Source organism: Panthera onca, chromosome A2 (assembly GCF_046562875.1).
Source record: "Panthera onca isolate mPanOnc1 chromosome A2, mPanOnc1 haplotype 2, whole genome shotgun sequence".
NCBI lineage: Eukaryota > Metazoa > Chordata > Mammalia > Carnivora > Felidae > Panthera > Panthera onca.
The window spans coordinates 161,910,959-162,015,030 of record NC_138340.1 but is presented as its reverse complement, the minus strand read 5'-3'; the positions used below and the strand labels follow the sequence as shown (position 1 = coordinate 162,015,030).

General features: G+C 51.6%; 2 protein-coding genes, 1 long non-coding RNA gene and 10 other non-coding genes across 25 annotated transcripts in view; 6 read left to right on the top strand and 7 right to left on the bottom strand.

The window, feature by feature from the left end:
* Positions 1-10,517: 10,517 nt before the first annotated feature.
* On the bottom strand, positions 10,518-35,304 carry KRABD3 (KRAB domain containing 3). 6 transcript variants are annotated; one of them, XM_060625562.3, is made up of 18 exons: positions 35,077-35,303; positions 28,443-28,569; positions 27,979-28,098; positions 27,143-27,283; positions 26,339-26,494; positions 25,345-25,476; positions 24,959-25,141; positions 23,941-24,081; positions 23,055-23,273; positions 22,379-22,552; positions 21,801-21,974; positions 19,489-19,641; positions 18,778-18,960; positions 17,781-17,987; positions 17,558-17,689; positions 16,409-16,516; positions 15,704-15,865; positions 10,518-13,733 (listed from the first exon to the last, which is right to left on the bottom strand). In XM_060625562.3, the coding sequence occupies exons 1-18, from the start codon at positions 35,086-35,088 to the stop codon at positions 12,811-12,813; spliced, it is 3,447 nt and encodes a 1,148-aa protein (XP_060481545.3). In that variant the 5' UTR covers positions 35,089-35,303; the 3' UTR covers positions 10,518-12,810. The 6 variants fall into 6 exon arrangements, with proteins under 6 accessions (XP_060481545.3, XP_078294147.2, XP_078294154.2 ...); XM_078438021.2 differs by having other exon boundaries at positions 16,409-16,513; XM_078438028.2 differs by having other exon boundaries at positions 23,055-23,231.
* On the top strand, positions 29,546-30,032 carry LOC132673478 (uncharacterized). The gene is made up of 2 exons (XR_009608072.2): positions 29,546-29,625; positions 29,918-30,032. It is a non-coding gene; the product is annotated as an uncharacterized LOC132673478 (long non-coding RNA).
* A 6,097-nt stretch (positions 35,305-41,401) lies between the features above and the next one.
* On the bottom strand, positions 41,402-41,473 carry TRNAC-GCA (transfer RNA cysteine (anticodon GCA)). Its single transcript has one exon. It is a non-coding gene; the product is annotated as a tRNA-Cys (tRNA).
* A 2,104-nt stretch (positions 41,474-43,577) lies between these two features.
* On the top strand, positions 43,578-43,649 carry TRNAC-GCA (transfer RNA cysteine (anticodon GCA)). The gene has a single exon. It is a non-coding gene; the product is annotated as a tRNA-Cys (tRNA).
* Positions 43,650-47,696: 4,047 nt separating this feature from the next.
* Positions 47,697-47,768, top strand: TRNAC-GCA (transfer RNA cysteine (anticodon GCA)). Its single transcript has one exon. It is a non-coding gene; the product is annotated as a tRNA-Cys (tRNA).
* Positions 47,769-51,207: 3,439 nt separating this feature from the next.
* Positions 51,208-51,279, top strand: TRNAC-GCA (transfer RNA cysteine (anticodon GCA)). The gene has a single exon. It is a non-coding gene; the product is annotated as a tRNA-Cys (tRNA).
* A 5,410-nt stretch (positions 51,280-56,689) lies between these two features.
* TRNAC-GCA (transfer RNA cysteine (anticodon GCA)) lies at positions 56,690-56,761 on the top strand. The gene has a single exon. It is a non-coding gene; the product is annotated as a tRNA-Cys (tRNA).
* A 3,083-nt stretch (positions 56,762-59,844) lies between these two features.
* TRNAC-GCA (transfer RNA cysteine (anticodon GCA)) lies at positions 59,845-59,916 on the bottom strand. Its single transcript has one exon. It is a non-coding gene; the product is annotated as a tRNA-Cys (tRNA).
* Positions 59,917-65,031: 5,115 nt separating this feature from the next.
* Positions 65,032-65,103, bottom strand: TRNAC-GCA (transfer RNA cysteine (anticodon GCA)). Its single transcript has one exon. It is a non-coding gene; the product is annotated as a tRNA-Cys (tRNA).
* Positions 65,104-71,320: 6,217 nt separating this feature from the next.
* TRNAC-GCA (transfer RNA cysteine (anticodon GCA)) lies at positions 71,321-71,392 on the bottom strand. The gene has a single exon. It is a non-coding gene; the product is annotated as a tRNA-Cys (tRNA).
* A 950-nt stretch (positions 71,393-72,342) lies between these two features.
* On the bottom strand, positions 72,343-72,414 carry TRNAC-GCA (transfer RNA cysteine (anticodon GCA)). Its single transcript has one exon. It is a non-coding gene; the product is annotated as a tRNA-Cys (tRNA).
* Positions 72,415-78,421: 6,007 nt separating this feature from the next.
* Positions 78,422-78,493, bottom strand: TRNAC-GCA (transfer RNA cysteine (anticodon GCA)). The gene has a single exon. It is a non-coding gene; the product is annotated as a tRNA-Cys (tRNA).
* A 16,649-nt stretch (positions 78,494-95,142) lies between these two features.
* ZNF746 (zinc finger protein 746) overlaps positions 95,143-104,072 on the top strand; it is a 24,165-nt gene continuing 15,235 nt past the window's right edge. Inside the window, exons 1-4 of one of the 8 annotated variants that reach the window (XM_078438067.2) lie at positions 95,143-95,474; positions 98,793-99,092; positions 99,180-99,306; positions 100,284-100,397. In XM_078438067.2, the coding sequence (XP_078294193.2) occupies positions 95,451-95,474; positions 98,793-99,092; positions 99,180-99,306; positions 100,284-100,397 (565 nt within the window). In that variant the 5' untranslated portion in view covers positions 95,143-95,450. Of the gene's footprint in view, positions 95,475-95,918; positions 96,011-98,211; positions 98,546-98,792; positions 99,093-99,179; positions 99,307-100,283; positions 100,398-104,072 lie in introns of those variants that run through there. The other 7 variants (XM_078438068.2, XM_078438083.2, XM_078438091.2 and 4 more) reach the window with 7 other exon arrangements.

The following is a 104,072-nucleotide window of genomic DNA, read 5'->3' as shown; positions in this document are numbered from 1 at the left end:
TGGGTTGGACCCAGGAAGCCTGGGGTGCCCGGCAGTCACACATTCATGAGGAGCACCCCCCCCCCGCCACCTCCTCCCTCCTCCCCACACCCCTCCCCCCGTCCGTGTGGAACAGTCTGATTAGGAGCTCTTCACTCCACAGCCGCCCTCCCCAAGGCCTCTTCCTGCTCTGCCTGCTTTGTTTCAGGAGGCAAACAAAGCGATGAGGGTGTATCCCACTTGTCTTTCCAGTCAGGACACAGGCCTCGCCTGTCCTCCTGGGGCCGGGGCTGGTCTTTTGAGCTTTCAAGAGCCCAGTGGGGAGATGCCTGGACAACCGTTGCTGAGCGGGACAAGGAAGCGGGCCAGAAACTCGAATGATCCATTTGCCGTCGAGTAGGTACTTAGGCACCTGAGAACACCTGGGGGAAAACATTGAGGCCCTGTCCGGTATCACCGTGAGAATCTGCCTTCTGCAAACGCAAGTGGCCAATGAAATGAGGTGAGCTGGGTAGGTGGTAAGCCAGAGGCAAGAAAGACATTCTTTTTTCCTCCATCATCACCTTCGAATGCATTCTGTCGGATCCGTCTTTTCGGCCGTGCCAGGTTTTACACTGTTGTGCAACAGATCACTCCAAAACGCACTGGCTGGAAGAACCAGCGCTGATTTGCTCACAGCTCTGTGGGTTGCTGCTCTGGATGGCTCTTCGGCTGGTCTCACCCAGGGTTCACGCCCTTGCAGTCACCCTGTGACTTTGGGGCCCGACGGGGCCCGAATGGTCCCCACTGGCCCCATTCACGTGTCTGGGGGTTGGGCCTGCTACCAGGTAGGTCTCTCCTGGTCCAGGAAGCTGCCCCGGGCTTCCTAACGTGGCAACTTTGTGTTTCGAGGGGTGGGGGCAGAACCTGTAAGGACTTGGCTCCAGAACATGTGCAGTGTTACTTCTGGCACGTTCTCTTGACCAAATCAAGTCACAAGCCCAGCCCCGGTTCAAGAGGCGGGAAGTCGCCCCAGAGGGGACAGCGGCAAAGTCACATGGCAGGGCAGGAAGGGCTGCGGCCATCCTTGTGGCCAGTCTAGCTCACCTCTCCTGGACCGTGTAGCAGGTGCGTCCCCCTATGTCTCCCGTGTTTGGATAGTCCCATTTTCAGTCATTAAACAGTCTGGCTTGATCTAACCCCTCCCAGTCAAGGCTGGCCGTGTCTCCGGTAGACTGACCAATGGCTGTCCACCTTGACCTTTCCTCCTCCTCAGTTGCTCCCCGCCAGAAGGTGGCAGTGGGGAAGGGGAGGGTGGAAAGGATGCTGTCATCTGGCACAGTGTCCTCTGAGGGGCAGGATGCTGCTGGAATGCTGACTTTTTCTCTCACGGGTGCTTGCCGAGCTCCTCCAAGTCACTCGCTCCCCGAGGGGACCATGACAGGCTGTGCTGTTGCCCCCCGAGGGCAATGCACTCTCTGAACCTCTGCATGGCCGCTTTCTGCCAGGTGACTCACCGGACAGGGGGTCTTCTCGCTCCTGCTTCTCAGTATCTGTCCCTTCCTTCTTCTCAACGGTCCGGCATTCCTGCCTCTTCATTCTCATGGCATGGTGAAAGTGGCCTGTCCACGGCTTCCACCTGGAAGTGTGGTTACCAGTGTGGTTAGACGCCCCACTGACCTTCTCACTCCCACATTCCTGGAAGAGAACATCAGCTAAGCGAAAGTCATGTTTATCCCAGTTTGATCAGCTATGACTAGGGGGGGACGGGATCACATGAATCTTAACGAATAATACTGAATGCTCAGTGGCTAGCACATAGTAAGCACTTAAGAAACATGAGATATTGGGGGGCCTGGGTGGCTCAGTCAGTTAAGCATCCGACTTCAGCTCAGGTCATGATCTCACGGTTTGTGGGTTCGAGACCCGCGTGGCGCTCTGTGCAGACGGCTCAGAGCCTGGAGCCTGCTTCGGATTCTGTGTCTCCTTCTTTCTCTCTGCCCCTCCCTCACTTGTGCTCTGGCTCTCAAAAATAAATAAAGGTAAGAAGACAGTTAAAAAAAAAAAAAAAAGAAGAAACGTGAGATACTGTGAGCTATTTTTATTTCTTCTTTATACTTTTGCCTTTTCCATATCTTCTATAAAGACATTTTTTAAATGATCAAAATGAAGATTCATACACGAAAAGAAGAGGAAGCTGGCATACGTAGGTGTATTTGTGATCTATCGCCGCATGACAGAGAACCATGCACACAGGGGCTTCGAACAACACACGTTATCTGACAGTGTCTATGGGTCGGAAGTCCAGGCACAGACAGCCCGGCTGGGCCATCTGCTCGGCGTCCCTAGGGTGCGGTGATCAGGGTATAAACCCAACTGCTTTCTCTTCTGAGGCTCAACTGGGAAGAGTCCGAACCGGATCACTCAGGCTGGCAGATACATTTCCTGTGGCTGCAAAACCAGGGGCTGCGGCTCCCTGCTGCGTGTTGTTTGGAGGTCACCCCAGACCCAAGGCCACCTGTAGTTCTTCCTCAGGTAGCTACGTCCACACGAGCTTCTCAACACGGTGCTTACTTCGGCGGGCCGGCCAAGGGAGTTTCTGCTGGTACGACAGACCATGCCAGTGACACCCATGACCTTTCCCATATTCCACTGGTCAGAAGCCAAGTTACAGGTCCTGCCCACACTCAGAGGAAGGGATCATGCCAAGGACTAAACACCAAGAGGTGGGATCATGGGGCACCTTGGAGTTTGTCCTCCGTGGTCAGTTTTGTGGTACTGAGATCAATGCCAGAGTTCTTTTTTTTTTTTTTTTTTTAATGTTTATTTTTGAGAGAGAGAGACAGAGTGTGAGCAGGGGATGGGCAGAGAGAGGGAGACACAGACTCCAAAGCAGGCTCCAGGCTCCGAGCTGTCGATACAGAGCCTGACGCGGGGCTCGAACTCACGAACCATGAGATCATGACCTGAGCTGAAGTCGGATGCTTAACCGACTGGGCCAAACTCATAATTTCTTAATCTAAAATAGAGATCCTCTGGGGCTAGGGGTCTGGGCTTTACAGGGGTCTCACTTAGGGTGCAGGAGCTGGCTGCGGTAGATGGAGCTTGGGCATGCTGGGAGCAGTGAGGGCCACTTGAGTAAACAAGGTGACAGTGCTCCCAGGGGGCAGCCTGGGGAGAAGACAGAATACGACCATAGCACCTGAGAGAGAAAGATAGTGTGTGAGTGTCAGTGCATGTTGGATTATGTGTGAGCGAGTGTGTGGGTGTGCCTGTGTTTCTGAGTGTGTGTGTGTGTGTGTGTGTGTGTGTGTGTGTGTGTGTGTCGGTAAGTCCGGAAGGATAGATCCACCAGCTAGTCTGAGACTGAGAAGGTGGACGGATCAGAAGTGGCCGCTTTGCTTGGTTTTTTCTTTAAAAAAAATTTTTTTTTAACGTTTATTTATTTTTGAGACAGAGAGAGACAAAGCATGAACGGGGGAGGGTCAGAGAGAGGGAGACACAGAATCCGAAACAGGCTCCAGGCTCTGAGCTGTCAGCACAGAGCCCAATGCGGGGCTCGAACCCACGGACCGCGAGATCATGACCCGAGCCGAAGTCGGCCGCTTAACCGACTGAGCCACCCAGGCGCCCCTTTGCTTGTTTTTTTAGACACAGACTTTTTGTTGTTTGCCTCAACCACTAACTCATAGATGCCACCTTTAGTGTTGCTGAGCAGAGGAAAAGCCTCCTTACATGAGTGTTCCAGAATATTCTCTTTCCCTTACTGGGACAGCTCTATAAACAGAGGTCACAGCCAAGGGGGAGAACCCCAAAGTGAAGAACCGTGGGAATGAGACAACGAGGAAGCAGGACTGAGAAGGAGTGGGTGGATTTTTGGAGAAAAGTTGTCCATGAGAAATATGTACCGGGGGTGGGGGGAGCGGGGTGCAAGGGGCACGCGAAGGCAGGTCACACAGTCCAAGGTTCAAGTTCACGTACCTTCTAAGCACTTTGACGCTATGGTTCCTTTCTGATTAGGCTGCATCTCTCTCTCTCAGGTGGTAGTGACAACATAAAGTCTAATCCCCATGGCAGACCTACTGTTCAATGTGTGTGTCAAATGAAGTAGCATTGGGAGAGCTTTGGTTCAGCGACCTCAGAGACGGGCGTCCCCTTCCCTCAGGCCCCAGAAAGGTGAGGACTTAGCTCCCTCTGAGAAGGCCGGGGGGTAGGCGCCGATTACCGGGGCCTGTCCAGGACCGCTGGCACACGTGGAGTGGGTGTGCAGGGTAACTGCCCTTTGCACGGGGCTGTCCCGTTATCCCGAGGTGCAGTCGGGTTTGAGAACCCTGGACGAGTGACCTCTGAGATGCTGTCGAACCCCGAGTCCCACCTTTCCCTGCTGAGAGATTCCTGTTAATTCGTCCAAAACGTCCCTTTTCCAGTTTCAAGGTGGGCGTGAAAGGGGGGGCCAGGGGCGGCCCCTTCCAAACCCTAACATGCACCGAGCACTCAGCCTGTGTTGGACACCGCGTGCGCGCCATGGGGTCCTCCTGTGACGCGCAGCAGAGTCTTGGGAGGGGGGACCTGCCGCTGCTCTGACAGAAGAGGAGACCCAGGGGCGCCGGGGCGGCTCCGTCGGTTAAGCCTCGGGCTTCGGCTCAGGTCATGATCTCGCGGTCTGTGAGTTCCAGCCCCGCATCGGGCTCTGTGCTGATGGCTCGGAGCCTGGAGCCCGCTTCGGATTCTGCGTCTCCCTCTCTCTCTCTGCCCCTCCCCGCTTGCACGCTCCCCTCTCTCTCAAAAATAAATAAACATTAAAAATTTAAAAAAAAAATAAAAAAAAAAGGAGACGAGGAAACCCGGACCCAGAGAGATTGAACAAGTCGCCCGAGTAAGCAGGGACTGACTGGGGGAGGTCGGCGGGTTGGGTCTCCCGGCTCCAAACCTGTCTACACCCTGTCTTCATCTGCAAGATGGGGAGACTGGCGATGCCAAAGCACCCAGCGCCTAGGCCGGTCGTGAGAGCTTTGAGGGGATCAACACACACAGAAGCCTCGCCGGGCACGTGGTCAGCCCTGTGTAACGTCAACTCTTATCGGGTTAGCGTGAGCGTCTCCTGTTTGGGGGAGTGGCACATGGGGCCCTGTTCGTGTTTTCTCTCCTCTCCAAAATTTAAATTCCACCCCCTCTGAGTCATCTTGGGCTGCCAAACAAAATACCGTGGACTGGGCGCTCAAACAGCGGACATGTATTTCTCAGAGTTTTGGACACTGGGAGTCCGAGGTCAAGGTGCCGGTGGCCTGGTTCCTGGGAGGCCTCTCTTCCTGGCAAGGGCCTTGCCGTGTTCTCACATGCGGAGAGAGCAAGCTTTCTGATGCCTTTGTTTTTGTTTTTGTTTTTTAAATGAGGGCACCCGACCCATTGGGCCACGGCCGCACCCCCATGACCTCCTGTGGCCTTGATTACTTATTCCAAATACAGTCACACGGGGGACTAGGGCTTCTTCAACATGTGAACTGGTGGGGGACACGGGTCAGTCCACAGCTGGCCCTTTTAGGCTTTCCTCTGTAGAATGGGAGCTGTCTCTCTTTACACCTTCCCAGAGCTGTCCTCCCTCGCGCACGACTCCCAGCCATGAATAAACATTAGATTACCTGCCTTGAGTAAAAAAGTGCTCAAAGGTGTTATTTGAGGCTCCCGTCCTGCCCTGAGGCTGGCTTTGGGCACAGAGGCTGCCACGTGCCCAACTCACCCCGCGTGACTGAGGAAGGCCGACTGAGGGCGTCAGGAGGGCTCAGGGAAGACAGTGCCCCTCTTAAGTGACATTGCACAGCACACGGCGTCAGTAACATGAGGGCCAGTAGCGAAGTCACCTCGATCTCCAACGGGGGTCCACGGCCACCTCCTTGTGGGGCCACCGCAGGGCCCCTCATGAGGGATGCACCTGTAGGGGAGCCCCTCCCCTGGGCTGCACGCGTCTCCCCCTTCCTGGGGGCCAGGCCTTGGATGAAGGCTCAGGACTCCTCACTGGCCCTTCTGCGGGGCTCTCTGTTCTCTTCCCCAGGGCCCGGGAGGAGACCCGATGTCCCATGTCGTGTCCGGCTCCTCTGCCACGTTCCCCCAGCCAGCAGGCCGAGGAGGCCTTTGCAAGCTGGAAACCATCATTCTTGGCAGATGCCTCGCCTTCCCTCATGGCTCCCCCACTCCTGGAGACCCCAGAGCACCGACGACGTTGCTGAGCCTTGTTTGCTCAGTAGAGGCGCCTCAAAGTACGAAATTGGGGCACACGGGAAGGGCGTGCTGCAGGGGGTGGCGCGGGCACGCCAGGGGGCTTCTTTGTCTCTCTCTCCAGATATTTACATATCTTAGTACAAAACTCCACCATTTTACACGGATCTTTGAGCCGCACGCTAATAGTAAGGTGTCCTGGGGTACAGATTCATCGCCCAGGTGACAAAGTCTCCAAGTCTCACCTCACAGACAGCTGACCCCTGAATAAGGTGGGGGTCGAGGCGCTGATATCCTGCACAGCCGAAAGTCCGCATGTAACGTGGCTCCCCCAAAACACAAGAATAGCCCACCGCTGACCAGAAGCCTTACTGACAACGTAGTCACATAACACATATTTTGAAGGTTATATGTATTATGTACTGTATTCTTACCATAAGTAAGTGAAAGAAAAGAAAATGTTATTAAGGAAACCATAAGAGAAAATACATTCAGAGTACTGTACTGCATTTATCGGAAAAAAAAAAAAAACCCACGTTGGGGCGCCTGGGTGGCTCAGTCGGTTAAGCGTCTGACTTGGGCTCAGGTCATGATCTCATGGCTTGTGGGTTTGAGCCCCGTGTCGGGCTCTGGGCCGACAGCTCAGAGCTTGGAGCCTGCTTCCCGTTCTGTGCCTCCCTCTCTCTCTCGGCCTCTTCCCGCTCACGCTCTGTCTCTCTGTCTCAAAAATAAACATTAAAAAAATTTTTTTAGGGGCGCCTGGGTGGCGCAGTCGGTTAAGCGTCCGACTTCAGCCAGGTCACGATCTCGCGGTCTGTGAGTTCGAGCCCCGCGTCAGGCTCTGGGCTGATGGCTCGGAGCCTGGAGCCTGTTTCCGATTCTGTGTCTCCCTCTCTCTCTGCCCCTCCCCCGTTCATGCTCTGTCTCTCTCTGTCCCAAAAATAAATAAAAAACGTTGAAAAAAAATTAAAAAAAAAAAAAATTTTTTTAAAACCCTCATGTAAGTGGGCCACACAGTTCAAACCTGTGTTGTTTGAGGGTCAACCAAAGAGAAGAGGCATCTTCACAGGGAAGAGATCTAGTGGGCTCGGCCATAACCAAGGGATCACATGTATCATCGTCACGGAACCGTCATCGTCACCGTCACGGAACAGGCTGACAATCTGTACTTCTTGACATGAAATAACGGGAAGCATCCAGCATCACCTATGTGTAGACTGGCTCAGAATGTTGAACCTGAACCCAGTCACGAAGAAACAATTAGGCAAACCCGGATACTGCGACGTTGTGCAAGGCAGACTCTCTGACCCATTCAGAAATGTCAATGTCACGGAAGAAAAGAGTAAGGGCAAAGTTCTTGATTAGAAGAGACAGACCAATTAAATGCATCGCATGATTCTCAGTTGATTCTTGGACAAAAAGAAATTGTAAAATCATTCTGGGGACAACTGGGGCAATGTGAATGTAGACTATGCATTGTATAATGATGTCAGTACATCGATGTTCAGTTTCTTGGCAGGGGGTGCTTAGTGGTAGTATGATTATTGCAGGAGATTGTTCCTCTTAGGATGTACATGATGGAATATTTTGGAGTGAAACACCATGACGTCTGAAATATTACCTACCAGTGGTTCGGCCAAAAAGAAAAAATACCTACATATCTATGGAGAGAGGAAGAGACGGACGGAGACACAGAGGGAGATAATGCGACTGTGGCTAAGTATCAACAACCGGTGAATTCTGGGTGAAGCGTATATGGATATTCATTGTACCCGTCTTTCGCATTTTCTGTACGGTTGAAATTAAAGGGGAAAATATCAGTTCCACTCCGTGATCTATATTTGTAAAGCCGATACAGCTATGTGCTGTTAATGTTAAAGAAAGTGTGCTTTTAGAAACAATCGGACTTTCCCTGCCCAGATCCCTAAGACGCACATATTCGGTGATCCTATTTCGAGAGATTTCAAAACAGGAAAAAAGCCAGGAGTGCAAAGATGTTCCCTGCAAGCCAACCATCAAGATGTCTAAATAAATGAAGGCGCCTCAATTGCCTGGAAGACTGTCCCCTGATAGAATTATAATGTGAACCGATAGGGTCACGTGGAAACGCTGAGGCGACACTAACGAAAGGGGGCAGCAGAGAGCAGCAGTCGCGGGCGGACCTGCATTGCCGGCGCTCCACTCCCTCCCTCCCAGGTTTGTGATTTAGGACAAGCTACCGAACCCGCTCTGAAGCTCGGAGCTTGAACCTATAAAATGGGGATAACAAACCTTACCTTTTAAGGATTAAACGCCTTGCAAGCCCTTAGCACCACCGTTCCTGGAGACGGGGAGCGCTTACTGTATGTGAGCCGTCACTATTCAGAAGGGACTTTTCTCACTTCTGACTGCAGGAATCTCCGTGCATGTCCCCAACTTTGACCTTTGCTGATAAAGTGGCCTTCGTCAAAACGTGAACATCGGGGACGGATACTTCTGCAGGGGAGCAGCAAGGCACTTGCGTGGGCCCAGGCTGCCCAGGGAGCAGCGGAAAAGTCCAGCCGGTCTGGAACAGAGGTCTGTGGGCAAGCGCAGTGCCCTGAGTGTCCAGCTGGCCGCGGCCGCTCACGGGAGGCTCTGGATGCCAGCTCACCGCCTAGCACCTGGTTCTGTGCTCTCTTGGGGAGTCTCTGAAGGAGCTGCCACCCCGCCTCCCCCCAGCAGGGTGGCAGCAGGAACCGGGAACACGCAGGATGGCCTCCTGGGTAGGACAGTGGACGCTCCAAAGAGGCCTTTAGAGTTGCTTTTAGGAGCCAAGGGGCCAATCTCCAGTGCTCACCTTTCCTTTCGGGGCCTGCTGTTGAGTGCTCGTCCAGCTGTGAGTGCTCGTCCTTCCCTGCAGGTGGCACTGAGGCCTGGAACCGAGGCCCCTTCGGTCGGTCGTCCAGATCCCAGCTGGACCCTAGGAGGCCCGAATTGCCGGGATGCCCCTTCCGGCCGCCCTGCCTGGGTCTGACTGAGCCAGCGGTCCCCTGTGGTTTGATCAACAGTGAAAGGCATCCCAGACTGGAAGAGCTTTCTTTTCTGCTCGCAACCGCCTGAAAGTCAATAGGTGATAGATTGATGATGACAGGTAGATAGGTGGACAGACAGATAGCAATGCTGGGCCCCACTTCAGACCAGTAGAACTAGAATGCGTGTAAGTGGGCTCCCACCAGATTGCTTTAAACCTTTCCCAAGTGACCCCAATGTTCACACAGGGATGAGGACAGCTGTTCTAGGGTCTTGCCCTCCATCACCTTAGAGGCCACGTCCAGATCACCACCATGCCGGAAACGTTTTACAGGCTGACAGTGGAGAGCTGGCATGTCTCAGTACCCGCTGGTGGCCGCAGAGTCTCTAGGACTAGGAAGGAATATCTCTAACTTCTTTCCCATATGGAGGCATGACCGTGATCTCGTGGTTCGTGGGTTCAAGCCCCGCGTCAGGCTCTGTGCTGACAGTTCGGAACCTGGAACCTGCCTCGGGTTCTGTGTCTCCCTCGCTCTCTGCCCCTCTCCCTCTCGCACTCTGTCTCTCTCTCAAAAATAAATAAATATAAACATTTTTAAAAAAGAAATTTCCTTTCTCATCCTAGTTTATTTATAGATGTTGGCTCTTATCACATGATCTTTCTGCCACTATAGAGGTGACCACATGATGTTTTCCTTTATTATTGTGAGTTACCACTAGCGATTTTCAAATGGTAAGACCATCTGTGAATCTCTGTGACAAACCCTACGGGTCATGATATTTTATTCTTTTTATAATTTGCTAGTTTGATAAACTTTTTTTTTTTTTTTTTAGAATTTTTGCTTCTATGTACACTTCTCTAGGTTAGCTTGTGATTTTCTCTCGTACTGTCCTCAAGTTTTGGTTTCAAGATTGTTAGTCTCATAAAAGGAGGCAAAAAGTGTGTTCTCTGGAATATTCTGTGTGGAATATTCTGTGTTTGCACTCAGGTCAGCCAGGAGCCATCCGCCGGCCTACTTCTCACGGTGGGGGGCAGGCAGAACTAGATTCTTCTCTGTCTCCCCCCGCCCCCCGCCCTCGCCAGGTCCCTGGAATCCCTGAGTTCAAAAAGTCCTCTCAGTTCCTTTTGCCAGAGACCACATTTCCCCGTGCAGTGGGCAAAGGAGACACACACGTGCTGAAGTGCACACAGATTTTTCACCAAAATCTGATCCTAGGTTTTTTGGGGAACAACTGCAGAAGGGTTTTGTGCTCGTGGGGCGGCGGACCTGTGGGATGAACACACAAATCAGGCAGTTTCTTATCATTCATTTTATTACTCATTTTCCACATTCTTAAAAAAAAAAAAAAAAAAAAAAAAAAAAAGCTTGGGGCGCCTGGGTGGCTCAGTCAGTTGGGCGTCCGACTTCACCTCAGGTCATGATCTCGAGGCTCGTGAGTTCAAGCCCCGCGTCGGGCTCTGGGATGACGGCTCAGAGCCTGGAGCCTGTTTTGGATTCTGTCTCTCTCTGCACCCTCTCCCACTCACACACTGTCTCTTTCTCTCAAATATAAATAAAAATTAAAAAAAAAAAATTAAAAAGCCTTGAACTTCTTGTATGGCTGGATTGGATCTGGACCGCGGAGACTGGGCTGGCCCTGAGCGTCCTTGTCTGCGGCGCAGGTGAAGGCTGGAACGTGTCCCCCTGCGGTGGAGGGTGCGGGCACCGCCAGGGTGCAGTGCTCTTGCAGGCTCCGCCAAGGACAGGCAGTGCAAAAGCAAGGTCATTCACGACCTCTGAGCTTGTCTGTTCCTTCGTGCCTGCTACGCAGGGTCTGTGTGACGGCTGACACTGGTAGAGTCCACAAAACAAAACCTTAAAATGCCGTACAGAGGTGGGTGCAGACCACCTCCACGGCCGCCGCCGAGAAGGGGGCCAGGGGACTGGAGGCCGGTGGGCAGGACAGAGGGAGGGCCGAGCAGGGGAGCACAGAACTCTCCTCCTCCTGACCGCACCCCCTGACCCTCTCCCCTCATCCCTGTCCTACTGTTTCCATTGGCTCTGAGCCGTGCCCCACATTGCCCACCGCAGCCCGAAAAAGACTCATCTTCCTGAGGTCTTTGAGTGGAAAGCCTAGAACTTTTCCGTTCCGTGTTCTCTTACCAAGTATGGCTACATGTGAAGAGACTGCCTACTCCAAACATCCTATTTACATGATCTGACAGACATTGGCTTCTGAGACGATCACCTTGGGACTCATTCCCGTCCTGAAAACATTTAACGCTTCCCTGCCTCCCTGCCCGACCCCACCCCACCCCACCAGGGTGTCTGTCAGCCCCAGGCCCTCCCCCTTCGGTCCCACATCAGCAGCCTGCTGCGTCTGTAGGGGCAGCCAAGGGAACAGGCCAGGCCCTGTGTGTGTCCCCAGCGTGCTGTGTCCCTGATCAGGCACGAGGCATTGCTTGTGCCACCATCGAGTGCCTTGGTCCTGGCAGCAGAGCGAACCATGCCAGGCCACGCTTGGCGACCCTTCCTGGGCATCAAGTATACACACATAGTTCCCGAAAATTATTCACATCTAGTAAGGACTAAAGTGGGAACATAAGGCTAGAGCAAAAGATCTGACCCTGGGGAAGGACAGGAGGCAGGTGACAGGCAAGCCTCCCAGTATATAACCGAGTGCCACCTGAGGAGGGGGGCCCAGAGCAGGAGCTCTCTTCTCCCAACACAAATTCGAGAAGACTAACTCAGTCCATCATACGTGTTATGGTTTGAACTGTGCCCCCCAAATTGGTGTTGATGTCTTAACTCCCAATACCTAAGAACGTGACCTTATTTGGAGACGGGGTTTTAAAGAGGTGATCAAGCCACAGTGAGGGCACTCGGGTGGCCTGGTCCTGCGCAGCTGCCCCCTCACACGAAGGGGAAATCTGGAGATCTGTGCCCAGGGAGAAAGCCACGTGAACATGAAGATGACCACGGACAGGCCAGGAGAGAGCCCCGAGGCCGACCCTCCTTGCTGCCTCGGGCCTCGGCCACACCCCGACCTTGGACTCTGGCCTCCACACTCTCAAGGGTAAACGTCTGTTGTTTGAGCTGCCTGGTGAACAGGAGCCACTCTTCAAAGGAGTCGTGTACGAATTCCATTCTGCAGCTGCCTTTCCCAGCCTTCTGGGAGATTGCCGACTTCTCTGGAAGCGTGGAGAGGCAGGAGCTGAGCCGACTGGGTACTCGTGCTGGTACCATAACCGATGGCAGGAGCCCAGGGCCTTTCCCTCAGCACCCCACTTCTCTAACGTCAGACTCCACACGGGCAAATCCAGCTGAAACAGTGGGGCTTCTCTCCAAAGGAAACCGATGCCCCTATTTACCAGGAAAGCAAGAGCCAAGCCCCGCTTTGTGCCGAGATCAGGAAGGGCAGGTGCCAGGAAGAGGGGCTCTCGTGGTCCCGCTGCAGCTGCTCAGCCGCCCCGGGCAGGCGCGCCTCCCAACTGCGTGCCACGACAGATCCAGCGGGAAGGACAAGACGGGGAAGCAACACCTGAATGAACCTGAGCCAAGGAGGCCAGGGGCGTGGCTGAGAAACGCACCCAACAGCGGCCTCCCTGAGCAAGCAGCGTCCCGGAGTCGGAGGGCGGTGGGGTCAAGGGCCGAGCTCCCAGCCCCTTCACGGTCCAGAGGCGGGGAAGGCTGGGCTGGAGCAGGATGAGGGGGCGGGACGGCACCTGGGGGAAGTGGCCAGGGTCGAGCTGCCTTCGGCAGGGCTGAGCTGATGAAGGTGGCTAGGGGCCCCCCACCTCAGGGCCCTACACCCCCCACCCCACAGTTCCTCCCCGAGGGCCCTCTGGACCCCCACCACCAGGCTGCTGGGGTCCTTGGGCCGGCCCCGGGTCCCAGGAGGCAGGGCTGCCACACACGGCGGCTCGGCGTCCACACTGGCGGTAGGACAAGCCACCTGCGGGGGTCCGGCGGTAGGCACTGAGGAGCTGGGGGCACTCTGCGGACCCCCGGCGTGTCCGAGGGGGGCATGCGCGGTCACCACAGTGTGGCAGCTGCATGCTGAGGACAGGGGCTGCTGGGAAGGGCTGCAGTCGGGGCCAGAAGGTTCTGCCGTGGGGGCGTCTGGAGGCAGCTGAGGAACCGGGCGGAATCTTCTGCAGGAGAGGCCTGAGGCGTCACCAGCCCTGCAGCCTTCCACCTGGCCACGCAGGATCTTTGGTTTCGGCCTGGCGGGGCCCTTCTGTCTCCCGTAGGGCAGGTGTCTGTGAGCAGGGCCACTGGCCCAGCGAGGTCCCCGGGAGAGGGCCCACGGCCAGGAAGCCTGGCACTTTGGCCCCGGGCCCCGAGGGCGCCTCCCCAGCCGATCCACCTGCGTCCTCATAGTGGCTACTTCCTGAGACAGGCCCGCCAGGGCGGCGGCGAGCCGATCCAGCTTCTCCGAGAGGGCGGCACCGAGGCCGCGGAGTTCCTGCTGCAGAGAACTTCCGCAGGGGCACGGCTGTGGGGGCGTCTGCGGCAAAGCCGGAGGGATGGCGGCCACAGGGGGTGGCTCAGGCAGGCCTCTGGGAAGTGGCTTGCCCTGGGTCCTGGCTAAAAGCAGAGCAGGGACAGAGAGTTCTCAGGCTGTCAGAACCTTTCTCTCCCCCCAGGGAGCCCCATCAGCTGCCCTATCTGGCATCCTCCCCATCCGCTAAGGCCTGGCTTTAGATGGGACAGAAGTGACTCAGGCTTGAGAATATCAATGCCAGTGCTCATGACATCAAAGGTAGCACATCTCCTGGCCGCTCCCCAAATTCACGTACCGGACAAACTACAGACTGGGTCTCCAGCTTTCTTAGGACAGCGGCCTTCCCACCTTCTAGGAAAAGGTTCTTTGTGCCCCATTTGAGAGCATGGCACCCCAGACCACCTAAACCTGCCCTAGCACATCAGTGGGCAGGGCCAAAAGAAACCTCAGCAGACAGCATGACGCCAAGGCCATGGACGGCAGCTGGGAGAGGGGCCCAGGAGGACCAGACCAGCCTGGGGCGTGGACGCCTCTAGGGGCGTGGCCAGGGGACCACGGCAGTACCCGGTGCCGTCGGTCTCAGCACATGCACCCTGGCCTTCACCATCCCCATTCAGAAGTCAGAGTCATAGGACTTGAGATCTCAAATTACTTAAAAAAAAAAAAAAAAATCAGCTAATCCTTCACCCGAAGGCCCCTTGGAACTGGTCTCCACCCCAGGCAAACCTACTAAGAAAACCCCGTTACCGCCCCAGACTGGTGGGGCAGACCTGCTTTCCTCCACTTATCTGCATCCCAGCCCAGCTCTGCCCCCTCGTTAGCAACTCCCGGCTCCAAACAGAGGCGGAAGTGACTTGTGGGCTGCCTGGTCAGGTTCTTCCGGAAGGATTTAAGCTGAGGGCTGCCAATGCACAGGCAGGCTTCTAACTTCTGTCCCAGAGAGAGGCCATGGGCCTGGCAACCTTAGGCCAGCTCGGTGCTCTTAAAACAGCTGCGCCTTGGGGCGCCTGGGTGGCTCAGTTGGTTAAGCGGCCGACTTCGGCTCAGGTCATGATCTCGCGGTCCGTGAGTTCGAGCCCTGCGTTGGGCTCTGTGCTGACAGCTCAGAGCCTGGAGCCTGTTTCAGATTCTGTGTCTCCCTCTCTCTCTGCCCCTCCCCTGTTCATGCTCTGTCTCTCTCTGTCTCAAAAATAAATAAATGTTAAAAAAAAAAAACAAGAAAAAAAACAGCTGCGCCTCCAGGGGCGCCTGGGTGGCTCAGTCGGTTAAGGTTAAGCGTCCGACTTTGGCTCAGGTCATGATCTCCCGGTTCGCGGGTTCAAGCCCCGCGTCGGGCTCTGGACTGACAGCTCAGAACCCGGAGCCTGCTTCAGATTCTGTGTCTCCCTCTCTCTCTGCTCCTCCCCTGCTCACACTCTGTCTCTCTCTCAAAAATAAATAAACATTTAAAAAACAAAACAAAACCGCTGTGCCTCCAGAGGGCCAGAGCCCACGAGCCAGCAATGGAGCCCCAATCGAGTTGCTGGTGTGAGAGTCTTGGCACATACCCTGCAGTGAGGACGCACTCCAGGGCCTCCCTCACGTGCCTCTAACACGTACAGGGAGGAGCTTCCCCAAGGTCAGGTGTGATGCAGAACCACATCTCTTGGGATGCCCTTGGCCAGATCACTCTGCATTACTGGGCCTCAGTTTCCACGTCTGTCTGTAAAGTCTCTTCGAACTCCAAGCTTTGACTCTCGGCATTATTTACTCTGGTCTCCTTGCCTCTAAAAAGTATCTGAGTGCTTTTATGAAAGAGCCAGCTATTTCTGTTAGAGAACACTGAAGTGAAATAAGCACCCTGGAGATCAAGGTGAGCCTCTTCCTACCTATGACCCAAAAAGCTTGGAAGGGCGCTGAGAGAGAGCGTTTCCCAAGCTCCTGGCCGGCCTGCCCCGCGGGAAGGAGCTGAGCGGCAGGGAAGGCGGGTGGCCACTGCAGATGCGGACCCCCTGCCCACCCCTGCCTGCAGGACTCCTGATGCCTTGAGGGGACAGGGAAGCCACCAGTTCACCTGCAACACTTGGTCTTCCATTTGCAGGCCCCAGGCCCCTGGATTCTTCACTGACCCTGGGCTTCCAAGACAGGGGCCCATGGGCCGATCCAAGGGGCTGGCAGGGCCCCGGCCCGGGCCTTTTCTCCAGCTGAGGGGCAGGGCAGGGGTTCACAGCGGCCCCTGTAGAGAGAGCACAGAGCACCTGGGGTGTGGACATGTATCATTTTGCAGGAGCCGTTCTGGCACGTGGATATTTGGCCCTGGCCTAAAAGCCTAAAAGCCACTGAGCTTGCAACTTTCAAACAATGTTAAATGAGATGCAAGATGGACACACAAGGCCTGTCAGGGAGTCCGGCTCTGCTGAATGGCCTGCTGGGGCACATGTGATGAGGGCAGACTGGATCAGTTCTGGAGTCTTCTGCAGCCAGGACCTGGCATCTCCAGCTCTACCATGAGGGGGAGGCCAGAGAGGGCAGATGGAGAGGGCGGTGACTGGCAAGCCCCCTTCCCCCTTCCCGCCCCCTCCAGGAACACGCTGGGGACGCCTTGTGGGCCACAGGAAGCCAGCCCGTGCCCAGGCCCACACTGCTGTTCCCCACTAGGCCCACTGAGCAGTGGGGAATGCGGTACAGCCTGGCTGGGAGCCAAGGACCGTGTAGAGCCTCTGGCCCGAGTTGGGGGGCGGGTAGAGCTCCCTTCCCCGACTGCCCACCCCACCCCTACCTCCTCCGCCACTGCTGCCCAGGGGGCCAGGCCGGCCCGGGATTTCCGAGTACACTTCTCTCCAGGGCAACTGGCACCTGCCTCCCGTCTTCTCTTCGGCTCTGCCTGCTGGGGGCAAACACCTGGTCGGGCTTGGACCGAGAGGCGAGGCCGCCCGCAATGGCACACAGCTTTTCCAGCCTTCTTGACGGCACAACCTCAAAGTCCTCCCAGGGGGGAAGAGTCTGACTGTTGACACTGTTTTTGTTTATTATCAAATTTCCCAGTGTACATGACGATCATCATCATATGCACACACACATATATGGACATGCAGCCCAAGTGCCTGACCCCTGACCTTAAGCGTCCAATCGCCGGGCCGTCCATTCAGAAAACATCCATCTCAGAGAAACACACTGCCCTCTGCACGACACGGCAACTGGCAATCCCACCCGACCCACGAATGCCCGTCTTTCAGAGGGCCCAGGGTGACTTAGGTTTAGGTAACTGGCCACTTGAGTGTCCCTGCTCCTCCCTTCCTGTGCCCTAATTCCCGCTCCGATGCTTTAAATTCCCCAGTGAAGAGTGAACCGGACAAAGCCCGACGCCCCGCCCTTGAGCCGAATAAAGGCAGAGCCCTAGGTTGGCACACTGTTCTCCTTTCCCTACCTGCGGCCACACTGTGCGCCCCTCAGGCCTACTGTGCACCCTGCAGGGCCTGTGAGTAATAGATCCCGTCCCTCCAAGTTCCCTGATGGTTTTTGCTGACATGCATCCTATGACAGAAGAACCACAGGGGACAGGCCCGTTAGGTAAACATCTGTGGGGCTGGCTGCCTATGAGTCGGGGCTGGGTGGGCGCCTCAGGCTTCCTTGTTGAGAGCGGCACCGCGGGTAGGCTGGGACCAACACAGCAGTGTGTGTACATAGAGACGTTATCAGTGCATATACTGTGTATGTATTACACGTATGGAATGTATACGGACTAAGTTCACTGCCAGGCTTCCTAATTAAACACACTCGTGTAACAATCCTGGGCCCTGGGCCCTCCCTCCTCTCTCAGACGCAGCTCAGCTGACAGGGAACTCAAGCATGACAAAAGTAGAGAACTTCCTGGTAAGAGTCAGGCAATATGGGGATCCAGGCCCCTCTCGGGAGACCCCAGGCTCACCTGCATGGAGGCCGTAGGGGGCCCCGGGCTCTGCTCTCCGTGGGCCTTCACCCAGGCTGCCGCCTGTAGGGGCGCCTCCGGGGCGTGGGGACAGGGGGCCAGGACCCCTGCAGCTCGGAAGGCGGTCCCTGTCTGGCAACACAACCAAAGCAGGGGTCAGGTCGGAGGCTGTGCCCGTGGGGCCTGGCTCCCTGGCCTCTCCTTGTCCCCCCCACAAGCTCACCCTGGGGAAGCAGCTGCCACAGCTCTTCTCCCTCCGAGCTGCTGAGGCTGGAGCTGGAGCCGGAGCCAGGGCTGGGGCTGAGGCCCGGGCTGGAGCCGGAGCCGGAGCCGGGGCCTGCCAAGCAGGCAAAGTGCAAGGGCCTCCCGGGCAAGATCCCCTTCAGGGAGTTCTCCAGGCAATGGAGTGGGGAGGGCTTCGTGGCTGCCCCTGGGCCATGACAACAAAAGAACACTCAGGAGGACCCTCTACCTTAGCGAACAGGCTAAGTCCCCCTCCAGCTCAGCTGACGGCCCCACATGAGCGCGGGTAGACGCTGAACAGCTCCCACTCCTGCTGGCAGGCGGACAGAAGCGAGGCTGAGCCTGGTCGGGCTGCTCCAGAAAGCCAGCGGGGCACCTTCCCGGAGTCTCACGTCCCTGGTTCCAGCCAGGCCTGCACCTACCTGCACCCCACTCAGGACCAGCGGTCCAGAGCAGAGACTCAGTTATGTCCCCAGGAACCTCACCCCCCACCCCAAGCCAGTTCTTTTCTGCTGGGAATATTTAGAAATACCACACTGAGCCAAACAAGTCAGACCCTGCCAGCCCACTCTGGCCGGGCTCGGAGGGAACACTGCTGTAAGTGCAAAGGAGCAGTGGCACCAGAGGAGGGAGACCCGCCCCCCTTGGCCCCAGGCAATCTCTGCAATAAAGGAAATGACCAGTCCTCTCCCAGAGAAACCCAACGGCTGCATAAAAACCATTCTCCTGCCTTCCTTTCAGCTACCCGGGTCACAGTCTTCTTTCAGCACACCTCGGATGCTCCAGCCAACAGCTGGAGGGAGGTGGGGGAAGGCCCACCTGCTCTAGCACGCAGCCTGTGGTGTGGAGCATGCGGCCGGGGCAATGGCGGGAGATGGAAGGAACAGAGGAGAGGGAAGGGGAAATCTAGTCCCTCATGGAGGATTTTATCTGGAGGGAAGGGCTGCCACTAAACACAGAGGGAGATGTCAGCTCACCATCTTGGAGCCACCGCCACGGTCCCGGCCTGGTGGCCCCGTGGTCTTTGAGTCCTCGCTGGTAACAGATGGGGACGCTGCTAGAGGTCAGCGCCTGTGGGCTGGCCAGCCGGAAGCTCCTGGTGGGTGTTTCCCCCTGGCTCTGTCCCAGGTGGACTGGCTCACAGGCCTCGCCCCTCAGTCCTGTTTCAATGAGAAGCCAAAGGGCCTGTCAGCCCCATGGGGCATTGAGACAAGGAAGTTACTGGACAGAGAATAGTTTCTGCCGCTGTGGGGCTTCTCGGGCACACGAGCTCCAGGTGTGGGACACACACCAGGCCTCCAGATGCTCCCGGAAGCCGCCCAAACCTTCGAGGACCTCTTCATTCCCCAGACCCAGCCACCTGCACTCCTGAGGGCCCCATAGCTCAGCGAGTGTTCTGGACAGCTGAAGGCGGGCAGGGCCGGCACAGACAGGATAGAAAGAGCAGGCCTGGACCCAGAGTAGTGCGTGGTGGGGCTGGGTATCCTGCCCTGACTCGCCCACACTCAGATCCTGGCAGCGCTATTTGGCTTTCCGGCCTCACAGAAGCCCCTGCCAAGGCCATCCCCAGAGCATCTTGTCTCGGGGCTGGAAGTGGGCCTGCTGGCCGCGCAGGGACGCAGGGCGGGGGTCGGCAGTGTGTGAGTCGCCTTGCCCTGCTCTCAGACACTGGGGTGGCCATGCTTTACCTTCCTTATCTGCCGTCCAGTTCTTGGGCTCCGCTCTCTGTGGCCCCCTGTCCCCTGCTGAGGACCAGGACGAGGCTGACTGTGGCCTGGGTACAGGTATCTCTCTGAGACAGTTCTCCAGGCCCTGGAGTGGGGAGCTTCCCACTGGGCTTCCTGCGAAAACCCAACATTTGCAATCCTGGATGGTCAGAGCTCAGTCTCTGTGAACCCCAGGAGCCTGGCTATGCCCTTGTGTGCGGGGCAGCTGGGGTCCCGGGGAGGCGGCATGGAGCGCTGGACCGGTCGCGCCAGGCACCCGGTCCCAAACACATGTCAGTCCCGGCTCTGGGCCGGCCTGCTTGGGCTGGCCCTGGAAGAGGCCAAGCTGTCTGAGCCGGAAGATGAGCCACAGACACAGGCCAGGCTGCCTCACAACACCCTGCTCCACCCTGGCAAGGGAGGCCACCACGCTGCTTCGCCCACAGACAGCCGTGAGGACCGAACGCCATGAGGCCCCCTCCACTACACGGAGGAAAACGCGTGCCCTCGCCTCTGGACATGACGCAGCAGGTTGAGAAGGCCAACACCAGTGCAGTCACAACTTGGGAAAAAACCCAAATACATCGCGAATAACGCATTTCAGGTGCCAGAGCTGTGCAAACAGCAGGAAGTGGATGGGCCAAAAGTCCAGAAAAGGAAAGGCCCTTATCTACGGGAGCTGCCGCCATGGCCACGCTCTTTCCTGAAGGCGTCTGCAGACACTGGGCCAGGCCAGGCACAAAGAAAGAGAGGGTACCAGAGCTCTGGGCCGCCGTGTGGTGCTAGAACAGCAAAGTTCAACAACAGCAGCCCCGAATGCGGTTCTCCTGAGTTCCAGAGCCACAGAGGGAGCTGCAGAGCTGGGCTGAGAGCTTCCAAAAGGCAGCACGGCCTCTCTTGCAGTTTGGGTTTCTTAGAAAACAAGGTGCCCCGAGAGAGGCTGCCCAAACAAGCAACGCGCCAAGCCCTGTGACCGACACTGTCCGGTGGTTCAGAGGAACGGGGTGTAGCTAGTGTCCAAGAAACATGCAGAGAAAGTTCAGGAAGGTGCCAAAGGCAAACAGTAAAACAAAAAATGAGGTGGGGGAGCTGTGTAGAGCGGGCAACCACCTGTGTGAGGGAACAAGCAGCTTGGCCACGCACGGGACGCCCCGGAAGGGGAGAACTCACAGCAGTGGTGACCCGGGAGGGTGGGGGGCGGGGAGGCATCATCTCTCCTACACAACCTGTTTTAGCTTTTGAACGAAAACCCTGTGATTACCTATTAAAAACTAAAAGTTGGGGCGCCTGGGTGGCTCAGTCGGTTAAGCGTCCGGCTTCGGCTCAGGTCATGATCTCACAGTTTGTGAGTTCGAGCCCCGCGTTGGGCTCTGTGCTGACAGCTCGGAGCCTGGAGCCTGCTTCGGATTCTGTGTCTCCCTCTCTCTCTCTGCCCCTCCTCTACTCACACTCTGTCTCTCTCTCTCAAAACTAAATAAACATTTAAAAAATAAAATAAATAAATAAATATAAAATAAAATCAATAAAAAATAAAAACTAAATGTTAAAAAGAGAAGTTGGCTGCATTTGGGGAGGAAAAAGCCCCCACACCAGCAGCTGACCGTGGCAGGATGCAGGAATCCGGGCTGCCGTGGACACTGGAGCCCCCAGTGGTGATCTGCGGGCCCCAGCTAGCCTGGCCCAGAGTCCTGGGGCAGCTCTAGGCTTTCCACAGATAACACATGAGGTGAGCAAAGGGGGACTGAGTGCAGACAGGGCAGTGCTTAGACTATTCAAGTGGGTAAAAAGGTCAAGAGGGGACCCCACAGAATCCTGCAAGGTTCCAAAGAGGTGTGACAGCTCACAGTGGATGCCTCCCTGTGGGGGCACCTAGGACAGACACGGGTCACCACAGACACTCCTTAAGGTGGTTTTACATGAACCTGAACCTCTGAACTTTTTTTCCTAAGTCAGAGGTCAGTTTGATATCATAGGCATTTCTTTATGGCTGGGACAAGGGAGAATTTGACACTAAAGGAGACCCTTTTCTATTTTTTAAGAGACCTTAGACATCGTCCTGCCCCTTCTGAGCCTAGTGGTTAAAATGGATACTCCCCTCCCCACCCCTCAACCCCCCCATCCCCCATTCTCCCCCTCCCACCCTGTAATAAGTCCTGGGTTTGCTCCTGCCTCAACATCCCCAGCTCTGCTCCAGACACTGGGTAGGGCGGCCAGACTTGGTCGGGTCAGACGATGTGGGCAGGGGAAGAGCCCACCCTTTCCCAGGACTGACGGCCGCAGGCCCGGCGGCTCACCTTTTCCAGGCTGACGCCCCTGGCTGCCCCCTGGGCTCTGGAAATCCAGGTCCCCATCGGTGCTGCTGGATGAGGAGAAGCTGGTAGGGGTGCTGTGGGGACCTGAGGGGAGGGCAGGGCTGCCTCTCACATAGCCCTGCAGACTCAGAGCCAGAAGAGGCCCCATAGCCACCTCTGCAGGAAACAGCACAGCTGACATCATGAGAAAGCCACTGGGCATGAGGTCCCTGGGGCCCTGGGTGGGCACCAGGAGACCTACCCCACAGGATCTCCCACAGGGGTTTCCCCGTAGGCTGGGGGCTCACGGCTCTGGTTAAAAAACCCATGGGAACCCAACTGTTGGTCTCCTGGGACTAGAAGGTAAGCCAGAGCTCTCAGAGGAGGCAGTGTGCAGGAAGAGTTGAACTGGTTTCCCCCACATTCAGGAAGTGCTTGGGGGCAGGCATCAGTAAGGGAGCTAGAGAAGGGCATGCACCTCATGGCCCAGGATGAGGAGTGGGGGACCTAACGACGTCCTCAGTGTCCCCCTATGCCATGCGCCGGGACAAATGCCACCCTGTGCCCAGGGCCCCGTCTACCTTCACTGTGTGATCTTCGGGGCTGCAGCTCGGGCCTCTGAGACCCGGGATCTCCCGGCTGAGGGCTCCGGAACCCAGAGGTGGCCGGCGGCTGGGGAGGTAACGACCCACTCAGGGGAATGCCCTTCAGACAGGCCTCCAGGGCTTCCAGGGGCGAGCTCGAGGCACTGCCGGCTGGGACAGGGGAGACGGCCCTATCACCATCTCGGGCACATTCCCCTGGCCCGGCCCCAGGCTGGCTGCCCCAACCTGCCTTCTGCAGGGGTGACAAGTCCTGCACCAGGCATGGGGGCCTGCCAGGCAGGACACCCTGCGGGGGACTTTGATTTGTTCTCTGTTCCTACACGGGAAAGACACAACTGTACCCCAGGCCCAGGGGTGGGGTGGAGAGACCCACTAGTACATAGGGGCCAGCTTCCTGGCAAGCAGGGAACCTCTGCAAGACGAAAGTCCTTACAACGGAAGGCTCCTTACAACGGAAGGCTCCGGGGCGGGCGCCCGGATTGAGAAGGATGTGGGTTAAGAGAGGGGAGTCACTGCCAGAGAAGCACGGCGTGGTCCCTCCCTCCTCCCCTGTGGCCTGGACCTGCTCCCTCTTCTGTGGGTGGGCAGAACCTTGTTGGTGGGGCTGAGAATCCCACTGGGGAGGACTCGAGCAGATGCCCCCAGGCCTCACCTTGAGCTACGGGGCCCCAGCTGGGCACCTGGACCGCTCTGGTGTCTCTACTGCTCCCCTGGCTGCTGGTGGCAGAGGGGCTGTGGGTCCATTTGCCGGGCTGACAGGACGCAGGCACTGGGGGGCTCTGGGCCCGGCTGTCCTCTGTCTTCACCACAGGGGGCACGCCGCCAACTCCTGGACCAGGGCCGGGAGGAGGGGTCTGGGGGGGCCTGGGCCCTGTGGGAAGCCCACACGAGGCCTCTGTAGGGTTGGGACGGGGCTCCCAAGGCCCCTGGCCTCTACAGCAGTCTCTGGCTCCAAAGCGGTCACTGTTCACAGACTGACATGCGCCGACTCGCACTCCCATCTTGCCCCTGGCCCCTCTGGGGCGCCGCCTCCATGGGGTTCTACTGAGGAAAGCCACATCAGCCTCCTCCGGTGGCACCGAATCAGGTCTTTACTCCAAGGCCAGCAAGCCCGTCTCAATTCGACTTTCCCAATAGTCTGAGAAGCTACTGAGTACCAGTGAGCTACAGTGAGTGGAAATGCTACCCCAGCCCATGCGAACACGAGGACAACGCCCAATTCGAAACTATGCCCCGAGTGTGTACGGGGAGCCAGAGCCGTGTCTTCTGTTCTCAGCCTCCTACCCCTCCCTATGCCCCCTTCCTCCCTTCTGGAACTTTCAGCCCTACTCTCACAGCCACGCTGGATGGTGATCACGGACCGATGAAGCGCCTCTGACATGCCGAGCCGACATGACAGGGATCGCCCCCAACATGCGTGACCCCCACCTACATGCAGAGGCCAGGGCCTGAGGGCCTGGGTGTGGAACCCTGCTCGGAGTGGGGAAAGGAAACGGACGGCGTCCTGGGGCCCTCCCTGCCTGGCCAGTGGCCTTTACCTCCAGAACTCCTCCTGTAGGCCCCTGGATCCTCCTGCACGCCCGAGGGGCTGGGACGCCCGTGCGGGGTCTCGGGGATCTCCTTCAGACAGTTCAGCAGACCCTGGAGGGGACAGTCCCCGGAAGCTGCCTCTGACTTCACTACAGGAAAAAGGAGCATACTTTCACCCTGGGCCCGGTCATGACGCGCAGCCAAAAGCAGCCGATCCAGGTAAGCAGTTAAAAGGGTTCGGGGCCAGGAATCTAGAGATGTGGGTGTTCTCGCAGCTCATTCAGATTTGCACAGGCCGCCGTCAGCTTGGTGCTCGGTGCTCGGTTTAAAAACGCCTGCCTTCACGCCTCCCTGAACCGGACGGCTGGAGGGAGGGAAGATGCACGGGCACGGCATGGAGGCAGGGCACGCGGCGTCACCGCAGGTAGCAGCGGCAGGAAGCGAGCTGACAGGCTGCGACCTGCACGTGGCTCCCTGGGCCCCGAGCCGAGCTGGCATCTCCGGACCGAGCTTCTCACAAGCAAACACCAGTCCGTCACCGTACCGGGGCCTCACAACAGCCCCCGAAGGGGGGACAGTTAACCCCTTTTACAGATGGGGAAGCCGAGGCTCAAGGGCTTCAGGGGCCGGGCACAGTCTTCACAGCCACCAGGCGTCAGACGCCGGGCCGGCGCTCCCGCCCTCACCATGCCGCCCGATCCCCCAAGCCCCTCCAAACACGCACTTAGTGCCAACGTGAAGTGACAGGCACGGCTCCTCCTCAGGGGTCCCGTATTAAGACGGGTGAAAAAACACACGAGGATCTAGGGCCAAGTCTGTTTTTGAGTTTCCGCCTACGAGCTGACCGAATGCCGTCCTCCCAAGAAAGCCGCCTGGCTCCAGAACGAAGACACTGAGGATACTGGAGCAGCCACGCTGGGAACGATCCTTTGGGAAGACATTGCTGTTCGGAGAAAGAGCTACCGAAAGGCAATCTGGGGGCTTCAGAAACCTTGACCTGAGGAGACAGGTCCCCGGGGGACTCACCTCCCCAGGGCGGGCTCCCAGGCCCCAGCTCTGCTCTGGTTAGCCGAGAGGCGTCCCGGCCGGGGACAGGAGGCAGTGAGCGTGGGGACACCTCAGGGCGCTGGGGCCCAGGCACAAGGATCTCCTTCAGGCAGTTGATAAGGCCTTGCAAGGGGCTGCTCCCAGGAGAGATTCCCACGGCACCTACAAGACCGGCCAAGGTCAGTGCAGCCTGACGGTGGCCTTCAGAAGGTCTGTGTGAGCAGGGACAACATCTGCTGTGTAGGGTGGTCAGGGGGCTGAGATGAGAAAGCCGCCTGACACGTGTGTGAGCCAAACGTGCCTCCGTTTCCCTTCCCCGCTCAGCTCCGGGGCAGACCCCACTCTCCGCAAAGCCAGCCTCTCACCTGTCCCCACGGGCCCTCTCTCCTGTTTCCGGTGACCCTTCTTCCTGCTGGGGCTACAGGTGGGAGGGCTGGGCTCCCCACCTGGGGCTTCGGGGCCTTCTTTCTCTGTAGATCTTGGTTTGTCAGCAGTGTCTGTAACAGGAGAGACAGAAAGGTCTTTCTAGCCCTGGCTCCTGGTCCTGAGGAACCGACCCAGATTGGTCCCCACAGAACAGACCTCTCAGCACCTCAAATCCCTGGGGGGGCAGCCAAGTACTAGAAACTTGGATTTGCGGCAGGGCCAGCTCCTGCGGGCTTGTCCTAGGAGTCTGTCTCTGTTTCCTTCTGGTGTCATTGTAAGCACCAACAGGCTTTCCCTGAATAACCTGGAACCCCCCCAATTCCAGCCTCTGACTTTGGCTCAGTAAGTCGCTCCAACAGCCTTAACACGCAGGACCCAATCTTGCCCTCCTGCTTCTCAAGTCAGAGCACATGGACCCCCAGAGCGAATCTGCCAGACGACACCTAAAGTCACAGGCTGAATGGGGTCTGTTTTTCAAGGGTGTCAATTTTAGTCCCTCTTCATTTAAAATACTTTAAAAACCAGCTATTCTGACAAATGCAAAATTGGCAAGAATTTCTGAAAATACAATGAGACTCCAGAGGAATTCTAGTGGCTACCCTCACCCTCCTCTGCTCTCAGCGGGGGGAAGGTCTGAGACTCCGATCAGGGGCGCACAGGTGTCCCCTTGCCGATGGGCCTGCATGTTAGACACTGCCCTCAGCTGACTGTGCATGAGCACACAGAGCACAAGCGGGGCTGGGACAGAGGCTGCTCAGGGACCGAGCATCACACCTGCTCTTTGGTCTACAGACAGGGAACCTTGTCCCGTTCTCTGGGGAGCCTGCCCCCTTTAACAACAAGGGAAATTGAGTCCTAGAGATAACAGAGGGCACAGAGTCCAGTCTCCCTGACTCCAGGGTCCGAGCCCTGCCCCTGCTGGGTCACACTCACTGATGGGGAGGGGACTGCCCTGTCCCCCGGCTCCAGGAAGGCCGCTGGACGATGAGCTGCTACTAGACGTGGTGGCCAGGCTGGGCCAGCCAGTAGACGCGTCTGGAAGGCAGCTGAGCAGGCCTCGGAGAGGGCATGTCTCCACGGTCACAGCTGCTATTGGGAGGAAGGACAGGACGCTGGAAGCCAGAATTTAAGCCCAGCAATGGGTAAAAAGCCCCTGACACTGTCCCACCCGGGCCCTTCCTTGCCATGTTCCAGTACCAAGGCAGTATCCTCTGCGTTGTCATTCCTGGGCTCTGAAATACAGATTCCCAGCGACGGTCTTGTTCCCATAAGATCCTCCCACCCCATTTTCCGTTTCATTTACCATCCACTGAGCAGGCTCAAAGGCCAGGACTGGTGGGGACAGACTTCGAGAGAAGGTGCAGTCTGAGCTGACAGCACCGGTGAGCAGGGGGAGGGAGCAAGAGTCTGGGGAGGTGGGAAGAGCACGGGCTGGGGGCACCGAGCCCAGTCTGCGTGGCTTCCTCTTCCTCATCTACAGAACAGGGACTGGCCTCAGCTGCCACACAGGGCACGACGCGACAGGGCCATGAGGTGTGGCTGAAGCCACGTAGAAACCACCATGAGAAGAGTCGGGAGCCACTGTCTCACCAACCACCCATGCCTTCCAGGGGGCGGACGTGCTCCCGGGGCTCGTGAGCCGGGGACTCCGCCTAGGGTCTGGCAGGAAGTGGGCAGGCACACAGCTTGCAGCCTGAACTTCATCTTGTGGAATGCAGCGGCCGCTGTCCGACTTACCCTCGGGGCTGGCCCGCTCCCCGTCCAGGCCGGCTCCCCCGCTCTCGCTCTCGGGGTTGACCTCCCCAAACAGGAACTCTGGAATCTCCTTCACCAGCTGCACCAGGGCCGTGAGGTGCAGGCTGTGCGGGGGCGCTCCTCCTGCCAGAAAGGCCGCAGTGAACCCCCACACCCTCTGTCAGCTCCGCACTCACGCTTCTGTGCACGACATCAAACCACGTCTCATGTCACTCTCCTACCACGTGAGTAGCACGTGGAGTGACTTCTGTCCCAGAAGTAAAAGGATCTGCCCGGGCACAGCCAGGACTCGGGGCTGGGGACTCGAGGTACCGTCGCTCAGCACCTGGTACTTCTCGGAGGGGAGCGCCAAGGAGGGCTGCCTCCCCCGCCCCTCCCGGCAGCCAGGCCCTCTGCCCTTCCTGGCACCTGTAACCTCCCAGACTCACCCAGGCTGGGCCCATGGGCCGTGTCAACCATGTGAGGTCTGCAGATGTCAGCCCTGTGGCAGCACCCTCGGGAGCTGCAGGCTGGCTCTGCGTGGTTGGTGGTGGGAAGGGGGCTTGAGTAGGTCTCCAAGGGTGACCCTAGGTTTCTTCCTAGCCCTGCGTACAATGGGCAACTGTGTGCCAGGTTCCCAGCCCAGGGGGGGCAAAAGGTAAAAAGTCGCAGAGGGCTTTGGGCGTAGAGTATGGCAAGGGCTGAGGTCACAGTGGTCCCTGAGGAGTAGAGCCAGGGGCTGAGGACCACCCAGGGAAAGCGACAAGAGTGAGTCCCCCTGGGCCCAGGGGGCCAGAACACCCGACAAGGCCTGACCCTCATCTGCCAGGATTACTCACCCAGGGGGCCTCCTCCCTGGGGAGGCTCCTGCCCTTCACCAGCGTAGCTCCTGCCTTCCATGGTTCCAGCAGGCTCCGTAGGAGACAGGAAGGCAGAGAGGGGGAGCAGCTCAGCTGTCCCTGGGAAAGAAAAGAGGGAGGGACAGCCCCCTGGGAATGGAAGCTGGCCTCCACCCAACTACACACAATCACACAGCTGCTTACGTGAGTGTTCGGTGTGACCACCCAACCCCAAGAACCACAGGGCCGTCGGGTGCTCAGAGACCAGCCTGCTCCGCTCCGGAGCACCCACCAGATCTCACCCAGAAACAATGGCAAAGAAGATCAGCGAGGCCCCCAGCGAGGCCCGAGGCTCCCGGAACACCACTTCCAACTGTGTCCATTTAGTAGGTAAGACTAAGGCCCGCCGGGCCCAGGGCGACTCAGGACGTGGTGCTGGCCCGCTGGGCGAGCGGGCTCCTTACCCAGGGACAGCAGCGTCTCGTAGTTCTCCCGCATCACGTCCTGGTACAGCGCCCTCTGCCCCTCCCCCAGCAGCTGCCACTCGTCCTCTGAGAAGCGCACCGCCAGGTCCTGGAAGGCCACGGACACCTGTGGGCACAACCTCAGGGGAGCTGGTGGTTCCCGCCTGGCGACACCAGGGGTACACCAGGAAGTGGGGAGCAAGGAGGGTTGGCGGGGGGCTGGCACGTGGGGGCAGGTGAAGGGGTGACGGGAATCTGCTCAAGAGACAGTGATGGGGTTTGGACTGTGTGCACAAAGAGGGGGGCTGCAGCCCTGACCCCGGGCCCCTGTGAATGCGGCCCTATTTGGAAACAGGGTCCCTGGCGATGTGGCTAAGGTGAGGTCATACTAAGGTAGGGTGGGCCCTTAACCCAGGATGACCGACGTCCTCATAAAAAGGAGACACGGTCACACAGGGAGAAGGCCAGGTGACAACGGAGGCAGAGACTGAAGTGACACAGCCCCAAGCCAAGGAAGGCCTGGAACCACCGGAAGCCAGGAGAGAGGAGGAGGATCCTCCCCTAGAGCCTTCAGAGGGGGGCATGGCCTTGCCCACACCCTGGTTTGAGTCCTGTCGCCTCCAGCACAGTGAGAGAATTCACTTGCTGGGTAAGCTGGTTTGTAATCCTTTGTTACAGGTTCCCAGAGGAGCTGGTACAATCCGTGGCCCTCAGCCTGGGCCTCAGAAAAGGTCAACTCCAGGCTGGGAAGTCCAGCCAGCCCTGAATTCACCATGTTAGAGAACCCCTGGAGGCAACAAGCAAGCTTCACCTTGGGTGTGCAAGGACCTGGGATCCTATCGCTACGGCATATAAAAAAGTTGACACATAAAACGGATAGTAAGGACGACAACGAACGAGACACTCCACGCTTTTTAGTGGGGAGGACCCAACAGTCAGGAATCAAGCAAGCAAAATGTTTACATTGCTCCTCCCTGTCCCACCCCAAGGAAGAGGGGGAAAGAGAAAACCTCAAACAGCTCACAAGTCTAGAGGAGGCAGACCCTCCCACAGACAGATGGCTGGGTGCCTGTGAATGAAGAAAACCAGTGGCCGACGCACCTGTGCTGTATTCGTAGCCCCTGAACTTCAGACCCCAAATCTTATGGCCACAGTTCTTCTGTAGACCCTCTGGCCCGGCCAGGTAGGACTCTGGTTTCCAGCTGTTTTGCCAGAATCGAGGCCTGTGCTGGGCTGAGCCTGCCCTCACTTTCCTGGTCTCACCTGACCTTCAGGGCCCCAGCCAGCCACGGTGATTGCCATGGCCATGACCCATAGCATTCACCACCAAGCCCATGCAGCTCGTGGGCACTACACTCTAGCAGGAGATGATGCCACCCAAGCCCTTCCCGGCCACCGTCCAGGGCTCCCTGCTCCCACCTCCACACTCCCCCACTCTGTCCCCCTCCCTGACCTTTCACTCTTTGGCCCTCTAGGCTTGGAGCCTGGTACACCATTATCCGTTGTGCAGAGAAGGGCTCTGAAGAAACCTGGGACCACCCTTGGAGAGCATCCCCTGCTTTGTAAGATAAAAGAAACATTTTGTCCTGACTTCTTTAGAAATAATCATTAAGTGGGCCTTAAGATGGCTGTGAGACCCCAGATGACCAGCATCTGATAGGTATGAATTTTAAATTACAGCAAAAATTCACTTTGTGCAAATTAAGCAAACAGAACGTAAATTGTGGGAAGGGTCCTTCTGGTGTAGAAATAGATGCTCAACTATTTGTAAGAAAAAAATTAGTGAATAAAATGAAAACACTTCCTAATCAAGCAAATAATCTACTGCCTTGTTTCATCATCTCAAGTCAGCGACTTTAAAACCATCACTGCTACCAACTCTCAGCATTGTCACCCATGGCATCTGTTTCCCACTCTACCCGTCACCCTTTGACAGTGGGCACCACATGGTCACAACCACTGCCCTCCACTCTTCTGCTGAAGTGGTCGGGACCCCATCCACACACACACGAGGCTTGAGGCAGCCTCCCCACTGACCACCTACCTGTCTTTGGTCCCAGAGGTTCCCATCCTCCCTCTACAGCCCACTAGGCCAGCCAGGAGTCTCTCTGGAATTAATCTCCACCTCTCTGGCCCACGTATGCTCACTCCCTTCCAGGAACACGCTCAGACATCCTCAAAAACATCTTTCAGAGAGCCACCCCCATTTCTTCCTGGCTTTTGGACATATACAATGTAGTCAATGGTAGGGTCTGTGCATAACAACTAGCAGAGCAGGCCTGAGGCCACCCTGCTTACAGGCTGGGCCTGGCCAGTGTTAGGGAACTTGGATTTCAGGAGGGTGGTTCACTGGGCCCAGACTGTTTGCACAGTGTGGTTCATGCTGATCATTTACTTTCATTCCGGAACTCTGGGATTTTGTTCCATGTCAGGTGGAAGTGACTATGTGACCAGCCCCCAGTGAAAACCCTGGGCACGGAGTCTCTAGTGCGCCTTCCTGGTAGACAATATTTCTTTTCTTTTCTTCTTTTTTTTTTTTTTAAAGTAGGCTCCATGCCCAACATGGGGCTTGAACTCACGGCTCTGAGATTAAAAGTTGCATGCTCTACCCACTGAGTCCCCAGCCAGGGAGCGCAGGACGCTCCCTTCCTTCCCAGAGCCCACAGCCCACTGCCTTGCTACACTCTCTCGTCCCTCTGCTCCTCCCGGCTACATCCTCTTCCTTCTCTCCCTCCTAGGCAAGGGGAACCCCAGGGCTGATGGCGCAGGGAGACACCTCGGTCAGAAAGTTCTCATCTGCACAGTAGACCCAGAGCCTCTGACTTGCCCTAACACACCTGGTGTCAGAATGGTCACAAACACGGTCTTACTGACTGAACACACGTTTTTGCTTACACACTTTGATGACTACGTTTAAACGTATACAGATTCTGTTGTGATTATGTGCGTGTCCTTTAAAAGTAACACTGAAAAGGGGACGTGTGTCCTTTAAAAGTAATACTGAAAAGGGGCACCTCGATGGCTCAGTTGGTTGCATGTCCGACTCCTGATTTTGGCTCAGGTCATGATCTTACGGTTCGTGAGATCAAGCCCCACATCAGGCTCTGCACTGACAGCGTGGAGCCTGCTTGGGATTCTCTCTCTCTGCCCCTCCCCTGTTCATGCTCTCTCTCTTTCTCTCTCAAAATAAATAAACAATAAAAACATTTTTAAAAATTTAAAAGTAACACTGAAAAAACTTCTTTTAAAATGCTTGCAAAGACTACCATCTAATATGCTAAGGATACAACTACATAGGGTTCAGGGGAGTTTCCAACATTGAAAAAGAGGATCCCAGACCCAACAAGGTCGGAACCCCCTGTTAATTGCCCCATTCGCTCACTGCTACAGCTGAGGAAAGATGGGGAGGGGGCAGGGAAGGGCCATCAGGTCACAGTTATTTTGCTTTTATGCTAGCCATACAAATTTTTATTAAACTCTCACTCTGGCCAATATACCAGAGCAAAATAAGACATCCCCAGAACTTGGAAGCTAGTCAAACCAAGCCCGATGGGAGAGATTAGCCACCTGGAGAAGGCAGCCGAGCCGCGGGGCAGATGTGAGTAGTTTGGGTGCGCTGAACACACCATCAGGCTTCACGCCCAACTGTAGGACTGGGACCTCTGAGCTGACACTCGGGTGCCCTTTCTGCTGGGCTTAGTTGTCGCTATAACCAATAATATTAGTAAACCTTAAGAAAACAAGCATCAAATGGCTCTAATTTTTAAAAAATTATTATTACCCAATAAAGTTTGCTGTGACGGATCCTCAGTACAAATAAAGGCTCCTATGGCCACTGCTAAATGGCAGAAGAGTCCAAATGGCATTGCTCTGGCTGGAGCGGGGAATGTGGGAGTAAGGACTCAGGACAGCCGAAGGACAGTTCTCCTGGGGAGTTAGTTTATCCCAAGAGGTAGGCAGACAAGTTCTCTGTTTAACTAACTGAGTGAAAAATACTCTGTATCCTCAACTTCTCCCATCAGAAGCTTTTTATAACATGATGACTGAAAAAACAAAAGGGCTTTTGGGTTCAAATGATTTACTTCAGTTTGCTTATAATTAGGGCTGATTTCCCTGCCTCATTCTTGATTTACTGAATCAGGAGTCAGCCCAGAAATCTACATTTTCACACATTCCGTTATCCTGACACATTCTCAGCTTAGAATCAGCGGGCAGGGGAGCACTACAGTCCAGTCACAGGCTGGAGTCCTGCCCAGCCTTGCTGGAAATGAAAAGTACACGGGAGAACAGACCTCTGCAAACAGGCTCGGCCCCCCTTCTTCCTAGGAGCCAGCTCTCAAGTGGAGTGCATTTGTGAGCTAAAAATCACAGGTAACAGCTGTAGACCTTTTAGGAGCAGGGATCATGAAATGCCGATTTCCACCCCAAACAGGATGGCTCTTCAATTTCCACTTGAATGCCTTCAGTAATGGGTGGCTCACCACATTTCCAGCAGCTGGTCCTATCGCTGGCCCAATCTGGCAGTTTGGAAGTTCTGGACGCACAGACAAGGTACAGCACAGGAGTTGGGGCTGGACCCCAGGAGCCAGGCTGCCAGAATTCCACTCCCTGCTTTGCTTCATATTAGCTATGGCATCTTGCCAAGCTACTTAACCCACTTGGGCCTCGGTGAACTCATTTATAAAATCGGCCTACAGCCTAGGGATGTTGTGAAGACTAAATGAATTAACACAGGCAGTGCCTGGACCAAATGCTGGGACACAGTTAAGTGTTATGATTAGTATTGCAGCAGCCAAATCTGTCACCCTGACGTCCAATTACACAGAATGAACTCGTCCACACACACACTACTCCTGACCTCGAGTGCCTCTTTATCTCCTGGCTAAATACACCCAGCTCTTTTAGACATCTAGAAGGGATGGTTTCCAGGTCTTTCACCATCTCAGCCTCAAGACAAATTCTTCAGGACAAAGTTCTTATAAAATGGAAATGGGAACGGACTGTGGCCAGAGTAGGTGGTTCAATCAATGGCCTCCCTCTGCCCAGAAAAAGCGGAGGCACAGTGAGGAGCGTGTAAGGGATGCAAACACGTAAGGCACAAATGCTTGCCTCAGGAGACGGAAACACGCTGTTGGCTTGCAGTCTGGACCCACTGTCCCCTGCGAGCCCTACCTCACCTCCTCTGTGACGCTCAGGCCTCCCTCCCTCAGCCGACAGGAGAAGAGTTTTCTGGATTGACCCAGGATTGTTGTAACTGTGCAGTCTCCTGGCTCACTGCCACCATGCTGGTCCTCCTAAAACATTCCTTCTGCCCTGCCACTAGCCCAGCATGAAAACCACAGCTTCTGTGCCCATAGGGCCAGTCCATCTTTCCACAGTCCTTCCTGGCCTAGACCCCTTCTCCCAGAGTGCCTCAGGCTTGGGTTCCCAGATCAGACTCTGCACCCTGCTGCTCCCCACTTATGGGCTGTGCTCACATATCCCTAGGTATTTGGGAGACACACTGGACAGGAAGACAGGAGGTCTTTCCCATAACTATCCATCTGATGGTAATCTCCTGCTCCCCAAAGCCACTCTAGCCACCTCCTCTATGAAGCTACAGGGTGTGAGGACCCTGGAACTTCAGATCTGAAAAACTGGTGGTCTAAACCTCTCTAAAAACTGGTTCCAGATCTTCCTGGAACATCAGATCTGAAAAACTGGTGGTCTAAACCTCTCATTTTGTAGAAAAGGAAACTGCAGCATGAGGAGGGCCTAGCACAGGCCCAGGGGACATAATCTGAGCAAGGGTGCCCTTGGGCTGCTTAACTGCACAGCCAGAGCTTCAGGCAAGGCTGCCTCTGCTCCCGCAACTTCCACTTTTCCTGCCTTCTCCCAGGAGCTTGTGGGCCATTAATGACTGGAGGTTCTGGTACAGTGTGGGCTATGCCTGGCCACAGATGGCCCCAGCCACCATCTCAATCCCCGCCCACCTCCAAACCATGGAGTCTACATTTGGTTGACGCTGGCCCAACCTCACGGGCCACCAGAATTACAGAACTGGCTCCTGTCGCTCACCCAGGGGAACGTGCGACAATTCCCCATTAGGTATCATCCCGTATTCCCGGCACCTTCCCAGCCCCGCACGCAACTAGCCCCAACTGCCCAGGCTATGACAGATGGGGCTCTTCCTCCAGCTCTCGAATCTACACACCTTACCTGGTGGATAAAACCTGGGGCCTTGTTTCACGCCCCCTCCCCCAAGGGTCCAGGAGCCTACCAAATAAACGCATCAGATTTACTCATTCCCGAGGCCTTCGTGCCCACAGCTGCCAGGATAACTAGCAATTAAAAGAGGCCACGCCGAGGGAGGGCGATGCGTAACCCAAAGGAACGAGTTTCCAAAGGTGGAGACAGGCTCCACGTACAGGGTACTGGGGGCCGAGGACTGGGGAGGGGTTGGGGTCGTCCGAGGGCCTAGACTTCTCGCCAGGAAATCCTGCCCCGCAGGCCCGTCTGGCCGAACACAGCCAGACCCCAAAGTTGGCGGGTCCCGGGGTCTTCGCCCCGCCCTACCACCGGACCGCACCACGCCGCGCGGAGCTGACCGGCCGAGTTGTCCGTCGGTCCTTCCGTCCTCCTGGGTTCGCCTTACCTGGCGCGCCATTCCGGGACTCGACCTCCGCTCTCAGCTTCCGGCGCGGCCCGCGGCGCCCCCTCCCCGCCCGCAGACTGTGCCGCGACCCTCGGCGACAGCGGCGACCGAGGCCAACGCGGATGGAGGCGGGGCTGGTGGTCTCGGGCAGTGGGCGAGAGGCGACGCTGGGGACGCCCCGGCCGCCCGGCGCCCCCCACTCCCAGAGACGTGGCCCCACTTCCGCCCGGAGACCCCCGGCTTCGGCGGCCCGCTGGGCGCAGGCGCGAACTACCCTTCCCAGAGGGCGCCGCGGCACCCGCAGCGCGACAGAGTCGGGGGCGGCCTCCTTGAAGTCCCCTCCCCACCTGCTCGGCTCACTACCCCGGGAGGCTGCAGGGAGGGACTCCGCGCCGGGATCCGCCTGGTGGCCAGCCTCCGGGTGTGTCCGTACGCGGGAACGCATTCATCCATCATCCATCCGTCATCCACTCTTGCATCCAACATTTACTGAGCGCATCCTCCGTGCCAGGTGGGGATGCTCTGTTGAAAAGGGACCCGCCTCTCCCAGAGGTCACATCCCGTAAACCGACCGTTTCCGAGGCCACAGGGAGGTGGGGGGGGGGGGGGGCGGGAAGCGGACGCAGGGGTGAAGAGGAGTCTGCAGGCCGGACGGCGCGGGCCGCGCGGTCGGGGGTGAGTCGGAGTGGCAGCCGGACCCCCGCGCATCCTCAGATCTGCCACCCCGCTCCCTCGCTCGCGGTAGCATTGAGCCGGGCCAGTGTGACCAATTGCTGGCCTATTTGGTTGACTTAGGTGACCCCAGAAGTTTCTGGAACGTAGGCGGTCCTCAAATAAATGTGTGATGAGTGAATGAAGCATGGGCCCCACCATTCTGGTCAGGACGTGGTGGGCTGGGGGCAGGGGGAGGATCCCTGCTGAGCACAAGGAGCCTCATTCCGACCCTGGGGGACCACCCCCTGTTAAAACAGCTCAGAGAAGGTGGGCATGTGGAGCTAAACCGGCTCTGGGAGACAGAGGCACGGGTCCAGCCAAGCGGAGAGGCCCACAGCCCCGGGGAACCGGCTTCCCCCGCTCCCATCCCCCACAGGCTCTTCCTCTGGAATATCTGGGGAAAGAGAATTTCTGGCCCAGCAGTCCCAGTGCTGGTCCCTGAAGCAGCTCTGGCCTGCCATAGGTCTCCGCTGGCCTTGCTGCTGGTCACCTCCAGGAACTCTGGGGTACAGTGTTGACATCCTTGGCCTGGCCTCTCAAGGAAAGGCCTGGAGGGGAGACCACTCTCAGTCACTGCCCAGCTTCATACCCAGGGCCAAGCCCGGCCTTCGTGCCTAAAGAATTGGCAACCCCAATTCAGACCGGTGAGTGTGTGCGTGTGTAATCCGCTGTGGGAGTGTTTGAAGATATCACAACGGTTTCACCGCATGGAAAAGGAAAGCTTCAAGTTCAGCATCTGATCTCGGGATCCCTAAAGGTCGTAGCCCCTTGTGGTAAGCCCCTTGCCTGTGCTGTGTGCCCAGTATTCGTGCTGAGGTAGGTTTCCTCCCAGTAGCCAGGGTGTCCCTTCTCCCAGTGCCTCCCCTCGCCCCACCCTCAGTCTCTAAAATCCCTCAACTTAGAAAAAAGTAATTTCTCCACCCAAGACACACCTTTATTATAGGATGTACAGAGTCTTGGCATCTCTTTGACTCAACCACCCCCTACCCGACCAGGCTGAGACCCCCCTTTGTAGACTGGGTCAGCAGTCGCTAAGATTTGCCAGCTTCCAGTCTGCTCAATGACCAGTTTGCCGAAGCTCAATCTGCTGAGTGGCCAGCTCTCCCAGTGCTTGAGGAACCTCCTTCCTATCTCTTTTAGTTGTACCTCTGACCTTGTTCCTACATCCAGCCCTGCCTCTGTATCTGCATTGCAAAGTGGTTGTGGAGAACTCTCCTGAATTCCATTGGAAGTGTGTGTTTGGTGGCTCGGCACAGAGACAGAGGCAGGAGTGTAGCTGGAACACATTTTTTAAAGATTCTCAATCATTCAGTTTGGTTTTCAGCAAATTGATATTCAGTGGTCTAGTTTCATCATATTTGGCCTTTGGCTACCTGGCCATTGTGTGAATTGGCTTTTGGTGAATTAGCCAGCTGTAGTTCTCCCAAACAAATCGGCCAGCTTCCTCCTAAAGATAAATGGTACTGTCCACTCCTCCACGTGAAAATGGCTGCAATTTAAAAATATTTTCTGGTTTTCATTATTTTCTTTTTCTATCCACGAGGTTATTGAATCGTACTTTTTAGTTTCCAAATGTATGGGTCCTTTTCAAAGTTTTCTTTTCCTTATTGAGTTTTACCTTGTACTAAGAGAATATAGTACGTGATGTTCTTTTTGTTTAGGATTTTCTGAGACTTGCTTTGTAGTCAGGGATGTAATAAATGTTTGAAACTGTTCTGTGTTTGCTTTGAAAGAGCGTGTATGTGCTAATGTTGGTTGTAGGATCTAGTTTGATCTGTTAAATCAAGCTTACTGATTGTGTTGTTTGTGTCCTCTCCTTCTTACCATTTTTTGCTTCTCGATGTATCAGTTACTAAGAATGATGTATTAAAATCTATTTATGTTGTGCATTTGTCAGTTTCTCCCTGTATTTCTGATACTTTTTGCTTTATATATTTTGATACTGTGTATACAGTATAGAATTGTGTTTTCCTGGGACAGTCCATTTTACTATTATGAGGTAATACTCTTTGCCGTAATAGTACTTTTAATCTATAATTCATTTCATTTGATAATGATATAGCAACACTAACTTTATTCTGGATAGTATTTGTTTGATATATATTTTCCCATCCTTTTACTTTCAAACTTTCTGTATATTTATGTTTCAGGTGGTGTCTTATAAGAGCATGTAGCTAGAGTTTGTTGTTGAATCCATAATGACAACCTCTATCTTAACTGGCAAGTAGTCCATTTGCATTTATTGTGATTAGTAATATATTTTGATTCATTTCTACCATCTTATTTTGTGCTTTCTATTTATTCTGATTTTTTCTATGCCTTTCTTTCCATTCTTGTATTGGATTGATCACTTTTTCTTTATTCACCTTTGACGAATTCACCTTGATTCACCTCTTTCTATTAATTTGAAATTTATCTAATTTAGTCTTCTTTTTCTATACTTTTAGGGGTTACTCTAAATTTTTGCACACACACCACCTGATCTGATACAGTCTCACATTAATTAGCATTTCCACCCTCCTTTCACACAATGGAAGGACCTTAATATATTAATTCAATCACATCATTGCCCTTGTCTTCTGTGTAATTGTTCTCTTTAGTTCAGTCTTATTTTTAAGCACCCCCCAATTCATTTATCGTCTTGTTTAATCTGTGCTATTTAGATTTACCAGTGTGCTCACTGGTATCTTTGTTCACTATTTTTTCTTTTGCCTCTTTTTCCTTCCTTCTGGGTTCAGTGTTCTTCTTTCTGAATTACAAGTTTTAAAGTTCTTTCAGCAAGGAAATCTTAGAACTAAAAGCCTTCAGTTATATTTCTTCCACACCTGAATGATAGTTGAGCTGAGTAGAGAATTATAACTTATAGTCTTTGACGTGTAAGATTTCATTCCATTGTTTTCAACCATCATTGTTTCCGTTGAAAAGTCTGCTGTCATTCTAATTATTATTCCTTTGTACATGATTTGTCTTTTCTCTTTGGCCACTTTTAAGATCATCCCTTTGTCTATGGTATTATGAAGTTTCACTGCAATGTGCCTGGGTGGGAATTTATCTTTTTCAGAACTTATTCCTAAATCTGAGGTCTTTGTACAAGTCTGGAAATTTCTCAGCTATCGTATTATTTAATATTCCTCCTTATAATTATAAGGATACTTATAATTATATAACTATATAATTATATATATATATAATTATATATATATAATTATATATTATATATATAATTATATATTATTATATATAATAATATAATATTAATATTATATATTAAATAATATATTATATAATTATATATTATATAATATATATTTATATATATTAAATAATATATTATATAATTATATAATTATATATATAATTATAATTATATATAATTTCCTCTTCCTCCTTATAATTTATACTTGCAGAATTCATATTTGACATTTGTCTTTATTCTGCACCTCTCTTAACCACTCTTTTTTGTTTTGCATTTTTTTAGACCTTTGTGCTTCACTCTTGGTAGTTTTTTAAGATTTATATTCTATTTCACTCACAAATCTCTCTTCTGTCTAACCCACTATTATACTATTAATTTCAGTTATTGTATTTTTCATTGTATTTATTTATTTTAATTTTTTTTAATGTTTATTTATTTTTGAGAGAGAACACAAGCAGGGGAGGGGCAGAGAGAGAGAGAGGAGACATAGAATCTGAAGCAGGCTCTGGGCTTTGAGCTGTCAGCACAGAGCTCGATGTGGAGCTTGAACCCACAAACCGTGAGATCATGACCTGAGCTGAAGTCAGATGCTTAACAAACTGAGCCACCCAGGCACCCCTGTATTTTTCATTTTATATGAGTCTGCTTCATCTTTTTAAAAGTCACATATTCCTATATATTCAATTTCCTGTGTCTTTAATAATTTTAACCATACTGAGGCATCTGGGTGGCTCAGTGGGTTGGGTGTCCGACTTCGGCTCAGGTCATGATCTCACCGTTCGTGGGTTTGAGCCCTGTGTTGGGCTCTGGGCTGACAGCTCAGAGCCTGGAGCCTGCTTCAGATTCTGTGTCTCCGTCTCTCTCTGACTCTTCCCTGCTCGCTTGCTCTCTCTCAAAAATAAATAAACATTTAAAAAAAAAATAATAATTTTAACCATACTTCATAGTATCTATATGATAATTCTCTTATCTGACATCCTTTGTCTGATGGCTTTCACTCATGGTTGGCTGATCCTCATATGTTTTATTATTTTGAGTTGTGAACCCGTTTTAAGCCAGGTTTCATCCGTGGGAATTCTGTGGGGCCTGGTTTGCTGATGTGCCCTTCAGAGTTTGTGTTTGCTTCTTCTGGGTACCCCACAATCATTGTTAGCCTGGGCACATTTTTTCTGTTAACTTTTAGCTTGGGGAATTTCTCAACCCTGCAGGCAGTGTAAATTCAAAGTTCTAACAAGAATAGCTTTGTAGTTATAAATTTTCAGGGGAATTATCCCCTCCCCCCTGAAAAGACAAGGACCTCTTGTCTACTTGTGCTGGTGTTTTACTAGCCTGCCCTTTTACTAATGGTGCGACTCTGAGAGTCTGACTTTACATGGGGGAGGGGATTCCAAGTCTAGACCTAACCTTCTGGATCCACATGGCTGTTAAAACTCAACACCTAGGCCGTCTCACCACAGCCATGGGCATTCTTGGGGTCACAACTTTAGTTCATCCCCCCACCCACCCCCAAGACACCCTTTATTGTCATGACAGCTCAGTTATACTTACAAAAGGATATTTGCTATATTTTATCTTGCATTTCTGGGTGCTTTGAGGTAGGAGGAATTTTAGATGATCTAATCTAGCATATTTCTGGTATCAGAAATCCTTTTATGTTGAAACAGCACTCTCTTCCAAAACATACAAAATAAAATAACCCTCTCCTCTGTTTAGCTTATTCTTGTTATTCACTTGACCGTTTCTTCATGTGGCTGTTCTACTCACCACAGATGGTTCTTGCTCAGCTCTGTCTTCCCTGTGTCCGGCCTCGAGTAGGAATCAAATATGTCTTGAGCGAATGGATGATTCCATGGCCGATCAGATGGATATCAGCCACTGCTCTGATGTCGGTCAGCATCGTGAGGATAGAGTAGGGGTCAAAGAGTCCATTGCTGCCTCTTTGGGGAAGACAGATTAGGGACAGTGGTGTGCCAGAGCCGATCTTGCTCCAGAGAGTCACTTGTTAGCACACCTTCCCAATTCCATGTTCAGTGATCTTACGTTTGTAGCTTGAAATTGGCCACGGTGAGATTGTTTATACCGTGAAACTGGAAAACACTAAAAATCAGCCATGCTCTTCCCCCAAGAGCTGGTTGTTAAATATTTACCAGCATACCACAGACTGGAGCGATGAAAACATGTAGACCAAATAATCCTAAGCCTATACGGAAAAAGACCCATGGTAAGTGAAACATGAAGTCAGAGTTGGAGGAATCTATCACTCTGGGGCTGTGGTGCTTGGTGACAAAGCTTTAAGTTATCCCTGACTTTTTTTTTTCCTCCAGATTTGGAAAGTCTTAGTATCCTGAGGCTCCCTATTAGGGAAAGGAGCTGAATCTTTAATAGCAGCTTCAATGAACAAAAGTGGAGGCCGGCAGGGGGCACCTGGATTTGAACCAGGGACCTCTTGATCTGCAGTCAAATGCTCTACCCCTGAGCTATACCCCCTGATGTAGGTTGGGGCCTAAGTAATACCTTTTACCTGTGTAGCCACACCCAACATCCCTATAAATTTTCACTACAAACGTTCACTGGCTGGGCCTCCTGGAAGCTGCCAAGCCTTCCTCACTACAATTTTATCTCTCTGATGCAAAACAAGCAACAGTTTCCCCTCCCTATAGCTACCTCCCTGCTTTTTCTGGAAAAGCACAGAAACCGACATTTATAGCTGGAAGGGGCCCCAGAGTCGCTAGTCTCTATGCCATTCACGGTGGGCATCTGATTACAGAGATTCAAGATTACTAGTCTTCCTACGACAGAAAGCCCTTTATTAATAGGATCAGAACCTGGATCCACTCTTCCTGACTTTGGGTTTAGAACCCTGGGTTCCATAGGCTATAGCATGCCCTTGGATTTTGTTCTAAGGAGGGCGGTAAGCTACTGAGCAGAGCAGGAAATGTGGTCTCACTCATGTTTGAAACAATCATCTGGGTGGAAATAGGAGGAGGGGAAGAACAGAAGGGGGAGACCTGTGAGGAGAGTATCAGGACGGGCCAGGTGGGGGCCGGACCCTGGTCCTTGACCGCAGGTCCCAGTGGGGGGCCAAGAGAACCGCTCAGATGCAGACACATCTGACAGCGGAGCCCACAGGTCTCGCTGCCGGCTTTGGAGGCAAAAGAAAGAGGTGACCCAACAGTGGCTGGCAGGTGTTTGGCCCTGGTTGCTGGGGGAAATCCTTGCACTTAGGTGGGCACCACGGATGGAGCAGGGAGCTGGTTGGGAGTGAGAACTCATCATTCGCTTCCCTCTGTGTTTGGTGTGAGAAGCCTGTTCGTTCTCTGCATGAGGGTATCAGGTGTGAGATGCTGGCTCTGGGAGGAGGCTGCAGGTACCACTGGAGGGTCACCCACGGACTTTTCATGTCCCTGTTTCTCCCCAGGGCTCATCTCCTTTCTCTGTCCACTGTGGATGGTGGGGTTCTGCTCTAATACACGCGCTCAGGTCTTGCCCAACTGACAAGCCCTTCCTTTGCCCTCGTGCTTAAGTATTAGTTTACCTGGGTTCAGAATTCTAGGCTGGAGGTTGTTTTTCTTCATCTGTAAAAAATATTTATTGTATAATAGCATAAAATATCAATAAAGACAACTTTATTCAATTATTCATCTCACCAAAGAGAAAAGAAAGTTTTAATTTCAAAATGCCATGGTTCAAGTGTCTACACAGCTAAAAGGTTATGCATATCAGTGCTTACTACTTTGGATTATAATTCTCAACTACAACTTATTTTTTTTTTTTTTAATTTTTTTTTCAACGTTTTTTATTTATTTTTGGGACAGAGAGAGACAGAGCATGAACAGGGGAGGGGCAGAGAGAGAGGGAGACACAGAATCGGAAACAGGCTCCAGGCTCCGAGCCATCAGCCCAGAGCCTGACGCGGGGCTCGAACTCACGGACCGCGAGATCGTGACCTGGCTGAAGTCGGATGCTTAACCGACTGCGCCACCCAGGCGCCCCCTTATTTTTTTTTTTTAATAGCACACACAGTAAAGGAAGGAACTCCATGATTTAGAAAATATACATTTCAAACAATCCTTGATAATTATGACCATCCCGGGCTTAATCTGAAAATATTTATGTTTTTTAAATCCATAGACATTTAACAATGCAAGCAATACATTTGGGGCTGTGGTGATTTGAGATATAGTTTGAGTTTTTTACTTTGGGGAGAGATGGGGGGTGGGGGGAAGGTCTACTAAAATACAGATCTGCCCGTTAGATCTATTTAATTTTACTTTCTTTTACTTATGTATATATTTTCACTTGAATATACAGCTTTTTAAAAGAAGAATGTTTTCCTGATTATAATAAGGCAATAAAGGCGGTACTAGAACCAAGGGACAAGATGATTGAGTGATAACTGCTTTCGCACAGTAGAGGAAAATCAAACAAGAACCGAGCTCTGTGGGAAATGAAGGGGAAGCTTCATCACTCAGGGCATCACTCTGAACGATGAGGTTCTGCAGGCCCCCTGAGTGAAAGTCGCAGTGTCCTGGAAGGTACCTGGGTATTGCAACAGGTTAAAAGATGTCAGTTAGAAGTCAACATCGTGTGTGGGGGTATAGCTCAGGGGTAGAGCATTTGACTGCAGATCAAGAGGTCCCTGGTTCAAATCCAGGTGCCCCCTGGAGATTTTCTTTCCGCGTCATCCTGGGTCCCGGCAGTGGTTTCACCCTACCTATTAATTAGGCGGCTTTTTAATTGGGCTGATTTCCTGTGGACGGCTCAGCAGACCGGAAGTGGAAGCGGGAGGAAAGGCCGGAAAGGGCATCTCCTGCTTCGGGAAGTGGTTTGCTGCGGGAAAATCGCATTGCCCGCCCAGAAACAGACCTTTTTGCCACGACCCTCTGGCCCACGTGTACGTCTGGTGATCTCAGGCACTGTTTCTCCTTCCGAGTGAGTAAGCAGGCAGGAGGCCGGGGCGCACACAGAAGCCGCAGCCGCGAGACATCACAGGCCTCGGAGCCGGGACTCTGATGCGGGAGGCCTGGGCAGGGCCCATCGGGAAAACCTGGCACCCTTCTGCCCTTCCCCCTATCTCCTCCAACCCCTCCCGCTCTAGATGATCTGACGGACGCGTGTGGGGCAAGACTACGCTGGATGATTTTTAAAGGGCCTTTCGCCTAAATGTGTATGATTCTCAAAGCCGGTGCCCTGGGCAGGGGCCTGAGAAGCTGCCAGGTGCAAAGGGAGGCCTGGCAGGAAAGGGGCCCCTCCGCCATGCAGCAGACCGCCCCCCCCCCGGCTTGAGGCGAGCCCACGGAAGACGTGGGCGACTTGCTATGCTAAGAGCTCTGGATACCGATTGCGGGGCAGGGGCAAGGCGCCCTGGCTCCTCGGTGGGTCCTTGGAACACAGATCACGTGGTCTCTGATTCGCAATTCAGGGAGTCCCCACCTGCTGTCATTAAAAATATGTATGTTGCCGACCTTATTTCTTAGAGCAGTTTCCGGTTTACAGAAAAACTGGGCAGAAAGTACAGAGAGTTCTCCTATACCCCCTCACCTTACCCCCCCGCCCCAGTTTCCGCGTCATTCACACCTTGCACTAGTGTGGTATATTTGTTAAAATTGGTGAATGCATATTGATACGTTATTAATACCCTGTAATTTACAGTAAGACTCCTACAGTTTTATGGGTTTTGACCAACGCAGAATGCCATGTATCCACAATTACTAGCATCATGAAAGATAGTTCCACTGTTCTAAAAAATCCCCCCTGCTCTCCCTATTCATCCCTCCCCTCCCGGCAATCCCTGGCAACCACCTATGTTTTTACTGTCCATAGTTTTGCCTCTCCCAGAGTGTCATACAGTTGGAAGCATACTGTATATAGCCTTTTCAGGTCAGCGTCTTTCACTTAGCTATAGTCACTTAAGGTCCTTCCATGTCTTTTTGTGGCTTGACAGCTCATTTCTTTTTTAATCACTGAATAATATTCCATGGTATGGGCTTGCTGTCGTTTCTATTTAGACTTGGTGTTGGCATTCCCAATAACTGCATCTTCCAGCAAGAAGAGGAGAGAGAAATTAAGAGTACACATACCTTGATGAGCACCAAGTATTGTATAGAATTGTTGAATCACTACACAGGACACCCGAAACTAACATGACACTGTATGTTAACTACACTAGAATTTAAAAAAAAAAGGTGGGGGGGGGGAAGAGAGGAGCAGCAGGTCAGGCCTTTGCTAGAAAGCTTCCCCCAGTCTCTGGTAGCACTACACAATTTTCTCCATTCCTCATCCTGCCATTGATTCAGTCTCACTGATGACACTTGTGGTACGTATTTGTAACTATCTTACACCCTCAACGTTTGAAATTCCTTTCCATTTTGGGGGGATCCAGAGCTGTGCATGGCTGGTGGAAACCAGGATGTAACTATACTACAAAAGGCAAAAGTACCAGACTTTGCCCTCCCACAAACCCCAGCAGGGCTTAGCCGATCCCATGCACGTGATGGAGACTTGGAACATGGAATGAGGTACACACAAGCAGGAAGAGCCTGGAATTTACTCCAGGGGGGCCACTGCTCTGGCATTGGCAGCGGGGCTGATGGCTGCAGCCGGTGCACAGTGGGGGCATTATCAGCCCCCTAACCAGGATGCTGTTTGGAGGTAAATGATCCTGACCCCCCCCCCCCCCCCCCCCACCGGCTGTCCTTTAATTCTGCCCATTTTCTGAGCGTAGATTTCTAGGTTTCCTTTAGTGGTCTGAGATTTTTGTCATTGTGCCAGTAATTTCCTTGTTTGTTTCATTTAGCCATTATCAGTTTCTGTTTTTGAGACAGAATGCTGGCAGTGCGAAAATTGATACCAGAGTTCGGTGCAGGAGGTGAAGGGGACATGACATCGGTCATCTGGTCTTGTTGGGGCTAAAAGCAGTGAACATCTGGCTAGTTATTCACAAATTGGGACCTGGCAGTCATTGACACACACTGACAAAGCAGGCAAGTTGAATATTGCCAGTGTCTCGTGGAAGGAAGTGCATGATGAGAGCCAGGCCTTGATGTGCTAAGAACACCAGGGGACACCATACAGTAAAGTGGCTAATTCTAGGGGCACCTGGGGGGGCTCAGTCAGTTGAGCATCCGACTTCGGCTCAGGTCATGATCTCACGGTCAGTGAGTTCGAGCCCCGTGTGGGGCTCTGTGCTGACAGCTCGGAGCCTGGAGCCTGCTGCGGGTTCTGGGTCTCCCTCTCTCTCTGCCCCTCCCCCGCTCATGCTCTGTCTCACGCTCTCTCTCTCTGTCAAAAATAAATAAAACAGTAAGAAAATATATATTAAAGTGGCTAATTCTATTGGCATTGGGACTCAGAGAAATAAAACGCAGGTCAAATGTGTAAACCCTCTACCCAGCGCCAGGCACAGACAGTCTGATCTCTTACCCCTAAATAACTGAAAAAGCCTCCAGCCAAAAGTAGGGTTTGATCCTGTGGGTTACTGACTTATAATGTCAGTTAAATTAACAGTATCTTTGTCACATGCATGAAAGATAGGACACGAATCGGAAAAGAGTGGGATCTTCACATCCATCCCGGGCTCATTCAATGGCCTCAGAAACAAAGGCCAGAACTTCAGGCAGGGAGGCTAGGAACCAGCTCTGCCTAATGGATTTCGCCTCACCAGGGAACATGGCCACCCCAGGGAAGGGTGCCCAGCTTTCCAATCACCTCCCTTAATAAAAAGATGGTGTTTTATAGGGCCGGCAAACAGCCAGCAACATGGTAGCAGGTTGATTATGTTAGAAACATCCTGGATGGGGCGCTGCTTTGTTCTCACTGGAATACTTATTTCGAATTTACATTCTATTTTTGAAGTGAAACATGTTATCCGCGTAACGCAGTAATGATCCAAGTAAGCGTTGCACAGGAACGAGTCAAGAATCTCCCCTCTTTTACCGCATTTTCCATTGCATAGCTCAGTATCCTCTGTGGTCTCTGAAAAGTGAATCTCACTGGTCTCTGATGCCATGTAATAGAACATAGGTTACTGTGCTGGTGCCTTTTAGGAAGGACTGGTGTGTGTCCTCCCTATGTGAGTGAGGGTCGGCAGTGGGGAGGGAGTGGGGGTGGGGGCGTGGGTACATGCAGGGCCTGGGCTCTGCTGCCCGTGGGGCAGAAGAAAGAGCGATCTCTGACCATAAACCAGGGATCCTTGCGCCAGGGCTGTGGGTCTCCAAATAGCAGCCTTTATGCCTCTCGCTAGCTTCCTCTGTTGTGCTGCAGGAAGGATTCAGGGGCTCCTGCCTCTCTAGGGCCCAACCAAGCCGCTGGGAGACTGCCTCAGGAGGGGATTGGGCTGGGGAGACGGGGGAAGATGTGAAGGAAAACGGGCGAGAGAGCAAGCAAGGGTGAGGCTGGGGAGGATGGGGCAGAGCAGGTGTAGCTGAGGGAGGAGGGAAGAAAGGAAGGATGGGGGGGCTGGGGTCCACAGAAACCTGGTGCCTCCTGCAGTTCAGGTGTGGCTATAGTGGAAAAGTGCTAGGAGACAAGCGAAGGGTCTCTGGGGAATCGAAAAGGCGGTGTTATGGCTGCATAGCCGTCTTTAGTGAGTTGCGGTGCACCTGCCGGCTTCACAGGCCGACCAGGAATGAACAGAACTTACAGTGCCCTATGGAATGTTTGGTGCGGCGTCACAGGTGAAATAATGTAAAGAGGACCTCATTCCATGCAAGGGGGTATAGCTCAGGGGTAGAGCATTTGACTGCAGATCAAGAGGTCCCCGGTTCAAATCCGGGTGCCCCCTGCTGGAGCTTTGCTTTATTGCCTCTCGTAGAGGAGTGGCTTCCCAGCTACCACATTCTATACAATGTCATCAGTTGCCCTCCCCACCTCTTTTCCCCAGGCCCTGGTGTTTTTTCAGGCGTCCTTTCTCCCTTGACATACTGAAGTATGGTAGGTTCCTGGTATCAAATTTCTGAGGGGCAGAGGCCAGCCAGGTGGCCGGCGGCGGCAGGTGCACACACGGAGTTGGGAGGGCCCAGGGTGATGGTCACCGGCCCAGCTGGGGCTATCGGGTCCACCGCGGGACTTCATTCCCCGGGTGCGTGCCTGGGTCCTCACATTCCCACACCACTGACCAACCCTGCAGCAGAGACCAAGGGGAAGGAAAAGCAAAAAAACTAAAAACGAAACAAAACAACACGTAGCAGGAAAGAGGGAGACAAGCCCCTTTTCTCCTGCAACATCCCTCCGGCGCCCTCTACTGACAGCTCTTAGCATTGTGCTCGCTTAAGGAGAAAGGCGTAGGGAAGCCAGTCCGTTATTGTAGGGCAGGTATGGAAGCATGAATTTGGACCCAGGATTCAAAAAATTGATAACTGCCACATCGTGTGAGTGCCAACAGGATGTTAGCAGGTGTATGCAGGCGGGGGCTTGAGATCATCCTGCAAATTTGAGTGTGCCCTCTGGCATTTCTGCCATTACTGTGAGATGTGTTTATCCTGTGAGCTGCTGCCCCTTCAGCCTGGGCCCCAGAAAGAACACACGTGGTCCAACCTTAAGCGCGACTCACCTAGAAAGGCCAACGCCCTCTGGACCCACAGCTTGAAGCGGGCTTACCCAGCCAAGCCCAGCCTCTATCAATTGATTCTCATTCAATATTCTGACCCATGAGCATGAGAATAAATGCTTATTGTCGTGTGTCAATGCTTTGGGGCGTTTTTGCAACACTCTTATGAATACGACTGGAAAATACTAACACTGACACACAGAAGGGGCCTCCTGCTATAACAAAAGCCTAAAGTACATGACATGTCTTTATGATGAAGCATGGGGAATTAGTGGGAAGTTAGTGGGGTAACTATTATTGAGGGCAGGGAAAACGGGCTCATGATAACCTGGAAGGCAGAAAATGCATTTGAACTTGTAGTGTTAGCGGTAGGATATTTCGAAGAAAAATACTGAATGCATGAGCTGTTTTGTTACAGGCTGTTTTTGATAAGGTACTGCAAAAAAAAGATTTGAGTTCAGAAGACAACTTACTGGTTTGCAGTCAGAATTTAGAGGCAATCTAGATAGCTCAGAATTGCGTAGTGAGAAAAATAAAACCATCCTGTCCAAAACAAAGGCGAGGCTGTTATTACATCACTTTAGCCAAAAGGCTAAATCCAGAGCTTTCCAGTAAGATATAGCCCCAAACCAAATCAAGCTTAATGTGCTCATAGCTTAGATGTACCTCATTAAGAGCACTGAAGAATTAAGCCGATACTAAGTATATCCTCTCGGCTGGACAAAAGTATTCCTAGAAAGACTGAGGATGTGCCCAAGTACTTATAATTGAGCTGGAGGGAGAGCATACATCAAACAGAATTGTGGTCATGGCTTTCGGCATGTGGAGTCAAATACATAGAAAACCCACACATTTCTTGAGAGAGCTGTATTGGCGAAAACATTACTAGCCGGGACAAAAAAGTTACCAAGACTGGAGAATAAAAGGGCCTGGGCTTCCAGCATTCCATAGGGGGAAGCAAACTGAGAAGAATGCCTAGCCACAACAAAGGACATGTTTTCCAATGATCTCTCCAGAAATTTCAGAGAAGGAGAAAGGAAAAAAGGAAGACGTCTTAGAGGGTGGGCCCATGAGTCATGCAGAACAGTGGGCAGGGAGCTCTCCCTAGGTAGCAGAACCAGAGCCGACTCAAGGAATATTCCCTACTGCTGGAATGCATATGTTGTGTGCCACTGGGTTTTGGGGTGGTTTGTTATACAATATTATTGTAAAAAGGCTGGCAAATACTGAATTTGGTATCTAGAAGGAGTCTCTGTCTGTAACAAAAGGCAAAAGGGGAGCGTGGCCACTTATGCCTAGCATTTCGATGTCTATGACCGTGTGTGTTTCCCGTTGTGATCAGTCATTGCACGTAAACATTTACTGCCGTAAGCCTGTTCCTGCACCATCGCTGGACTTTGGGTGTATGAGTGGTAGATAATTTGTTTCTTAAGCTTATAGGTCTCTGGATCGAGAGAAGCCTCATCTGGATCTAACGTATATCATAAGATCCTGGACTTCGTCTGACTGAATGAGGCTTTGGGGGCTTTGGGATGAGGCTGAGTACCTTATGCACGTGGGAGAGATTTAAGTAATTATGACCAAGAGGGCGAATAATGGTAGATTAAAATGTTGGCCCCAGTTCTGCACTTGTTCTATGTGTGCCCTTTGCCACAAGACTTTTCACATCCTCCCATTACAAGTGGAACAGGTTTGGGGTGGCTCCGTCAGTTAAGCATCCGACTCCTGATTTTGGCTCAGGTCATGGTCTCACAGTCGTAAGATCGAGCCCTCCATTAGTCTGAGCATGGGGCTTGCTTGAGATTCTCTCCCTCCCTGTCCCTCTCCCTCTACCCCTCCCCTGCTTGCACGTACGTTCTCTCTCTAAAAAAAAAAAAAAAAAAGAAAAAAGATAGATTTCCCTGCCCTTGATTTAAGGGTAGGTCCTAAGACTTGCTTTCACTGATGGGATATTAGCACGTGTGATACTAACAGAGGCTTGAAATCTGCTTGCGTGCTTGGGCTTGACCTTTTTGCATTTCTGCCACTGCCATGAGAAAATTTTCCCTGCTAGCTGTGACTCTTCCAACCTGGACCCAGGAAGAAACAGACTTGGAGCAGACCTGTGCCCAACTCACATAAAGAAATGAAGCACAGGAAAAAAAAAACGAAAAAAGAAAGAAAGAAACCAAGCACAGATGGACCTCCAGCTTGAAGCAGGGCCACCAGGTCAAGCTCAGACTAGATCTACTGGTTGTCACCCATGTTGCTGACCCTATGAACATGAAAAGAAATGCTTATTTTTGCATGCATCTGAATTTGGGGATGGTTTGTTATGAAGCGTTATTATGGACATAACAGGCCTGATTCCTACACTTCCTCTCCCTTCTCCCCACCCCCCAGGTACTGAGCAAGGGGTGAGGAGGAGATTGCAGTTTATGGGAGGAATTCAGATTGTGGCTTCAAAATGGAAAAGTGCTATTTGACCAGCCAGAAGCTCTGGGTGGTGGTGGGGGTGGGGGGGGGGGGGAAGGAAGGGTGAACTCCTGGCCAGAGGGTGGTCTCCAGTCAGTTTCTAGTGGGCTTGCCAGTTTCATTGGCTGACCAAGAGTGAATAGAATGTACAGGACACTGTGGAATGCTTGGGCGTGGTGTCACAGGTTAACTATGCTAATGAGGAGCAGGACCACAGTAAGGGGGTATAGCTCAGGGGCAGAGCATTTGACTGCAGATCAAGAGGTCCCCGGTTCAAATCCGGGTGCCCCCTGTAGGTGGCTTACCTTATTGACAAATAAGTGACCTAAGTTAGGGTCCTGCTTATTGGAAAGTCCTCTCCATTGCCACCTTCCTTTTCTCAGGTGACTTCTGGGATGCGGCACATGTCATGGAGCTGTTATGAATGACATATGTGTGACAGAAGGTCCTAAGTTCCTCTTCAAACTTTACCTTATGATCACAGGTTACCCAGCCTGCCTGCACGCACTTAGGGACCTTAGTTAAAAAAAAAAAAAAACAAACAGATGAGCCCTAGGGATTATGATTTAGTCGGACAGAGGAGGTACCTGGGAACTTTTGCTTTGGGGAGGCACACATCCCACCACCCCTCCGCTAACTTCAATTGTAACATCCAGTGGTTCCAAGTAAGTATTTTGGAACATACAACACTATGTAATGTTAAACAACCTTCTGGTGGTGAACATCAATGGGCTGTAGGCACGGAGAGCGGCCAGGTGTGCAGAGGGGAGAGAATGCAGGAAAGGCAGGGAAGGTGTGGGCGTGCTAGGGTGGTGACAGATCGTAGTGGCACCATACTGCTAGGTGTGGTGACTGCCCATAACTGATAACTCTGCTTTAATTTCTTGTTAATGTTTATTTATTTTTAAGGGGGGGCAGTGCAAGCAGGGGAGGGGCAGAGAGAGAGAGAGGGAGACACACACACACACAGAGCAAGCTGGGGAGGGGCAGAGAGAGAGGCAGACACAGAATCCAAAGCAGGCTCCGGGCTCTGAGCTGTCAGCACAGAACCCGACGCGGGGCTCGAACTCACGAACCGTGAGGTCATGACCTGAGCCAAAGTCAGCTACTTGACCGACTGAGCCTCCCAGGTGCCCCTCGACTCTGCTTTAAAGTTCAGAATTGAAACACACTTATTAGACGAGACTGGTTGTTTCTGAATGAAGCGTTTGATTGACAATCTAGAGGTCCCTGGTTCCAATTCAGGTGTGTTGTTTTTCTTTTTCCCTCCCAACTTTAGAACCTTCTTTCCATCTTTTGAGGATGTCCAATTATGGGAGCCCTGGTGGAAGAAATGTCTCCTCTTGCAGCTGCAGAGGCCAAATATAAAGGCGATTTTCTCCCTTTCTCCCTTTCTCCCAGCACTGCTGGCCAAACAGGTGCTCCTGACTCACACTACACTCGGAATGAGTGACACAAATCCCAGGGTTGGCAGTGCCCGAGGGCCTGGCTGGCTGAGTCCCCTTGGGTCGCCCCTGCCTCGCGTGAACCTGCGCCTCCAGCCTTCCCTTCAGCGCTGCAGGCTCCCTGCCACACAGACAGTGGTCATCTCATCTTTTGCCACAGGCAGAACCAGTTTCTGTTTCTGGAACCACGTGCCTAGGCTGATACAACATTTGGGGTCTTTTGCTGCTGGCAAAAGACCTTCACGAAAGTGGGGTGGCTATAGAATTGCTTTTCTGGTGTTGTATGGAAACCAATTTGACAGTAAATTTCATATATTAAAAAAAAAAAAAAAAAAAAAAATAATGGCACTACCAAAAAAAAAAAAAAAAAGAATTGCTTTTCTGTCCTATTGGCGTTGAAGGAGGTGGAAGTCCAGTTGATTCGTCAGGGCTGAAAATCTGAGAGCCCACGGGCTGTCAGTGGGAAGTTAGCTGATGAACTGATCACATGGATTCAACTGGCCAATGGGTTGGAGGAAGCTTATTCATCGGGCAGGCATCTGATGGCTGTTTATGGCTGGCATGCATTCTGATCGGTCAGTGTCTATGCTGTGAGCCATGGTTAAGGGTTCTGAGTACCACTTGTTCTTGGAATAGAGATCCCGCTGAAGGACAGAACCTTTAGGGACCACGTGTTGGGATAGAGCAGTAGAAAGAGCCAAGCCAAGGCTGACGGTCTCAGGAAGCTCAAAGTCGTACAGTGGAAAGCTCAGATGTGTGTGTTCTCTTCTCCGGACACAGATGGAGACGGCAGACTTCCCAATAACCCCAGCCCAACACTCAGCTTGTCTGCTCAATGACTGACGTGCTGAAAACCAAAGGCAAGATCGTCAAATTTCTATCCTATTGGGTTCATAGTTTCACCCGCCTCTTGTATGAATCATTTCACAGCATGTCAGGGCCCCTCCTCCAATTCAAAAAGCAAGCGGTGGAGCACCGGGGTGGCTCAGTCGGTTTAGCGTCCGACTTCGGCTCAGGTCATGATCTCGGGGATCTTGGGTCCGAGCCCTGCACGGAGTCTGCTTCAGATCCTCTGTCTCCCTCTCTCCCTGCCCCTTCCCCCCTCAAAAATAAATAAACATAAAAAAAGCAAGTTGCTACATCTTGCTTTCATTTTAGCCTTTATTGGGACTGTTCCTATTACCCAGGTAATGGTGCAAGGAATGACAAAATACTTAGACACAAAGGGTCTCCCTGAATAGTCAGGTAGAACATGGGGGATGGTTATTAGTTGCCAAGTTCTGCCTACATGTACATATGGTTCTATATTGTGTTTGTATTTTATAATCCCCAAAACTTTTCTCTAATATTTAACTCGTGTGCACACGTATGCATGTGTGCGCGCGCACACACACACACACACACACACACACACACACACTGTGACATCTCCCATTTGAATGTATGTGATGGCCTTTCTGCTTTTTATCCAATAATGAGTAGAGCTTTGTAATAAGGGAAACAGCCTTGTTACTTAATTCAAAGGGATATTTAGCAGACGCCTCAGCAAAAGATAAAGAACAGGAAAACACTGAACTCCTAAGATTGCTGCTGTAATCTCTGAGGCTGATGTGGTCATGCCTTTCCCAAGCCTGATTTTCTGCTTCCTACCAATTCTGTGATGTATTTCCAATAGTTCTTTTATATTTTTTTTTAAGTTTATTTATTCATTTTGAGAGAAAGAGCATGTGAGCTGGGGAGGGGCAGAGAAAGAAGGAGAGAGAGAGAATCCCAAGCAGGCTCTGCATTGTCAGCACAGAGCCCGACGCAGGGCTGAGACCCACAATATCAACTGATACACCTGCCTTTACCGTCTTTTTCCTTTCTAGCAATTGGAATGCACCATGATGACATCTTTGGACTGACCCAGTGGATGAGGAACAGAAGCTTTGTAAGAAAAATCCATCTGGCTGTGCAGAAATGCAAAAACTCTTCCAAAAAATAAGACCATTGGAGCCACCAAAATGAGGTCAGAGATCTGAATCTGGATACCCCTGTGCTATGAGACCACTAGCCTGGATACTGGGTTCTTGGCACAACATCATCAGGAAGGGAGCAGGTGGGATCGGGGCGGTTGGGACCTGTCTCCACCGACCCATTTCGAATCTTTTTGGAACCAGTCTCTTTTCAGACAGAAGCATCTCCTGTTTAAGTGACACAGACCATTGGAATTGTTGCACTTTTTTTTAAGGTTTTATTTTATTTTGAGAGAGTGTGAGTGGGGGAGGGGCAGAGAGGAAGGGAGAGAGAGAGGATCCCAAGCAGGCTCCGCACTGTCCGTGCAGTGTCGATGTGGGGCTTGAACTTAACTGCGAGATCATGACCTGAGCCAAAATCAGGAGTCGGATGATTAACAGGCCGAGACACCCAGGCGCCCCAAGTTGTTGCTTTTTATTAAAGCAAAACTAACTTGCGTGGAGAAAAGCAAATAGGTCATGTCAGAGATGTTTATAATTTGCATATCGTTTTCTTACAAAGATGAAGCTATTCTATGACGTTTTTAACATCAAAAGGAATAGATGACTTTTTCACACCAATAAAAAAAAGCTTTTAGGACACCTTTCTTAGCGGATACAGAGTATTCTTCTGTATGGCGGCTGCTACCACTCTTGACTTAGCCAACACTCCTTTGTTGGCCCCCCACACGGTTTCTAACCTCCCCTCGTACAGACAGATCTGCAAAGCGTCCTGTTCAAGATGCATGTCTGCTTTTCATCTAGTTTGGCCTCCATATGCTATGCCAATTTGGATGATTGTCCCTTCTCTGCATCCTTGGGATCTCTGTGGCCTTTGGGCCTCGTAGTGGTAACTTCCAGGAGAGGTCCAAGGAGGAAGGGACCGCTGGTCCCAGTCTAGGAGATAGTAAAGGCCTGAGTTTGGTGCCCAAACAGCGAGTCCTTGTACCTGGTCCCAAGTCATCTGGCTGTGCTGGGCTGATGGTTTGGGGCCAGCATGGCACCGTGACTTGTCCAGTAAGGCCATCTCCCTTTAAAGCCAAGGAGTAAGGAACGAAAAGAGTGGGGGTAGCAGAGAAAGCAATGTAGGACAGCTCAGAGGAGCCCATGCTGCAGGGAGTCAGAGTGGGACTGGCGGCAGCGGACTGGGGAAGTGAAACCTGAGCGCGAGGGAAGGAAAGAGGGAAGATTCCAGCTCTAAGCAATGATTAGTGCCCCACACGGGGACTGGGGAGGAGGCCGCAGTGCTCTGGGCAGGGAAGATTTCTAGAAGTTTCTAGAGAAGGACAGAATATGTCCAGAGTCAGACAGAGGTCTATCTGGACGAGGTCGGGCAGTCAGCTCCCACTAGTTTGCTAGGGATGAGAAGTGAGAGTGCGTGATAGCTCCTTGGGCACAACCACACAGGTGACGTGGTGCTCACCAGGAACCCCAGTTCAGGGGCAGAGCCTCTGACTTTGTGTCGGGGAGTCCCTGGTTCCAGTCAGCGCGTTGCCTGTTGGCATTTCTTTTTGCTCTGACCTCCTGTTTGCCATCACGCGGTCCTGTGTCTGTGCTCCGGTGACCACAAATCTCTCATTCTTGCCTCACCGCTTTCCACGCACTGCACGCTTATTTCTGCTGCCTGACCCACGGAACGATGCAACAGACAGAGAATAAGGGAGAAAACGAAGATAGGAAGGGGGTAGCTCAGTCTCCTGCCCAGTTTAGTGCAAAGAGGCCCCCTAATCATAAACATGGATTCTAGTGGTAACTTGGTCATTAAACCAAGTGAGTTTGGTTGGGGCGTGATTTGAATTCCAAACTTTTTTTTTTTTTTTCCAGATCTATCCCATGAGGGGCACAACAGCTCCCAAATCATCAGGAGCTTGTTAGAAGCTCATGTTGTCCCTCGTCCCCTTCCCAGAGAGTCTGGCTTAGGGGTTCTCAGGTGGGGCCCAAGCCCTGCCTCCCCTCCCCTCCCCTCCCCTCCCCTCCTCTCTGTCTGTTGAGCAGCTAGTTCTGTATCCCGCTCTTGCAGATGAGTCTGAAGAATGTTCCAGCTGCAAACCTCAATGTGGTCAATGCCAGTGCCTACAGCCAGGGGCTGAGGGAAGGAGGAGGTTGTAAGTGGAGGTAAGGGGCAGGGGTGGGCGTAGTGGGTAGGGCATGTTTGCAGGGGTGTTAGGACGGCAGAGTGCCACCAAGAATACATCTCGAGTCAGAGACAGTCAGGGCGTGGCTCTGAAGGATTAAAGAGTTTATTAGACACCTATAAGCAGGTGGGGGTATAGCTCAGGGGTAGAGCATTTGACTGCAGATCAAGAGGTCCCTGGTTCAAATCCAGGTGCCCCCTTATTATGCCTGCTTTTGCCCCCCTATAACAACTGTTGTGTCCCCCACTTGGAAACCCCTCTGAGAAGAGATGGATCCCAACCCCTCGGTTTCACCTCCTGTGTTTCTCCAACACTCAAGTGGGCTCCACCACCCAAGCCTCTCTGGTGGCTTCAGGTGGGCATTTGTGTTATTCTTTGACTGCCCAGCACCCGAACCCCCACCCGAAACAGTGAGTCTTGGGGGAAAGCACAGCTTTGCAACCTGCTCTACCAAACCAACGTGCCAAATCCTGCCCGGGCCTAGGACCTGGCTCAGACCTTGCCAGGTGAATTCCACTGCAGGATACAGAGCTCTGGCCGCCTTTGCAGGGCTGGAGGGTCCTTCGGCACCCACTGGGGATACAGTGGCTTCTGCCCCCGCATGGTGCTCTGCTGTGCCCTTGGCTGTGATTTTGGCCACTGGGGTCCCTTTGAGCCTGGCTCTCCCACCCTCCCTCCGGGGCCTTGGGCTCCTGCCAGCCTGCCAGTGACCGTCTAGTCTGTTTCCACCAGACAGAAGCAGGTTCTGGGTTCGCACCTGTGTGCATGACTGGCTGAGAAATGGGTACAGGGAGCCATTTGCAAGCAAGAGATCCTTGGAGAAATGGGGGGCTGGGGGCGGATGTGGGACTGGGGAGCTAACTGCCAGGCCTAGCTGTGCTGAAGTCAGTAAAAGTCCAGTCGGCCCCTCCTGGTAGGAGTATAGCAGGTCAGGGTCCACAGAGACGAAACAGCTAAATAAATTGTTGCCTGGGGCCAACCGAACCAAAGAGCCCGCTGAGATCGAGAGACATGGTGGCTGATTCTAACATACTGGGAACGCCTGGATCCGAGGTCCAGCTTCTTTGTTCAGGGCTCAGAAGGCCACACGGGGTCTCCAGTGGCCGCGCTGAGAAAATCTAAGGCACCACATGACCCAGCGGAACACCGGAGGCAGACTTTGATCCTGAGGTTGCCAAATTCCCTTGAAGCCAGAGCTTCCCTGGTCTCCTGCGTGAAAGTTGGGGCATTTGTTCAGGGGAGAACGGTGCTTCCAAAACCATACAGGGGATTTCTGAGAGGATGGGGAGGAACCAGCACCAGAAGCCAACTCCAGAAGCCACCAGTCCCCATGGATTTCGTCTTAAACCAGGACTGATAGGATTGCTTGCAGAGGGTCCAGTGCCCCGGCCCCCACCTGCCAAGTGCAGAAGCTGCCCGCTCGCTGCTGGTAACAGAGAACACCCAGGGGGTCTTTCGGGCCCATCAGAATCTTTGTGCGTCTGGTTTGGAATCCACACGGCCTGTGGCCCCAGGAGGGGACAGTGTGGGGTCCCCTGCAGGGGGGAGGTGGGTGTGGTCTGACTGTCCTGGGGCAGTAGCCCTGCCAGCAAAGTGAGAGTCCCCGTGCCCATTCAGAAGGCTTTTGGGCTTTGGTACCCCAAACAGGCATCCCTGCCCCCTCCAGGTGTGCTGAGTCCCAGATGTGAGGCCTTCTGAGGCAGATGGGGCTGCCCACAGGGAAGGTGACTTCAGCCTTCCTGGCCAAATGCCTCCCCTAGACTCAGCCCAAGGATTTGGCCTTGGGATGAAGAAGAAGTGTCTTGAACAGGAGAGGCTGGGGGGGTCTGAGGGGCAAAAACAAATGAGCCCAGGAGGAGGTGCAGTGAGGAGGGAAGGTCGGGGGGGACACCAAAGCGTACCAGCTAGAGACACAAGTGGGGGCGGGTACTGGGCAGGGCAGAGGGGGCTTCTGGGCACTCAAATGAGGGGTCGGTGGGAAAGGGGAGGGAGCCGATGGCCAGGAGAGGGTGAGTCAGCCAGGACACGGGGCAGATGGGAATAAACAGCAACTACCAGGTATTGGGAGGTCCCAACCAGGAAACAATTTGAAGTGAGCTCCTGGCTCAGGGGAAAAGATCCGACTGCGGGTCAAGAGATCCCTGGGTCAGATTTCCAGGCCGCCGTGAGCTTATCTCATTTAGTACCGGATGGGGGGGTTGGTGGACATGATCCGGGTCATTATGTGGCGTCATGTCTGGCACCAGGTTTGGGAAGTGGAAAGAGCCCAAGACCAGCCGTGTGAGATCTGGCCCCAACCCTATTATTAATCAGGTGTGTGTGCTTGGGAACGTCTCTTAATTATGGCCTCTGTTCAAGCCTGTAACACAGGGCACCAAACTAAATTGGTGGTTTCCAATTCTGACTTTCCACCGGGATCATCCCATGGGCTTGTTAAAAATAGAGTCTGTTGGCCCCACGCCCAACTATTCCGATCCAGGCAGTCTGATCTGGAGCCTGTGAGCTGTGTTTCCGAGAAAGCACACACCCCGCTGCCCTTACCCCCTCACACACCAGGGGCTGCGATGGGCAGTCCCCCCGGGGACCCTTGGCCTTAGAGGAGCCCAGAGCCCTCCAGTGACACAGCCCTGTTCTGACCCAGATGTCCTTGGCCATGGGTGGCTGGTGTGGGCAGGGGATTGTGCAGAAGGAATGCCTTCCACCTGCAGTAGAGGTCCGACTAGACATGAGGGGTATGCCAGTGTCTAAAGGAGTTCTGGGATTCACGTGGGAGGCCAGAAGTCTCCCTGTCACAGTGAGATGAGCTTTTAAGGACAGGTGCACCTTACCTGTTCTTGTCCTTACTGATTTGGGGAATGGGGTTCGAGCTTCCTTTCCCTCACTGGAGCTGGTGACTCTACACTGAGGAGAGAGAGAAAAGAGGCAGGGAAGGCCAGTCCTCTGTCATCTTCTATACTAACTCCTTGGAGTCAGTCCTCCAGAGCCAACCGAAATCCTGCTCTTCTGTAAGGGGTGGGGCTGAGTCTGGAGCAGGCCCCAGGGGGAGCTCCAAGAGCTGGGGGCTAGAGCCTCAGACCAGGGGCTCTGGCCTGCAGAGGGTTTGATCTGCTTCATCTTTCTTTGCCGGCCCCAGGGGGAGCTCCAAGAGCTGGGGGCTAGAGCCTCAGACCAGGGGCTCTGGCCTGCAGAGGGTTTGATCTGCTTCATCTTTCTTTGCCGGGTGTTCTGGCCAAGGAGGACCAGGCAATATAGGACCCACTTGTAATTAAAAGCTAGTAAAGGAAGGGGGCACCCGGATTTGAACCGGGGACCTCTTGATCTGCAGTCAAATGCTCTACCCCTGAGCTATACCCCCTTAACTGGCATGGTGATGTATTATTAACACCTTGTACCTGTGTCAATACACCGGGGTTCAGTTTTGCTGGTTGGACTGTCCTAGCCAACTCTGCTCCTCTCAGCTCTGGCCTCCCTCCCGCAGGAAACCAGCCCGTCCTCTTCCTGTATCTCTTCTGTGTGCACCTGGCTGTGGGCGCCCAGTAGCCTCCTTGACCCTTACAGGTGGGCAGACCCTTAAAATCATGCAGGAAACTCCCTCCCACTGTTCCCCATCCACTGCATGTCAGGCACACTGGGACGGTGACATACCTGTGACCAGGTGACAGCGCCTTCCCCTGTGCCGAGAGAAGGTTCAGAGCCCACGTCCGAAGGTTATTTAATTACACGGAAGAACATCCACGAGAATTTGCCAAATGGAAAGGCAGGTTGCAAAACAATGTGTCTGCATGAAATTATACATGATCTCAGCTTTTTCTTTTTTTTTCTGTGCTTTTATTTATCTTTCAAGTTTTCCATATCGAACATGCGGCCTTTAAAAAAAAAAAAGTTACTTAGGAAAAATTATATGCTAGGAGACTCCCGCTCCTAGGGATTTCTTCCTCTAATAGTCCCATGAGTACACAAAGGCACACGTATCTGGAGATTCATCGCAGCATTTCCTTTTTTTGTATCAGCAATAAACTGGAAACCACCTAAATATCCATTGACGGGGATTAGGTTACAAACATGGTGTCACAGGATGGGCTGTGATGCGACAGAAAATGATGAAATAAGCCCAGAGCGCTATCTATGCGAGGACTCATAAACAAGATCATGAAGGCCAAAAAGCAAACTAGGCGGCATATGATGTGAGATCCTTTGGGCTTTTAAAAAGATACTATATAGGGGCGCCTGGGTGGCTCAGTGAGTTAAGAGTTCGGCTCAGGTCGTGATCTCGCGGTTTGTGAGTTCGAGCCCCGTGTTGGGCTCTGTGCTGTCGTCTCAGAGCCTGGAGCCCGCTTCGGATTCTGTGTCTCCCTCTCTCTCTGCCCCTCCCCTGCTCATGCTCTGTCTCTCTCTGTCTCATAAATAAATCAAACATTAAAAATTTTAAAAAGATACTATATATACATATCATTAGATGATAAGAAAGATTACACATACATACAAAGGTATTTATGTGTAAACATATATTAAATTTTTATATATAAAATACATAATGTATAGTTAGTATATATTTAATATGTTTAAATATAAATTTTCCTATTTTAAATATTTCGTTATATACATTTGTTATATATACTTTGTTATATATATATTTGTTATATACATTTGTTATATATATTTTATTATGTATTGGACCTTAATATTTCATGTTATATACATATAATGCATATATATTTTTTTAATTTTTAAAATGTTTTTTATTTATTTTTGAGAGAGAGAGAGAGAGTGTCAGTGGGTGGTGGGCAGAGAGAGGGAGACACAGAATCCGAAGCAGGCTCCAGGCTCTGAGCTCTCAGCACAGGGCCTGACGTGGGGCTCGAACCCACAAACTGGGAGATCGGGACCTGAGCTGCAGTCAGATGCTCGACAGACTGAGCCACCCAGGCACCCCTAAGATGTATATATTATATATAGCATATATATATATATAATATATAATCTCCTCTGGAAGGAAATAAACCAAAGAGCTATTGCCAACGAGTGGGTGAGAGATTCTTCAATTTTCCAATTTACGCGTGTAATAACCCAATGTCGGCACAGTCCCACCTTCCAGGTACTGACTGAGTGGTTACAAGTAACCGAGAGAAAGCACTGCAGACGTTCCTTCCTTCCCCCAGCTCTGCAGCTGCCCTCATCCTGACTCCTCCCTCTTCCCTGGGCCCCTCCGGGTTTGTCCTTCACCCACCACCTCTGCTGCGGTTGTGCAGGCATTTCTTGTTTCTGCCAGTCTCCAGCCCCCTCCCCTCCCCTCCGGTGCCGTCACTCTGGTTTCACACACGGGTTGTCCAATGTCCACCCAGCTAGGATCCAAGATGTCCTTGGTTGCTCTGAAGGCAAAGGGCCAGCCCGCTGCCTTCTTGAGACGCCCGGCACCTGCCCGCCTCTCAGCCACACACCACGCTCTTCCACGCCTGCCTTCCCGCCCCGACCTCTCAGCCTCCGGAGTGGCCTCTCAGACTTCAGGCTCTGGTGCCCGGGGTACAGGGAGGGCACGCTCGAAGGGCATAGAAACCGTGTAGGAGGTCACGTCCCAGGTCAGCTGAGACTCGCAATAAAGTCGAAGGGTGATGATGACATTTCCAAAGGGAGAGAAAGGTTTTGATATTCACACTTGGAGTGGGGTGCCTGAGTGGCTCGGTTGGTTAGGTATCTGACTTCGGCTCAGGTCACGATCTCATGGTTCGTGCGTCCGGGGCCCACGTCGGGCACTGCGCTGACAGCTCGGAGCCTGCGGCCTGCTTCGGATTCTGTCTCCGGCTCTCTCTGCCCCTCCCCGGCTTGTGCTCTGTCTCTAAAATAAACATTAAAAAAAAAAAAATTTTATATTCACACTTGGAGCAAGACAGCGGAGGAAGGGATAGGCCCCAGCCAGTGATGGGGACTGTACACAGGGCCTTGTATGTAGGCCTCTTTCCCTTAAGAGGGAGATGGCTCCATCAGGGCCACTAGGGAGCCCTCCGGAGGGACAACGAGAGGCAGGTGCGGCTTCTGCCCAATTCCGTGGGCCCCCAGGAGGGGAGGAGGAAATGGAAGGCCTCTCTGCCCGCTATGGACCTACTGAGCCCCGGCACCAGGGAGCCCCGTCCTCTTGCTCTGCGCTTGGGACTGCACTGGCCCTTTAAGGGCCTCCAGCGTGTTACTTGGCCTCCCTTACCTCCAAGGGAGGCTGGGATGTGTAGTTTTTCTTCTGTGAAGCCACGCGACAAGAAGGAGGCTACAAAGGACACTGGGTAGGGGTGGGGATACTGGCACTCTGCCTCACCCAGGCCTCTCTGTCACCGCAGCGGGGTGGACACTGTGAACACATTAGAGCTAAGCCCGAGCCCTGGAAGGATCGTTATGTGGCGTTGACATTACTGAGGCTGAAGGCCGAGGGAGCCAAGGCAAATACAAGTGTCAGCCTGGTTCTAAAATCCTCCTCTAAGCTTGGGGCATCCCAAGAAGGGGACCCAGAAGGGCAATGCGGGGCAGAAGGCGCTCCCTCCAGTTGGGGGGTTGAAGGCGGAGGTGCAAGGAACCCTGAAAAGGGAGGGGGAGTCTCATGGGGAGAGGGCGAGGAGGAAGAAAGGGCCCCACTGAGCCACCAGGCTAGGACGATGGGACCGCAGGACCAGAAGTCGTAATGGGGTGACGGATGGAGGCTGTCATCAAAGGGGCCATTTTCTTTCTATTTTTTTTAACGTTTATTTATTTTTTGAGAGAGAGGGAGAGTGAACGGGGAGAGGCAGAGAGAAAAGGAGACAGCATCTGAAGCTCTGAGGGGGGGGGTTCAAAGCGCGAACCCTGAGATTGTGACCCCAGGCGCCCCCAGAGAGGTCATCTTCAAGATCAGGAGGTGTCGTGGGAGGGCAGGGACAGGAAAGCGACAAGCCGCCAGGCCCTCAGCCAAAGTTCCAAGTGTTTATGAAACAGGGGGAAAAAAGTACTAATTAAGAAATTCGAGTCTCTCGCCAACAAAAAGGAAAGAGCTTTAATGAAAGAGAAACTCTGAAGCACATCACTGAAGATAAAAAGAGGTTTTGTCTTTTTTTTCAGGCACTTATGTTGTGTGCTGATAACGGAAGACAAAGAAAATTCGCAACCCGGGGTGTCAGACAGAGAGCTTTTTGCCGGCTTGTCAAGTTAGACAAAGTCTGACCGCGCTGTCCTCAGTGGCCGTTTCTCTGCCGCATTTTCCTGCCGTCCAGCGTAAAGAGATTGAGGCTTTCTTGCTGTCAACTAATTTATTGTGAGAACCTGTTTTTAGCCCATCTAACGCATAGAGTTTTGCTGTTGATACAGGCCTAGAGGATCGTGAAATGTGTTTTAGGGAGTCGGGAGAAAGGTCATCGAAGATGATTGGTGTGGGGCCCCTGGGTGGCTCAGTCGGTTAAGCGTCTGACTTCAGCTCAGGGCGTGATCTCACAGGCTGTGAGTTCGAGCCCCGCGTCGGGCTCTGTGCTGACAGCTCGGAGCCAGGAGCCTGCTTCGGATTCTGCGTGTGTCTCTCTCTCTGCCCGTCCCCACTCGCACTCTGCCCCTTTCTCGCTCAGAAATAAACAAACATCAAAAAATATATATTAAAAAAAAAAGATGATTGGTGTAAGGGATCAGAGAAATCATGACAGATTTCCGAATTCCATGCGGGGATCTCGGGACTCACGGCGAATTCTGGGATTGTCTACCAAAATGCTCAGCGGCTTGTCCTCCAGACCACAGGAAGCCATTACATTCTTCAGTTTTGAGACGGGTGATATATAATTCACCGGTCCCTCATGCAGAAGTTTACTTTGAAGGTTTGAGGAGGACATACCACTGGCTTTAATGGTTCCTCAAGCTAACCGTGCACTTGGACAGGTAGAGAATTCATCCTCTACAAACTCTCTCGGCCCCAGGAGAGCCTGCTGTCTGAGCCACAGATCCTGGTGCTTTGGCTTGGAAAGAGAAAACCACTCCCCCCCTCCCGTGCACAGAGATTGCCCGGATTAAAAAGGGGGAGGACTGAGGAAACTGAGGCAGAGACAGTTAACATCTCTGGAAGACACCGTCAACGTCGCCTTCCGATGATGTATACTTAGGGCTGAATGGGAGGAGGTCCAGAACGCAAGGTGCTGGGCACACAGAGCGGGGATGAGGCAGCCTGGGTCTAAGCAGGCTTCCTGGAAGCTAACTAAGGCTGGTTCTCAACTCCGAGGAGCTCTCACCCTAACTGGGCTCCACCCCAGATACTCTGACTTCATTGCTCTGGGGTGAGGCCTGGAAAATGGCATTTTTATAGACTCCTCAGTGAGTCCCAGCTCTATTTTGAGGTAAGAACCCCCAACTTTGGTAGGAAGCTTCACCAGTTTGCTGGTTCCAGGGAAGAAAAACAACTTTCCGTTGACATCTAATAAGGAAGAGGAAGCTTTAAAAAAAAAAATGCAACACCAATATAAATTAGGAATAAATAAGGGGGCACCCAGATTTGAACTGGGGACCTCTTGATCTGCAGTCAAATGCTCTACCCCTGAGCTATACCCCCTTCTGTTGTGGCCTGGCTTAATTAATATTCTTCATCTGGACAGCCACTCCCAGACTCCCCGTAAAGCGATGAGCAGCCGGGACAGACCGCTCTCTCTGTCAAAAATAAATAAACATTAAAAAAAAAAACCAACAAAAGAAGTAGGTGGCCAAGTGGAGTTAGGAATCCCCCAAAGCATGAACAAACCGACCATCTCCCCCTATCATTGGCATGTCCCCCTCGTACCCACCAGCCTTTCCCTTGGAGCCCTGGAGATCTTCTCTCCTGGCTGGAAGGCTGTAGAAACTCTTACTTCTACACCGATTTCTTTCTTTTTTTTTTTTTTTTTTTTAAGTTTATTTGTTTTGAGAGAGAGCGCGCCAGCACTAGCAGGAGAAGGAAAGAGAGAGAGGGAGAGAGAGAGAGAATCCCAAGCTGTCAGCGAGGAGCCTGACACGGGGCTCGACGAACCATGAGATCACGGCCTGGGCCGAGATCGGGGTAAGCTCTTAAAGGAGCGAGTGATTCAAGACAAGAGGCAGGGCAAGCCTGAGCCCCTGGCTGGCTGACCTGGCTTGGGCCCTGAGTGTGCCCTCCTCAGCCGGTGGGGAAAATGACACGCAGTTGTTTTAATTCAAGGTGGACTCGGTGTGCATGGGGCCACGGGCTCCTAGGCCAATGAAAATCCTCCCCGAAGGGATGCAGCCGGAAACAAGCCTCCAAGAGCCCCCCTGGGTAGGTTTTAACAAATCTAAGTGTCAAAGAAGCAGCGTGGCAGAGAAGCCAACGGCACAGACTCTGAGGGCAGATAAGCCTGGGTCCAAGTCCTGCCCCAGCTCGGAGACCCTCGGCCGGCTACTCCCCTTCTTTACGCCCTCCTCTGTGTAAGCTGTAAAATGATAATAGCATGGACTTGATGCCTTGGCACGTTGATTAGATGAGTTAATCCACGTACAGCACTTGAACCAGGACTGGCACATAGAAAGCCCTATGTCACTCTGCAGAACAAAATTTAAAACATCCTAGGGAACTAGCCAACATTCATGAGAGTCACCAGAGATAGTAAACATTGGAACTTGACCTGCAAAGACTCCACCTCTGAGATTATTTGCACAAATCAAAGGGTATCTTAAGAGGGAGAAATGAAAACTAAATTGAGGAGCAAAAGACTGAGAAACGCTCGCATACATTTGAAAAGCTAATCAAATAAGACGTTCTAGGAATGAAAGATGTAATTAACTTGTTTTTATATACTTTCTAGCGAAGTATCATCTACATGAAACACACAGATCTGAAACGTACAGCCCAGTGAATTTTTACACAGACATACACCCAGGTAACCACCACCCAAATCAAGATACAGAAGATTTCTAAAACCCCTTGGGGTTCGTTCCCTTGGACCCCCTTCCCAATCGCTCCCTCTCCCCAAGGATAACCACCACTCTATGGCCATGGATCAGTTTGCCCGTTCTTGGGTTTATTCTTTTGAGACTGGCTTCTTGCACCCAACCTCATGTTTCTGAGATTCATTCGTGTTTGTCCGCTGTGACCCTTCATCAGTTATATGGATACATGTATATCACGTATTTACAGGGAAGTTTGGAGGGACCATGCAAGAGCGGAAGTTTGGGTGAAGGAAATGACCTTGTTGGAAGACAGGAGAGTGAGAGTGAATAGCTTTATCACTTACTGTGTAGGAAGTTGGTATGCTATGCCACGTCTATCAGCTAAAATCTTGTATTTTTCCATGGACCCAGCTCAGTCCTGCTAACCTCACTAACTCTGTTTGTGTCAGCTATATTTTTCTTGAAACTTTTCCATGCCATCTAAATATTATACTTTATTGGCACAAAGCCACTCATAAGATAGGCTTATGATCTTTTTTCTTAATCTTATGATCTTTTTAATGTCTTTGGAAATTGTAATAATGTATCCTTTCAAATATCTCTTATACAGATTATTAGTGTTTTCTCTTTTTCCTTTGTCAGTCTTGTCTGGGTTATCATGTTTATTATTTGTTTCAAAGAACGACATTTGCTCTACTGGTTCTATCTCTTGTATATTTGTTTTCTACTTAATCAATTTATGCTTTCATTAATTAACCTTTATTACTCCTTTATTTTTCCTTTGGATTTATATACTGTCCCTTTATACCTTTTTGGAGGTAGATGCAGAGTTAGCTAATTTTCACCTTTTCTCTTCATAATGCTGTGGACACAGGAAGGCTTTAAATTGCCCCGTACATGCCTGTTATGGTTACGACTGACAAGTTTCAATATCTAGTATTTTCATCATCACATAGTTCACCTATTTTCTAACTTCTAATTCAATTGCAATTTCCGTTTTGACCCCTGGATTATTGAGAAGTATTAGAAAATTAGGAAATTTCCAAGATGGGGATTTTCTATTTGTTGGGTTTTCTTATTATTTGTTGTTATTGGATTTTAATTTTATTTTGGTCAGAATACATACTCTTTGTGATTTAAATACTTTGGAATTTGTTGAGAGTTGCTTTGTGCTCAGAATATGGTCAATTTTTGTGAATGTTCCATGAGTGACTGGGGGGAAAAATGCACATTCTATAATCCTTGAGTAGAAAGTTCTTTATGTGTTAATTAGGTCATGTCTGTTAATCACGTTGTTCAAATCTTTCATATCTTTCTTTTTTTCTTAATGTTTATTTATTTTTGAGAGAGAGAGAGACAGAGTGTGAGAAGGGGAGGGGCAGAGAGGGAGACATAGAATCTGAAGCAGGCTCCAGGCCGTGAGCCATCAGCACAGAGCCAGATGCAGGGCTTGAACTCGTGAGCCGTGAGATCATGACCTGAGCTGACATAGGATGCTTAACCAATTGAGCCACCCAGGTGCCCCACATATCTTTCTGATATTATACCCACTTGTCCTAGCAATTCACAAAAGAGGGTTTTAAAGATCTCTCACACGATCAGAAGGTTGTCCATTTCTCCTTTTTAATCTGTTCATTTTTGCTTAAATACGTCTTGAGGCCTTGTTATTAGGTGCATCAAATTTAGCATTGTTGTACCTAACTGGTGAATTGAACTTTTTATCAATCCAAAATGACTGTCTTTATCCCTGGTAATGATTTTTGCCTCAGAAATGATTTTGTCTGATATTAATATGGCAACACAATATATAGTCGTCATAGTTACATCTTTTTCTGTCAATTTATTTTCAATGTATTTATATCCTTATGTTTTCTGTCTATCTCTTGTGAACAGCCTATAGTTTTTTTTTTTTAAATCCAGTTACATTCTTTGTGGTTTTCCTGTGGCATTTTATACATTTATATTTAACGTTAATACTGATAATATTTTGGCTTAAATTGTCTATCTTCTGGGGCATCTGGGTGGCTCAGTCGGTTAAGCGTCCGACTCTTGGTTTTGGCTCAGGTCGTGATCTCACAGCTTCGTGGGTTCAAGCCCCATTTTGGGCTCTGTGCTGTGAGCCCGGAGCCTGTTTGAGATCATGTCTCCCTCTCTCTCTGCTCCTTCCCTACTTGTGCTGTCTCTGTCTCTAAATAAAATAAATAAATAAATAAATAAATAAATATCTTCTTTGTCCTGTAAGTTCTAGGTTCTTTTTCTCTCCTTTATCGTCTTCTTTTGGCAACTATAGGAAGAGACCCTGGGAGTTGAGAGATGAGATCCTTGCATCCTGGGACAGAACTGGTAAAAAAAAAAAAAAAAATCCCTAAGAGTCCATGGAGCTAACAGATTTCTTTTGCAGTTGGGATCACTCAAAAGACGGTCAGCGTGTGGCTGACAGACACTGGGACCAGGATCTACACAAGGCACCAAGCAACCTTGGCTACTACTGAGAGTGACCTAAGACTCCTTGGGTTGGCATTTGCACAGAATAAAAAACAGGGAGCTAGAGAAGGAAATCACTAGCACTTTTCCTGTGCTGACCCGGGTGGGGACAAGTGTATTTAGCGGACAGCAATTTTCTCAGTGTCCGCAAAAGTTGACTTCACAGAGGTGCGGGACGCGATCACAGCTCCGATAAAACGACACCCCTCCCCGCAGCAGACTCTCCACCTCCTTTGTTCAGATTGCGGACTCAGCAGGGATAGGCCTCCCTCCCCCTCTTCCGTCCCCAGACTCCAGCACAAGACGTTGCCTCTGCTTAACAGACAGAATCGAAGCCTCTAGACCACAGCTCCCTGGTTTCCCTCCATACCTCAGAGACCCCTCTCTTCAGCTATCCTACGCCCTCTCCCGTGGGTGCCTGGGTGGCTCAGCCTCGTCCAATTCTTGGTTTCGGCTCAGGTCATGACCTCACGGTCCGTGAGTTCGGGCCCCGCGTCCGGCTCTGGGCTAACAGCGCGGAGCCCGCTTGGGCTTCTGTCTCTGGTACACCGGACAGCGGACGGAGAGGTCTCTGGGTCACATTTCCATGCCCGCTACTCACTCGCAATTTTATTCACGGGACTGGTGTTAAACATCAAGATCCCCCACCCTCGGTAAGTGGCTGAGTGCTGGCCAGGAACCTTCTGGACCAAAGCACGTTCCAGCTCTGAGTCCCTTGCGCGACTCAGGAGCCCACAGCATTGTCAGCACCAGGGGGCTTTTTCTCCCAATCTCACGGGTCTCCCAGGGAGGCAGGGGGTCTGTCTGAGACGCCAGCCTTTATTCCCACACACTACTGGACTCGGAAGGCCTCAAGGAGCCAGTCGATCACTTGGCCTTGGAAATGGGAGAAAAAAATCAGCAAAAAGAGAGAAAGTCAGGCCAAGGGGATCACCGGACGTGTGGTATGGGTTGACTGGGTGTGTGTACAGCATGGCCTTGAACCGCAGCTGTGTGAAGCCAAGACCCAGAGCAGGACCCACCGAGCCCTGCAGTCTCCCCGACCTGGTGTCTCTCCCCAAACGCACCAGGCCCCTCCGGCAACTGTTCCTGCCGACCCCACAGCCCTTGGCAACTCAGGACGCAGCGAGGAGAGAGTCGGCTTTGCTTCCTTGGTTTTCACCAGGCGCCAGGAGATTACCCTTTCTCTCCATCAAAACTGCAGAGCCCCGCCTCCCTGGCCACTTGGATTCAAGGGGAACAAGCAAGTTCAGGCGGCAACCACGCTGCCATTCAACGCGCTTCTGTTCCCTTCATGTTTAAAGAAGCTGCCGAGGGTGGTCTTTGTCTCTCATTGGCCCGGGAGTCCACGGACAGAAATGGCCTGTTGGTTCAAACCGTGTGCGCTCAACAGAGATTCAGGGGCTTTACTCCGTAAATCGGGCTTTGTGGGAACAATTCTTCAGAAAGAAATTCAAGTAGCATGAGAAGCCCCGTGAACTCCTTCCTCGTCGGGAATCTGCTGATACCAGTCACAGCATCTCGGCCACAGGGAACGGAGACACAAGGACCCCCCTAGCCACTGGTGGCCTGGTTTTATAACTTCTCCAGAGGACATTGGTCCTGAGGTTTCAACATCCACTAAGACCAAAGTTATTTCCTTTAGCAGACATTCTCCAAAATAGTCCAATAATAAAAAGACTTGGGTGCCTGGGTGGCTGCGTCGGTTAAGCGTCCAACTTCGGCTCAGGTCGTGATCTCGCGGTTGGTGGGTTCGAGCCCCGCCGGGCTCTGTGCTGCCGACTCGGAGCCCGGAGCCTGCTTCGGATTCTGTGTCTCGCTCTCTCTCTTCCCCTCCCCAACTCACGCTCTGTCTCTCTCTGTCTCTCTCTCTCTCTCTGTGTCAAAAATAAATAAACATTAAAAAAATAATAAAAAGACTTGCTATCATTTACCTTAAAGCATTAACTGCTTTAAATTCTCTCTCTCTCTCTCTCTCTCTCTCTCTCACACACACACACACACACACACACACACACACACAAACCCTATGAGGTGATACTATTATTATCCCCCATTTCATAGATGGAAAATCTGAGACATAAAACAGTGAAGCAACTTATCCGGGGCGACACCCCTACCTCACCGCAGCCACTCTCAGGATCAAACCAGACATCCCACGGGAGCTCCTGAGGTCTCCCTGTTGTTGCTACATGTATGCAAGAAACAACTTGTCCTCCCACCATCAGAGCACAGCAAAGTGCTTGGCACCTGCCAATAGTTGATGTTCAACGAGTCCATGAGTGTAACTGGACAGTTTGTGCACAACCTCCTGGTACCTTTCTTCTTAACTGGCAGCGCAGGATGGTAAGTGGGCTGGGGGGGGGGGGGGCGGGCAGGGAAGGACTACCCAAACTTGCACATAAATAAGGGGGCACCTGGATTTGAACCAGGGACCTCTTGATCTGCAGTCAAATGCTCTACCCCTGAGCTATACCCCCACGCTATAGATGCTACATAATTAACACCTTTCAGCTGTTTGGTAACACTCAGCTCTGCAAAATGAAGTCATGGCCCCCCTCCAGGACTGACTTTCTGGAAGTTGCCAGACCTGGTTCACGGTAAGACATCCTCTCTAAGCTCTGCAGCTTTCCAAGCCTCAGTCCCTGGAGGGGTCATTAGAGAGGAAAATAGGAGGGAAGCCGCCTGAGGAACTCCCAAACTCCCAACCCATTTCTTTTTTGCTTTAGCCCAAGAGCTGGCCAGCTGTCTCCAAAACTACCCACCTATCGGGGCTCCCAGCCCCTCACCTTTCTCCCTTCACTGAAGACAGAAATGGACTCTAATCCAGTGTTGCAGAGCTCTGTTAGTTGGGATTTACAGCAGCAACACTGCAGAATTCCTGTCTCCCTTGTTTGAGTAGCTAAGCCAGACGTTCGTAGACCCACAAGGTTGAAACAAGGGTGTGAGTGAGCTTTGGTGTGAGAAAAACCAGGTCCCCGGAGGAAATGCCCATCCTACCTGGAGAGAATCCGGATGCTGTGATTCGTCTCTGTAGGTCTCACCACAGGTCCACTGTGCCAAACTGGTTTAGGTGGGAAGGAGGGCTGAGAGTGATAATTTAAGGTTACCATCTAGGGTCTGTTCCCGGGAAGTCTGCTGTATCTACTCTGGTCTGCCTTGGAAAAGCCAAGCAGAATTCCGCATGAGTCCCTGCCCTCTCTTTGATGACCCTTTAAGAGTTGAAGAAATGAGATGTATACAGAAGGTTGGGGGGGGGGGGGGAAGGCTAGATGCCAAGAGGAGGAGGGATACCCAGGGTATCAGCGTGGGCAATCCACCCAGATTGCCATTGTGCGATGGCTTCCAATTTTAGGAAGGATCATAATTAGCATGGATGAAATGAAATCAGAATATTGGCAACAGCTGCGAATAGGAAAACCAATAGAGCAGGGGGCACCTGGATTTGAACCAGGGACCTCTTGATCTGCAGTCAAATGCTCTACCCCTGAGCTATACCCCCTTGCTTGGTATAGGTGTCTAATAAGCACCTTTCATGTTCATAGTCACACCCATTACTCCTATAACACATTGGGAGTTTCTACTTGTCTCTAGAGAGCGGATCAAACCAGCAATTTATCCCTTCGCAAACTCATCCCAGAGAGGTCCCCCTCCAGTCCTCAGAGGCCCCAGCCTTACCTCTTCCTATGTCTGCATCTCCCCATTTTCTTCAGTCTGTGGTGACAACAGCAGCAGCAGGAAGGAGCATTGACTGTAACTACTAGAAGGACCTTTAGGATTTACTTGTCTGTTTTTCTCTCGTTCTACACCACAAAACGACAACTTGAAGAGATCCTGCCTAACCTCTTTGGAGACACATGCATTACTTATAGCTGAAGATGTCTTTCCAGTGTGTGCATCTATTCATTAACCTTGGAGGGTGGTGGTGGGAGCAGCTGTGGAAATTAGTGAAATTTCCAGTCCCTGACCTAGATCAGGGAGTTGTCCTAGAAGCATCATGGAGACAGGGAGACATGAGGACTACACAGGGCCTCTGGATTCCAGCCAGGGAACTCTTGAGCGAGAGCGAAAGGCTCTATCCTGAACTACACCTCCACCCACAGGACATGGAGGTTTTTAATGTATTTTTTTTTTGTTTTTATTGAAGTATCTTGTGCAATCATTTTTAAAAGTCAAATACTGTTTTTCAAGCTTATCACAAAAACCTCAGTCCTCTGTATCTCCCTCCTGCTACCCAGAGGCAATCATTCTCCACACTTTTGTCCATTTCTTTTAGTATATTTGCCACCACGATTTCAAATAATATAAATATCTGATAATATGCAATATCTAACTTAACCAAGTCTGGACATCAACTGTCTTACTTTTATGATGAGGATGATAACTTATATGCCTTCTTCCCTTCTCAGTTTTCTATTATATCTTGACTTTTGGTTAAATAATTTTCTATGTTTCTATGTTTAATATTTTCATTGTTATCAGTTAATAGTGTTCATAGTGCTAAGTAGAACTAAGAATTCTGGTGGAACTTTTTGTTTTTCCTGAAGTTAGTGATAGCCTTATGTTTCAACTGCTTAGTTTTCTTTGAATTTCTAAGATTTTCCACAAGCTTTAATCATGCCAAAAAGTGCCTTTCAAAACAATTTTCCACTTATGAAAGCTATCAGATAATTAACATTTCCTTTTATTGTTTTCCAGTATCCATCTATCTTCCTGATCCTTCTGGTTGCCCTAAAAAAGCCTGCTACACACTCACGAGAACATTCTTTCCACCTCTCTCTCTGTTTGGGAGTCCTGCTTTCCTGGCTTCTGAGTCTTGAATGTTTCTTAATTTACTCACTTAGCTTGACAGAGGACCTCCTCCAACTACCACAAAGTCAGGGTAGGTAAATTTTTAAAGAACTCGCATGTCTGCAAATGTCTGTAATTCTACCCACAGACCTGATTAGCAGTCTGGATGGACAAGTCATAGTCCCTCATATCGTGAAGGATTTTTCCTATGGTGTTCTAGCATCTAGTATTGCTACTGAAAAATTAAATACATCATAATTCCCTTTCCTTTGTGTATCACCTATTGTTTCACTCTTTGAACTTTTAAGAGCTTCCATTTAGTCCTGGTGTCCTATAATTACACCATAATGTATCTGGTGAGGATCATTGTTCTAGGGGCTTGGAGGGTCTTTTCTAATGGAAACCCACCATGCCCTTTCATCATGGGCAATTTTCTTGTACAATGTTCCCTCCATCATTTTCTCTTTCTGGAACTTTTACTAGTTGGTTTTTGCACCCCCTGGTGTCAACTTCTAACTTTTTTACTTTTAATCTCTATTATTATCTATTCTTTTATCTTTTTGTTTGTTTTACTTGGAAACCACCTCAACGTTATTTTTCAAACTATTGAACTTTTTATTTCTTTTGATTTCTAAGAGCCTTTTCTTGTTCTGTAACTGATTCTTTTTTACAGAGCATCCTCTTCCTGTTTCACAGATGGAATATATTTTTCGTATCTCTCTCAGGATCTTATTCAGCTTAGCTTTTCTCCACTCCTGGCCAATAAACAGGGAACCCAGTGACCTGTGGTTCTGCCCACACAGGGATAATAACCAATCGGATTATCTCTCTTCAAGATGCTTAACACAACAGACACAGAGAAGGGAAGAGGAACTGAATGCAGAGGAGAAAGTCCAACAGACAAACACAAATTGACCATAAAGTCTATAAGCATGTTGAAATAATTGGTGAACAGAAACTGTGAATGAGGTTGTATAGATGTTCGGTCAGGAGTGGTATCAGGTAGATCTCCTTGGAGAAACGGTGTCTTAGGCCTGAGTCCTAAAGCTTTCTTAATGATGTCAAAAACCATCCCAGACTCCACAGGCCTGTTGTCTGACTACTCCTGGATCCCCATGGAAGTGCACGTCTCCCATTCTGTTCTTACCACAAGCCCCCTGCCTCTGATGAAGGCTGAGAGGCTCCACTCTTTGTAACCCAGGAGTGGAGGCTGGCTGGTTGCTCAGATGGGGCCTCCCAGGCAGGGTCTCAGCACAACCACCATGGTAAGGCCTTATCTCTCTGCAGTGTTTGATTTTTTACCCCCAAACCACAATTTTTTAAGGTTTATTTATTTGTTTTGAAAGAGAGAGAGAGAGAACTCATGTGCTAGCATACAAACAAGTGGGGGAGGAGCAGAGAGAGAAAGAGAGAGAATCCCAAGCAGAGAGAGAAAGAGAGAGAGCTCTGTCACCACAGAGCCCAACGAGGGACCCAAACCCGCAAGCCATGAGATCACGACCTGAACCAAAATCAAGAGTCAGACACTCAACCGACTGAGCCACCCAGGCGCCCGCAACCCCACCAAAAAACGACAATTAAAAAAAAAAAAAAAGGAAATTACTTCACCACCAAAGATATTACCAATTATAGGACTGTTCACACTCACTAATCGGGGCTCCCCCCTCCCACATCAAGACAGTCAGGAGTCTGTGGCGACACTGCTGATAGAGCGAAGGGGGCTGGTTGCCTCTGGGAGACTTTCCCCGAGCAGGGCAAGAGCCTCGTAACTTCTGCCTGACACGCAGCGCAGTCCCCTCTACAGGGCCCGTCTTGGTCCCACTGATATGGAAAAACACAAGCAGTCACTGTGCCTTTCCCCTTTTCAGTGTTTCTGGCCAACCACTGCATCAGGTCACAGTTCCCAGGGGTCATACGTAGTCCTAAACATTCTGCTACCATCTTGACTCGACAGAGGCACGTCCTAAGTCCCCCTCAGCGCACACGCACAAACCACCTCTTGTCCTGGATGCCTTCTGCAGAGGGACTGCCCTCCAGATTCTCAGAGGGTAAGCTTGCTCCCAAATGACGGTAACTTCCCAGATACCAGAGAAGCCAAAAGGAACTCGGAGGAAGGAATTCTAGCTTCTCCGTCCCCACTCCCTCCTGGCCGACGGGGATGTCAGGACTGAGGAGGGCCTGCTGAAGTCCAGGCCTGGGGACTGGGGTCAGGGGGCAAGACCAGGGGCCTGGTGGGGTACCAAGAGGTCCGCTTCAAACCCAAGTGCCCCTTAGGCAGCCTTGCTTAACATCCACACAGACGGTTCTGAACCTCTCATTCATTTGCACCTGCTAAGTCCTGAGTCTGTAAAGTCCACAAGTAAAAACCACACAGGTTGGACCCTTGACAAAGCCCTCTTTGGCCTCAGACAGATGAACTTCTTATGCCAAACTCCCTCCTGGCCCCAATCCTGGGCCCTCATCCAAACCATCTCTCATTATAAAGTCCTGATGAACGCAGCTTCCCAGAGACTCCCGGCTTACCTCGAAAAGACACGTTTTACGCCCTGAGCCCTCAGGAAATCAAGTTGATTAAATAATACCAGCCAGGGCCCCTCCAGAGGAGAAAGGGCAGAGTGGTCTGGGGCGCCATGCAGTGTCTTTTCCACAAGAGCACAGTGACCTGACCTCAGCGAGAGATGAACGTTGATGCAGGGAGCAAAGGGGACAAAGAAAAGTCTGGAAGGCTGAGAAAGGATGAAGGGTTTTTGGTGGACTGAACCCAAATTCCGAGCCCTGAATATAAAGGCCTTCAGTCTCTGGCCTCTGCTCCCCTTGGGGCTCCCCCAACCCACTCCCTATGGGGGCACTTAGGTCACTTCTGGAGGCACTTCATGGCCTACCTCTGCTTACGCTCTTTCTCCCAGATTGCCCCTGCCCGCAGCCCCGCAAAAGCCTAGGAGGCTTCCTGGAGGAGGCAGCAGCTTCCTTCCACCCTCTTCAAAACATGCAAAGAAACTGCCTCGCCCCTTACAACATGGTGGTTTTTGTCTCGTAGGCTAATATTTTATGCGAGTGAGCAGGTTGCACCTACGCTTGTATTATTATTGACTACTACTGTTCCCTGTTCTGGGGGAGGGGGGGTGGGGCATCACCTGGCAGGGATGATGCAGGACGGGCTTCAGATTTTTGCTCTCCTGACCTCCCGAATAAGAATGTCAAGTGGAATAAAACAGAGCAGTAAGCTGACACATCGAAGTTGGACACCGCTTGCAAGAATGCATTGGCTAGAAGCACCGTCGTGCCTTGTGATCAGGATGCGGGTATATTGACCTGAAACACCAACGCCCTCCAGGGACAACTGGTCCGCCATCTGGATGCCGGCACAGAGCACAACTGAGCACTAATTAGAACAGAACCACTGCCTTCCCAGCCTCCCTCCAAAATGCCAGCGGCCAGCATTAAAGAACTCCCTAGACCAGGTCACCTTGGACATCTTCCTGAGAAAACATGTTGCAGCTTACTCATCCCCGTGGGCCCTGCCTGTCTCTGCTGCTCAGATGGAAAGCAGATGTCCCATAGGGCATTGCCAGTGTCCCCGTGCAAGGCAGGCGACCGGGGTCCCTGTGTGATGGCAGGGGGCAGGGAAGTAGCCCCCGGGGGGCACAGGGTCTCCGGACTGGCGTGGCCCGCAGCCCCTCGGTGCATCCTGTGCTCTGTGCACATCCTGCAGAGGCAGCCCCGGGGCGGAGCGACAGGAGCCCTGGGGGTCCGCTGCGGTCACAGCCCCGGTGCTCGGTAGGGATGGGGTACACACGAGAGGAGTCAAAGCTCCATTCTCCCCCCACGGTGGAGGTGGCCATGTGTGGCGGGAGTGGGACTACTCACAGGATGGGTGACATCTGCAAGGCTTGAGGGATAAGTGTTAACAGGGGGCCCGAATCAGCCCTGGAGAAGTTCCCCTGCAGCTGGCAAAGATCTAAACCATCTGGGCTCCCTCCTCTCCTTGCAGGAAGACTCAGCTCCGCAGGACCCAGAGGCGGAAAGGCAGTCCTGCCATCAGTAGAACATGGAAGGGAGGCTTGAACGAGAGACCCCTTGATCTGCAAGGAGACCCCTGCCTTCGCTCGTGCCCCCACTTGTTCGAGCAGGCTCCCAAGCACCTGTTTGCTTTCCGTCAGCCCACGAGACAGCTCCACTGCGGGCTGGATGCATTCCTGCCCTCCTTGTCCTTCCCTGGCCCCAGCTTCCTTCCACCCAGCAGACCTGCATCATCTCCTCGCCCCACCTCATGACCGAGACATCCAGAGCCGCTCATGTCAGCCTAGAAAGGCCCTTAGAATGCTCCAGAACAGCAGTTGCTAAATGCGGCAGCCCAGGAGAATCGTCTGGTGTTTCTGTGATGTGGGTGGATGAAAACAAAGAATCGTGCTATTGAGAAATGAAGTTCCTCAGGGCCTCAGTAAATCAGAATCTCTGGACTGGGGGCCTGGAGAGTGAGTGAGTGTCTGTGTGTGTGTGTGTGTGTGTGTAACCACTTTCCCCAGTAATTCTCCTGCTCAGACGCAGCTTCGGGTCCACATATCACCTTCACAACACAACACGGTCATGGATTGGACCACGTTTCTGGTTCTGGGACTTGCACGGGTCAAGGCTTTCCCAAAGGACCACACCCCTCAATCTACCAAACAAGTGCCACCCTGAGGGTGCCATTCGGTGTAGGTACTAAAACTTGAGTCAGGGGGCACCCGGATTTGAACCGGGGACCTCTTGATCTGCAGTCAAATGCTCTACCCCTGAGCTATACCCCCTGGTTTGTTAGGTGCCTAATGAATACCTTTTCACCTGTGTTGCAACACCCACCTCCTCTGCGCACTGGAATGCCTATTAATTTTTAGAAAGTTCTGGAAATATGGAAAGTTTCCCTTCAGGAAATGAGCACCTTTTGGCCCTGCTCTTCCACATAGATGCCCCCTAACTCTGGCTCCCAGAAACTTCTTTGCTCACAATCTTGCAGTCGTATTTTCTCAGCACCACTTTGAAGGCACTGCTTGAGAACGCATTGCTAAGAGCTGGACCGCTTGTGCCTTCCTTGCTGTCCTCAGCAAGCTCCAAGACTTGCGACGCGCCCTCTGCACCCTCCCTTCTCACCCTTATCCCCCCACACGGCCGATGGATCCCAGGCTTTGTTGCCCATCTCTCGGCTCTGTCCTCCTTCCATGGCTACCTCCCGGCTTTTGGCAGGGTCCTGACTGAACCCAGACGAGTTACTGGAATTACTTAGCCAGAGAGGTCACAACCCCCAGCCTGGGGCCCAAAAAGCTGCCCCAACGGTCCCAGGGGCCCTCACACCAGAAGGTCAGCCTAGCTGGAGCAGCAGGGACTGTGGCCGAGACCCAGGACCAGAGATGCCTCTTGCGGGAGAAACTCCTGCCCTGAGGCACAGCACTGCAGCCCTAGGAAGTGAACCTGGCCCCTGGCCAACACACCACCGAGATCAAAAGGCCATTGATGCCCCAAGTGTAGAGAAAAGACACCCGCCCAAAGGGACACGAGAGGCAGTGAAAGAGCCTGTCGCGTCTGCATGAGGGAGACCAGCGCTCAGAGCGCACAGGGACTTGCTATGGAAAACCCCTCCCTTGTCCCTGCAATCTATTTCAGGGACTTATGTTTATTTCACAGGTAGTGAGCCCTCCTTGTTGGGGAAAAAATAAAAAAGCAATGTCTCTGCATCTTTCGACAGTGGCCACAACATTAAGCATAGAAGTTAGTAAGCAATAAACGCGACAGCTGGAGGGAAAGATAGCGATTGACCACGGCGTCTAAGTCTGGAGCAAATACAGATTTTCTGAGGCGCCACCAGCCAAACGCTGTTGGTGTTTTGGTGTCCGTTCCTTCAAACTTGACCACCACCTCCTTCCCCTGAGTTTGGACTCTCCTCTATTGGCAGAGATGGGCAGTTCACGGCCACGTGATGGCCCTTACCCTCCACAAATCATGATACTCGATGGTGCGATGTTGAAAGCCTTCTCTTGAGAACTGGAAACAAGGCAAGGATTGTACCTAAAACCAGAGATGGTGTAATAAGACGAAAAAAAAAAAGGGGGTGTGGGGTGGGGTGGGGGGAGGAATGGAATGGAAGAAACAAAACGCCCATTATTCATTTATTCATGGATACTCTGATTATCTTCGTAGAAAATAAGCTACAAGTGATTTGAATTACCAAGCTTAATAAACTTCGAGATAAAAAATGAAATTATTTAAAACCAAATCTACTTCTATACACCCGTAATGAAGAATTAGAAATAAAACATTTAAAAAGATGTTATTTAAAATAGTAACAAAGGGGCGCCTGGGGGACTCAGTCCCTTAAGCGTCCGACTCTTGATTTCTGCTCAGGTCATGATCTCTCGGTTTGTGAGTTCGAGCCCTGAGTCGGGCTCTGTTTCTGACAGTGTGGACCCTCTTGGGATTCTCTCTCCCTCTCTCTCTCTGCCCCTCCCTGCTTGCACACTTCGCGTTTTCTAGCACGTTACCAAAATGGCGTTACACTTTGTGTACTCTTTCTCGTCTCGCTTCTTTCGCTCAGAGGAAATGTTTTCCCCTGGTCTGGTCATCTGTGTTCTTTCCAGTGTTTGGCTATGACCACGCTTCTGTGAACAGTCACGCACGAATCTTTGGCTACGCACTTTCATTTCTGTCGGGTAAATACCTGCCAGTGGGATGACTGGATCAAAATGGTTGCAGCATTTTACATTCTGGCCAAGAGCGTTCGCGTCCCGGCTAGCAGCTGCTGCGCTCCGCATCCTTGTCGACGCTTGGTGTGGTCAGCCGTCCTGAGGTTGGCTGTTCTAACGGATGTGCAACTATGGTAGGCAGTTTTCATCGCACTGTGGCTTGGGTTTGCATTTCTGCAATGACTAGAAATATCGCACGCCTTGACATGCGCTTGATATCGCTGGAACCACTCTCCCAGCATCATTTCCTGGTATAGGTTCAAGGTAGAGTTGGCCGAAAGAAGAACTATTGAGTGGCATTTGGGAGGTGGAAGTGAAGCGGCAGCCGTGACTGTCTGAAAGTCGCTGTGACATACAGACACCAGATATCAGCAGATCCCAACTCACCTGGGCTCTCCCCTGTTGTGTCCAGGTTTCCTTCCCAACTGCCAGCCCCATCCGTCACCAGTAGCCCCAGGGCCTTCACCAGACACTTGCCTGAGGACCTACAGAAGTGGTAATTTTCCACCAGGCTTTCCCCAGCCCCTTCCTGGCGCCATCCCAGTGGCTGGATGTGCTCCGCTTCCCAGATTCCCCTTCATCTCTGTTTCCACCTTGCCACGCCTTAGGAAGGCTCCAAAGTGACTGTTCTTTGGTCCTCCAACTCCCTCTCCTGGACCGTTCCTTTTACCGGCTCATCACAGAATTGTGCAAGGTCTTCTTTCTATAACAATTCCCTTCTTCAAAAATACTTGCGGTGATTCCGCTGCTCGGATTGACTACTGACCGGCACGTCTCAGTGGGTTTCTTTTTTTAAAACGTTTTCATTCATGTATGAAACATACAAATATGCACACATCATCAGCGTTCATCTTTCTGAGTGACAAAAAATGAATACACCTGTTGCAACCCTGCATCCAGAGTCTGAGAAATAGAACAGTATTCAGAGGTGGATGGAAATGAGATGCCAGGAGTAATATAGGAATAGCTCTTCCCTGAGTCTACATGTTCATATCGCCTGAATTTTTGAATTACTTTACTGTTTTACATTTCAAAAAAAAAAACCCTGCAATAAGTATGAGGAGATAAATCTAAAGACAAATGTAAACAAAACCCCAAACCCTAATGGTGTAGCATATCGGTCACATGGCCCCAAAGAAGAAAACATTCTCAGTGCTATATATTCTAAGGGGGAGGAAAAAAAGAGACATTGAACCACGTGAGACGTTGAACTGCAGTTGTTTGGGTACAAGTTACAAAACCTATTTTTGAGCAAGTGAGTAAATATATTGATATTTGGAGGAACCAGAGGTCTAATTGTGGGGGACAGGGGACATTACTATGGAATGGAGGAAGGCAAGGAAGAACCATAGAGAGGGATTGGAATTGTAAGCAGCAGTGTGAATACACACACTGACGCACACACACACGTGCACACACATTTCCTAACGCTGCCCTCTCAAAGGGGCTAGAAACAACGACTCGGTTCCAATGAGCACTCCTAATGCTCGTATTGTGGTTATTAAACACCCTCAAAGGGAACCAGGAACCCTTGGAGAAATTGCTGATTCCAGGGCTGGGCAGGAAACCTAAGAGGTGAACTATGTAGCATGTTGTTCTGGAAGGTGAGAGAGCGCTCAAAAACTGGTGAGTACGTGTGGACAGAACATAGGGCTAGCTTGAAGAGGCTCAGTGTTAGCTCAAGTGGGGACAATTTGAGAATCAAAAGAAATAAAGATAGGACTATGTTATAGCTCATTATTAAAGAATCCATGAATCCACGTTAATACCGTTTTTTACATTTTAGATGGGGAAAGGAAAACAGCTTTTTGCCAAAAGAAGCCAACTAATACAAGTAAAAGGACTGATAGAAATATAAAATCACCATTTTATAACCATCAGGGTAGTAACCGAGTTAAGTAAGAATCACTAATGGTTGCTAAGCATGCAAGGTGAAAATTGTTGGGGAACAGGATATAGAAAAATCTGTTCACCATCATTTTAACTGAATAATCAAATTCAACCTCATCAATAGTGGAGTAAAGTGACATCACCCTTGAGGTAATGCATGGACATAAGATAAACATATATAACATAAACATAATATAAATATAAATATAATAGGGGGCACCTGGGTGGCTCAGTCGGTTAAGCATCCGACTTTAGCTCAGGTCATAATCTCAACATTCATGGGTTTGAGCCCTGTGTCGGGCTCTGTGCTGACGGCTCAGAGCCTGGAGCCTGCTTCAGATTCTGTGTCCCCCTCTCTCTCTGCCCGCCACCTGCTCCTGCTCTGTCTCTCTCTGTCTCTCAAAAATAAATAAAACTTAAAAAAATAATAAATATAAATATAATATGACATAAAACCTGAGAAGGACTCAATATCACCTATGTAGTCATTTTATCAAAATACTGAACTTTAAATGATGAGGAAACAATCAGATAAACCCTTCTCTCCGAAAGTAACCCACTATTCTAACTTTTTAACACATTTTTGGCCTGTGAACTTCACATACTCTTGCCCCCAGTGTTACATTGGTGAGATCCAGCCATGCTGTCCTATGTGTGTTGACCTCCGGGACGGTTCTGTCCATCACCCAGCTTGGGCGCTTCAAAACTGTCCATTACCTGAAAGAAAATAGAAGAGTGGAGAACTATTCTGGGTTAAAGCAATTTAAAACCACGTGACAACCACGTGCAGTGCATGAAACTTGACTGGACCTTATGTTGGAAATAAAAGACAACTATCAGTGACTTTATTGGGACAATTGAGAAATCTAGACTATGGATTGCCTAATAAATTATTGGATCACATCGTTGATAAACCTCCTGAGGGTGTTGTGATTATGCAGACTGCCTTTCTTCTCAGAAAATCCATGTTGAAATATTTAAGGGTGCCAGGATGTCTTTGATGAACTTTCTAATGTATCAGAAAAACCTCTCACACATACATAGAAAGAAAGAGAGCGTGGGCACGAGAGCAAAGGTGGCAAAATGTTAACAATTGGTGGTGACCCAGGCAGAGTATTAACATTTTCATTATCGTGGTGCCTGGGCGGCTCAGTCAGTGAAGCATCTGACTGTTGATTTTGGCTCATGAGGGTCAGGATCTTGCGGTTCATGCATCCGAACCCCGCATCGGGCTCTGTGCTGACAGTGCAGAGCCTGCTTGGGATTCTCTCTCTCCCTCCCTCCCTCCCGCCCTCTCTCTCTCTCTCTGTCCCTCCCTCACTCGTGCGTTCTCTCTCCCACTCTCTCCAAAATAAATAAACTTAAATTTTTAAAAAAATTTTTCATTGTATTATTTTTATAACTTTCCTATAGCTTTGAGATTTTTCTAAATAAAAAGTTAGATTATGTGCCTATCTTTCTCCCTTTACTGTTTGTGATATCCAGCCATACTATTGTACGTGAGAAGGGTTTTTTTCCTTCCGTTGCCATATGGCATTCTGCTATATGAATATTCGTTATTTATCTATGCTGTTGAAAAGCTGTTGCCAGCTTGGGGCTATTAGGAAGAAGCAGCTATGAAAATTCCTGTACCTGTCTTTGATGAGCTCACGTATGCGCTTCTGTTAGGAGCACAATTGCTGGGTCATTGGAATGCAACTGTTCTGTTTCAGTAGTTAATGACATACAATTTTCCGAAGGGGTTATATGTACCAATTTATTGGCCATTTGGACAGTGTCTAATGTGAAATGCCTACTCCACTCCCATTCTCCTACGGAGTCCTCTGTCTGTTTTCTCACTGATGCGTGGGCATTGTTTTTATATTTGGATACAAGTCCTTTGTTAATTACATGCATTTCAAATCTCTTCTCTTTGACCTTCCGCTTTCTTAAAGATGTCCTTTGATGAGCTGAATCCTTAACTATAATGGTCTGATTTATCCATCTTTCCCTTTATGTTTAGTGCTTTCTGTGTTCTCTTTAGTAAATGTTTACATTTGCACCAGACCACAAAGATATTCTTTTAAGGTTTCTTCTAGAAGCATATTGTTTGGTTGTTTACATTCAGAGCTACAGTCTACCAGGAACTGATTTTGGTGTAGGGGGTGAGAATCTATGCCTTTTTCCACATGGTTATCCAACTAACCCAGCCTCGCTCATTGGAAAAACTATTCTTTCCCTCACTACTCTGTGCACTGAATTTGTCATAAATCAGGTCCCCATTATCTCACTACTTTCGATGTCTTTAATTTTTTTCAGTGATGGTTTATAGCTTTCTATAGAGAGACATTGTACACCTTTGATTATTTTTTTCCCTCGTAGTTGGTTTTTTGTATGTTATTGGAAATAGAATTGTTTGCAATTTTTCTAACTTTTAAATTTCTGCCATATAGAAATAGGATTGATTTTTGTATTTTCATATTTGTATTTGTATTTTTGTATCTAGTGACCCGGCAAATTCACTTAATTCCAACGGTTCATCCGTATATTCTTTTGGATTTTCTACACACACAATACTATCAACTGTGATTAATGACAGTCTTATTTCTTCCTTTCTTATTCTTTATGCTTTTTATTCCCCCCCTTTTTTTTTTCTCCTTATTGCACCAGCCAGGACCTCGGAAACCTAGCTGAATAGAAGCGATAACTCTGCATGTCATTTCCTCTTTCCCAATCTCAAAGGAAAACTTTCCAGTATCTCCTCATTAAATGTGATGCTTACCATGACGGTCTTCTAACACCCTATATCAGATTAATAACATTGCCTTCCACGGAGGGCTGAATAATGGCCTCCAAAGATATCAAGTCCTAATCCTTGAAACCTGTAAATGTTAGCTTATATGGAAAAAAGGGTCTTTGCAGACGTGGTTAAGGACCTTGAATGGGGAGATTATCCTGGATAATCTGGGTGCCCCTAAATGCAATTGCAAGAGAGGCAGAAGAATATCTGACACAGACAAAAGAGGAGAAGGCAATATGGACACAGACATGGAGGCGAAGTTTGGAGGGACAGACCCACAAACCAAGGAATGCAGACACCAGAAGCTGGAAGACACAAGGAGTGGATTCTCCCCCGGGAGCCTGCTGACACCTTCATTTCAGCCCAGTGAAACTGACTTTGGACTTCTGGTCTACAGAAGTACAAAATAATGAATGTGGGTTGTTTTAAGCCATCAAGCCTGTGATTATTTGTGACAGCAGCCATAAGAAACTACACCACCTATGAATAGTACGCCAAGTATTTTTTAATCCTGAAGAGATGTTGAGTTTTTCAAATGCTATTTCTGCATCTATTAGGATGATAGGGTGATTCTCCTCCTTTACCCAGTTAATGTGATGAATTATATAGATTTTCAAATATGAAATCCACCTTTGATTCCTGGAATCAATCTCACTGGTCATTATATTTTATCCTTTTAGATATTCTCAGATTCACCTAGTTCATAAGAAAGATCAGCCTCTACTATTCCGTTCTTACCTTTTCAGGTTTAAATATCAGTGTTATCCTGGCCTCATAAAATATGTTGGGAAGTATCCCTTATTTTTCTAATTCTCTGGAAGACTGTATATACGTGTAGTATTCATTCTTCCTTACATTTGGAAGAAGAATTCACCAGGGAAGCCATCTGAGCCTCAAGTTTTCCTTCTGGGAAAGTTTCTAGTTAGAAAGTCTATTCAAGAGGTAAGAAAATGTTCGACTTTCTATTGCTTCTTGGTCAGTTTTTATAAATTGTGTTTTTCAAGCATTTTGGCATTTTTCTGGAAAATTGCATCTAGTTTTTCAGATATCTTGGCATAAAGTTGTTCACAATATTCTTCTTATGTCTCTTTGCTGTCTTCAGGACCTGAACTAATCTTTCACTTGTCTTTTTTTTTTTTTTTTTTTTAAGTAGGCTTTACACCGTATGTGCAGCTTGCACCTTGACCCTGAAATCTACCGACTGAGCCAGCCAGGGACCCCTCCTTTGTCATCCTTTGTATCACCCATAAGTACCTTCGTTCTTTGTCTCTTGATCACTCTTGCTAATGGCTTATCGATTTTGTTAGTTTTTTCATGGATCAACTTGGCTTTGTGGATCTTGTCTGTGAACATTTGTTTTGCGTTCTTATCTTTATGAATTCATTTTTTTACATTTGGGGGTTTAACTTATTGTCCTTTTTCTAATTTCTTGAAATGGTTACTTATAGTATTGATTTCCCAGCCTTGCTTCTTTTAAGGATTTCAATTTCTAACTCGGTGTGATTTGAGCTGTAAACTACAAACTTTGCCTATGTTCTATTTTCATAATCATCCACTTCGAAATCTTTTCTGGTTTCTCTTTTTTTTTCTTCTTTTTTCATTTTATTTTTTATTTTTTAAAATTTACATCCAAATTAGTTAGCATCTAGTGCAACAATGGTTTCAGGAGTAGATTCCTTAGTGCCCCTTACCCATTTAGCCCATCCCCCCTCCCACAACCCCTCCAGCAACTCTCAGTTTGTTCTCCATATTTATGAGTCTCTTCTGTTTTGTCCCCCTCCCTGTTTTTATATTATTTTTGTTTCCCTTCCTTTATGTTCATCTGTTTTGTCTCTTAAAGTCCTCATATGAGTGAAGTCATATGATATTTGTCTTTCTCCGACGAATTTCACTTAGCATAATACCCTCCAGTTCCATCCACAAATCTTTTCTGACTTCTATGTGTTATTTAGAAGTGTGTTGTCTAGGGGCGCCCAGGTGGCTCAGTCAGTTGACCGTCCGACTTTAGCTCAGGTCATGATCCCACAGCTCGTGAGTTTGAGCCCCACGTTGGACCCTGTGCTGACAGCTCGGAGCCTGGAGCCTACTTTGGATTCTGTGTTTCCCTCTCTCTCTCTGCCCCTCCCCAGCTTGCACTCTGTCTCTGTCTCTGACTCTCTCTCTCTCTCTTCTCTCTCAAAAAATAAGCATTAAAAAAAATCAGAGGCACATTGTCTAATTTTCCATCCCCCCCATGCTTCAGACATTCTAGTTCCTGTCTAGAATGTTCCTCGCCCCACCTTGTCGGCCTAGCAAACTCCTATCGACCCTTTGCTATTGCTTCAGGAAGCCTTCCCTGTCCCCCAGGCAAGAGGTAGCACTCCTTTATTCTGCTGGGTTTTGTTTCCATACTGATCCTGCTGTCATTGGTGACGTGCATGTCCGACTCTCGCTGGACGGGAGCTCCTTTTAGGCAAAGACATCTTTCATCCCTGTGCCAAACCCTGAGCAGTTTTTGTTGAACAAATGCACTTGTGTGCTTGTTTTCCTAGGACAGTTTTAATTTCAGATATTCCCTTTTATCCATAGGAATCTATAAATTGTCCCAGATTTTTCGATGTCTAGGGCCTGAATCACACCTCCCAGGCTCCCTCTTAGCACCAAAAGGGACGTAAAAGTCCTTTGTTATACGAAAAACCCTGGGGCTTTGGTTTAGGAAATATGGTCTCCTTGATTATATAGTCTTCATGCCCAACACCAGGCTAAGGACCTGCGAGGTACCCAGTATGGACTTGTTGGCTAATGTCTACTGATTGGGCTTTGTCCCTGGCCAAGCTGGAAATAACTCAGTGCCCCTATAAAATATTCCTCATTTCAGCTGACTCGCCTTTGATGTGACAGGGTCCCCCCTCCCCAAGCCCTGAAAGCCATTAGGCAGTGTTGTATTCGTTACGAGGTCATCCGAAATTGATGACTCAATGGTCAGCCTTATAAAACTTCAAAATCTCTCATAAAAATGAGTCAGAATCTAGTAATAAGCTTGTTTCTATTATAATTAATAATGTCACTGCTGGGGTGGGCCGTGTTCTGCACAGTAAGTGTTCTTTAATGTACATGGTGAGAAATCTAATGTTCGTAACTATTTTCAAAAGCCGTGGGGAACGTAGTTTTGGGGAAATTCAATAACTTTAGTTATTGAATTTTTTAAGTAAGTCTAAAAGCCAACTCTGATGCTTGTTTCATATAAGTCTGGATTTTTCCATATTTGGAGTTTGCTTAAAATAAGCAAACATTCTTTTGCTGTACCCTCCTCACCTTTACCAGCTTCAGGTGACTTGACTTCTGCCCCGGGAGAGGCCAGGCCCAGAGCCTTTCCCTTTGTTGAGGAAGCCTGGAATGTCTTCGGGTTCAAGACTTCATTCCTGAGGCTCAAAGCTCTGACCCCATGGAAGACGCAGGGGCCCTGGGATGATGGGTCACTCTCTAAACCGTCATCGCCACTGGCACGCTCAGCGTAGGCAAGTTTTACATCAGCATATGAGAATAACTGAGGCCACGGAAGTTTCTAGAAAGCATGAAGGGCGATCATGGAGGCCAGGGCACTGAATCTTCCTCCACACAGTTGCCACACACCCACCTTACCCCAGCTCTCGAAAGCCTCCTCAGGAGCTAACCTCCAGGTTGGCTGAGGGTGATGTCATCACAGTGGAAACAGCAACACCAGAGGCCCTGATGCTAGCTCTCTCGAACTGAGGCACGGACCTTCCCACCGCCGCAAAAGAGAGGCCCCATTGCGGGGCAATGTTCTCTGGGGGAGCCCTTCCTTCGTCCCCTCTTTTCCCTGGGTGGGAGAAAGGCTTGAGCGAGAAGTCAAGCTTGAACAGACCCCACTTGGGGCCCAGGATGCCTATCCCCCGTGCCTGGCCAACTTTCACCCCCAACTCTCGGTATCAATGAGGCTAGACTAGGTCAAGCTGTGCTAGCACTCAACCCCCAAATTGTGGGACTTATTCCACCATAGGTTTGTTTTATGCTCCCGGGACATGTGTACCTGTCAATGTCTCCTAGTCAATGTCTCCTCCCTCCAGGATGCAGGCTAATATTACAGCCACTCTCTCAAATCTCGCTGATTGCCGGAGTGGAGGGAAGGGAATCTTCGGAAAGCCCCAACTTATAATTAAATGTTCGGCCCAGAAATGACAACTCACTGGCCAGACCTAACCAGAAGAGGCCAGGAAACGCAATCCAGCTACGTCCCTCTGGGAAGCCAACTGGAAATATTTGGGGAACAATATTTGGTGATGACTACCACAACCTTTTTCAAAGGCCTAGGACTGACTTTTAGGCTGTGTGCCTGGTCCCAAGGGAAAACCTTAGGCCTAAGGGTGCAGCTGGAAAAAGGGAGATCCATGCATACTGTTTGTTGTACTTGACCCGGCACAGGAAGTACAACAGGGCCTTCTGGGTGAGTAGCCCTTGCATCTGAACCGTCTGGACCCTGTGCTTCAGGTCCCCCCATCGCCTGGGCTGGCGTATGGTCTCATGTTCACCAGTCTCCCCCCTCCTGCTGGGCGAGCTGCAGATGATCAACGACTACCCCAACCGTGGATTTTTCTGGAAGCGTGGAGGTGATGGGAGCGTGGTGACGGGTAATGGACCAGCAGAGAGTGATGAGCTCATGAGACCCTAGCTCATCACACCCACATGAAAAGATCAGTCAACGTTAATACCAAGTGATGACCTTATGTTCTGTAAACCTACACTCTAGCAAGCATAGTAGAGGACCCCAGAGGCATAAGAAATAGCCCTTGCTCGCAAGAAGCTTATAATCTATGAGGCAAGTTAGGACGCTATTACCTCGTGTCAGACTTTTTCTCTAATGGCAAATGAATGGTACCAATATTAAGCTAGCAGCTTGGCCAAGGCAGAATTCATTGCAGACGTGACTGGAATAGAAAGGCTTTGTGGGAGAATTAGCCGGTCTGGGGCAGATGAGGGGCTTCACGTGGATAAAAGGGGAAGTGAGGAAAGGCACAGGCATGAAAACCCTCACGCCTGCTCTTTGCACATGTGTGAACAGACTGCACCATAAAGTTGGAAATGGAGGGAGAGGTTACAGAAGGTCTTGAATATTAATCTAAGTGTGTGTGGGTGGGTGGGGGGGGTCACTTTATACTTTTTGCAAGGAGAGGCTGGAGGGCCAGTGACCAGGGATACTTTGCAATGGATTCTTTTTTTTTTTTTTTAATGGCCATGTACCTTCTCTCTCTCTCTCTCTCTCTCTCTCTCTCTCTCTCTCTTTAATGTTTATTTATGTATTTTGAAAGACAGTGTGTTTGTGCACATGAGCAGGGGAGGGGCACAGAAAGAGGGGGAGACAGAATCCCAAGCAAGTTGGCTGTTGGAGCAGCGCCGGACGTGGGGCTTGATCCCAAAACCTGTGAGATCATACATGACCTGAGCCGAAATCCAGAGTTGGAAGCTTAACCGACTGAGCCACCCAGGCATCCCCACAATGGATTCTTATCTTAGGCAGAAGGTTGGGCCAGTCAATGATTTCCTAAACTTGGCTGCACATCAGAACCCCAGCCCCACCCCTCCCTACACCCACCCCTTACTATAAGCTTACTATATGTTAAAAATAGATCTTCCTTTCTAAAAGTCGCCCCCGCCATACTCAGGACCTACCCCCAGAGATTTTGCTTCAGTGGATCTGGGACGGGATCCAGAAATCCGTACCCTTCACAAGCTTTCACGCAGTGACAGCTCGTCTGAGAATCCACTGTGATGGGCAGTTTCTACCTAGAAGTGGCACACATCAAAAGTTGAATTTTTTTATTTTTTATATTAAAAAGATTTTCTCTTAATTTTTAATGGGCATTTATTTTTGAGAGAGAGAGGGAGACACAGAACCCGAGGCAGGCTCCAGGCTCCGGGCTGTCCACACAGAGCCCGATGCGGGGCTCGAACCCACGAACCGTGAGATCATGACCCGAGCTGAAGCCAGACGCCCAGCCGACTGAGCCCCCCAGGCGCCCCTGGGGAGTTGAATTTTTAAAACCACATTCCTGAAAACTAGTTCCTGTTCCTAGTCCCTTTGTTTCTGTTGTAGGTGCACACTCCCTTCCCCCTGCCCCCCCAGCACCTCCACGCTCTCCCGGAATTTCTGTTCACGTAAACTACACATCTGGTTGGCCACCACCTCTCACTGCGTACCATTGCCAGCCCTCTCGGTTGCTCCTTCCTTTCTGTTCCCACTCCTGCGACACTTGGCCAGACATTTCCTCGCCTCACACTCGGACCCCACAGTACCTTCTTCCCAGGCTCATCTCTCACCCCTTTGACCCCTCCCTGTACACACCACCATCGGGTAAGCCTCCCGGTCGGCATGGCACCTGGCTTATTCCCTGCTCAGCCACAGTCACCGAATCTAGCCCCCCAGCCTGCGGAAAGTTGGTAAAGCTTGTCACAACACGGCTCAGCCTGTCTTCCCTCGTGGCTTCAAGTCTTGGCAAACCGGATCGCGTTCCTTCTCAATGTGCCCTGTGCCTTCCTACCCCCCTGTTTTTCTAGGCTGTTCCCTAGCTAACCCTTCTACGACCACCCTCTGGTCTGCATTGCCCTCTGCTTATTAAAAATGTTGCCCATCCTTCAAGATCCAGTTCAGATTTGATCTACTTTATAGGGTCTGCCCTGTTTGAAAAAAGAGAAAACCATATATGTGTTTAACACCCCCCCCCCCCCCCACACACACACTTATCTGCCAGTCTTCAGAAATACAAAGATGGATGAGTCCAACCCCCTGTGGGAGCCTTGGCTTTCAACTCTGCTCAGAAGGGGTGCTCTGTATTGGAAGTAAGAACCAAGCGAGTCAGATCCGCTGTCCTGGGAAGAATTCATCCGAGAGACACCCAGGCTGCACCCAGTCCCACACTGCTCACATCCTCTGTGAGGCGAGTAACATATTTCCTCCTGGAAGAGCTGGGACCCCGAGGGGCCATATCACCATGGAGGTGACACCTCTGTTTCCTTGAGAAGGAAGAAGCCCCCACCCCTTCTCCAAGCTAATCCGGGAACTGGCCAACCCGTGGTCTCATGACAACATGAGCAAGCTCTCTTACACAGCCCAGCACATAGGTCACAGTGAGAGCAGACATAGTGGTCTTCAGTTGGGTGGAAGGAAATTGGCATGAAAGGAAAGCCAGACCCAGGAAAGTTACAGAACAGCCCGGTCCAATCTCCTCATTGTCCGTCTGAGAGGCTGGCTGTCTTGCTTGAAGATCTGTGCCAGCTAATGGCATGACTTTCCAGTCTCTGGCTCCCACTTCCCCCCGCCTCCCGTAATACTCCAGGGTTCACGTCCCAACCTACACCACGGGCTTGGGCATGTTCCCACGGCTGGTTTTTTGTTTGTTTGTTTTTTTAATGTTTATTTTTATTTTTGAGAGAGAGAGAGAGAGAGAGAGAGAGAGAGAGAATGAGTGGGGGAGGGGCAGAGAGAGAGGGGAACAGAGGATTCAAAGGTGGTGGGGGGGGGGGGCCTCCATACTGAACCTGATGCAGGGCTCGAACTCACAAACCATGAGAGCATGACCTGAGCCGAAGTCCGATGCTCAACCGACTGGGCCACTCAGGTGCCCCTGTTTTGTTTTTGTTTTTTAATCAAGGACTTTACCATGAAACTAACAAACCTTAAGATTCAGATCACCTGCCTTGCACCAGCTCTGTACCTATTTTTTTTTTTATTTTTATTTTTAGAGAGAGAGGATGAGCAGGCAAGGGGCGGAGAGAGAGAGAAGGAGAGAGAATCCCAAGCAGGCTCCAAACTGTCAGCACAGGGCCTGATGCAGGGCTCGATCTCACGAACCCGTGAGATCATGACCTGAGCCAAAATCAAGAGTTGGATGCTTAACCGACTGAGCCACCCAGGCGCCCCCCTGTACCTACTTTTAAATTTGCAATTTTGTGAAGTTTTTTTCTTAATAATATTCCGGGAATCATTCAAGATTCAAGCCCATAAAACATGGGCCCACCCTGGCAGAGGGAATGTTATTCGGGAGGGGAAGAAATCATGTGGAAGCAAAGCTAGAGGGAAAAAATATATATATATATAGGAAAAGGACCACTGGAAGGTTCAGGAACATTCTCCTACAGTCAGTGGATCGACTACACCCTTTCAGGGATTTACTCCAAAAGGCAAAAGGGTGGCAGGGGCTCCAAGCTGGAGAACCCCTATCCTTTCCCCACCCCATCCCTACATGCCAGAAACAACCTTCAAGAGCTTGGGGCATCCTAAAAGAGCTGGGCTGGCATCGTGAAAAAAGAAATCAGGCTCTGGGAGCAGACTCCTGAGGAAAGCGTCCCCCCACCCCCACTCCTGGAGAGATTCCATTTCTACACATGAAGAATGCATCCGGGATGACCCCATTCTGTACCATCCGCGGGGGCTGCTGGGGAGAAAGCAAAGGGCATATGAAGACCCCTGCAGGCTAGACCCCAAAGCCCAGAAGTCTGGACCACGTGGGGCACAGGTTCCCTCTTCAGGAAGAATCCCGCTTGGAGGGAATTCTGAAAGGAAATGCATCTTTGTGGCCACATGGGGGCCCCATTCAAAGGCTCCGTCCATTCCCCCCGCCCTGCCTGGGTTTGCCTCTTAAGGAGTTTTTCCATTTATTTATTTATTTATTTATTTATTTATTTATTTATTTAATTTTTGCCTCCTTTTTTGTTTAAAAATTCTATTCTCGTTACTACAAAATAAAAACATAAATTGAAAAAAAAAAAGTTAGACAATGTGCAAAACCGGCCTGTGGTCTCACTGTTAGAGAAAAACCGCTTAGACTGTTGATATACATGCTTCCAGACTCCTGCGTGTGTTTTTTCTTTTACACAAAACTGAGATCATTCTGGACAGACTTCTCCTCTTAAAATACCGCGAACATCTTCCCACACCAAGTTCTTCACCAAAATAATTATAAATATGGCATTGTGTTCATTCCATTTAGAAATATTTGTTATAAATAATAAGCACACAACAGAAAGTTCTAAGTGGCTCCCCACCGGGATTTACCGAACTATTTTCCTGTTGTTGGAAGGATTTATTCCATTCCAAACCAAGACAGACGTGAGCTACAGCTGCCCAAATAAATAAATACATAAAAAACCCAAATCGTCTGGCAACACCTAGAGCAGCAGAGGCGACGTGGCGGATGCCCTGTGGGAGAAGGCACGGGTCTCCTGAAGCTCGAAGGGAGAGCGGCCCTGTAGCCGCGGTCACCTGGCCGGCCGGGCTGGTCCCTGGAGCCGGAGTTTCCTTTTAGTGAGCGAGTCCCTCCGGGTACGTAGGGTCCAGGGCGTGAGGCTCTCAGCAGGATGCAGGTCCGGCTCGGGGTTCAGGCGGTGACTCAACGCGCGCCCCGCCGTAGGCCAGTGGGTCCGGGGGTTCTGGAGGCCAGTGGGTCGGGGGGGGGGGGGGCTCGGGGGCCAGTGGGTCGGGCAACGTTGGTGGGTAGAGGGGCTAGGGGGTCGGGAGACCTGTGGGTCGGACAGCGTCGGTGGCCGGGTGGTTCAGGGGGTCCGGAGGCTGGTGGGTCGGCTGGCCCGTGGGTCGGACAGCGTCGGTGGGCGGGTGGATAAGGGGGTCGGAAGGTCGGGGGGGTCAGGAGGCCGGTGGGTCGGCGGGCCGGCAGACCGGTGGATCGGAAGGTCGAGGAGTCGGGAGCGGGGGGCGGGGGGCGGGGGGGGGGGGGTTCGGGGGGCGGGAGGCCGGTATGTCGGAGGTCAGTGGATCCGGGATAGGGCGGTCGGAGAGTCGGGAGGCCGGTGGGTCGGGTCGTCAGTGGGTCCGGGATCCGGCAGTCTGAGAGTGGGAAGGCCGGTGGGTCGGGCGGTCAGGGGTCGGGAGGCCGGTGGGTCGGGGGCTCGGGGGCTCGGGGAGTCGGGGAGGCGCGAGGCCGGTGGGGCGGGGGTCTGGGGCTCTAGGGGCCCGCGGGCGGGTGGACCGGTGGGTGGGTGGGTCTGCTGGCGGCGGGGAGGGGCGGGGAGGGGCGGGGCGGGGCGGGCGCCGCGCCTGCCGTTCGCCTCTCCGGGCTGCAGGTGGGGCTGTGCGGCCGCGCTGCCTCCAGGAAGCCTCACGGGCCTGCGCCGGCTCCCAGGATGCAGTGTGGACCGGCCGGGCGCTGACGGCGGCGGCGCGTCTGCGGGCGGAGCGGCGCGGGCCGGCCAGCGAGGAGCGCGGCGACGCGGGCGGAGAAGGCAGGGCAGGGCCGGGCGGGCGCCGCCTGCGGAGAGGCCGGGGGCCGGCCTGCGTGGAGCCGCGCGCGGCGGCGGCGGCGGCGGCGGCGGCGGCGACTTCCTCCGGGCCGGGCCGGACAGCGCACGGCCATGGCCGAGGCGGCCGCGGCTCCGGTAAGGGCGGCCCGCGCGCACCGACGCGCGGACTCGGGGCCCGGGCCCAGCACACGGCGCCGCAGGCCCTGGGGAGGGGCTCCCTGGGCCGGGCCGGGCCTCCGTGCCTGGGCTCCGGCGAGCGGGGCGCGGGGTCCGCCGGGGCCTACGGCGCCCGCCGGCCGGGCCCCCCCATCCGCGGCCGAGCCTGAGCAGGGCGGAACCGACCGTCCCCGCAGCGGAGGCCGCCGCACGCCGAGTTCCTGCAGCCCTCCGCGGCTTCCTGCCCCCGCCCCATCCGCCGGCCCCTCCATCTCCGCGCCCCCCACCCCGCGGCTCCTTTCTCTCCCCACCGCTCTGCCTCGGCGCTCCCTACCCCCCAGCTCCCCCCAGCGGCCTGGTGGCACCTGGGAGGCGTCCGAAGCGGCTTGGATGGCGCGCACACCGAGTGCCCGGCTCCATCGAGGTCGGGGCGGAAGACAGCTGCTCCCTCTCGTAGAAGCAGGCAGGCACCAGCCCTGTTAGGCATTATTTTGTCCTCACAACAAACCTGTGGGGTAGGTGCTCGTTCTGTCATACAAAAGAAAAACCCGAGGCCTGGAGAAGTTAACTTGCCTGGGATCGCACAGCTAGAAAGTGTGTGAAAAGACACAGTTGCTCCGTTTTCGGGGCCGCATTGTGTTTTGGGGGAAGCAGACAGGTACACTGGTGTTAAGGATGCAAAACAGAAAGAGGTGAGTGGTTCCTGCATTGAAGTAGAAAGGGGCTGTGGGAGTGCAGGGGAAGGAGAGGGAGGGACTGGCACCCCTCCCTGGCTTGTGCTTCTGTGATTTGAGCTGGGCTTTTAGGGAAGGCTAGGATTTCATCAGGCTGGGCGGACCAGTGGAGCTTTCCAGGTCGGGAGGTGGGCTGGAGCACAGAGAGAAAGCGGTGGGGGGGCATGTTCAAGGACCAGAAGGCAGCCCCCTGCGCCAGAAGACGGTTTTGGTAGGGAGGCAGTGGGAGAGAAGGCTGCAGGAAGGGTTGGAAGGGGTTTTGATGCCTGGACTTCATCATATGGGTGGGAATTCCTTGAAGGATTTGGAGTTCTCTTACCATCCGCTCCCCTGAAGCATGGACTTTCCGCTTCCCTGGCAGGAGTCTGAGGACAGCCCCATATTATCCACCCACCGTTCAGTAAGGAGCTGGGCCTGAGCACAAACAGTCACCACCTCCCACTAAATAGTCTGAAGCCCTCATATGGGGCTCCCTGCCCCATTAAAATGTAAGAAAACTGTGCCTTGCTGGTCGTAAAGTAGTTTACACAGATGTCCTTTTCCTGCAACGCAAAGATTGGGATAATGGCAGTCAAGTGCACTGAGATGCCGAGTAGGATTTCAGGAGCTGGGGAGCCAGGTGATGAAGTGAGTGGATGCTTCTGGAGCAGACTCTTGGGAGGCTGGGGTCAGATGGCAGTGGTTGATCAGAAAGGACACGTGGGCAAGGGAAGGGATGGTCGCCGTCATGGAGGGTGGCCCAAGGTGCCAGCCCAGTTCAGTCCCTGTAGCCTGGAGGCAGAAACACCTACCCCTTGAGAGCTAGAGTCCCTCCCACATCCACCTTCCCTCCAATGGTTCTCTGCCTCTCCAGCTCCTCCCCATCCTCTGAGACCCAGGTGAAGCCCTTCTTCAGGTCAGAGGTCATCTGGTATGGCCTCCTAACAGCCACAGAAGCACTGAGGGTGCTTGACAGTCCCCCCCCACGCCCCCCATCACTGCTCACACTCTCCTCCTCTCCCTATTATCTGAAGTGTCCACCCATGTTGTTCTCAGTGACTTTCTCCAAAGGAGCCCTCGTTCCTACTAGGCACCGACCATTTGTTGAGGACTGGTTTCCAGAACGTTGTAAGGAGCCGTCCGTCCTCAGGCACCACCAGAAGGAGGCACAAATACCTAAACCTCCTCCCTGACCGGCTGGTCCCACCTTCAGATGTGGGTCAGTCAGGTGGTTCAGCCCGTACCCAAAGCAAAATGAGCCCTTTCCTCAGGGTCCCCAGCTGCCAATCAGGTCATTCAGGCTACCATGCGAACTTTCCAGCAACAGGGAAGTCACTGCTTGGGGCAAGCCTTATGACGGTTATCGTATATATAAAAGTCTAACCTCATGGCATGTTTTTACCTTCTTCCCCAATCTGTCAGGTGTGTCATTGATTCTGGGGTGACTACAAAAATGTCTGAGACTAATTCTCCCTTTGGGAGGGGCTGGATACCACGAGTGACAAAATCAGACTCTCCAGGGACCCAGGGGACCTGTGTTGCTTTTGACCCCTTGACCCGCCAATGCCACCTGTGTCAAAAAGTCTAACTCTTGGCTGGTGGAGATTTGCAGTTAACGGCGGTTTTTATTAGTTTAAGGAGGAGCAGTTGGGAAGGGGACAAAATCAGATTGCACTGGAGGGAGAGGAATTAGCTGTTTGATTTTTATGTTTATTAGAGTGAGACATGAGGGGTGCCTGGGTGGCTCAGTCAGTTAAGTGTCCAACTTCGGTTCAGGTCACGATCTCCCAGCTGGTGGGTTCGAGCCCCGCGTCGGGCTCCATGCTGACAGCTCAGAGCCTGGAGCCTGCCTTGGAGTCTGTGTTTCCCTCTGTCTCTGTCCCTCCCCCACTTGTGCTCTGACTCTCTCAAAAATAAACAAACATTAAAAAAAATTAAAAAAAAAAAAAGAGAGAGAGAGACACGAGATACTTAAAAAAAAAAAAAAAAGGCAGTTGAGCAATGCTCATGTTTGTGCCGGTTCAGTGAACCAGCTGTTTTTTGTTTGTGTGTGTGTGTGTGTGTGTGTGTGTGTGTGTGTGTGTTGCTAGGTCATCATCAGTAGACAGTTCCTGTGCGATTACGATAGGAAGTGCAGGCTGGGCTCTAGTAAATCTGCAGTTTACTATTTATGCGCTGAAATGAGCCAGCAGGGCTAAGTCACTGTTTCTTAGCAGAACTGCACTGAGCGCCTTCCGCGGGCCGCGCACTGTGCTGCGGAAGATGCTCCAGAGAGCCCCCGCAGGCAGATGCAGATGAATGGGCAGGGCGGTGAACGCTGGGATCCGGGTGTGCAAGGTGTGCTACAGAGGCCCGGAGGGAAGGCGCCAGCCCAAACAGCCGTGGTGTCTGAGTCCCCCAGAGGAGCCGATCACCAGGCCGCGATCTGGCGTGTGGCACAGGGCGTCCCCGCTTTCCCTTTGTGCTCCGCACACACCCCCCCCACCCCCATCCCCGGCCCAGCCCCCCCACCCCTAGCAGAGATGGGCTCAAGGCACACGGTGGACAGCACGGATGATGGTGGACTTCTCCTTGTTTCCGAAAGATTTCTCCGTGGACAATGGCAGCCACAATTCAGGCCATGGAGAGGAAGATCGAGTCGCAGGCTGCCCGCCTGCTGTCCCTCGAAGGTCGAACTGGGATGGCCGAGAAGAAGCTGGCGGACTGCGAGAAGACGGCCGCGGAGTTCGGGAACCAGATGGAGGGCAAGTGGGCCGTGCTGGGGACCCTGCTGCAGGAGTACGGGCTGCTGCAGAGGCGGCTGGAGAACATGGAGAACCTGCTGAGAAACAGAAACTTCTGGATCCTGCGGCTGCCCCCGGGCAGCAAGGGGGAGGCCCCCAAGGTATCCCTCGGGCACCGGGGGTGGGACAGCGCGCGGGGCCGTGCCCGTAAGCGTGTGGGTGAGCGCACGTGGTGCTTGTGGTTCCAGGTGCCCGTGACCTTTGATGACGTGGCCGTGTATTTCTCTGAGCAGGAGTGGGGCAAGCTGGACGAGTGGCAGAAGGAGCTCTACAAGCACGTGATGCGGGGCAACTACGAGACGCTGGTGTCCCTGGGTAAGGCGCGATGTTCAGTTTTCTGCTAAATGTGATTTTGAGTGTCCCCAAACCTCTCTCCTCGTGCAGGCGGGCTTCACCACAAGGGTGCGTAAATCACTAGAAGCTTTGACCATGCCAGGTGTTACCTCCTCTCACCGTAGAGGAGCACCGGGTGACTGAGTGGAAAGCTTCCTCTAGCCAGTGAAGTTCGCGGGTGGCCGGACGGAGAGGCGTGGTGGTGTTTCTCTTAAGCAGGCATGGAGCATGGACGTCTCTGTCCTGCTGAGACAGAGTGTAAAACCTCTGACCGTTCTCGGGTCCAGGAAGGAATCGATCCACTTTCTTTTAGCCTTCTCTTACTGGGACGTGTGGCCTTGATGGTGACACTCCTCCAGTTTAGTGGACAATACGGGCAGACCTTGCTTCCCCTCTGCCCCCACAGACTCCCAGGGCCCCTGTCACTCTCCACATGGGGTAACCCCAAGAGGCTGTTTCTTCCTGGGCTTCTTTCCTCTTGGGATGGTTTCTGCGTGACCCAGACCTGAAGGCAATAAGGCACGCTCAGTGCGGATGGGAACAGGCGCAAGTGTGATGTTAGATTTTAGCTTGAAGGGAGGCGACTGGGTGGTTCAGTGAGCGTCTGACTTCGGCTCAGGTCACGATCTCACGGTTCGTGGGTTCGAGGCCCGCATCGGGCTCTGTGCTGATAGCTCAGATTCTGGAGCCTGCTTCGGATTCTGTGTCTCCTCTCTCTGCCTCTCTCTCTCAAAAAATGAATAAACGTTACAAAAAAATTTTTTTAATTAAAAGAAAATAAAAATGTCTCCCAGACTGCCAGATGTCCCCTAGGAGACAAAATTGCCCATGGTTGAGAACCAGGACTCTTTACTAATCTAGAAATTTCGTTTCTTTGCCATTCTTGGATTCCCAGGCTGCCTTTCCCCAGCTCTGAATGGAACCACGTGGCAAAAGCTAACCTTCCTATCTTTCCTCAGACTACGCCATCTCCAAGCCTGAGGTCCTCTCCCAGACCGAACAGGGGAAGGAGCCGTGCAGCTGGCGTCGCACCGCCCCGAAGGTTCCAGATGTTCCTGTGGACCCGAGTCCAGGTGAGGGGCTGAGAGAAGGCCAGGGACGCCAGGCAATCAGGTGGGAACGGGAAAGTAGAGGGCCAGGGAGGGCATGACTTTCTTTCCAGGAAGAGCCAAGGAGAAACCTCAGCCTCAAATGTTTTAAATCTGTTTTTTAATAGTTGAGTTATGACCTACAGCCTGTTCAACAAACACTCCAGGAATACTTCCCAGCGGGGAAACAGGCAGGAAACCTAGCTTTCCAGAAGACAGATAGAGCCAGGGCCCGGAATTAGGGGAAGAGGGAAGAAGTCACTGAGAGGGAAGGTAGGAGTGTGTCGAAGACAAAAATTCTTTCTCAGTTTTATGAAAAGCCAGCCTTACCCCCGTCCAAGAGCCGATCTCATCGGCTGGTCACATGTTTCAACGTGATTAGAACCACAGATTTATTTAAGGTGAATCTGGACACCCTGGGCCACGGTCTCAGCTTTTCCTGGAGCCAGTCAGCACCTTTGAGAGTTAAAGAAAGGACAGGTGGATGCGTGAGAAGAGCCTGATCACCAGCGTGATGCCCCAGACAGGTGTAAGGGGTGACAGTCCCTCACTGACCGGGAGACCCCACCTGTGCAGGCTCGAGCCTGCTTTCTCCACAGAACAGCCTCGTCTGTCCCACCTGCCTCAGGATCCCCTGTGGCCCGAACCCCTACGTTACTGAAAAGTCTACCTGTTTAATCTGTGATTAATGAAATGTGTTTTCCCTGCTTGCTGCTCCATCACAATTAGAGTTTCGCCCGGCCAGAGCAGGCGGTGCGTAGAGGTGTTGGGAAAGCATTCGCCAGTTTAGTTCCCCGGGCGGCCCCACGGACGGCCCCTGAGTCCTTGCTAGGTGCCAAGGGCAGAGCTGGAAGTGGAGCACAGCGGCGTGACTGGGCAGGGCGCCATGTGGTTGGAGAAGAGGGACCGGACACCTGCCCGGCTTCCTAGCCTGCGGGGGAGGCCCACCGTGGGTTTGTTCATTTTCCTTATAACATCTACGCGGGGGCCTCTCTGGTTTCCACCCCGTCATTGATGAGAGGGAAGAGGGGCCCCGGAAATACCGTGGCTGCTGGCGGGCCCCCACTCGCTCCTCACCCCTTCTGGGCTGGGCATGCCCTCGACAGACCTCGTCTCCGCTTCAGTTCCTAAATTCTCCCGCCCTGCTTCGTGGGGACTCCGTCCCCAGCAAGACCTCAGATCTTCACGCTCTTCCCGGAGCGTCCCCACCCATTCTTGCTCAGATGGCTTCCCCGGGCCCTGCATTCGCTGCTGCCCGCCCCTGCCCCGCGTCCCGCTCAGCCCCGGCCCGGAAGGCACTGGTGTCCCTGCGCCTCCATGTTGCCTCTGTGCTGGTCTCCCCTCCTCCCTGCAGACCCCCACCTTTCAATCAGATGCCTCCCGTCTTCCTACCGCCTTCCGCAGACCTCATCTCCGCCCCTGCCAGCATTGCTAGCAATGGCACGTCCCCAGGATGACGCTCTGAGCACCGCAGCCTCTCTGTTCCTTTGCCCCCACCCTCCACTCGCTCTCCACCACCCACCCGGAGGTCCTGCCCCTGAGGCAGCCCTCCCATCTTCTTGACTTGAACCCGGCGCCCTAGTGCTCCTCCTGTCCTTGCAGATGGCTCTGCCCGGTACCCTGACCCCAGCATCTGGCCCTTCCACTGCCCAGCTAGTCCTCAGTTCCTCTTTGCCCAGCCCGGGCTCTGGTCCGCTGGCGTCATCCCCCCGTCACGCCTCTTGTGTGTTCACCTGGCAGAACTATAATCCTGGTTGGATCCATCTGCCTGTGGTGCACCTGTTCCCACGCAGCTGCATGTGGCTGCAGAAAACCCCATGAGCCTTCTCTTCCTCACCTGCAACCTGGGGGCTTCAGCACTGCTCCGGGGTCGCACGGTGTCTCCTTGGTCCACTCAGTTGCCCAGAGGTTGGCGAACCGTGGCCCGCAGGCCGGATCACTCACCGTCTGTTCTTTGTGTGGCTCCCGGACTTAGAAGGATTTTCATGTTGAAAAAATACCGTTTGAAACAAAAAGAAACAAACCTCGTGGCCCTCCCACCCCGGCAGCCTGTCTGCCTCACCTGTGCCCCGTTCTCTGTGTTCGCTGCTGCGGCCATCCCTCCCGCCAAAGGCCTGCCTCTGCTGGACACTAGATCCAGTCTGGCCACCTCCCCTCATCCTTCCCACCAGCATCTGCCCCTGCTGTCGGATGCCCGATTTGGAAACAGACCGCTTTTGACCCCACGGCCCTGCCGTCCCACTTCTGCCCTCCTCGTGTCACACTGCCCACAGTCGCTGTCCTCAAGCGCCCGCTTTCTCCCACTCCTCTTCCTGCTCTCGAAGCCCTTCCATCAACATGCCTGGCAAGACCACCAGGGACCCTCGTGGCGTTACGGGTCTGGTCTTACCAGACCCATTTGGGACATTTGTCACCATTGATCACTCTCTTCCCAGATTCACTTCTTTGACAGGAAACCTTCCTGGTTTCCTCCTGGTTTCCTCCTGCCTCACTTAACACCTTTCCTGTGCTGTTCCTGGTATTCTTTCTGACCTTGAACCGTTGGGGTGCCCTCCCACCTCCACCCGTGCCCCTGCTCTGCCATCCCAGCAGTGGCTCTGAGAGCTCCACGTGCCACCGGTGTGCCTCTTGCCTCGCCCCTCCCTCAATTCTGCGCACCCCGCTGAGCTCCACCTCCTCCCCCCCCCCCCCCCCCCACCAGACACGTCTTCCTCTCGCCTGCCACAATAGACAGCTGTCCACCCTGCGGGTGCAGGCCAGGACCCAGGAGTCAGCCCAACGCTTTCTCACACCCACATCCATCGGGAAATCCTAGTAGCTGGCACCCCCTTCAGACTTGTGCAGAGTGCCGTCCCGCCTCTACCCTGAGGCCATCGTCTCCTGCGGTCACCTTCCAACCAGCATACCTGCTCCTGCCTTAAGCCCCCAGAGCAAGTCCTACACTCTTCTGTTCACAACCCCTTACCGGCTTCCCACTGACTCAGAGACTCTGGCTCATTTCTCTATGTCCCGCTCCCTCTGTTCCAGCCACACCGTCCTCGTTTTCCCCCGACACCGCAGGCTGCTCCAGGCTCGAAGCCTTTGCACTTGCCAGGAATGCCCCTCGGATGCTTCCCAGCTCCACCCTTTACCTCCTTTGGGTCTCTGCTTGTTGAAAATTGTGGCCTCTTCCCCCCCCCCCCCCCCAGAATTTCCAGTCTCCTTCTCCTGCTTTGGTTTGTTCCGTAGCAGATGGTGTCATCTATTATGTATATTTCTAGATTGTTATATATAGTTCATATTTACCGAATTGATGGAGATACAGATATTATATGTATTTCACACAGAGAGAGATTATGGATTTCATGTTTACAGATTTATGTATGGCCAGTAAATTTCACGAGGACAAGAACCTGTATGTCTTTTCTTCATATGATCATTACAGGCACCTAGAATACCGCCTAGCACAGAGTAGGAGTTCAACAGTTATTTGTTGAGTGTCTGTGGTGTTATGTAATTTAAAATATCTGCGTGTTAAAATATGTGTGTTAAATTCCTTGTTAGATTTCCTAGACTCACTCCTCCCTATGGTAACCAGTTGTCCTAAAGTTGGTGTTTATCCTTTCCATCCACATTTTATGTTTTGTATTATTTTTTGTTTTTCATTTAAAGCCAAGCTAG

Bases quoted from the DNA above. Each gene is read 5' to 3' on its own strand.
- KRABD3 (XM_060625562.3), bottom strand. The intron at 16,517-17,557 runs GTGAGCCTGGGG...GTTTGCCCCCAG, and splicing joins CCCCTACGGCCTCCATGCAG to CAGGCAGAGCCGAAGAGAAG. The intron at 15,866-16,408 runs GTAGGGGTGGGG...CTCTCTCTACAG, and splicing joins GGGCAGCAGTGGCGGAGGAG to GGGCCGCTGTGAACCCCTGC.